The sequence below is a fragment of the Haliotis asinina genome, chromosome 6 (genome assembly GCF_037392515.1).
Source record: "Haliotis asinina isolate JCU_RB_2024 chromosome 6, JCU_Hal_asi_v2, whole genome shotgun sequence".
NCBI lineage: Eukaryota > Metazoa > Mollusca > Gastropoda > Lepetellida > Haliotidae > Haliotis > Haliotis asinina.
In genome coordinates, this window is record NC_090285.1 from 16,301,660 (window position 1) to 16,445,838 (window position 144,179).

At 39.7% G+C, this 144,179-nt stretch overlaps 4 protein-coding genes across 18 annotated transcripts; 1 reads left to right on the forward strand and 3 right to left on the reverse strand.

Moving 5' to 3' along the window:
* Positions 1-4,823: 4,823 nt before the first annotated feature.
* LOC137287106 (ectonucleotide pyrophosphatase/phosphodiesterase family member 5-like) lies at positions 4,824-31,380 on the reverse strand. Its single transcript, XM_067819242.1, has 4 exons — positions 30,432-31,380; positions 26,689-26,874; positions 11,283-11,522; positions 4,824-10,274 (listed from the first exon to the last, which is right to left on the reverse strand). The coding sequence occupies exons 1-4, from the start codon at positions 31,273-31,275 to the stop codon at positions 10,069-10,071; spliced, it is 1,476 nt and encodes a 491-aa protein (XP_067675343.1). The 5' UTR covers positions 31,276-31,380; the 3' UTR covers positions 4,824-10,068.
* Positions 31,381-39,476: 8,096 nt separating this feature from the next.
* LOC137286500 (adenylate kinase 9-like) lies at positions 39,477-90,984 on the reverse strand. The gene is made up of 41 exons (XM_067818404.1): positions 90,939-90,984; positions 87,808-87,879; positions 87,497-87,598; positions 86,442-86,562; positions 84,146-84,295; positions 83,318-83,430; positions 82,524-82,631; positions 82,208-82,279; positions 81,709-81,837; positions 80,535-80,609; positions 79,595-79,836; positions 78,983-79,163; positions 78,243-78,411; positions 75,987-76,034; positions 73,522-73,563; positions 69,458-69,655; positions 65,682-65,928; positions 64,624-64,854; positions 64,300-64,400; positions 59,586-59,669; positions 59,238-59,294; positions 56,994-57,034; positions 56,317-56,497; positions 55,488-55,594; positions 54,765-54,977; positions 54,074-54,267; positions 53,472-53,756; positions 52,527-52,746; positions 52,101-52,169; positions 51,754-51,864; positions 51,181-51,297; positions 50,362-50,580; positions 48,574-48,787; positions 47,601-47,802; positions 46,276-46,422; positions 44,961-45,178; positions 44,028-44,186; positions 42,818-43,019; positions 42,202-42,300; positions 41,220-41,437; positions 39,477-40,938 (listed from the first exon to the last, which is right to left on the reverse strand). The coding sequence occupies exons 1-41, from the start codon at positions 90,960-90,962 to the stop codon at positions 40,727-40,729; spliced, it is 5,994 nt and encodes a 1,997-aa protein (XP_067674505.1). The 5' UTR covers positions 90,963-90,984; the 3' UTR covers positions 39,477-40,726.
* Positions 90,985-96,977: 5,993 nt separating this feature from the next.
* On the forward strand, positions 96,978-119,945 carry LOC137286379 (alpha-taxilin-like). 15 transcript variants are annotated; one of them, XM_067818207.1, is made up of 13 exons: positions 96,978-97,057; positions 103,941-104,220; positions 104,844-105,011; positions 106,365-106,504; positions 107,103-107,213; positions 107,701-107,766; positions 108,067-108,195; positions 108,398-108,517; positions 110,304-110,357; positions 113,138-113,230; positions 113,522-113,617; positions 116,073-116,193; positions 116,631-119,945. In XM_067818207.1, the coding sequence occupies exons 2-13, from the start codon at positions 103,977-103,979 to the stop codon at positions 117,086-117,088; spliced, it is 1,800 nt and encodes a 599-aa protein (XP_067674308.1). In that variant the 5' UTR covers positions 96,978-97,057; positions 103,941-103,976; the 3' UTR covers positions 117,089-119,945. The 15 variants fall into 15 exon arrangements, with proteins under 15 accessions (XP_067674308.1, XP_067674307.1, XP_067674304.1 ...); XM_067818206.1 differs by having other exon boundaries at positions 103,944-104,220; XM_067818203.1 differs by having other exon boundaries at positions 96,986-97,057; positions 103,944-104,220; positions 116,628-119,945.
* An 11,436-nt stretch (positions 119,946-131,381) lies between these two features.
* LOC137287631 (headcase protein-like) lies at positions 131,382-134,391 on the reverse strand. Its single transcript, XM_067820010.1, has one exon. It carries the CDS (start codon positions 134,239-134,241, stop codon positions 132,736-132,738), a length of 1,506 nt encoding a protein of 501 aa, XP_067676111.1. The 5' UTR covers positions 134,242-134,391; the 3' UTR covers positions 131,382-132,735.
* Positions 134,392-144,179: the final 9,788 nt, after the last annotated feature.

The window sequence follows — 144,179 nt, forward strand, 5'->3', positions numbered from 1 at the left end:
CCTCATCACCCTCTGAGAGATGGTGCTAATTGATGTATACCATTCGATTCCCCTAATGGACAAAGACTCACGTATACAATTGTTCATGTAGATGACTCCCCATATGGAAAACTCATCCACACAGACAATTCAAGCTGACAACTTCCAAAGAAGCCAATTCATCCTCCAGAAAATTCGCAGCGTGAACAAAACTCCACATAAAAGAAAACTACATTAAAATTATGCAAATTTTAATGGAAAATATGTAATGCCTTATAAATGAAGTGAAAATGAGACTGAAAGATGTCTCCTTTGAAGAGTGTTATCCATGAAGACTGGGGTTGGACTGATGTTCTGCAACCAGTGCTTGTCATGAAAGGCTTGCTGTCCAGAGGAATTCCAGACGCAAATGAATGTGGGTTGTAATTTTAGATTCACCATCAGTGCCATGCCGCTTGTAGTATTCAACAATTGGGCACCAGTACACATGTTGACCTGTCTTATGTTACAAGCCATGCTTTAGCAGGGTGTCCAAACATCACACCACAGCTCCAAAAAAATAAACACCCAGAAAATTTGTAAATAAATTTAATACATTCACATAATATTATACATGTATTTCAAGATCAAATATATTACAGAAGAAATATGTACATGTAGTTCGATGGCTATATCAAATAATATTCATCAGCATAAATTATGAGAAGCAGATAGGCACCTTATATCACAGATGAACATTGGAATTAGTGAATTGCTCCCCTTTACTGAGAGTGAATACCTGCTTAAAGCCAGTTCAGCAAATTTGCAGTAATGAGTATGGTTTTATGCCCCTTTTAGCAATATTTCAGCAATATTCTGGCGGGAGACACCAGAAATGGGCTGCACATTGTATGCATACAGGGAGTCAAACCCATGTCTTCAGTGAGCCACTTTAACCGCACGGCTAACCTACCAATGGGGTCTCACAATGAACAGTGATAGCTGCTACATCTTTTACAAATATCATGGTAAATAACGGATGCTTACGGATATCTTTAGCCAACAGAATAGTTCCTAAGCGAAGACATCCTTACAATCTCTTGCACTTTCATCTGTGTTGTATTGATCATTGACATGATTCGAGTGTGAGGTTTACTGGCAAACAAGGATAAGTTGAGCCGGTGGAGAGAAAGCATTGATGAGAAGTAGGGTGTGAATGACAATAAGCACACCCATTTTGTTTGTGAACTGGAGAGCAGATGTAGGCTAGTGCATGTGCAATATATGACGATGAAATTGATTCTGCACATAACTGCTCAAGCTTTGCTCAAGAATTTCTCATGATCAGACTTGTTTGTGGACAACCTGGTCCCCCTTTGATAACAAAAGGCAGCTCCAATAAGCAGCACTCAAACATGCTAATACAGGTCGGTGCTCAGCTATTCTTTATTTGCAAATAGTTTTATCAGTGTCATAAACACACCAAAATGTCAGCCAGAAAACTGGTCTGGTAACTTTTGAGAGTTGGAAAGTTGCCAGTTCAGAATTTTCTGGATTAAGAACAATGATAAAGTAAATAAGAGAACTTCATAATGTTTTCAAATCTATTTCAGTCAAGGCTTTAGTCATTATACTCAAAGTCAGATTTGTCCATGACCATCGGGCGTGCAACTTTTTAAAACTGACTGTCCGGTCGCAAAACAGTCCATCCCTATTTCTTTACAGAAAACATAGTTTGAATTACATAAAAAACGGTCTACATATTTCGATTTGTCAAGTAGTTAAAAAATTACTAATGCTACTACTAAAGTGAGAGAAAGTTGTTGGACATAACAGAAACGATGAGTCAGTTTGTCCAAGACATCAAGATGTGATGGATGTAGATAAATGAGTGAGTTCAGTTTTACTCCACTTTCCGCTTAGCAATACTCCAGCAGTATCACTGGGGGGGGACACCAGAAATGAGCTTCACACATTGTGCCCACACTGGGAATCAAACCCAGGTCTCCACATGGTGAGCGAATACCTGCACCACTGTGTCACCCCACCACCCTGAATATATATATATAATATACATGTATATGTACATATGTAGTATATGAACCAATGGGCAAAAGAAACCAAGCAAGTCGCTGATACCAGTAAGTAATGTTTCTTTTGTCTGTCAGTATATGTGGTGGAACATATTTACAAATGTACAAAAATATGCACATCAGTATTAAATCATGACCCTTGAACATGAAATGTACATTGTTTATCCAAACGTGAAGACATGAATTATGAACTTCTACCAAATGAAGCTACGCTCACCTCCATTTTTCTGAGAACGAACTGTAATAACTTCCTGACTCCAAAATGTGGCTCTTTCACACAGATCCAGATGCTATGCAGTATGAATGCAGGAGGGTGCATGCTACAATGAGGTCATCTCAAGTTTTAGATTCTTGCAGACTCAAAGTAATGGATCACTTCAGCATCTCTTGAAGCTGTTTGTCCTTGTCCTTCCATCTGCCATGGTCAGTGCTGTTAGGATTACAACTATTTAGGGTCTGTTCATTTAGGAGTGCAGAAGAGTGTTTTAGTTTCCTAATCCTAGAGAGTACTATATGAATTTTGGATATTGTTACAAGAATACTACCTTTGTATTTTCAAACCACTATTTCTATGTAAGTGTCAGCCTCCTGTTGTAATCTTAGAATCTTGTAATCTTCTACATTGTAAGCTGTCAACAAATTGAAATCAATATGTCCTTGCCACAGCATAATCCATGGGAAAAAGTGGGATACTGTCATTCCTTATCTCACTATAGAACATCCATGACGGTCCAACATACATGCATTTGGAGTGTGTAGGAATTTAGTCTTATGTAATAAAGGTAGTATTATACCATGCACAATTATTTCTAACATTTGATGACTTCTTTGAATACATCACATCTATTTCATCATGTCCAGAACACCACGACCTAGATTTTCAAAGCTCCCTTCACGCTAAGTTGATGTTAATGTGTGGCACTTACAACTATCTTAGCACTAAGAGAACTTCGAAAATTTAGGCCCAGAGCATGGGAAGAATCTGGCATCTGACAATCCAAGACAGATGACAGAGATGTACGGACAAGAGAGATGAATAGTATAAAAACGATCACTTATCAAAGGAGCACACTACCACCAATACTGGTACATTTCCTTGAAAAACCTGTGATACCTTTGAACATGTAACACCCTGTTGCTATGACGTTACATCATCTCCAGGATAAACATGACACTGTAGGTACCTAATAATCCTCAAGTTGTGCGTATTCATCAGTTGATGAAGTGCAGATTTAAACTTGTCCTGACTCATGCAATATGCCTATCTCCCTCTTCCTTTGAACAGTTACGTATAAACTTCAATCCATTTGCTCCCTGAAGCTAGCATAAAGTCACTAGCCCAGTGGAGCTACCTCCCTTTTCCCACCACAAGTGGGACTGCAATGGTCTTGTCACTCTCACTTTCATCGCTTATGCGGACGGTTGGGCTGCGACTTCTGTTTACAGTTTCATATCTTTATATTTTATATTACATACTGAACAAGGTAAAACACATTCCTAGTGCACTAGGCCTGCTAAGAACAAGTACCAGTTTTTGTCATTCAGTCTGGCAAACATCAGAGCTCGAAGCTGTTGCTCAAAAGGCAGAGGCTCTTTTCATCAGCTCCATGCTAAAACTGACAAAATTTGTCTAGCAACAAAAATTTGACCTAGCTTTAAGCTAGTGAATATTCTTTGTAGTCATAGACTATGTGTCAGTTTAGTATACAGGTGATGTGTCTGTGTTGAAGATTTCTGGAGAGGTGCTAAATGTAGGTGTCTTCATCTCATCTTTGTGGACGAGACATTACAACATCTAATGAGTCCACTTAACTGTATGCCTCCTGTAGCAATATTCCAGCAATATCACAGCAGGTACCCATATGGAGAATCAAACCCAAATATAGATGCTGACTTGATAAATCTACCAGACTCTGTACCATTGTCCTCAGTGAATCAAACTATCAATACCATATTCACTGTAATGAGTGCCCTGAGATCGAAAATCAGTGAAACCAAATTTTTATGTCAGTACTTAATACTTAATAAGCAGGTATGCACTCTGTCCAACTCAACTCTGCGTTTCTTCGATTGCTGTATATACCATACTGACCTTACCGTCCCGACATAATCCTTCTTTGTTGTCATGATGAAAAAGCGCTACATCTTGCACTCTCATTATTTTGGATTTCGGACCAAAGTGTCAGCCCGGAGAGGTAGTTACATGTAAAACCATTGATTCATAATCTGGACTGAGCAGGAAAAGAAGTCTATTCTATAGAGACTTTCTATTCTAATTTCTGCATCGAATTCAACATGTAGATCTTGAGTTCAATCTCCATTTTCACACATACTAATACTTGACATACGTATCGTTTAACCATAAAAATAGTGATCTTAATTCATTCTTCTTTCATCTGCAATGTTACAAAAAAATATCTTCCAGCCAACACAACGTCCTTTCTCCAACCACTTGACCAGGGAATAATTTGAGCCCTCAGGCATCAATACAGGAAATTTCTGTGTAACTCGGACTGCTGTCTAGTCAGTCACAAGCCGGTCAGAGTGCACTGCATGCTCTTTCTACATGGCTGATTTCTGTAAATAATCTGCACTGGATGCAAGAAAACAATAGACTATAATGTAAATTGTTAGTCTTCATTCGGTGCGCTTACTTGTGAAGCTGTACTCATAGTTGGTCATGGGATGGTATAAGTGGGTGGTGCTTAATACAGTGAATATGGTCATTTGAAAGCCTAAGGCTCAAGAATTTTAATGACAAAGAAAGTGAACTGAAAATGATATATAAGTGTTATTTGTGCATAGATGACATTTGAGCAACAAAGGGACAAACAAACAGAATACAAGGAATGTAACAAATATGGTCATGTACTGAATTCGAGATGAAGTCTCTACTTCATTACGTATCACATGAAACAAGGAGCATGTAAGACAATGTACTAAACGGAATTCAATGATAACTGAGAATAATGAATTGAATCATAAGGTCAGACCAATTCTATTTCTTGTAATATGGAACCACCAGATTTTTCAAGAATAAGAAAAAATATCCTTATGTAAATGTGATACACGTGAAATACTTGAAATTAGTATGAAACCTACACTCACTCAACTTTTTATAGTTGACATAAACAAATCAAGATTTAAAATGGAAACTCATGTGGGTTTTGCTTTGACAGATGATTTTCTTAACAAAAATAATTCCCTCTTGCCTTTTGTTTTCTGAGGTCCATAACCTATAAAGCAAGAAATAAATTAGCCTGGCCTAAATATATTTTTTATCAATTATCTCAATGTACCAGCATATTTACACCGTAAGCAATATATGCACACCTGAATGACATCATATAATATACAGAGAATCAGAATTTGAAATATTAGGTAATCAATATCCCATAAAGGTCAGGGTTCACAATCAGCCAATCAAATGCGTAGAATAACTGAACAGACACACAGTGCACATTGTGCAAATATCAGAAATATGTGCATTGATATGCATTTCCCCTGGGGTGAAAAAGAATTGATATGTCCTGAAAACAAGGAATGTTTATACTGGAAAAGAAACATAAACCATGACAGGAATGTCTGTATATCACAAAGTCCATTACATGCAGTGAAGGGACATGTATATGAAGTTAACATTAAAATACTACATACACTGATGTTCCTTCAAAATAAACACCCCTGCGATTATTGAAAATAAAGGTTAATCTTGAAAATAAATACCCTGTAATCATTGGCAACTAAACTAACTACCAGATAACCATCTCTGTGATAATTGGTTAACATAAAGGTTAACCTACAAAATAAACATTAGTGTGATCACTGGAAAATAGAGGGTAACCTGCAAAACCAACTTCATGATCATGGAAACTAATTGGAAACTAAAGTTTAACTACAAAATAAACATCTCTGGTGAATGGGAAATAAAGGTTAACATACAAAATAAACATTACAATCACTGGAAAAAACAGTTTAACCAACAATTATTTCTGTAATCACTGTAAACTGAAGGATAACCTACAAAATAAACATCCCTGTGATGACAACTAAAAGCTAACTACTAAAATGCACATTCATTTGGAAACTAAAGGTTAACTACAAAATAAACATCCCTGTGATCATTGGAAATCAAAGGTTAATCTGATTATTAAGCATCCTGCTGATCACTTGAAACTAAAAGTTAACCTACATAATACACATCCTTGTGATCACTCAAAACTAAAAGTAAACCTACATAATACACATCCCTGTGATCACTCAAAACTAAAGGTTAACCTACATAATACACATCCCTGTGATCACTCGAACTAAAGTTTAACCTTTCAAATGAAGATGTGAGAGATCTGTAGGAGTGAATACGTGAGAATGGTTTTACACTGCTTTTAGCAATATTCAAGCAATATCACAGCAGGGGAAACAACAGGAAAGAAACTGATTAATTAGGTGACTGAGTGTGCCATATTTGAAGATAACACCATTATTCATATTAAGTGCCACTGACATAGTTTGGATGGTGAAATCAATCCACTGTGATGCTGTCAGCAACAGCATGTTCACATGTACCATTATCGGTTTCAAGGACACTGTCTGTGAATATCATACAGGGATCGATTTAAGAGATGTTAAGCTACTTGCACCAGTTGCAACCTAAGATAAAAACCTAACTGTATCTGCCTAATTCCAGTTGCAGCATAGTGTGCGAAAACATCAGAGGTTTCAGTGCACATAAACATATTTCTGTGAAGCAGTACCCATGAAAACATAGCAACACAGAGACACAGATGATCCCTGTTTACAGGAACTGTCATAGCAGAGACGTGTCTGAACAGCAGTGTTTCAGTGTCATAGCTGTTTCAAGTGTAGAAGAAAAATAAGCTGACATATTTATGCTTCTAATGTTAGATTTGTTGTTGATTTTTTCTGAACAACTGACGTGCACCTTGTGCAGGATTGACTCATAACTAGGCTGCACATGGTAATATCAGGTTGCACCAGTGCAAGTAACAAAGCACTAAACCGAACCCTGTCATATTTATATACAGCACCAGTACCAGATGTTACACCAACACATGAGAGGTTATAAACCAGTAATCCATTTTAGCTGGATTATATGCCCTACTAACCTAAAACACAACTGACAAACAAACGTTTGACAGTTCTTTGTAACAAAGCATAGTTCTAAGACATGTACAAAGACAACATTTTGGAATGAAATAAACACTACCTGGCAGACCCTTCATTCATGTTCACATTTCAAACATTCACTGTAACATATCACACCAAAATCAGTTTGTGAAATCTGTAGCCAAATAGTACAGCAAACCATATAAACTTATGAGTCAACTCAAATAAATGTTCGACATTAAGTGAGTGAATGAGTGAATTCAGTTTTACGCCACTCTTAGCAATGCTCTACCAATATTACGCCAGGAACACCAGAAATGAGCTTCGCATATTGCACCCATTTAGGGAATTGAACTCAGGACCTTGTCATGACAAGCAAACACTTAACTGGTAGGCTACCCCTCTGGCAAAAGACATTAAGCCTCAAAGTAAAGAGTTCCTTGGCATAACCTTAGTGAAAAGACAAAATTAAGTTTCCCTTGAATCAAGGATTCAACGACGATTCAATGTTTAAGGACATTAGACATTTCCTTTGCTTCTAATATAATAAATAAAGTTTTTAAACTGACATTGTTAAATTTTTCATCATTCACATCATCACTCACAATTACACTGTAAGCTGACCCACATCAAACCTCAATATAAAGCTAAACAGCCATATGAAAATATGTAAAAGACACAAAAATCTAACTACTAACATACACGTCTGCACTTATCCAATATATGCACTCAATAACAATGTCCCGTAAATATCACAGTTGTAATTCTGTGTCATTCAAACAGAAAAAGTGTCATTTACACTGAGTCACACCCAAACACTGTTGAAAATTTACCAAAGATGTTTACATCATAAGTTGTAAACCTGGGTCTAGATTTTCAAGGCTTTCTTAGCACTAAGATACTCATAAGTTAATGTTAACGTATAGCATTTACAACTATCTTAGCACTAAGAAAAAATTTGAAAATGTAGGTAATACACTGTAACCTCTAAGTGAGTGTAGTTTTATGCCCCTTTATTCCAGCAATATCAGGGTAGGGGACACCAGAAATGGGCTTCACAATTTGCATCGATGTGATGGATCAAACCTTGGTCTTCTGCATAACAAGTGAACGCTTTAACCAAAAGGCTACCCCAGGCCCTGTTATGACTGACATGATTTTGTCTGCCTGTTAGGTGCTAGAAGGTTAGTGGTTACATGATTTATTCCATCGGTTACCCATTTTCTGCTGGGTGAACAGAGGCAATTTTGAACGAACTCACTTGCCTTAGGTGAGACCACATGTGCTATGTGCTTCGTTGTGGGGCAGGACTGAAGTCCTAGAAACTCTCAGGAGTCAAGCTGCCAAACACAGTCACCCATCCACGGACTGTCCGAGCTCGATGGTGCTTAACTTCAACTGATTCGTGACCTGAGCTTTGTGCACAGGACCACATCGCAAAATGAGTCACGGAGCAATAAATGAGAAGCTGAAGGTTTCAGACATTTGATCCTTTGATAAAACACACAAGACCAGGTATGGTTCTGACAAAATACAAAACATAATCAGAAAGAGCAAATGTTTGAAGGAGGATCAAAGGTTTCTGGAGTGCCCAAGGGAGACAACTCAACAGAGTGAGTAGTAGCTCCTCTGACAATTGGACCATCAATGTATCCTATGTATTAAAATGAGTCAGTTTAGCAATAAACTGGATAAATATGTAAGTAATAGAATCTGGACCAGTCAGCCAAGTGACCAACTGCATGAACGTCAGTCTATACAAATGAAAGCATACTTCAGAACAGACACAAAACCAAAAAGTCCCAAATGCTACCTCCCATTCAATCTCAGCGATACAATCAAATTTTCACTCACAGCTGCATCATTTAATCTGTCATAGTCTGATCCTAAAGTAGCAAATCTCTAAATACAAGGTTCATAATTTCACATGTTCACAATTATATTATCATACTCATCATCTCAATCGACACAGCCCACCTACTGTTTCCACAAATTCCTCAACACAGTCAACAACTTTCCACATTTTCAAAGGCATGATGTCACACATTTTGGACAATATTTTGGGTGGTATTATATATATTGGACATATGTGCACTGACTTTAACTTCTTACTGATGCAATGAAAGACTTATTATCCCTTACAATTTGCTTGAAATTGATAACTGAAACTTTGAGGCAAACAGTTTTCAAACAGATAACACTTGCCATATACAGAATGTAAACCATTGCTCCTTACATCAAAAACTGTCGAACGAGGTGTTGTCGGTGTTTGCCAAACTGGCTTCAACCACAAGATAAAGAGCACTCCAAAGGACATAACTCTATGAGGTCCACTTGAAATAGTGTTAAGGTGGTAGAAAGGATACAAGAATCGATTAAATGCAATGTTGCATTAATTCATTCAAAGCGTTTACGTTTATTTTAACTTATTGTCATCTAAATACTTTCTTACAAATAAATTATATTATAGTTTCCCTGAGGGCTGATAGTTAGTATTATGGAGATAAATGCACATGTGTTTGCAGAGAAACGTGGTGTGACAATGTGCCTTTAAACACAGACGAAGCAATCTGCTGGCATTCTGATTATGGCTGGTACATAAATTTCCTGATCACTGTAGCATAACCATTACATCAAATGCTTCAGTCCTGCACAAGCAAGACTCATATTCACCTATGTAAGGTAGATAACATGGAATGGTGTATAAAGGACACAAAGGTGCTGCCCACTTAACACAATGATTCCTAGTACCTACATATCCTGACATAGGAATCTCGGTCATGTTCTTTCCATCTCATATTACTTGACTTGTGTACTTTAATTACATTCCTATACTTGCTCTCTTCATCTTACAACACTTGATTCTGGTTATGCTCTTGTAGTCCTGAATCTAGTCCAATTCCTCATCCTCTTCATCTGTGTCTGAAAGCAGGGGAATCTTGGCACCGTTGGGGGGCGTGGCATACCGCACCATCCCCTGGAGGTTGGTCAGTGGCAGCAGCTGCTTCTGTTTGCGTTTCAGGTATCGGTGTTGACGGCACGCAGCCACCATGAAGACGCCCGCAATAAGCGCTATTAGGATGAGGATGAGGATATCTGAAACACAAGCAGCAGCTGAACAGTCTGTATCCAGTGATCCATGAAACATGGAGAACCCTTCACTCGATTCATCCCGCATCTGTGTTGTCTAATTGTGTGAAATGGAATGCATGAGTGCCTGTGACTGTTTAAGTGCTAGATATCGCCTGTGACTGTTTAAGTGCAAGATATCGCCTGTGACTGTGTAAGTGCAAGATAATGCCTGTGACTGTGTAAGCGCAAGATATCGCCTGTGACTGTATGATTGCTAGATATTGCTTGTGACTGTGTAAGTGCAGATATTGCCTGTGACTGTGTAAGTGCAAGATATTGCCTGTGACTGTGTAAGTGCAAGATATTGCCTGTGACTGTGTAAGTGCAAGATATTGCCTGTGACTGTGTAAGCGCAAGATATCGCCTGTGACTGTACGAGTGCTAGATATTGCCTGTGACTGTGTAGGCACAAGATATCACCTGTGACTGTGTAAGTGCAAGATATCGCCTTTGACTCTGTAAGTGCAAGATATCGCCTGTGACTGTACGAGTGCTAGATATTGCCTGTGACTGTGTAAGTGCTAGATATTGCCTGTGACTGTGTAACTGTAAGTGCAAGATATCACGTGTGACTGTGTAAGCGCAAGATATCGCCTGTGACTGTACGAGTGCAAGATATTGCCAATGAATATATCAGTGCAAGATATAGCCAGTGAATGTGTGTGTGATATCGCCTGTCAAAGCACAATTTACCATGAAGTCCATGATATCCTTAATAATTTGGCATCAGCTTCATAATTTCAGTGAGTGCATTACATATTGCCCAAATGAATGATTTAGCCAAAGATTAGGACAATATTAGCAAGAGAAATTTCTGATATCACAACGGAATCAAAGAAGCATATGCCAAAGAAGTGCTTCTGCAATTTTCACCAAAATCAATATCTGCAATACCTAATACTATCAACCACTGGCTAACGCAAAAGACAGAAATGTGTGCTGTAATCATGACAAAACACAGAGAGCACTTACAAGTTCCAAATGTTGCAGCAGTATAATCATCATGTTCAGCCTCCATCTTTAACAAGGGGAGACAATTCTGTAAGCTACCATTATTTGGTGCTGGCTCAAGACCCAGGAGGTGACACATGAGGGGATACACATCGACATTATTCAAGATGTCCACACTGGCGCCGGCCTTGAAGGATGGTCCCATTGCCAGGAAGAATGGATGCATGTCCTGGAGAGAGTTGTCCCAGCCATGGTTTCCTACTGTGGACATAGAAGATGAATTAATGAATGGTTGGTGACGCCACACTTGGTATTCCATATTCTAGTGTGGTCTGAACCAGACAATCCAGTGATTGACATTATGAGCATCAATCTGCTTGGATATTGAGACACACATCAGCTGAGACAGCATAACACCCAATTCTTGTAAATCCTCCCTTTCCTCACGAGGTAATTTATACGGACAATGGAATCTCACAATGTCAATACCAGGACAAATTTAGCCACATTTTAGATGACCCCTTTCACTTTCCTGTTAATCACATCTTTTCCGTCAGCTGACAAATGGGAAGCGGACATCATTTTTTACATGTCTGCAACGGTGAGTGTGCACTTTGTCTAATGCATGTGCTTTTTGTCACATGACATGATCTTCCATGCATGTTTGAAGTCAAAACATGTGATACACACATTTGCAAGGCCAGATGGCTGTTGACAGTTAAAATGCTATTGTGACCATGTTATTGTCCAAGTAACACAGATTCTTAGTAAATACTTTTATTGGCCACTAAACTAAACAACCACTGACACATGTCACTATGTTTCATGGATGTACCTAGGGTTCCAGACAAATTGTATTTGACAGGCAAATTGGTCATGCTGTTCAAAATAAGGATTTCCTCCATTTTTCATAAAACTCAGAGGTATCTAAATAATGCATTCAATGCAATAATGTTAAACTAAGCATTAAATTTTCTTTTGATGTATTTAAAAAAAAGTTACTTTATGAACCCACAGTGAACCATAAAAAAGAACATACTGTAATGGCCAAAAAAATTATGAATATGAGAAAGGTTCACAAAAACACATTTTTCATGTATCACTGTACAATGGACATTTTTTTGTACTGTGTCCTGTGATAATGGAAGTAGTTTATCCTATGACATGTTTGAACTTATTATGTAAACCCTTTTAGTCTCAAGTTACTCTGACTACAGACAAACACTGCACATGCTTCAAGCTAGCATATTTGGTTTTTTTTGTCTTTTCCAAAGGTTCCAGACAAATGGGCAGGTAAATCGGTCATGCTGTTCAAAGCATGTATTTCTTTCAACCTTCTCTTTTTCATAAAACTCAGAGGTATTTAAATACTGCCTTCAATGCAGTAATGTTAAACTAAGAATTAAATTTTCTTCTGACATATCTCAAAAAGTTACCTCATGAAGCCATACTGAACCATAAAAAATTACACATTGCAAGGGTTAAAACAATTATGAATATGAGAGCACATTTTTCATGTATCACTGTACAATGGACATTGTACTGTGTCCTCTGATAATGGAAGTGGTTGGTCCAACTACATGGATGAGCTTTCATCATGTAGACCCTTTCAGTCTAAGTTATTTTAACTACAACACAAGCTTCAAACAAGCATATTTGCCTTTTTTCTAGTTGTACCAAACCAAAAATTACTCAAAAGAAACACAACTCTGGCTTTTTGTCAACTTTTTAAATGGAAGACAGGGATGCTCACTTTTATGAGACTTCATTTTTTTTAAATTTACGTTTCTTCAGTATATCTACATAGGTGCTTCCAGCTTTGAAGTTTCACAATGATTTAAAACACAGTCTCCTTCCTCGTAGATGATGCTTGGAGATATTATATTGTATAATATATAAAATATAGTATCAGGGTACTGTCAGGCCACAGACAACATATAGTCTCAGGGTACTCTCCGGTCATAGACAACATATTGTCTCAGGGACTGTCCAGTCATACACAACATACAGTCTCGGAGCACTGTCAGGTCATAGACAACATACAGTCTCAGGGCACTGTCCGGTCATAGACAACATATAGTCTCAAGGCACGGTCAGGTCATAGACAACATACAGTCTCAGAGCACTGTCAGGTCACAGACAACATATAGTCTCGGGGCACTGTCCGGTCATAGACAACATATAGTCTCAGAACACTGACCGGTCATAGACAACATACAGTCTCAAGGCACTGTCAGGTCATAGACAACATACAGTCTCAGGGCACTGACCGGTCATAGACAACATACAGTCTAAGGGCACTGTCAGGTCATAGACAACATACAGTCTCAAGGCACTGTCAGGTCATAGACAACATACAGTCTAAGGGCACTGTCAGGTCATAGACTACATACAGTCTAAGGGCACTGTCAGGTCATAGACAACATACAGTCTCAGAGCACTGTCAGGTCATAGACAACATACAGTCTCAGGGCACTGTCAGGTCATAGACAACATACAGTCTCAAGGCACTGTCCGGTCATAGACAACATACAGTCTCAGGGCACTGTCAGGTCATAGACAACATACAGTTTTGGGGCACTGTCCGGTCACAGACAAAATATAGTCTCGGAACACTGTCAGGTCATAGACAACATACAGTCTCAGGGCACTGTCAGGTCATAGACAACATACAGTCTCAAGGCACTGTCAGGTCATAGACAACATACAGTCTCAGGGCACTGTCAGGTCATAGACAACATACAGTCTCAGAGCACTGTCAGGTCATAGACAACATACAGTCTCAGAGCACTGTCAGGTCATAGACAACATACAGTCTCAGGGCACTGTCAGGTCATACACAACATACAGTCTCAAGGCACTGTCAGGTCATAGACAACATACAGTCTCAGGGCACTGTCAGGTCATAGACAACATACAGTTGTGGGGCACTGTCCGCTCACAGACAAAATATAGTCTCGGAACACTGTCCGGTCATAGAAAACACAATCTCTGGGTACTGTCAGGTCATAGACAACATACAGTCTTGGGGCACAGTCCGGTCATAGACTACATACAGTTTAAGGGCACTGTCAGGTCATAGACTACATACAGCCTAAGGGCACTGTCAGGTCATAGACAACACACAGTCTCAGGGCACTGACCGGTCATAGACAACATACAGTCTCAAGGCACTGTCAGGTCATAGACAACATACAGTCTAAGGGCACTGTCAGGTCATAGACAACATACAGTCTTGGGGCACAGTCCGGTCATAGACAACATACAGTCTCAGGGCACTGTCCGGTCATAGACAACATATAGTCTCAAGGCACTGTCAGGTCATAGACAACATACAGTCTCAGGGCACTGTCCGGTCATAGACAACATATAGTCTCAAGGCACTGTCAGGTCATAGACAACATACAGTCTTGGGGCACTGTCAGGTCATACACAACATACAGTCTAAGGGCACTGTCAGGTCATAGACAACATACAGTCTTGGGGCACAGTCCGGTCATAGACTACATACATTCTTGGGGCACTGTCAGGTCATAGACTACATACAGTCTCAAGGCACTGTCAGGTCATAGACAACATACAGTCTTGGGGCACAGTCCGGTCATAGACTACAAACAGTCTAAGGGCACTGTCAGGTCATAGACTACACACAGTCTCAGGGCACTGTCCGGTCATAGACAACATATAGTCTCAAGGCACTGTCAGGTCATAGACAACATACAGTCTTGGGGCACTGACCGGTCATAGACAACATACAGTCTCAAAGCACTGTCAGGTCATAGACAACATACAGTCTCAGGGCACTGACCGGTCATAGACAACATACAGTCTTGGGGCACAGTCCGGTCATAGACAACATACAGTCTCAGGGCACTGTCCGGTCATAGACAACATATAGTCTCAAGGCACTGTCAGGTCATAGACAACATACAGTCTTGGGGCACAGTCCGGTCATAGACTACATACAGTCTAAGGGCACTGTCAGGTCATAGACTACACACAGTCTCAGGGCACTGTCCGGTCATAGACAACATATAGTCTCAAGGCACTGTCAGGTCATAGACAACATACAGTCTTGGGGCACTGACCGGTCATAGACTACATACAGTCTCAAAGCACTGTCAGGTCATAGACAACATACAGTCTCAGGGCACTGACCGGTCATAGACAACATACAGTCTTGGGGCACAGTCCGGTCATAGACAACATACAGTCTCAGGGCACTGTCCGGTCATAGACAACATATAGTCTCAAGGCACTGTCAGGTCATAGACAACATACAGTCTTGGGGCACAGTCCGGTCATAGACTACATACAGTCTTGGGGCACTGTCAGGTCATAGACAACATACAGTCTCAAGGCACTGTCAGGTCATAGACAACATACAGTCTTGGGGCACAGTCCGGTCATAGACTACATACAGTCTAAGGGCACTGTCAGGTCATAGACTACACACAGTCTCAGGGCACTGTCCGGTCACAGACAACATATAGCCTCAAGGCACTGTCAGGTCATAGACAACATACAGTCTTGGGGCACTGACCGGTCATAGACAACATACAGTCTCAAAGCACTGTCAGGTCATAGACAACATACAGTCTCAGGGCACTGACCGGTCATAGACAACATACAGTCTTGGGGCACAGTCCGGTCATAGACAACATACAGTCTCAGGGCACTGTCCGGTCATAGACAACATATAGTCTCAAGGCACTGTCAGGTCATAGACAACATACAGTCTTGGGGCACAGTCCGGTCATAGACTACATACAGTCAAAGGGCACTGTCAGGTCATAGACTACATACAGTCTAAGGGCACTGTCAGGTCATAGACTACATACAGTCTAAGGGCACTGTCAGGTCATAAACAACATACAGTCTCAGGGCACTGTCAGGTCATAGACAACATACAGTTTCAAGGCACTGTCAGGTCATACACAACATACAGTCTCAGAGCACTGTCAGGTCATAGACAACATACAGTTTTGGGGCACTGTCCGGTCACAGACAAAATATAGTCTCGGAACACTGTCCGGTCATAGAAAACATACAATCTCTGGGTACTGTCAGGTCATAGACAACATACAGTCTTGGGGCACAGTCCGGTCATAGACTACATACAGTCTAAGGGCACTGTCAGGTCATAGACTACATACAGTCTTGGGGCACAGTCCGGTCATAGACTACATACAGTCTAAGGGCACTGTCAGGTCATAGACTACATACAGTCTTGGGGCACAGTCCGGTCATAGACTACATACAGTCTCAGGGCACTGACCGGTCATAGACAACATACAGTCTTGGGGCACAGTCCGGTCATAGACAACATACAGTCTCAGGGCACTGTCAGGTGATAGACAACATATAGTCTCAAGGCACTGTCAGGTCATAGACAACATACAGTCTTGGGGCACAGTCCGGTCATAGACTACATACAGTCTAAGGGCACTGTCAGGTCATAGACTACATACAGTCTAAGGGCACTGTCAGGTCATAGACAACATACAGTCTCAGGGCACTGTCAGGTCATAGACAACATACAGTCTCAAGGCACTGTCAGGTCATAGACAACATACAGTCTCAGAGCACTGTCAGGTCATAGACAACATATAGTCTCAAGGCACTGTCAGGTCATAGACAACATACAGTCTTGGGGCACAGTCCGGTCATAGACTACATACAGTCTAAGGGCACTGTCAGGTCATAGACTACATAAAGTCTAAGGGCACTGTCAGGTCATAGACAACATACAGTCTAAGGGCACTGTCAGGTCATAGACAACATACAGTCTTGGGGCACAGTCCGGTCATAGACTACATACAGTCTTGGGGCACTGTCAGGTCATAGACTACATACAGTCTCAAGGCACTGTCAGGTCATAGACAACATACAGTCTTGGGGCACAGTCCGGTCATAGACTACATACAGTCTAAGGGCACTGTCAGGTCATAGACTACACACAGTCTCAGGGCACTGTCCGGTCATAGACAACATATAGCCTCAAGGCACTGTCAGGTCATAGACAACATACAGTCTTGGGGCACTGACCGGTCATAGACAACATACAGTCTCAAAGCACTGTCAGGTCATAGACAACATACAGTCTCAGGGCACTGACCGGTCATAGACAACATACAGTCTTGGGGCACAGTCCGGTCATAGACAACATACAGTCTCAGGGCACTGTCCGGTCATAGACAACATATAGTCTCAAGGCACTGTCAGGTCATAGACAACATACAGTCTTGGGGCACAGTCCGGTCATAGACTACATACAGTCAAAGGGCACTGTCAGGTCATAGACTACATACAGTCTAAGGGCACTGTCAGGTCATAGACTACATACAGTCTAAGGGCACTGTCAGGTCATAAACAACATACAGTCTCAGGGCACTGTCAGGTCATAGACAACATACAGTCTCAAGGCACTGTCAGGTCATACACAACATACAGTCTCAGAGCACTGTCAGGTCATAGACAACATACAGTTTTGGGGCACTGTCCGGTCACAGACAAAATATAGTCTCGGAACACTGTCCGGTCATAGAAAACATACAATCTCTGGGTACTGTCAGGTCATTGACAACATACAGTTTTGGGGCACAGTCCGGTCATAGACTACATACAGTCTAAGGGCACTGTCAGGTCATAGACTACATACAGTCTTGGGGCACAGTCCGGTCATAGACTACATACAGTCTAAGGGCACTGTCAGGTCATAGACAACATACAGTCTTGGGGCACAGTCCGGTCATAGACTACATACAGTCTAAGGGCACTGTCAGGTCATAGACTACACACAGTCTAAGGGCACTGTCAGGTCATAGACAAAATATAGTCTCGGAACACTGTCCGGTCATAGAAAACATACAATCTCTGGGCACTGTCAGGTCATAGCCAACATACAGTCTCAGGGCACTGTCAGGTCATAGACAACATACAGTCTAAGGGCACTGTCAGGTCATAGACAACATACAGTCTTGGGGCACAGTCCGGTCTTAGACTACATACAGTCTAAGGGCACTGTCAGGTCATAGACTACATACAGTCTCAGGGCACTGTCAGGTCATAGACAACATACAGTCTCAGGGCACTGACCGGTCATAGACAACATACAGTCTCAAGGCACTGTCAGGTCATAGACAACATACAGTCTTGGGGCACAGTCCGGTCATAGACTACATACAGTCTAAGGGCACTGTCAGGTCATAGACAACATACAGTCTAAGGGCACTGTCAGGTCATAGACAACATACAGTCTCAAGGCACTGTCAGGTCATAGACAACATACAGTCTTGGGGCACAGTCCGGTCATAGACTACATACAGTCTAAGGGCACTGTCAGGTCATAGACAACATACAGTCTAAGGGCACTGTCAGGTCATAGACAACATATAGTCTCAGGGCACTGACCGATCATAGACAACATACAGTCTCAAGGCACTTTCAGGTCATAGACAACATACAGTCTCAAGGCACTGTCAGGTCATGGACAACATACAGTCTAAGGGCACTGTCAGGTCATAGACAACATACAGTCTTGGGGCACAGTCCGGTCATAGACAACATACAGTCTCAGGGCACTGTCCGGTCATAGACAACATACAGTCTCAAGGCACTGTCAGGTCATAGACAACATACAGTCTCAGAACACTGTCAGGTCATACACAACATACAGTCTCGGAGCACTGTCAGGTCATAGACAACATACAGTCTCGGAGCACTGTCAGGTCATAGACAACATACAGTCTCAAGGCACTGTCAGGTCATAGACAACATACAGTCTCAAGGCACTGTCAGGTCATAGACTACATACAGTCTAAGGGCACTGTCAGGTCATAGACTACATACAGTCTAAGGGCACTGTCAGGTCATAGACAACATACAGTCTCAGGGCACTGTCAGGTCATAGACAACATACAGTCTCAAGGCACTGTCAGGTCATAGACAACATACAGTCTCAGAGCACAGTCCGGTCATAGACTACATACAGTCTAAGGGCACTGTCAGGTCATAGACTACATACAGTCTAAGGGCACTGTCAGGTCATAGACAAAATATAGTCTTGGAACACTGTCCGGTCATAGAAAACATACAATCTCTGGGTACTGTCAGGTCATAGACAACATACAGTCTCAGGGCACTGTCAGGTCATAGACAACATACATTCTAAGGGCACTGTCAGGTCATAGACAACATACAGTCTTGGGGCACAGTCCGGTCATAGACTACATACAGTCTCAGGGCACTGTCAGGTCATAGACTACATACAGTCTAAGGGCACTGTCAGGTCATAGACAACATACAGTCTAAGGGCACTGTCAGGTCATAGACAACATACAGTCTTGGGGCACAGTCCGGTCATAGACAACATACAGTCTAAGGGCACTGTCAGGTCATAGACTACATACAGTCTAAGGGCACTGTCAGGTCATAGACAACATACAGTCTCAAGGCACTGACCGGTCATAGACAACATACAGTCTTGGGGCACAGTCCGGTCATAGACTACATACAGTCTAAGGGCACTGTCAGGTCATAGACTACATACAGTCTAAGGGCACTGTCAGGTCATAGACAACATACAGTCTAAGGGCACTGTCAGGTCATAGACAACATACAGTCTTGGGGCACAGTCCGGTCATAGACTACATACAGTCTAAGGGCACTGTCAGGTCATAGACTACATACAGTCTTGGGGCACAGTCCGGTCATAGACTACATACAGTCTAAGGGCACTGTCAGGTCATAGACTACATACAGTCTAAGGGCACTGTCAGGTCATAGACAAAATATAGTCTCGGAACACTGTCCGGTCATAGAAAACATACAATCTCTGGGTACTGTCAGGTCATAGACAACATACAGTCTCAGGGCACTGTCAGGTCATAGACAACATACATTCTAAGGGCACTGTCAGGTCATAGACAACATACAGTCTTGGGGCACAGTCCGGTCATAGACTACATACAGTCTCAGGGCACTGTCAGGTCATAGACTACATACAGTCTCAGGGCACTGTCAGGTCATAGACAACATACAGTCTCAAGGCACTGACCGGTCATAGACAACATACAGTCTTGGGGCACAGTCCGGTCATAGACTACATACAGTCTAAGGGCACTGTCAGGTCATAGACTACATACAGTCTAAGGGCACTGTCAGGTCATAGACAACATACAGTCTAAGGGCACTGTCAGGTCATAGACAACATACAGTCTTGGGGCACAGTCCGGTCATAGACTACATACAGTCTAAGGGCACTGTCAGGTCATAGACTACATACAGTCTTGGGGCACAGTCCGGTCATAGACTACATACAGTCTAAGGGCACTGTCAGGTCATAGACTACATACAGTCTAAGGGCACTGTCAGGTCATAGACAAAATATAGTCTCAAGGCACTGACCGGTCATAGACAACATACAGTCTTGGGGCACAGTCCGGTCATAGACTACATACAGTCTAAGGGCACTGTCAGGTCATAGACTACATACAGTCTAAGGGCACTGTCAGGTCATAGACAACATACAGTCTAAGGGCACTGTCAGGTCATAGACAACATACAGTCTTGGGGCACAGTCCGGTCATAGACTACATACAGTCTAAGGGCACTGTCAGGTCATAGACTACATACAGTCTTGGGGCACAGTCCGGTCATAGACTACATACAGTCTAAGGGCACTGTCAGGTCATAGACTACATACAGTCTAAGGGCACTGTCAGGTCATAGACAAAATATAGTCTCGGAACACTGTCCGGTCATAGAAAACATACAATCTCTGGGTACTGTCAGGTCATAGACAACATACAGTCTCAGGGCACTGTCAGGTCATAGACAACATACATTCTAAGGGCACTGTCAGGTCATAGACAACATACAGTCTTGGGGCACAGTCCGGTCATAGACTACATACAGTCTCAGGGCACTGTCAGGTCATAGACTACATACAGTCTCAGGGCACTGTCAGGTCATAGACAACATACAGTCTAAGGGCACTGTCAGGTCATAGACAACATACAATCTTGGGGCACAGTCCGGTCATAGACTACATACAGTCTAAGGGCACTGTCAGGTCATAGACTACATACAGTCTAAGGGCACTGTCAGGTCATAGACAACATACAGTCTCAAGGCACTGACCGGTCATAGACAACATACAGTCTTGGGGCACAGTCCGGTCATAGACTACATACAGTCTAAGGGCACTGTCAGGTCATAGACTACATACAGTCTATGGGCACTGTCAGGTCACAGACAACATACAGTCTAAGGGCACTGTCAGGTCATAGACAACATACAGTCTTGGGGCACAGTCCGGTCATAGACTACATACAGTCTAAGGGCACTGTCAGGTCATAGACTACATACAGTCTCAGGGCACTGTCAGGTCATAGACAACATACAGTCTCAGGGCACTGACCGGTCATAGACAACATACAGTCTCAAGGCACTTTCAGGTCATAGACAACATACAGTCTAAGGGCACTGTCAGGTCATAGACAACATACAGTCTAAGGGCACTGTCAGGTCATAGACAACATACAGTCTCAAGGCACTGTCAGGTCATAGACAACATACAGTCTAAGGGCACTGTCAGGTCATAGACAACATACAGTCTCAGGGCACTGTCAGGTCATAGACAACACACAGTCTCATGAAACTGTCAGGTCACAGACAGACAACATATTCATTATCATGGCACACAGAGGGTTAATCATGCAAATATAGCTTAAAAATGTCAGTCACATGTTTATGCATCCTTTCATCAGATTAACCAACACTGAGTGTGTCATACACCTCTACATCCTGATCTGCAGGTTTCTGTCACAAGCCTATCACTTGACATGATTGCCAGCGGCTCTCAACAGTCAACATGGACCTGTGTTACCAAAAGGCTTACATGAAAATAATCATGAAATTACTGTTTGATACATTTAGTCTCAGGTCATTTTATTCTTCCACAGATTTACCCTACCCTGCAAAAGAATGAAGCAAATGCCAATAAAAAATTCAACAAGAGAATAATATGTTTATATTCCTTTCTCCATGTTACTCCAGTAATGGATACTACACTAGCATGGATGAGATGGCTTGTTTTTCTGATTATGGAGGAAAGGAATTTAATGCTTGATTGTGCCTTGTTACAATGTAAAAATGGCTCTGGAATTAGGAAAATAAGAAACACGGGAACTCAAATTTTGAACAAAATAGCAACATATACTCCTCAAAAAAAGTTAAGGACCACTAATATTTTTGGGTCTGATGACCTTACTTTCTGGGGTTTGGATTTTGTAACTATGGCGCCAAAACGCAACCATATATACCTTGCTACACACTGCCTGCATGGTTCGTGCTGCATGGGAAACGTGCAACGCGGTGAATGTAAAGGGAAAACATGAATTTCAAGCAATTGATTTGCCATCTTAGAGTTGCTGTAGTGTGCAGTCTCACTAGATGAGGGTCTTTTGATTTGTCGGAGTTGAAACAACATTTGGTAGCTGCAAAATGCCCAACAGAAGGCACTTATCGGTAGAAGCGGCAGCACAAGCTATTGGTCTTTAGATGCTGGTCTGTCGTTTAGAGAAATTGGCAGGAGACTTAATGTGAGTCACAGTGTGATCAGTAGACTACGTGAACGTCATCAGCAGACAGGGTCTGTGAAGCAGCGACCTCGGAGAGGACGTCCAAAGAAGACTACTCCATGTCAGGACCGAGAAATGGTTATGATTGCTAAGAGGGAGAGGTTAAAATCTGCTAAACGGATAAATTCTGAGTTTGGAAATGTTACAGGTATCCTGATTTCTGATCAGACAGTAAGGAATAGACTCCACACTAGCAATTTGCCTGCCTGCAGGCCAGCTGTACGCCCACCTTTGGCAGTGCATCACAGAACAAACAGGCTAGAATTTGCCAGATTACATGTGAATCTTGACAGAGCCTCACTAAGGAACATTTTGTTCACAGATGAGTCTAGGTTTTGGCTGGACTTTAATGATGGACGTAGGCGTGTTTGGAGATCGAAAAATCAACGACTTGCAAACTGCATTGTGGTGGAACATGACCGATTTGGAGGGGGGGTCAATCATGGTTTGAGGGGGCATCTCTCTTGATGGAGCCACAGACCTGTATGTCATTAGGAATGGCAGTCTGACTGCTTTGAGATATCGAGACGAGATCCTGGATCCCATTGTTAGACCATTTGCTGGTGCCATTGGCGATGACTTCATTTTAATAGATGACAATGCTCAACCTCACAGAGGAAGAGTTGTCAATGATTATCTTGCAAGAGAATCCACTGAACATATGGAATGGCCTGCATACTCTCCGGACCTCAATCCAATAGAGCATGCTTGGGATGCTCTTCAGACTCGCATTTCACAACTTCCAGTGGCACCAACAACCTTAAATGACCTTGCAGATGCTCTTGTTCAGGAATGGCAACAGATTCCAAACCAGGTGTTCCACAACTTTGTCCTCAGCTTTACAAGACGTTGCCAAGCTGTGATCCGAGCACGGGGTGGTCATACCCGCTACTAGACTTGTTAACAGTGGATTTTCCAAGGGTTAGATGAATGCTGGTTTCTGTAATGAAGTGGCTGTATCCCTAACGACGTCTTTGTCTGTGTTACTACAGACTCCAGTTTCATCATTTGGTTTTTGTTATCTTTCTTCACAGCAATGATCCCTCAGTGATGCTCAAAATAGTGTTTTACCTGAATGTATCCAAACAATGTTGGAAAAATCCACTGGTCCTTAACTTTTTTTGAGGAGTATATTTCTAATTTACCAACTGCATTTAGTTCTTTTAATTTAGAATCCTAGATAATCTGTCACTCCCAAAATATTTGAAACAGTTCAAGGATACTGAATAAACTAAACCATGTCTCAATCATCATGATAATCATCATGATCACACATTACAAATTTCCTACAAATATCTTTATCAATGTTTCAGATCTTTATTTTGTATTCATGTAACCATGGTAACCAATGAAACCATCAACACAAATGGCTGCCTTACAGTGCAGGTACACTTGTTTACATACAAATCACGACAGGGCTTGGTCACAATGAGATTAGGAGTGCTAAATTCAATGAATGCTCAGCTGAATCACCAGTACCTGGTATTTCTTGTCTTTCCAGAAGCTCATTATCTGAATTTTTACATCTCAAAAGTTCAACTTCTTAAATGGGGTCAATTGTTTCTTTCAAAATTTTCTGAAAGGAAGCATTCGCTTTCTAGCCTTAACAATAAGTGAGTATTGTTTTACGCCACTATCAGCAATATTCCATCAATATCACAGAATGGAACACCAAAGATGGGCTTCACACATTCAACTCATGTGGGGAACTGAAACTTTTTTTTCAGCATAACGAGTAAATGCTTTAACCTCTAGGCTATCCCACCACCCTACTAGCTTTAACAAACTTTAGAACTACTGACAATGTAACACGAACAGAATTACTGCTGTAATTGAAGCTCCAAGCTAAAAAAGGTAATATCCTCATCTCACTCAATTCTACACCAAAACCCCAGTACTAAATTAACATTCACTCTTTCCTCTGTTTGTACAGATATATACCTCAATCACTGGCTGGGTTAGCAGTATATCAGCTGGTGATGGTGTTGATGACAATTAATCATCTCTATGACAGCCTGCAACAGATGCTACTGCTGCTACAGTTTCACATACTGAACGTTTATATCTAATAATCTCATACATATGGCCAGCAGACGTTTCATAAATGCAAATGATATAGGATATAGACAGTGTTGTATGCAGTCCACAATCTGACTGCAAACAGAATAAGTGAATTCTACCATTATCTTTCTGTAGTTGAATAAAGGAATGTACTCATCTGCTGTCCCTCAAACATGTCTGCTCTCCCCCAAACATGTCTGCTTCCCCCCAAAAATGTCTGCTCCCCTAAAACTGGTCTCCCATCATCCATCGTGTCATATACTTTAAATATAATCACCATGCTTGTATTATGAACTGGTGGAAATAAGAAACTCAGTTTTTAAATGATACAGGATAGATTCAGCTCTGAACTCCAGTCAACAATCTGGCTAGAAACAGAATAGGTGAATTCCACCATTATCTTTCTGTAGTTGAATAAAGGGACGTACAAGTGTGCACTCCTCTAAACATGTCTGCTCTCCCCCAAACACGTCAACTCCCTTCACACATGTCTGCTCCCGTCAAACATGTCTGCTCTGTATTGTCCATTGTGTTGTACACTAAACTATGCTTTAATATAAATTATAATCACCATGCTTGCATTATGATCTGACGTACATAACAAGCTTATTTTTTTGTGCTGGTGAATTGCTGCATTTACTGTCTGCACACCCCGAAACATATCAGCTCCCTCTCAAACACGTCTGCTCTCCCACAATATGTCTGCTCCCCTCAAACAGGTACCAGTATTCCATTATCCATTGTGTCATACACTAAACTATGCTTTAATACAGTCACCATGCATGTATTATGAAACTTATTTTTAGGGCCAACTACTGTATGTGCTGCCTGCTCTCACACAAACACGTCTGCTCCTATGAACATGACTTTCATTTACTATTGTACCACATACTAAACTATTCTTGCAATCACCACGCTTGTATTGAAATGAACAGAGATATAACCAACTTCTTTTTCAACGTGGACACTTGCTGTACATTTTAGTGGTAATGTGAACTAGAAAAAATGGTTATAACAAACTAAAACCAGCGGTCCTTTTGAGCTTGTTATAACCACATTCTAGCATAATCACCATTTTGTCATGACAGATACATACACATATAACTCATGATTCAGGAAGTCTCCTCTGAATACTCAGTAAAGCATCCATTTCCAACAAATTTCATACTTTGGTGACTGGCAGGAATACATTAACATCAGCAACAATCTTGTAGTCCTTTCAGAAACATCACATCCAACAAGAATTTAAGAGCCAATATTTTGGTAAATATGCAAAACAAAAAAAGGAGAAAAACTGGCCTGATTTTGCAGCATTAAGCAGTGCACACACAAGCACAATGAACAGTAGCAGACAAAATCACAACAGCAACACTATAACTGAAACCTACAATCAAACTGGAATTCAAACCCAGATTTGTTGAATTCTGCACAGAGAACTGTGGGGCAACCAAACCTCCTTTGTAGTGAGCAAGTGAGTTTGGTTTTACGACTTTTAGCAATATTCCAGCAAAAATAATGGTGGGGGGACACCAGAAATGGGCTTCACACATTGCACCCATTTCATCTGTGTGATGTGCAAAAACACTTTAACCACTAGGCTACCCCACCTCCTTTCTAAATGATATCTTAAGATATTAATGAATCAGCTAAAACTGGCCTTATATACTTTGAGAAATATTCAACATGAAAAGTGTTTCAAGAACAGTAGCCCCACCACTTACATTCATTTACAACTGTGCCATTCCTTGTAAGCTGGTAAGTGTCTTTGGGCACTATAAGGAGCGGCATAATCCTGTCGTTGTGCTTGTAGTGGTATCTGTCTGGTATGTCTTCTTTCTTGTAAACTGTAAAGTGCCCATCAGCTTTGGATCCTGCCGTTAGATTTGCATACAGTTCTTCAAGCAAACCTGTAATGATAAGTATTTTCAAAAGTAGAACCCATTTGATTATGTAGCCACAATGATTACAGTGTGAAACATACATTTAGTGTCTCTTCGAACGATATTCCGTTCATATCACATTGAGTCAGCTGAATTTGAGAGGAAAGATAAAGTGAGTGTGAATAGTTTTATGCTGCTTTTAACAGCATTCCAGCAAAATCATGCAGTCGGAAGCCAGAAGTGTTCCAGGCTCAAACAGGGGTCCAGATAATTGTTCAACATCAGGAGTACATACTCCTTATTTTCTCAATATCGGAATACTGTAAAACCATAAGAGTACATTTCAAGCACTGAATGGAATTTAATGGAATAACAGTAATCTTGTGTTTTGTTTCACTTGTGTACCATTGCCATTCTTGAGTAAACAGGTCTATAAACAACAACACAATAGAGATAAATATGTTGGTAATTGATGCTACATCACTGCTGTTGTACGTAACTCACTTTTGCTTTTTAAATTATCTAACCAATTAAACTAAGCAACATGAGCCTGAAAGAGGCAGGAGGAGTTCTTGCATGTACTTTTTTCACTTTTTGGACCTATCAATGCATCTGTATGATTTCCTAAAAATCTGAGTCGCACTGCAAACAAACCTTCTCAGCTGCGACCGCTATCTTTGTTGACACTGGCATGTTCAGTTGTAATTGCAGCTTAGCTGATTGGCTACTGTGAGAATGTGGAGCCAGCAAAGGGAGGTACTAGTAATGAAATTTTCGTGCCAAGCCGTAGATGCATCCAGGGTATAGTGGAGACTTATCATAACATATACCCTGGAGATATTGAGGATGACAAATGGGCCACCAATGGCCTTGTCGATATCAAGATCAATAAAAGTGATGTTCACTTAGTCCAAAGTGATCAAGCATGAAAAATTTCATGAAGTACCAAACAATTTAGAATCACTTTCTTTTATGTTCTTTTTGCTGTCCACCATGCTATCAGATATTTAGTAAATGTGGAAGAATCCAGGGTTTCTTTATGGGTCTGTGTTTCTGCAAAAAGATTTGATGTTTGCTTGACTGTTATTTCATGCCTCACTCAACAACTTTCCAACAATGTGATCACGATCTGTAAACAATTGAGTCTGAACCAGACAATCCAATGATTGACATTATGAACCATCGACCAACGAGACTGGGATAAGATGGCTTATGTCAACCAAGTCAACGAGCCTGACCACTCGATATTGCTGTCTGTTCTTATAACATGGGACCTGTGAAGACCCGGGTTAAAATTTATCTTCAGTGGCCCATCCCTATTGTAGATGTACGAGGCGACTAATGGGTTCAGGTGGTCAGGCTTGCTGACTTGGTTGACACATGTCATCGTACCCCAGCTGCAAAGATCAATGCTCATGCTGTTGATCACCGGATTGTCTGGTCCAGACTCTATTATTTACAGGCCGGCGTAATATAGCTGGAATACTGTTGATTGGAGAATCTACAGTCACTCACTCACTCACTCACTTTGTTAACAAGAGGTTTCCTGAAGCTAAATTCTCATACGGATTTGAAGCTGTCTGTCTACATTATCAGTGCACAAAAGGAAACACTTAGATCAGCATCACATGCATACTTCAAACAGTGACCTCATCAGATTGTATAACACTATCCTTTATATGACCTGATAAACGCACGATATAGCAATAGGGTTGTGTACTGGCATACATATTGGTTTGTAATACATTGCATGAGTGATTGTGTGAGCATTGTTTTGAACCACACAACCTGACATTAGCAATATCCAAGCAATATTACGCCAGGGGACACCAGAAATGGGCCAAACACATCGTACCAATATAGGGAATCAAAAATGGAGGCTTTATCATTACACTCCAGAGTAAATATTTTAAAGTTAAAATGACCATTCAAATTTATGATCACCTGCCAATAACATTTATTCACTGACAGTGGCAACAAACAATCACTATGAAATCAACAAGACGTACAGACAGCTGTTGCTGTCTGTCAATAACAGAACAGTCAGTACCATATACTTTTCAGTCAACTTATCAAAAATAGCCCGTGTACAGTGGTATAGTTCAGCATTATCTTTGAACTTGTTTCATCTCAGCTTGCTTAACTGAACAAATATACACTGGCTTTAAAGCCACTGTTTAAGTCGCACGCAAATACAACCATTGCAGTGTGGGTAGTCTGTCAACCATGTCATATCTCTCAGCAGGAAATTAGTGTAACCATATGTTCACACTGTGAGATTAAAAATTATCACTCACCGAACATGAGTAATATTAAGCTGCATGCTATGACAATGTGTTGTAAGAGAAAGCATATTTTGTATGTACAGTATTGAAAAGAAGCAAAAAAAACACATATATATCTTGAATCCAATGAATTAGCGTTCAGAAAAGTATATTTCAGTGAATTTATGTTCTTACCAAATATGCACATAGGAGTTCGATATGAACAATTATTGTCCAGTACTGCTCAAACGTTTGTCAAACATTAGTCAATAAATTTTTGTTTACTTTTTATTCATGCCAATCAATAACATTCAAAAGTATTAATGACTGTGATTGTTTCTTTACTTTAATAATATTTGGGCTGCAGTGATTCATCAAACTATCGATGGATTGCAATTGTTGAATCTGAAACAGCAGTTAATCGACGGTATAAACCAAAACTATCAATGCATTGACAGTAATTGACTTCCAATGATAAACCTGCCTTGCAAAATACAGAATGTCTGAATGGGGGCTTGCTGTTTCATCGAGTTCATGTTTTGACTGTTTACTTGATCAGGGTTTCAGTTTGATGTCAGCTATCAAAAGAGACTGAAATTACTTCAACTTACATATAATTAACTTATACAATACATTCATTTGGTAAATAACTTCAAATGAGTCAAATCAAGGAGAGAAACATTATAGCAATAGTACTGTAATATTGCTGTCGCCATAAATGTTTCTCCTCAATAGTCACCCTAACTTTCAAGCATAACACTTGCAGACGTGTTTGTGACAAATGCAGAATTCCTTCTCCATTGTTTGAGGGAGTCCCCAGGTAGTCACATCCTCTCAGGTAGTCACTTGTATATATATATGGGACCCATCTCACACAGCCATTGTCTATTGTTAGCTCATTTTAACTACTGCTCACAGGAATCAATCAAATTCTTAATATATAGTAACAGCTGTTGAAGGTAGACATGGTGGCATGTAGGAAGACCAAGTTTTACAACATAAAAAGGTCAGCATACCAGATTGATGTCAGGTAAAAAAGTGTTACTTTGCCTAAAATGTAATCTTTTTGAACTAAATGATCATTACACTTATAGGCCATAATGTAGTTTACTGGGCACAGCACCAGCCAGCCACCACCTTTTATAATCCTTAGGGTTAAGGTTTGGGCTAGACTTAGGGACCCTTTCCAATCCTTGGGGTTAGGGTTTGGTACCCTTTCCGACCTTTAGGGAGTATTAATTAATCTGAAAAAGGGTGCCTTTTAAAGTTTTATAATATTGCTGTTTAACGTGACTGGTCTGCAATGAATTTTCAACTCACCTTCACTGGGCAAAATATTTCCAACTGGGTTACTTGCAAATATTTTGTAGGACAATGGATCAATGTATTTATCCAAATTTATGACTTTTTCAGGCGGAGTGCTCGCAAATCCATGATCACTTGTTATGATAATGTTTGTATTTTGCAACAAGCCCTTCTCCTTCATGCTCTTCAACAGATAACCAACTACTTTGTCCAAACCTCCAATCATTCTTGTCACCTGGATGGAATCGGGACCAAATTGGTGACCAAACCCGTCTGGCTGCTCAAAATAAAGGAGACCAAGGTTGATAGGATATGAAGATGTGAACCAGTTTAAAATGGTATCTATTCTTGTTTCATTTTTAACAGATGGATCAAACATTATGTTCCTCGTAGCTTGGACACCTTTGACAGGTGCACCTCCTCCCGGCCACATCATTATACCGGTTCTGTGGTGAGAGTTCTGAAGCTGGTTCGTCACCCACACAGGTTCACCTCCGTTATCAAACCATTTTGCACTGGTTTGATCGGCTCTATTTGCCAGAGTGAAAACTTCTTTCAGGTTTGGATCATACATCGTATTGGCCACGATCCCATGGCTTTCTTCCCATAATCCGGTCGCCAATGTGTAATGGTTTGGAAATGTCTTGGTAATGAACGCGTTCTTGAGGCCATTCTTTGAATGAACTCCATTTTTCAAGAAAACATCGAAGTTCGGAGTACCTGTCCGTTCCAAATAATTCCACCTGAATCCATCGAACGAAATCACTAGCAACTTCGGCGGCTCACTGTCTTTTTCAAAGTGGCTGTTTGTTGGAATTAAATAAGATAGACAAATAAACACAGTGAACATTGAAATCATGTTCGGACAATCTGAAATTACGTCTTAACTGCAGCGCAAATCTGAAAAAAGGGAACCTTTCCAGGTTGTCATGGTCTAATTCTGAACATTCGGAAGAAAGGAAATGATACAAGGGAAACAACTCTACCACCTCTTCATACGCCGATCACTAAAAAATAAATTTGATCAATCATGAACTTGAAACTCAGCGAATGATTACACTTTTACAATTGTATTGCTTTTTGTTCTCAAGTATTTTCATGCAGGATCAATTTTCAATCGCAGTCATGAAAAGTTTGAATGTAAGTGTTGTGAAAATATGGGTCTGCGAGGCGGATACAGCTTTTTGAGAAAATTTGGGGGCGGGGGAGGGGAGAGGCACACGGGTGTGGGGTGTACACTTCATTATCACCGCGTTTCAAATACTCATTTAACAAACTTTGAGGACAAAAGTGGGTACGAACTCCCGTACTCTCCTCTGGATCCGCCTATGCACTGCCTCTACTACTACTACTACTACTACTACTACTACTACTACTACTACTACTACTACTACTACTACTACTACTATGTCACGTAAAACCGCATATTGCCGCAAAACTGCTGATGCAGCGTTAAGAAATAGTCACTCACTACACCACGACAAACCACTAACATTCTTCGACTTCCAAGGCATGGAGAACCAGTGCTAACTGATAGAACAAGCAACTGCCTATTATCACGCTCTTTGCCGTAAAATTAGACGCCTTGCCTTGGCATTCATATGAGCTGGAATATGGATGAAAATGTTATTTAGCCGGCTTTAATTTCTTGACTGAGTCATGCACAAAATTAACAAGCAAATCGTGCGAGCAGGTTATTGAGCTTTATGTGAAGGGAGACCACTCTTGTCAGACTATTAGCGAGCGTTTATCACCATCAACCCGATTTTACCCTGCCGAATTGCGTAGGTCATCTTTCAGTGCAGCTACTGACAACCTATAAATGTACACCACTCACTAGACGTTGCCCACGACAGATATACGGACTTTGCCAGCAACTACCTACGTTCATCACTTTGCCAGTTTCATTACGGGGTTCAAACAAACACAACATGCACTTCTTTTTCTCACCGACTGCAACCATGACAAGAGCCGGCAAAAGAGGATCTACTTCCTCATGGCGATACTTGTCCCGAAAGGAACGCCATTAGCCCATGGTCTATGTTATCGGCAAATCGCTTGTCTACTATAGTTTCGACGGTCCCTAAATTATTTTGGTTCTACTCTTCATGTATTTAATGTGTAATGTATTGTGTTGTTTTGGTTATTTCAGCACGGGAAGACATGATCCGGTATCATGTCTCATGTCACTCCTGCTGCTAGTCTACTGCCGTCGCTAGATGAGGATTCCGCCTGTGTGTGCATGTATTTTATCTACATCTTCCTCATCTTGGACAGAATTCCTGTTCTTTTGTCTATGCTTCCACCATGGTCTTATGCATAGTTTAGAGACATTTTATTATATTTATATTATGGTATGCTGGAAATCAATCCCTGAGAGAGAGAGAGAGAGGGAGAGAGAGAGAGAGAGAGAGAGAGGAGATGGTATATTTTTCTGGATATGTGATGTTGATGTGATTAGCTGGCCTGTTTGGTTGGCTGTGTATGGTTTCTGGTTGGATGAAATATGTTTGGGTGCTCGTATAGTACCCTGTTATCCCATTTCTCCCTCTTCGGTCTGTTTTGGCTACATTTTTGGGCTTTCTTTTGGATCAAGCATCTTTTGGCATACCCTTCGGATGACATTTCTGAGGTTTATTCTCTGCTAATGAGATGAGCCATCTTCCCTTTTGGCTGCGATTCGGATACTTTCTTTAATCTCATACCATTCTATGTCTTGACATATAATAAATATTAAAGAATACGAGTCTGTTTTTCTTCCCTCTTTTGACCTGCAAACATCTAGATGACAGTAACGTCAACATAACAGGAGAGGCAATTGGACCAAGTTTGTTTTCTTGTTTCACAACTTGAAGTTGCGGCAAGAGTAAACTAATCAAGGTATTGAATGGTCGTTTGCTCTATTCCGCTGTGTTACTGTCTTCTAGTCGAGTGTTTAGCAAGTTCTCTGTGCTGGAAATGGCGAAGTTAACAGTCGTGTTCAGCTATAGCCACAAACCGCATGCCGGAAGTCTAGATATTTTACGATAACTTCACTTTAAGTTACGAGCACAGGTGAATGATCGAGAGTGGTCTCCCTTCACTCTTCGTAGCTGTTTAAACGTCACCTCGACTTCAGTGAGTGAGTTGAAGTTTACGACAGCTGGAATAGCGGTATCACGTCGGTGACAAGGCTACCCTACCACCCCCACATTGTCTATAGGCATGTATACACATTCTAACACCGAAGGAGGGTTGTGACGCCATACAGCTGGGATATTGCTGACTGCGGCTTCGTTAAAGAACCAACCAGCCAACCCCGACAGATATAGGCTACAATATTGGATGATAATGACGTGTCTGCGAAACGTGAACCAAACCTACAAGGACAGTCAGTTTGAGTAAAGTTAGGTCAAGACTTCGAAGTTAGACTTCGAACCCCCCATTCTCTTTCCACAGAGGTTACTTGTCATATCTTCCACGAACCTTTGTTCTAATACGGCTCTTTCATGGTGCGAGCGTTCAAGATTCGTGAGTGGTTGCCATCTGATTTAGTTGTGCAATCAGCGACGTTGTTTCAAAAGTAATCATTTGTAAGGCCTCGGTAATGTCCTTATGCATCGGGAAACCTTTCCCCCAACACGAGGCGCAAATGATTCTTCCAGACAGGGCAGATCTATAAAATGGCGATTCAATGGCGTCTCCATAGCCCTCGTTTACAATGGACATGCTAGCTATTCAACTTGTGCCACATCAACACAAGTCGCCAACACGCATTCTGATTGGATAGAAAGAAGGGAGATACTTCGAGATGCGATTATTTGCCAAAGTGAGTGAGGGAGTGTAGTTGGCTCTTAGCAACAGAATGGGTTTCACACGTTTTATGTGAACACGTATCATCTGGTACATAAAGTGGGCACCGAAGGAGCACGTAACTTGCATGTCACGGATGGAAATGAACATTGTGTCTAATTGTATACCGGACGGAACATAAACATAATTCATACATGCAACATTTATTGTGATGATGATGGCAATGATTGTCACTGCTATTACTTTCACTACTACTACTGCTGCTGCTGCTGCTGCTGCTACTGCTACTACTACTACCATAGGGGCGGATACCGCTTTTTTTAGAAAGGACGGGTGCACACTACTGAGAAGCAGGTGGGGTGGGCACACGTCATTTTCACTGAGTTTCAATGATCATTTAACAGAATTTCAGGACGAAAATATTTGTCACTCAGGAAATCCACGTCAAGAAACCTTTTCGAGGAGTGACCCAAGACTTTCATCTTGATCATCTAAAGGAAAACAAGGTTTTATCAAATTTTAATTACTGTTAATCTTAGTAGAAACCTGATTATTATGAAGTTACAGATTCAAGCTGCAAAGATACTGGCTCCTGGGGTGACTAAGGGAAAGGACTCAAACTGAATTCCTGCTCAAAGACGGAAACGGCACGCCGATGAACCGCGGGGATTCCCCACATGCGCACAATGTGTGAAGCCCATTTCTGGTGTCCCCTGCCGTGTAATTGCTGCAATATTACAAAAATACGTTGCCAAATCATACTCACTGAAAATGTCTACTCCCAAACAGGCCTCTATTTTTTTACACACTTCACACGTAATACATGTCACTGCCAGGCCTGGCGACTTACCATCTAGTATTTTGGAGACGAACGACTGGATGAGAACTTGAGGATCCGTACACACGAAGATCCGCACTCATAATCTTGTAGAGCGCAGACTCCTGGCCTACTGCTTGACAAGTATTAGATGAGCCCAGTGAACGCGTTTGTGACAAGCAGGCGGGGCAAGTAATCTGGACGAATACACTTGGTTGCTGCAGGTAGACTGGCAATTAAGCACGTGCAATACATGCTGACCGTGGCGATTTAGTTCAGCAAGACACCATCACGACATGAGTCGCACGAGGAAACTGAACTTTTCATTATTTAGACGACTACCTAAACCTGTTTCCCTCTTGTTTCAAATGGAAGGATCTGGAGGGCGTACCCATATATGCAAATTGGGCTCATTTGCAGGTCATGGTTCATCTAATACTTGTCAAGCAGTTCTCAAACGTTGGATCGCCACTATATATTGAATATTGCTTAGTGCGGGGTTAAACAAGAAAACCTACCAAAAAACCAACCTGTACCACATCACATTGTTTTGTCTCCTCGGACAACTGTTCCAGCATCACATGTCATTGAATAATGCTGACGCAAGGCTTCTTTTAGAGAGATATACAGTAGGGTTCAAAATTATTGAGAATAGCTAAAGCATTTCATATTATTAAACGAGAACAAATCAGATAAAATTGAATGTATTGTGAAAGTGAACTGACCTTTTCATGTTGTGTAGGTAACAATGTAATATTTTATCAAGTCTCCTTGAGCTTCACGGCACAGTCTAAGACGGGTAGGCATACTTCCTATCAGAGAGGTTAGTGTCTCGTGAGTTATGCTGTCCCAGTATCGGACCACTTCTCTCTTCATGTCTTCAATTTTTGTCAACCCCTTTTGATTCACACATTCCTTCATCATCCCCCAAATGTTCTCAATGGGATTTAAGTCAGCACTATATGCAGGAAATGGTAATGCAGTCACATTTTTCTCATGAAACCACTGCTTGGCATGTTTTGCGGTGTGTTTAGGATCATTATCTTGCTGCAAAATCCAGTCATTTCCATAAAACACATGTGCACTTGGAAGGAGAAAATTATCTAATATGTTAGTGTAGCGTTGACTTGTCAGATTTCCCTCAAACACACACAGCGGGGTCGTTCCTAATAAGGATATCCCTCCCCATACATGAAACTTTGGGCTGTATTTAGGTCGTCGATACAACGGTGCTGACGCAGACTTTGTCCATATTTTCACATTATTGGGATATACCCATATTGAGCTTTCATCACATTTTCCCAGTCAAAGTTTTCATGTGCCAAACACCACTCAACACGCCTGTCTTTATGTTCTTGTTTCATGAGAGGAGAAGGAATTCCAGTCTTTTTCTCCCGTCCAAGATCAATCAAATTTCTTCTAACTGTAGATTTTGATACAACTGTTGATCCCCTTTCTATCATTTCATACCTGATGTTGGAGATGCTTCACCTTTGCTTTTTAGACGCTAAAATTCCCAGCCGGACGCAATCTGAGAAGTCCAGTTTTCTGGGTCTCCCTGCTCCTTTCTGGTGCCCAAAATCCTTTCCCTCTTTAAAATTCTTCCTAATCCTATACACAGTAGAAAGAGGAGTTCCTGTTCTCTCTGCCAATGTATTTACATCATCAATTCCTTGATTACACAACTCCAAAATCAACCTTCTTTTATCTTCAGCAGACATTGTTCACAGTGCTGAGGAAAATGATGTCTGCTACAAATTCAGGGGAGGTAACTCTAATTGTACTATACTCAGTAGGCCAGGATGAGTTACCTCCCTTATACCATTACTTAGTTTTAAGTATCCATGAATCAGTTGAGGTGTTAGGATAGCTCAAAGTAAGAAGAAAAATTCTCAATAATTATGAACCAGACTATATAAGTTATAGTACAGTGCGGCTTCTCCGCTCCATTGTACAAACACTACTTTACATGTGTATATAAGCCCGTCCACTCTACTTTCAATCCCTCACAGTCTCTGAACTGCATTATTTTCCCTTTCGTCTATCCCTGTCTGCAGCGCTACAGCCGAAGATCAAGCAAATCAGGATTTCCTCAGGTGCAGGATCTGAATCTTCCAAATCATTGGAACTCCTTTTCAGTTTCAAAGGGGTTACTTGTTCCTATCAAACTTTTCATATTCGGAGGCCAAGCGTTATTCTACACTGTCCTGTACATCACTTACTTGATAACAGTGTTAAAAACTCCACAACGAAATGGCGCTCCTCATAGTAAATATAGAAGTTGTTCATCCGTAAATCTCATCCTCTTTTAAAACGAGGCTACAGTTATCCTCTGTTAACACACTTTAGCGATTTTACACCTGACATATCTTTTTGTGGTTTAACTGGTAATTTAGTGACAAATTAATTGAATGTATCGTAACAGAATGAAGACAAAACACCATGGGTCATCGAGGACGAAGACAAGTTCCCTTGCACTTACTTTATATGTGAAGATCTATGTTAGAATTGCAGCCCATGCTTGTCGTCTTTAGCAACCCATGACTGTCGTAAGAAGTGACTAACTGGATGGGGTGGTTAGGCACGCTGACCTGGTTGACATTGTATTGAATATTTGTTAGTGCACACTAACTAATATGAGTTGTTAACCCCAAGGCTTAATGGTATGGCGCCCAACACAGATGTAGTGACCAGAACTGGGACAACTACACCACATCCAATGAAATACCTGACTGTGCTTTGGACTCTGTGGAATCATAATGGTCCCTAGTGGAATTGTCGTTTCTGTTCCTTTTACCCTTATGTTCATATAGTTTAAATTAGCCACACTCAATGTTCATCTGAACGTAACATTGGTCCAACTGAAACGTCTGTGCCGAAAACGCTGGCTCAAGTTTAACCAAAACCATAAAAAAAACAATGTGATAACAGAGTGTACAAACGCAACTTTGGAGTGGTTGTTTGAATACCAGGTGAAATTCATTTTGCACGTGCAGTGTCGATGAAAAACGAATGTGTGGGTATTTAAACACGATTTGCGGACAGACCTTTTCATTGTGGGTAAAAAAGGTGTTCAATGAGAAAAAAAACCCCATTGAATTTCGAACCACAAGTAAACTCTTTTGACGCCAAGACTTCCTAAAAGTGAGCGGTGGCGAGCACTTGGAATGTTTCAAGCCGGAACCGTGCAGCGAGAAGCTCATCGCTGATTTAAATGTCCACTGTTTGGAACTTGTGACATCGACATCAGTGAACTGTGACTTTTGTCGCTAAACATTGACATGGCAACCTTACAATTTACAAACGTCTCTAATCGAATATTATGATTAATATTTTCAAGCCAGATGTCTGTTCTGTACTTTAAGTGTATTTTTCTTGCATTTGGTTTCATATTTTTTCTTCTATGTACATCGCTTTGAATGGCGTCACAAGAACGATTGTGTTGTTGAGTTTATAAAACACAGTTTACATTTGATATTGGGACGATTGTTCTCTTTGAATGATCTGTGTTGATCTGCTTCATTGAAATATGAGCGCTTTTGTCTCAAAGTTGTCATTTCCACAGCGGTTGTATCCACTCCCCGTTCGCGGGCTTCTTTACGAAGGGAGACAACTCAGGTCACATCTCTAAATATGTCAGGCGGAGTTGCCTACCTTCAGCTGACGTTGTACATTTGCCAGAGCTATTACACATTTCATGAATCCAAAGAACACAGAAGCGCCTGTAAAATATCTTCTTCACCCGAAACTTATTTTGGTTTTATAATGTGCGTGTTTCCAAAAGTATATCTTTGTTGCTCCATGGCGCAGAATCTCAGCAGACTAACACTTTGTCTGGACTGGTACATACATACATGTCACTGTACAAGTGCTAACTGCATGTTGCTTTGCTAGACTTTTTATCATGACTCTATAGGATGTCTGGACCACTTCTTTGTACAATCACACAGACAATAATATACACTTACTATCATATAATGAACTTTTTGCATGTTCACGTTTCTGTTACCCTCATAGCAAGCCTCTTGTAAACAAAAGTGATGTACCCAGCCTAATTACCTGCTGAAGTAAGAATCAGTTCTCTTGACACAAGAAAGAGATCACTACTCAAGAAAGATTCTTAGAAGATAGTGTCAGCGTTTAATGGAAATGGCTTCACACATTGTAACCATATGGGGAATCAAACATGGTTCTTTGGCTGGATGATAAATGCTTTAACCACGAGGCTACGTCACTGCCCCTTTCATACATGTAAGTAATGAAGGTAATGGACTTTTCTGTGTAACAAGGGGCCAGATTCCACTGATTGTGGATTTCATTCCTGAAACTTGTCCCTATAATGATTACTGGTTCATATGCACAATACTCTTGCTTGAAATGATGTCTTTGACTTGCATCCATTTAACTGCTGTTCAAAACATCAGTCAAGGCTCAAAACAAACCAACACATATAAAATCTATAAATATAATTTAATACAATTCTTAATACATGTATTCTGAGACCACAATATATTACACCAAAAATATGTACATGTAGTTCGATGGCAATAACATGTCCCATAAACAATATTCATCACAGCACAGTTAATGAGATGCAGAATGGCACCCTATCATATCACAGATAAACTCTGGGTGGACGCATGTCACAGTGACAAGTGTCTGTTGAAACATCTTTGAATTTGATAATGCAAAAACAGATATTTAAAGCTATCTTCAGTTAGAGTGACAAGTATCTGTTAAAACGTCTTTGAATTTAACAGAATGACAAGTGTCTGCTGAAACATCTTTGAATTTGATAAGGCATATAACAGATATTCAAAGCTATCTTCAGAAAGAGTGACAAGTGTCTGTAGAAATATCTTTGAATCTGATAAAGCAAAAACAGATATTTAAAGCTATCTTCATTTAGAGTGACAAGTGTCTGTTGAAATGTCTTTGAATTTACCAGAGTGACAAGTATATGTTAAAACATCTTTGAATGACAGAGTGACAAGTGTGCGTGGAAACATCTTTGAATTTAACTAGGTGTTTGACTGATAGTTAAAGCTACCTTCATTAGGTCTGATAAGAACTCAAAACCTAACAATCTTAAACTTGAAGCATTTTCTTACATCCTTGACAGCTACTTGCTTTACCATAGTTTAGCTGAATATGCATCAACATTACTGAAACCATGTTCTTTGAAAACAAATATTTACACATTGAAGAAAATCAGGGGAAAATAGAGTAAAGTTATATCTACAAATACTGCAACATTTCTGAGACAAAAATATATCTGGAAACGTAATAATACTCAAGGCAACTTGGACGGAAGTACAAAAACTTGCAAGAATATTCTTGTAATACTATAACTTGGTAAGAAAATCTTTGGACATGATTGAAAAGAAAAATTGGACAGTTTATCAAATAAAGGCATTGGGATGTCATGAATGAATATATATCTATCTACATTTATTCTAAAATATATTTACAAATATACAAAATATTTCCCAAATATTGATAATATCAGTATTAAATTATCAATCAAGTTGAAATACTATATCTGACAATTAATTGTATATTCTAATTTGAAGAAATGAATTACACCAAATAATGCTACACTCCCTTGCACTTTCATTATATTTGACTTCAAAAATTTGCTGATTTTAAACAAACAGCCCTCCCAGGCACTTGATGAAAACTGATGACTTGGCAGGATTAGCTATGCAATCCAGGTGGGCGTTGGCTCGATGCCACGGAGAGAGAAGAATGTCTCAAGTTTCACATCAAAGTCTTTTGGTCTCTCTGTTGGATTGCGGTAACGGACAGTCATGTTGTCCCCTAGGTACTGGATCAGGTGACATGTCTCTTCAAACTGTTGCAGTTTCTTCTTGTACTTCTTTCGGACATACTCGGAACTCTTAGGGTTGTAAGCTGGAAGGTGAAAAATATCTCAAGCTCAACTGTAAGAAGTTGCTAGAAGTATTGCCTACTGGCTCAGCATGCCATTCTGAGGGCCTCCTTCTACAAAGCACTAAGGTAACTGAAAGACACTAAGGTAACCTTAGTGCAATGTTAAAAAATGGGAGTTAAAGTTAACCTTAGTTAAGGTTGTTTAGTGAAACATGCCCTAGCCTAATCATTAGTACACTCCCATTTGAATGGGCTGAAATTTTTCTCAAAACAGTATAAAAATATTCAGATGCCATTCCCACCTTTCAGATGATACGCCACATACAACAAGGAGGAACGGGATGTGCTGATGAAGGGGTACTTTGGCTTGAAGTTGCCGGCTGCAGTGAGAGCTTTGATGACAGCAGTGGACACGGTCTGCTCCATGAACCCCAGCATGGGGAGCCCTGTCACAGGGAGGGGCTCTTTCTTGGGGGGTAGCTTGTGGGGGAGCTTCAGGTTCCAGTACACCTCAGGCAGTCTTTTGGGAGAAAATGAAGGAGAGAGTAACTAAATGAAATAAACTGAATTTCCTGTTGATTTTCGTAAATTGCAAATCTTGAACTTTGAATACTGAAAAAATAACATAAAGTGCCTTTACAGTTTTTACAATACATCAATCTGAATCAATTAACATGATAACAGAAATATGCTTGAGAACTATTTTAACTGTTTCTTCTCTTTATTAGTTTAATTTTTAGTAATTCACTAACCTTTACATTATTATTTGAAACCCCACAAGAAATGAAAAAGTGCTACTGCACTTTTTAAAATTTATCAAATTTAGAAAATGACTTAAAATCGGACTTTCATATTGAAGAAAGATGACAAGATAAAGATAACAAATATAACTCACAACTAATTTAACTGTCTCTTCTCTTTATTAATTTAATTTTTAGTAATTCACTAACCTTTACACTATTATTTGAAACCCCACAAAAAATGAAAAAGTGCTACCTTCACTTTTTAAAATTTATCAAATTTAGAAAATGACTTAAAATCAGACTTTCATATTGAAGAAAGATAACAAGATAAAGATAACAAATATAACTCACAACTAATTTAACTGTCTCTTCTCTTTATTAACTTAATTTTCATGGTATTTGAAAAAAACACAAAAAGTGAAAAAGCCCTATTTTACTTTTTACAGTTTAACAAATTTAAAAAATGACTTAAAATCGACTCCATATTGATGCTATACATATGCTGTGTTTACTGAAATGTTCTGCTGGCATCAGTACTTACTTCATGAACTTCAGGAGCTTCTCCTCAGACTCAAAGTAGTAATACTTCTTCCTGTATTCCACTATCAACTCAGGGTTTCCTGGCACTATGGACTCATATCTGCAGCAAACAAAACAACTCCTTAGTGTCTCAAAAAACTGTGTGACCTATACAGTTTATTGATGAAATACCACCATTTAACTGGAACACTGCTAACCAGACACCCAAAGCATTGCTATTATTAACCACCAATCAAGTCATCGAGTCTGACCACCAGATCCCTGAAAATGCCTCTTACAAATTGTCGCAATATCCAAGAAATTAATGACAACCAAATTCTGTCAATAAAACTAAAGGTAATCTGCCATGACATGATTGTAGGCCATGTTGATTCCCCACATGGGTACAATTTGTGACATCCCTCACCTTGGTGTTGCTTGCTAAAAGCAGCGTATAACTAAATTCACTCACCTATGCTACTGATATGATTGGGGATTTACTATAGCAGTATTAAAGAATGGGTGCACTCTAATTTCTTCCGGATGTAATATGATGTCTTCTGAGAAGTACATATGCTTTTCATAGGACAGGTAATGAAAACTTTAGGCACAAATTAGTCAAGGACTCCAGCACTGACCTCTTCTTGCCGTCCAGGAAGGTGACCGGGCAGTAGCCCTGCAGTTCTATCTCTTGGATGGCCTGGACTTCCTCTGCTTTCCTTCGCTTGGGCAGCATCTCTGGTGGGGGTAGCTTCCTGGGTGCCAAAGGAGGCACATAGTTCTCTGGCTGTTCCAGGAACTGGTCAAGCTCCACCTTGGATGCCATCTTGTAGTAGTGACCTGCAGTCAGAGTACTGGTCAGATCCTGCTTATTGAGAGTTTCGAACACAAATGTGTCTTTCATTACAAGGAAATTTGTCCATGGACTACATGAGAAAACTAAATATTCACCTACCTCAAATACTTTTTCTGACCTGGGTACATTTTACTCACATAACTGCCCTTAAAAAAAAACCTTGTGGCCTAGCATCGCACCAGCCAGTAGAAACATTCCTGCTTTCAACATCTATAATTTGAATTATGAATACTCAAGAAAATTTGTGAATGTTTTCCAAGAGATCTGTCTGGAAAGATTACCATGAAGCCTATTCTTGCTCTGTCCATCTCCACTGACCAAACCCACCAGTCTGTAACCTGAGTTTTGTAACAAATGTTCTAGAAAGTGTTCTCAGGTTCAAAGGAGAATATATTACAAATTCTGCTTAGACATGCCAACAGACTCAGCTGTTTTTGACACTTAAAGGAGGAAGTGAAAATTTATGGATGTAACTTTTGGAAAATGATGGGTGAGGGATGAAGGAATATGAATATACTCTGAAACATCATGTCCACCATATTACAGAAGCTGACATTCACAAATGTTCACCCTTCATGTGTGTCATTTACAAATTCCATTCAAAGACTGATGGAAATGGTTTGGGGTATGTATCATAATCCCATGGAATCATATCACCCTAGATCTCTCCCATAGTCTGTCCCATCATCCCTAAACAACATTATTTTCCCCTGTTGCTTAGCCCTCCTGCCATGCTAAAAGCTCTAAATGTCCTCAGGTTCTGAATCTCCCCCTGGCTCTTTTTCAGATTAAATGGGCCTATTTGTTTAACTAAAAATATCAAAAATATATGTATTCAGAGATGAAGCTTAAGTCTACTCATTGCCCCGTCTCTGTTTTAGGACAAACAGGCACTGATATGCCAGTATTATCAAACCAGAGATAATCCTCCTGGAGCACCAAGATCAGTAAAAGCACGACCAGTGGCCACCAGTGTAAATCAGAAAACCTACCTCTGAACTCGGCAGCATTTTTGAGAGTAGAATCAGTGGAGCAGTCAACAAGCTCCCCTCTGAGGGCCAGGCTGACCGGACAGTACTGCTCAAAGTCTCCCACTCGCTGCAGGAACTCCTTGGGTGTGATGCACATGTCTGCTATAGATGCTGCCTTACCTGGACAACAAACATCCAGTATGAGAACCTGATCATCTTGTAGAGTAAGTGAAGCACCTGACTATATTATAAAATATAGATTTTGCCCTTCTGATTGGCCAACTTGGTCACATTGTAGCTTTGACACTAAGAGATGTCAACCTCGCCACGTTGTGAGAGGTTTGTTGGAGATGTTGATGTACAACCTCGCCACGTCGCAAGAGGTTGATATAACAATCCAAGCACCTCCCATGGCTATAAACAGACTTAGGATATTCCAGCTGTAAACTCGTCACTGTGTGCATCACACTAGTTGGTTTAGTGGAACCTCACCTGTATCAAATTGGCAGACGACACAACACCACGAAGACCAAGTGTTCAGTATTCTTGTGATATAATATAACAATTACTGACTTCAGTTCAGTTGATCCAATGATTTATCGATGTAGGATCACAAGAAGTCAATAATTGTATAAATTTGTACAAACTTCAGACCAGAGAGGCGAAGTGGCTGTTATCACCAGTCTGTATTTACAATAAATGTTGGTGAGCAGTCTGAAAATAAGCTTCAGAAGTAGCCCCTGATTGAAAATTCACATAACCATGTATATTTCCTTGTTTTTGTTACAGGTACATGTATCTCCACAAAAATGTAGTGCAGATGAGATAAGTTTACAAAGTCTTGGTTTCACCAACTAATGGAATTGGTTTTAACATTTAAACTTGATAACAGCCATGTTAAGCAAACACATCCCTGACATTAAATTCCACAGTCAATACATCTGTATGACTTACCATCAGAGACTCTCTGTAGGTAGCTCTGAATCTGCTGAACACTCTCCTTGGCAACGTCCAGCAAGTTCTGCCACACTGCCCACTTGGAGCTGTCACCGTTCACCTCCACGTAGTTCATGTGCTCCTTGACGTACCAGTCCTTCACTTCCTGGATGGAGTCGCGGTAGCAACGTAGTCGCACTGACAGGATCTGGGAGCTGTCATGTAGGGGCAGGGTCCTGGAAGGTAGTGAGTGAGTGAGTGAAGGATGGAGGGATGAAGTAGCCTTTATCAAGCAACCATATTTGATAAGTCTTTGTTAAGGTAACCAAAAAATCAAATATAATACAATAATTATTATCACTTGTTCATGACATATAAAATGCATAGGTGATTGTGAAAAAACAAATAAACAACATTATAAGCGTATAATCGCAAATCAAAAGTGGTGGTGGATGTGCACTCTGGTGTAACAACGCCTTGTCATTGGCCACTGGTTCATTTGCCGATACGTTTAGCTGGCTCTTTGTTTACGGCTTAAAAGCCTGATAGGTGTTAATTTCAAATTACATGTGGTCAATGATTGAAGTTATGCATTACGTATTGCCATTAGCAGACAGGCAGGCAGGCAGACATATAGGTGTCAGTATACCAGAAATTGAGTTTTCTTTGTGACAGAGTCTGCTCATCATAATCAACATGTTTCTTATGTAACAAGTAGATTATTTACTTGTTTGTGTACACAACAAAGATTAGACTAATGTTCACGACCTCATACTACGGGCAGGCATACTGTTTCAAGCTCCGTGAACGAACTTACTGCACATGCGTTATGAGTGCTGGGGAAAATTTCTGAATCGTTTGAACTCCGATTTCGTGGGCTTTTTTTCATCGCATTTTTTTTTCAGCTTTATAGGTTGAATTGGCATTTTTGATGATTTGTTATGAAGTGCATACCGAAAGGTATCAGAATCTGCAAAGTTGTGTTTTACATTGCATGTGATCTTTAGGGTTTGAATAAATCCTTAGAGCTAAGATTGTTTTGTACAGCAACACCTGAGCGTTTTTTGTAAAGCAGTATCTGTGAGTAAAGAAAGAATTAAGGGCAGGAGATAGGGCTGGAGAGAATGGTAGATTTCGTGTCACACAGAAAAGGATCTGGTAGCTGCCATGTTAAGGTAGAGCACTGGAGTATGGTGTGAGCTTGAAGGAAAGAAAATAGAAGGAATGGAGGTACAAAAGAATTTGGCCTGTAACTGACATCAAGTTTTCAGATTGAAATGAAATGATTCAATGATTTTGAACAATGTTCTGAGACTGTGTGATTTAGTCCTACCGTGCAGATGAGAGTCTGTCCTTGGTTCCACGAATCATTACATCCTTGCTGTCCACCTTTAATTCAACAACCCGCACAGGGATCAGGCTCCTCTCTGTCATCAGGTCAATCTGGCGGCGGGTCACTGGGAAACCGTCAAGCACAAACCTGGAAGAATTCACCATTGTTAATGCCAGGCCAGCTGATAGATTATCAGTGTATGACCAATCATTTCATACTTCCTATGTATAAATCTGTCTTTCTGGTAACTAATCTGATAAACACAAGTGTGCAATAGTTGGAGTTAGCTCCACTGCAAAGCAAACATGGACCACATTTCTTATACACAGCCAGTCTAAGTAAACTTAGCCCCAGCGTTATCCGTTACACTCCTACACTGGTCTACCAAACATAGTAGGAGGTCACGTCAGGTAACCTTTGAGTGACCTATGACCACCCAATCAAATGTCAGATGGTTAAACGGATTTAACCAATCAGACTACAGCTACTGTTTAGGGTTTGGTGGGACTTACAAAATACGCTGGTCACTGACAATGATCTCTTAACAAACGAAAATCGACTTATAACACCCATATTTGACCTGCAGTATATATATGCTTTTTGGTTTCTGTTGACATAGTTACCATCAGCTAATATTTCTGCAAGCTGAAATCCTTGAAAACTGCCAAAAACACTATTTTCAGCGACTGTTTATTCACTGTTGTGGCATGTTCCATGTGCATCGCCCAGAAGCGATTGTAGGGAAAATAGGATTCAGAATCATTCGGGGCTAAGTTTACATAGACTGTCTATATAGCATAAATGAAATGCCAATTTCAGTTTTTCTAATGGTTTTTGTCATGATGGTACTTGTTTCACTTTTGATTGTTACAACTTGTACTCTGGTGAAATTCTATTGGTTCCATATCTGGATTGAATTTTTTTCAAATCACAGTAGTGCTGTTTTTGTGAACAAGTTTCCTTTGTCAGTAGGAACAGAATTAAAGCTGTATCAGGAATTTCAGATTGAAATGGGAGGTAAGATTGAAGTGATGCAGTTTCAAATTTAAACACTTAGGTGGAACCCTAAAGCAGGCGTGGGTAAGGGGCTGACAAAGCTAGAAACAATCTGAGTGAACTGGGATCATAGGATCCTGGCATGCCCAAGTTATGCAACTCTGTACAGAAAATTTGATGGCTTTACAAAAGTACACCACACTTGTCCCCTGGACTATCTAAAACCTCATTTTTTTCAACATTCATGTAATACTGCAATTGGTAACAGTTATTATCAATTTCACTTCTCAGTGAACAGATTAACAGATTTTCTCAAAAAGTCAACTTACCCTCTTGTCTGGCATTTCATGTCCAGCATGCAGATCTCAAGAGCTTGTATTGCCAGTTCGTCGGGGATGGTGAGGCCACGGAAGAGGTGGGAGTTCATCTCCCGGGCAAGTTCCGAGTGAGGCTGGTTCTGTAGCACCTGTCGCATGGCCTCCCCAATAGACAACCGCATCAGACCATATTCTTCTGCAAACCTTGTGGCCACTGCACACAAAACACATCATCATGGACTGGGACAAAAATGTCTGAGTGCTCAACTTCCATAAAGGTTTCAATTGATTCTTCTTGCTGGCAGCTCTGGTAGCACCTCGAAGATCGGTGTTTCAAAGTTAACATCGGTCCATAGACCCAAAGGCAACTGAAAATCACTTGAACCCACAGCTTTTGTTTTCTATTGGTCCTTCTGGCTAACAGCTTCTTCATCCCCAATAACTAAGAATACTATTTTTCAGAAAATATCATTCAGTAATTTCAAGCTTCTACCTTATACAGCAGCTGTGAGCGAAACCACTATCATTTTCGAAGAAATAATTGAGATTACTGAGACATGCTCTTTTTACCTCAAACACATTATCCAAATGTATTGCAAAGACTTTTCAGTCACTAGAGTTAAATTAAACTCTTTAACTAAGTTTGTTAGTTGTCACATATTTTGTTTGCTGGGAAGTAATCATACTGTGGCTAAAATATAACGCCTACACATTCTGATCAGGACCCACAACTGTATATGATTCTGGCCCCTTAGAGCCTGCTGCTTTTCAGGGTTAAGGACAAACACTGCTGAGACGAGGGTTAGGACCGGTTTTCAAGAGCCCATGTTTTAAAATCGATGTTTATGATGTCAATTATACACTGTCTTGTGCAGATCCAATTATTTATAAACCGACATCCTATTGACGGAAAATGCTGAATGTGGCATAAAATCAGTTTTGGTTAAACTGGAATCATAGAATGAAACATCTATATCAGACTCACAGGTCGTTTTCCCAGACTTGGGCGGTCCGATAATTGCAATTCTGACTGGCACAACTGGTTTGGGCGACTGCTGTTTGAGGAAGGTCATGGGGTCATGCATGAATTCCTCCCGAGCATGTAAGCTGGACAGGAAGTAGATATGTTGGCGGTAGATACAGGGGTATGTCTGGTAGCCAGGGCCACTCATTGCCTGGATGCACTCCCCACTGTGAAGCTGGAGGATGAATATCAGACAGTCAGTTTAGATATTCAAGATCACTTACTTGATAATGGTGTTAGTACCTACGCAAAAATGTCGCACTCAATGCAATAAAGAAGTTGACTATCCATAGAACTTGGTTTTCCTTAAAAAAAAATGTACGTATACTCTTTAAAAACAGTAGGGGATCTTCATTTTTTATTATTTCAATTAAAAATATTTAGGTGATTTAACAGAGTCAATCAATGTTGATATGATATTATTGAATGTTTTGAGAGTGCATCACCCTTTGCACTTCCTTACAACCATAGTTATTTGGAATGTAGTTGCTTTTGACAGATGTTTGGTGTATGGCATGTAATTTGCATGTGTAAGAGTTTCATTTTAAAACAAATGACTAGAAACAAACACTACCAAATGTGTGATGCAAGATGAGTGTCAAAATTAAAATTCTAAGTGATTTTTTGACCTTCTTGAAAAAACGTCAAAATCACATATATGCGGCGACTGCATTGTGCACATGCATATCATGCGTTGTGTTTAGGGGTGGTAATAGAGGGAAATGGTGTTGCGTTCATAAGATGTCTGTCCTTGAAACGTTTGCTAACGTTTACACTTCCTATCCAAACTGAAAGTTCATTATCCCCTACTTTTTTTGAAGAGTATATTACCCATGAGGTTAGACAATATTGAAACCAGTAAATTATAAGTGCACTTGCTGGTGAATATCACTTCACAAACAGCAGTGATTGTTTTATCTGCCATGACACTGTTGACCTCATTTGATACATAATGAGATACCCGTGAAGGTCCAGGTTAGAATTTATCTTCAGTAACAAGCAACTAATAAGCAACTAATGGGATCGGGTGGTCAGGTTCACTGACTTGGTTGACACATGTCATTGTGTCCAAATTGCATAGAATGATGCTCATGATGCTGATCACTGGTTTGTCTGGTCCAGACTTGAGTATTTACAAAGCGCCACCATACCAAAACACCAAACCAAACCAAACCTAAAATCATAATGTGACATTGTCGAAATAAGTGGTATATGCACGATATGTGAGTGTTGTCAGAATACATGTAGGGAAGCTGGCACTGACAATGATAATGATATTGATAATGATAATGATAATGATAATGATAATGATAATGATAATGATAAAGAATTTTTATAGCACCTGCTTCCTAATGTAGTTTCTCATCAGCACTGAAGAGGAGAGTAAGAAAAGCCAATGAGATGAATATTGTGAACAGATGGGTTTTTAGTGCTTTTTGATTCCTACAGTTTTTACACATGATAGTGAGGCTGAGAAGGCTCTGTCACCAATAGTGGTCTTGGTGGATGTCTGTCAGAGTAGAAGGGAGTTGCAGGAATGGAGACATCTGCTGGGAGAATGGAGAGTTACAAGATTCTTCAGATATCTGGGTTTGGATTATGGTTAAAGACAGAATTTTTTTTTTTGTGCTCAGCTTCAAGACTCACAATTCAGAAAGGGGTACATGGAATCTGGATACACTTAATCTTCACCCACTTGTCTACTGGTGCTACAGTGTATGCAAGAGTGTACCACACTGTGCCATGTACCTGTACTGGGCACCATCTGCCGAAGCGACTGGGCTGCTTATAGCCAATCTGTAGCATCTTCTTGGAAAGCTTTTCACCGATGGGATATATTCTCTCAAACAGACTGTGGCGGAACTCAACAAATGGCTTGATCTTCTTGTTGAGGATGTAGCGGACAATGTGGGGTTTGCGTCCGCCATCAACATCCAGACGAGGAACCAGCACCTCCTCCAGAGTGTCCTGATGGGGAGGAGGCAAGCATTAGACAGACTCAACAGTTATCTTTAACATGATGCAACTCTGACACAAACAGATTCTCAGTTCCTGAATATGCTGTGGTTATGAAGCCACTAGACTGTGTTAGAAATGTTGCTGCTTGTAAATCACTCAAAAACATTTCTAGGTAATCTTACTTGTCATGCTTCAATGTAATTCAAATTTCAAAATGTAAACATCATTAAAAAACATGTGAGTACCCGTTTCAGTTAAATCTGTATTTGTTCTCAGTGCAATGGGTTTCTACAACAATGAAACCCATAATGAAAATAGCTCACCTTCATGGGTGTTAAACCATGAACATTACTTTTATTCAAGTAGACATATTTACGATGTTTAACACTGAGTAGATGACAATTCTGAAGCAATTTGTTGCTGGAGACTGGAGAGATACAAGACTCGGTTGCTTACATAAAAAAATGGTGGCCATGGCAAAAGTCAGAGATATCACAGAGCATCATTAATAGCTCCAGCTCCTTTCTGAGATATTCAGAACTTAAAGGTGACCATGACTTTCAGGCATGTGAGCTGATAAGAACCCAGACAGAACCAGAGTTATCCTACCTGAACTTGCTCCAGCCGGTTGGTGTCATTGTCATACATCTCATTCAGGTTGTTCCTGATCCTGTCCACAGCATCCTCCTCAAGCTCTTCCTCCTCCTCTTCCTCTTCTTCTTCCTCCTGTATCAGTACAAACACAACTTCAAACATCTCACTTATGTCCGAACACTGTCATTCACGCAGTCTTCGTATTCTGCATTTACATCTGAAGACAAGAACTGTCACTCATGCTGTCATCCAAATGTTTGTCTGATCCAGACTTGATCATATACTGGTTTACTTTTGTCACTGCTTCAGTGAGGACTGGTCCAAAAAGAATTGCCACTTGCCAGACATTCATATTAACTCGAATAAAACACTCAGGGTCATAAAACTCAGGGCCGCTAGAATTGGAAAAACTGGGAATAGGTACCAGCATGCAGGGGATTATGTATTTTTATATTTCAGTGTGTTTTTAAGTAAGTGAGAACCCAAAATTTCCTTTTGGAATATTCAAATATTTTACTTCTGTGTGTCAAATTCTCATCAACTGCAAATCGGCTGTACAAAAAGTCAGTCATTTAAAAAATGTATCACCTCAAATTCCTCAGCCAGCATTGCTTCAATGTCTTCTTCTTCCTCTTCTTCCTCTTCTTCTATGTCCTCCTCCTCCTCGTCTTCCTCCTCTCTCTCAGCTGCTCTCTGAGCCTGGATCACATGTTACACAATGAATCAGCATGTTGACAGGATACATTCTTAACATTTTGAATTCAACTAATGAGTTTTCAGCAGTATGAATTCATCAGCTTAGCATCTTCCTCAAGGGTGATACAAAATTCAATAAAATTGTGATTATTATGAATCTATGAAACCTTGTTTGACAGAGATGGATTATGTAGCTACAGTATAACACAGAAAGACATTAAATTGTCTCTCATACCCACCTGTCTCTCTTCTCTCCTCTCCCTCTGATCCTTCAGGAGCTCCTCTCTTCTCTTCTGGATTGCAAGCTCCTGGAAACCACAACCATACGTTAACAAAATGGCCAAGGTTAGGGTTAGGCTGGGGTATTTTAAGACTGAGACATGAAAGGAGAACCAAGGAATTAGAGGTCCTCAGCCAGGACATTTGGAGATGTTGGGGAACATTTTTTTTGACAAAACGGAAAATAACCTGCTCAATGAAATCTTACACTGCCTCTAATCTTCTGCTCACATACTCAGTCAAACCCACTCACTCGTCCACCAATATCCATTCTTCCTCTTACCTTCACTATCATTCTCTTACCTTCACTATCTTCTTCTGCCTTCACTTATCATTCTTCCTCTTCCTCCCCCTAACCATCACCAAATTTTATTACTTCCTCTCACCTTCTTCTTCTTAGCCTTCTCCATCTTCTTCTGCTTCTTGACCAGCCTCTTGTCTCGCTTGATCCGCCACTTGTCTAGTTTGGGTGGCAGCAGGCGTCCAATGACATCACCATCCGAGACCCCGACAATGATGGCAGCGTCAGGGAACAGACCCAGCTCGGCCAGGTACTTCACCTCATCTGATGTGCGAGGGAAGCCCTCCAGAATGAACCCAGTTGACCTTATCATAAAGATGACAAAAATGAATTAATAATCATTCATATTTGATGACATTTTACCCTATAACAAGCATGGGTCTACAGTATTTGACTGATATAACGTGTCAGTTTCTTCATGAAAACTTTTTCAAAGTGGTTCTTTCAAACATGACCTGATTTGAACCGTGAGACAGGACTGAAGCGTTTACATTTGACTTGTAAGGACTGAAATTGTATAAACTGCCTTCAAATAAGCATATATGTATATTTGTGACTGGTTTATAGTCACAAGTCTATTCCCATGAAGATTTCAAAACCACAATCAACCACAAAGATTGACTTAATTTTTGACTGATATAATAGCAATGAATGTCAGCTCTTACCAGACTGACTGACTGAGGGAGTCAGTATACTCCCAGTATACTCCCAGTTTAGTATTACGACTCAATCAGCAGTATTCTAGCCATATGGCAGTCTGTAAATAATCAAGTCTGGACCAGACAATCCAGGGATCAACAGCATGGTCATCGATTTATGCAACTGGGATATTATGGCATGTGTCAACCAAGTCAGCAGCCTGACACCCAATCCAATTAGTCGCCTCTTCACAGCAAGTATGGGTTAATGAAGATCAGTTCTCACTGCAGGTCCAAGGAAATCAATCCAAACCATTGACAACCGACCATTCAGTTCAGACGCTCTGTCCACTACACCACAGAGGCAGCAAACCAAAGAGCAAGACACTCACTTGAAAGGCTCCCTCTGCCACCAGTGGGGAACAATGTTGTCCAGGACTTCTGCAGGGAGAGGCTCATCAGCCTCCAGGTTGGACTTGATGGCCTCCTCTTCCTCCGTAAGCTCAGGTTCAGGCTCCCCCTCTGCCTCCTCATCTTCCTCTCCCTGGGCAGTCTTGCTGTCCTGTCCCTCCACCTCAGTTTGCTTGGTGCCAGAGCCACTTGGCTTCTCATCCTCATCTTTCACTACAGTGCCATCAGGGGCCAGGATAGCACCATCTTCCTCTTCTTCCTCCTCTCTGTTAGCATGGAGGAATTGTCATGTTACACCATAAGCAATCAAGTTTTGATCAAGTGATAATCATGAGCATCAGCCAGTGCTACTGGGATACAGTAGCCAGTCTGACTACAAAATCCATTTTATTCATCTCTTTAGCTAAGGCATCCAGAATCCCCAGAGATTCTCTTACAAAAGCAAAACATATTATGTACACATCATGTAAAGAATTCAAACTTTGTTCTCCCCAAGACAAGCAATCCAAACAATGTCAAAAACATTTGTAAAAATTGAGTGTGGCTGTATTTTTCAAAATGTCTACAAACAGCTTCTACTCACTCTTCTTCTTCTTCCTCCTCATTGTCTTCCTCAAACTCAGGCCCGATCTTCTTCTTTGTCTTAGCAATGATAAGCTCCTGGAGCCTCTCCCTGAAGGCAATGTGGAACAGACCCAACTTCTTGGCTAGATGACGACCATGGAGGGTCTTCCCTGCCCCCCGGGGACCCAGGATCAACAGCCGGACTGGCGGGGCCTGGAACATATACATGGGAGATACAAGAATGCCAAGTTGTATGGCTGATGATGTCTTTAAACATACTTTCCAGTCAGTCTAAATTAGTATGTACACTGTATTATTGACTTTATATGTAATTTGATTTAATTTCCATGTCAAGGCCTTACAGTGTTTGAAATGAACTTGTATCGTAAAATACATAATGTTCATCTGAGACTCTACATTTCCATGTTGACAGCTGCTTTTATCACAAACCACACATTTAATTGTTCGTGTAAAAAAAAGGTAGATACCAATACAAAATTTTAGACATCATTATCCACAAAAATGCCAAACAAACATGATCCATTTTATGATCAGCCAATCAGGAAACGAAACCTCATGAGTGGGCCAATGGAAACATAAATTCAAGACAAAACTGCTTGATTACCAAATAAGGCCATAAGAATCTCTTGGTAGTTGTTTATTCAAAGATGTATCCCTGATTTGGCCATCTCAGTGAATCAGCTACTTACTTCGAGTGGTTTATTCTTGGGCAGGTACTGTTCCGGGTTGTTGAGGAAGGAGTCTCTCGCTTCATTGGTGGACAGATAGTACACTCGCTCTCTGTACTTGGCTGCTATCTCTGGGTTGCCGGGGAACAGTACCCCTGTGTCCTTGAGAGCCACTGGGCAGAAGTGGTTTGTGTCTCCCAGGGGTTTCTTCTTGTTACGATTAGGGTCTTCCTCCTAGTTATGCAATATCAGGAGTCAGGCACATAAGTTCAAATGGGGTTGGATGTGTTAAAGGCAACTGCAGTAAAGGTGAGATGAGGTGCAATGGGGCTGGATGTGTTCAAGGTAACTCCATAACATCATACTTAAGATTATTTCTCTCATATTATGGCGTGCATGCATGCTTAAGAATAGCTGACATTAAGACAGATAAAACAAACGTTCCATAAAATTATCAATAGTACTTTCTTGAGAATAAGCCTGTATTTAACTGGAAGAAAATATGAAGTTCAATACAGAAAGCAATAATAGAAATTAATATTGATACAGGATTTGTGTGTAAAAATTCTCAAGTGTCTGTCCACATCTCCTAGTCTGTCTCTTAGACTAAGAGAATCAAAACAAGACAGGAAACAAAACCAGTCCAGGACTTGGCAAATCCAGAATGTCAAACTCCAGATACATCTTTTCTGGGACTCTATGTTAGTCTACACATCTCCCTTCTTTCCAAATGTGTGCTCTCACCTCTTCCTCAGCCTCTTCTTCCTCCTCATTAGCATCTGCTTCATTGTCTTCCTCCTCTTCATCAATGTCCATCCCTGAATACTCCCAGCCACAATATGCCAGCTGCCCTGTAGGAGAGTCAGTCAAACAATTGCTGCAAAATGCTAGTTTGCTGTGTTATATAGTGTTGTAGCTGTTTGGGTAGTCAAGTCTTAGGATCAATAGCAATACTCCGTTCTGTAGAATTATATTCCCCAATCAGCTTGGAGCCATTGCTTAAAGCAATGTATGCACTACAATTAAAACAGATTTCAATGACAAAGAACAGAAACTCAGTTTGAGGAACAGGAGAACCTCTGTAATGGTTTTCTTTGATAACCTTGATTCATGGATGTAAAGAAAGTTGAGTATGAGAAGTGAGAAGGTTGGAGCTAACCGTATCTTGTTTACTTGACCTTTTGCCAAAACAAAAGTTTGGTAATGGTGGCACTCGTGATCTGAGGCTGTTATCTCAGTGATGGACAACTAGATTTAGTGTACTTATTTGTAATGCAGAGATTTGAAACATTTTCGTTAGGCATGGCATTGTATGTACATCAAAAGTGCCACTTTGTGATGCCAGTCAAGACTTCATTTATGGGATAGCATGATAAATACAAGTACCATGATCCACGAAACAAGGTTATCAACAAATTAAGGTTACATTTCTGTAATAAATTAATAATGGCATAAGTTTGGGGGTGTTTTAATGCCCAAATTAAAATCAGATTCAATTCAACTTCAAAACGAGTGTGAATCCTGATGCATATTATGAAACACACTTAATGTCAGGAAAAATGCTTGTTCTCACTTTCAACATTCTCTACCACATTTGAAAACATTTCCTCGATGTTCTTGTCATCAATGTCAACAACAATGGGTTCAATGCTGGTGCTGCCTGTGATGGTGCCATGTACAGACACAAAGTCCTTGTCATGCTCTGCTCGAAGCTTCTTAAAATCATCCATCTCAGGGCCATCTGGGACTTTTGACTGGAAGGAGTTGTCAGGACAATACAACATACAGAAACAGAGAAACATTTTATTCTCACAGTCTTTTGCTCAACATCCTGTACTTATATCACTAATTATCATTTACACCATTCCAAGCAGTTTGCCAGCCTTATAATGGTAGTCTGTGCAGGATAGTCTTCCTTTAAACAATTCCGTTGTTGAAACCATTAGGAAAAATCACCACCAGGTAAACAATCACAATTTGGGTATTTTAATCATCTGTTCTAGTCTTGATTATGCAAAGTTCAAGGGTGAAGCTTTATTGTAATACCTGTAACCATGGTCACATACCTAATGGCCGATAATGTGAGCATTGATCAATGTCATCAGCTATTCAAAAAAACATTCCCTACTATTTCTCCTTTCAAAACAACTTTTGGGCCACTTGTACTGTTAGGTGTTCCCTTATTCATTTCTATGAGTACATTTCATTTACACTTACAAGTGAAAGTCTATCAGAAACATCACAACATACCTCATCTGTTTCAACAGGTGGAGCTTCTTCCTTCTCTTTCTCTGAAAGTTGCCAAGAAAAAATTCAAAATACACTGTGAACTAATAAGGGACAACAAAACGATTTTTACAGATGTGCTGAAAAAGCTACCTGACATGAAGATATTAAAAAACATCATGTTTCTGATGTACCAGTATATATAGTATTCCCAGAAATTATTGAGAATCATGTTGCGTCATGTAACTCATTACGTTTATTAACTTCTGGCGTTTTACATAAATAAACATGTTAAAACATCATCCTTTTACAGTCTCAGTCTTATTTTAGTACTTTGTTAGACCTCCTCGCTCAGCAATGCATGCCTGAATACGCCTAGGCACACTACCCATCAAAGTTTGTAGGTAATCGTGTGACAGGGTATCCCAATACTGGACCACCTCGGCCTTCATATCTTCAATATTTCTCAGTCCCTTTTGGTTTATTCTGTCCTTCATGACTCCCCACACATTCTCAATTGGGTTTAGGTCTGGGCTGTAACTGGGCCAGTCTAAAACTTGAACATTTTCGCCCGACAACCACTGTTTTGTGTAGCGCGCAGTGTGTTTTGGGTCATTATCATGCTGGAAAATCCAATCATCTTCATACAATGTTTGTGCTGTCGGAAGAAGGTGACCATTTTGAATGTCAACGTATCTTTCTTTTGTCAAGTTTCCCGTGAAAACACACAATGGCGTCACTCCGCGAGCCGATATGCCATCCCGCATGTGAAACTTCGGGCTATGTTTTGGTAGCTGGTAGATAGGTTTGACAGTATCTTTGGTCCAAATTTTCACACAATTAGGGAAAAGCCAAATAGAACTTTCATCCGAAAAGAAAACATTATCCCAATCTTGATTTTCATGAGCCCGACACCAGTTTAAACGTTTTTCCTTTCGTGCATCTGTCATCAACTGCGAGGGAATTCCACGTTTTTTCACCCAATTAAGTCTCTGTATTTCCTGCCTAACTGTTTCATTGCATACCTGAGGACTTCCTCTGCTAATCATTTCATTTCTGATGTTCTCAACACTTTTCAATTTGCCCCTACTCACAATCTGCCCAACTCTTCGGCGATCCACAACACTGAATTTCCTAGGCCGACCTGCCCCTGCTTTGTGCTCTATCCCGGTTCCTGTTTGAATATTCTTCAAAGTTCTGTATACTGTAGACAGAGGAATACCATGTCTACAAGCTAACACTTTAGCATCAGCCTTACCCCTTTCAAAATCATCTAGAATGAGCTTTCTTTTCTCTCTTGCTGTAAATTCTGCCACGTCAACACAGGAAGCCGTCTGCTCAGACAAGGGAGATAACTCTTGACGTAATGAGCTGCCTTCTAAGCCTTCAAGAGTTGTCTCCCTTATTTGGTATGCTTAGCGTATAGTGAAAGCCCTTTTTCCAATCTTAGCATCATTAGAAAAAAAAACAAAGATTTTCTCAATAATTTCTGGGAACACTGTATGAAACTTGATCACATGATCACACAGTTGTGTGCCATTACACAAAAAAAGTATCTCCTTTGAAATTACAGGAATATTGTAACCATAGTAACATTTTACATTTTAAGAAGCCTCTCAAAGCTTTGACTAGGAATAGAAAATGTAATGACAGTAAGGAAAACACTTCATAGAAACAGACATTTCTTTGACACTTTGAGATTTGGCTATCCCCCAGTGCTGACCACTCACCCTGAGGATTAGGTATAGGAGGCAAATGCTTATCAGGAGGATTAGCAATTGTTCCCTTTTCACCTGGGCAATGTAGTGAACAAAAGAGAAGAGAAAAAAGAAACAATGAGTAGATAGACAGAAAGAAGAAACATAAAGGGATGTTCAAAAACAGAAATGAAATGTAGTGAGATAGAACAGGAAGCTAGAATTTTCTTTGAACTTTGAATGTTAAGTACCCAGTATACACCCTTAAGTTACCCCGCCATCTGCATGGAGACATGTGGTTTGGTGGACTAGTGCACAAATCAAGAGCAAGATACTTTGTTTACAATATGCCTCTGAACAAGCATTGAATGGGTACCCGGTAGAATAAGATAGCAGTAACATGGCTGCTGACCATCTAATACCTAACAGGCAGCTTGTATACTCTTCAGGGTGATAAGAATGAAATTTGAGTATACACAAACTCCTTGAATAATGTTGTGCTTTACAACATGGATTTGGGATATTATTATTATGATTATTCTTGGTTCTTCTATCTCCGTTTCAAACTCACCAGCTGTTGTGTCCATGGTCTGATCTCGACTTGCATCTTCAGATTTATCATCATCATCTTAAACAACAATTTGGAAAACAATCAGTGATTATTTTTTTATAACTTTAAGTTCAAAGCTGCACCCCCAGACACACTTACTCCAAAACCCTTGATTTTAGCCCTGACCTTCCAATGTGTAATTCTCTACAGCATATTATGCCACAGATGGCATCTGATTATCACTACAGTCTAGAGTTGACTACAAAAAACTACGATAAAGGCCGACAGTGGACAACGTCATCTACAAACAAAGAACACTAACAGCCTGCATGAAGCAAGCAGACCCAGTTCCAATGGCACAAGTGCTACCTTTGGTATTATCCCCTGGCTGTGAGTCCCGGTCATCGCCATCCGGAGACTGCCGATCCATGGACTGATTCTCGTTCTCACCCTCTTCATGACAGAAACACCATCATTAAAGTAATGGACGGCTTACCACTGGCAGGGTGCAAAACACTGGAGTAGATGTGGCAGCAGTAGGTAGTGGTAGGGTGCAGGAGGGTATAGTGAGGAGCAGAAGCATTGAGCTGTAAAGTTTCGTCAGGGAGGTGGGATATAATGTTAGTTGGAGGGTAAAGTCAGGAGCACAAGGAATAAGACTGGAAGCTGTCAGGGTTATGGGATGTAAGTCAGGAAGCTGTAGGATAAAGCATGAAAGGTGAAGTCAGAAAGCCGTGAGGTAAAGTCAGAAGCCTGGATGTTAAATTCAGGCAGCTATCAAGTAAAGTCAGAGGGATGGAGGGTAAAGTCAAGAAGCTGTACGGTAAAGTCAGAGGGATAGAAGGTAAGTCAGGAATATGTAGGGTACAGTCTGAAGGATGGAAGGTAAAGTCATGTAGCAGTCAGGTAAAGTCAGAAGGATGGAAGGTAAGTCAGGTAGCTGTAAGGTACAGTCAGAAGAATGGAAGGTAAGTCATGTGGCAGTCAGGTAAAGTCAGAAGGATGGAAGGTAAGTCAGGTAGCTGTAAGGTACAGTCAGAAGGATGGAAGGTAAAGTCAGAGAGTTGCAAGCTACAGTCAGAGGGATGGATGGTAAAGTCTGGTAGCTGTCAGGTACAGTCAGAGGTATGGATGATATAGTCATGAAGCTGTAGGGAAAGGTCAAAGAGCTTAAGACTAAAGTCTGGGAGTTGGAGAGTAAAGTCAGTGTGACAGAATGTAAACTGCACGTCAGGAGTAATATGCAAGCAGGTGAAGTAAATGCAAGTACTTGCGGCTTCATGCAGTGATGTAGTTCAACCGTGCAAGATGCATTCCATAATGTAAGCTGCAGTGCTGCCATGCAAGACACAGTCTCAAGATGACTGAATGGTTATGATGTTAGACTGGAGCTTCATGGGCTGACTTAGAGGGTAAGGCAATCAGTCAGTACCATTACAATCAGAAACTTGCAACAACATTGCCTAAAACACTGTGAGATACTAGTAAGGTAAGGAAAGGCCACAGAGAAATACAACACTTGTGAAACTCATGAGCAAAGATATGTAGCTCAAACTCATGAGCAAAGGTATGTAGCTCACTGATCAAAGGTTGTAATCAGGGCAAAACCTAGATCAGCACATCCTGAAGCAGCTAAGAAATGAAACTCTGCACATTAAACTGCAGCACCCGCTAGGAACTGTGATTGATGTCCATGGCAATAATGGCTTAAGAGTAGAGTTGTGACGATACGCCCATGCCACGATACGATACATATCACAATACTGGTAGTCCGATGCATACGATACGATACGTATCACAATATTTTGTCCATGTATACAGAAAAATAAAAGTACTGGAAATAATGTGCTGTTATGTTATCATTTCAGGGAAGGTATTCTTCTTCTAAGAAAAATAAAACACGCCATCTTGAAAGACATTTTATTAAAAATGTTTAGGTAAAGTGTCAGTAAAGTTGTGTTTTCCCAAATAATGGAACTGCAGGGATCAACATTGGCACAACTAGCTTTTTTGCACAGGCAACAAAATAGATTTGAGAAAATTATCTCAGTCGGAGCATATCCATGGCAATATTTTCCACGAAAATCTAAACAGAAGGGGAGACGGTGTTTTCGTAGACTGCTAAGTATGTAAGTATCGTGTTGAATCGATACACGACAATCATATCGATGTATCATAGCATGCAGCTCTTGAATCACGATAACTTGCGTATCGATTAATCGTCACAACTCTACTTAAGAGGACATCAGAATACATCCTCATCTGTTAACTGAACCTTGAGTGAGTGAATGAGTGAATGTTGTTTTAAAATGGTTGAAAATGTGAGCAATGGTCCTATCATCAAGACATAAAAACTCACTATCTTCCAAGTCACATATTGTAACCACTACATCCTCACTCGTCTGAGGGGTGGTGGGGTAACCTAGTGGTTGCTCCTCGATTCGATTCCTCTTATGGGATGAATGTGTAAAGTCCATTTCTATGCCCAGTCCTGTGATGTTGCTGGAATATTGCCAAAAGTGGCATGAAAACTTAATCACTCACTCTCTCACAGGTAGGCACTGGGAACATAGTCCAAGATAATATGCCAAGAACAGTTTACATGAATCAATTTCAAAGCAATGTCCATAATACACAGCCATTGTTTCCATCCAATCCTTGATTTAGTCACTGCTCTTGATGACAACAATGGAAAGAAGAAATAGGCAGAAGTGAATGAGACACAATAACCCTTGGATGAGTGAATGCTGCCTAATGTTTTAGTCAGATATATATGATGGCAGCATGTTGTTAATCAAGTCTGGATAAGGCATTGGAGACTGATTCTGACCAACAAGTTGGAGACAAGATCTGTCAGGACCAGTCACAATGACACAAAATCCAATGTCTTGCCTGTTCTTACACCAAACTTGAGGTCCTGAGGATCAGTCTTGACCCCAAAGAGACTAGATTTAACTCAAACAGAACATTATGGCCTTTAATGACAAGGAAGCAACTTAACCAGATACTTCCAAGCCCGAACAATGACATATAAGGCCAATCCTTAAAAAACTCCTGCAGAATATTTTGAACAACAGCAAGACTTGAGCCAGAGACCATATACCATACATCGATCCTACCATATATTATTATATGGTCTCTGCTTGAGCCAATACTGAGCAACCAACAATTTGCAGCACTGTAATGATGCCAACCAACCTGGGAAGACAATTACAACGGCTGATTGCGGCCATGAATGAGTACTGCAAACATTATTTCAGATTTACAAAACCCTTGCAAACCTTGCAAACCTTGCAAACAGACCTACTGTGGTCATAAACTGACAATGATGAATATACTTGGGTTTAGTCAAGCAAGCTTATTGTTAAAACTGACAAAAATAAAGACAAAATGGCTAAATACAAGAATATACAATCTTTACTGAAGACAAAAAAAAACAACTATCAAGAGTACTTTGGGAGGGTTTTTTTAAGTGAAGGCAGGGGAACACATTCATACAAGTACAAAAAAGGTTTCAATTGCCCCCAAATTTTGTTTAGTATATATAACACCCTTGCCCATGTTAGTAGAAGATATAGACACATGCAAGGCTGTTACACAGGTGCTATTCATGCTATAGTGTGTGCAACCAATAGCAGGAATCATACTTGGATGGTGCAGCAAAGAAAAACAATCTGCATAAAATCATAAATCATATCAAAAAATAAAATTTAGGTTCTCTAACTACTATGACTAGTTATATGTGTTTTTAGCAAAACTATTTGATTTAAATATTTGCATAAAATCATAAATCATGTCAAAATGGAAAATTTGTTTCTATGACTACAATTATCAATATTACTGTCTCTAGTAAAAACTATCTGATTTCAATATTTGCATAAAATCATAAATCATGACAAAATAGAAAATTAGTTTCTATGTCTACAATTATTAAATACTACTGTTTTAGGAAAAAATATTTGATTTAAATAATTCTATGTTGTCACACAAGCAACAATTTATTACAGAGATACTCATTCACTGAAGACATATTCTGAATGAGGATAATTTTTTATCAGGGAGGGTATATTATTTGAGAAGTTTGCATATTTTAATTAAATTGTTGTAGGTATTGAGGTTGCCAACCCTTCCTCCCAGACAGCATTCCAATCTTTGACAATGAGTGCCATTGCTCTACCTGAATCTCAGGCACATCTTACTGCAAATCTAAGGCGTACTGATGAAAGGATTCAATTTGAAATTAAACTACTAAAAAATATTTTTATCAAATGAGAATACAAAAATGTTTACATAACCAAGACAACATTTTTCAATTTTGAATAAATGCATAAAATACCAATCTATGTACCACAATATTGAGTCCCTGATACCATCTAAACGAACCCCTATATTCTGTGTACCAAAAGGGGTTGGCAGCATCAATAAGAGGTCAAATGATGACTTGTAATAAATTCCTGTTCTTATGCAGAATAGTCGCAATATCAGGCAATATCATTTTGAGACAATATCATTATCTGTTACTGAATATAAAAAGGTAGTGACTTCAACAAGCAAATAACCAATGTATTGTTCCCTGTAACTTTAACAAAATACAGAAAGTGTAAGAGTGAAAAATACAAAAGTTGTAATCAATCAGTCCCTTTCCAACCATGGCCATCTGTATCTATGGCACATTACAACCTCTGAGCATCCCCCTGAGAAGCTACCTCAACAAACATGTAACAGTTACAGGGTGTAGCCATGGTAATAACACAAGGACGTGACTTGTCAACCTGGTTTCAGGGCAGTTTTACTATTATAAATCCAGAGATTAACACCATCATCACCTGAATATAAGAATTGTGTATGATAAACACTTCCAAACTAACAGAAATTCTGTCAAATTCTTTCAGTTCCATCCTTTAAAGCATATTTCTTGATCTGATTCTGTGGCAAAATCCAAGAGAAGGATCTACAGATTAGGGACAAGTTTTCCAAATTAATATCAAATAATCCGTCACCTTTCTCAAACACCTACACCCCGACACTGACATGATATGAGCCCACAAACATTTCTTATCTTCCATTCTTCTGTCTTTCTTACCTTCTGGAACATCTTCTCCTTCCTCTATCCTTCTCCTTCGTTCTTCCTCTGCTGCCCGTCTAATTGCTTCCTCTCTAGCTCTCTTCTCTTCTTCCTCTTTCCTTCAAATAGAAATTTTAGAGTCAGTAAAGGTTAACCAATAGACTGCTTGTACGAGGCGAATAACAGGATCATTTTCCCATGGTCGCTGACTTGGTTGATGCATAGCCTGATGCTCATGATGTTGATCACTTGATTTTCTGCTGGCATTAAACAGCAAGCAAAGAAACACATGAAGCTAATAACAAAGCTGACGTTAGATTCTGGAGGAGCGAAACATCCCACCTCTTCTCCTCCAATTTCCTCTGTCTCTCCTGTTCCTCAGCCTCTCTGCGGACCTTGACCTTGGCATCAACCTCCTCCTTGTTCATCTCATAGTACCGCTGGTTGAGGAAGACACCATTGTCGCTGTTGTCGTTGAGGATGATGACATCATCAGGAAGGATGTTCTTCTCCACACAGACGGTCCACTGTTCACGGTTGTAGGGGAAGTTGTCGAGGATCCAACCTCCATTCCTGGAAATGATGAACACACATGTGGATCATGGCGCCATGAGAGTGACAAAGCAGGATACCACAAAGACGGATGACATGATGACTGATGACACAATGGTGACTGATGGCACAATGATGAGTTATGACAAAATGACATAATGACTGATGACATGATGACTGAGGACACAATGATGACTGATGGCACAAACAAATGACAGGGACACCAGAAATGGTGTCACACACTTCGCACACTGTACCCATGTGGGGAATCCAACCCAGATCTTTAGCATGACGAGCAAATGCTTTAACCACTAGGCTATTCCAGTGCCCATTCCTTTAATGCTGACCAGGACAGACCTGACCTCCCAGAATGCAAGACAACCAACATGGTAAATTTTGGAAAACCAAAGACATTGTGAAAGTGACACTAAAAAAGTAACCATCAGCAGATCACATCATCAGCATACGACACCTTTGGGGTATGAAGCTTGACCAAGCATAACTTCAACCAAGTTGCTTTAAAGTTTACATAGATCTGTCAGTTTTGCAAGTTTTTTCGCTCATCAACTACCTTCACACAACGCCATTAGTCTATCTTTCCTGTTACCTTTTTGATATTACTTTCACAACATCTGTCAACAAAGCTGTCATGACATATAAATGAATTGCAACATGGGAGACAATCAGTTAAGAGTCTTTACAAAAAAATTGAACAGATTTGCACCACTATATAGGTATAATTACAAGTTTGAGAATAAAGGGACGTTCTCTCATCACTGCTTTGTGTGATAACACAGAGTATTCACACACCCAGGATAATGTCTTCTTAACTACAGAGTAAAACTCACATGGGCCCTTCTGGGTTGTTCTTCCTCAGCTCTCTCTCGCAATCTTTGATGGCCGCCTCCATGACCTCGATGTATGCCTCGGGCGCCATCTGTACAGGGTTCTTCTCTGCTTCCTTCACAGCAGCTTCAACGATGGCGATAACCTCAGGGTGTGTGCTATCTACCTCCACCGGCTTTTCTTCCTTTGGCTCAGTCTTCGTCTCACTGTCCTTCTGACTGCCCTCAACTTCTGGCTTATCTTCCTTGACTGTTAAAACCATTGCAAGATTTTCAGAATTTGGGGGCGGGGGGGTCTTTTCATAACCAAAACTATATGTGATGTATCATAAACAATGACTACAGTAATAGGTATTCCACAGGCTGAAGTTCAAGATTGATTTACAAAAAAGAAATGAAATGCAATGCATACATACACCATTTACTTAGAGACTAATTGTAAGAATTGTATGATGTTCGAATTGTGAGTCCCGTGTACCCTGATCCGACACCAAATTGTTCTCATCATATTGTCATGATAATAATACTTTCCGACAAGTTTCTTCTGCTTTCCTAAACATCATGTAAAATTGAAACATGAAAATCATCATGACAATCTAAAAGAGGAAATGGTCTGAAACTTTACGCACATGATAAAACTTGTTTAAAACATTAAAATTGATACAAGCAGCTTGGAAAAACAGTATCTTGAAATATTCCAGATTTGTTCTGGTTTACAAAACCCTGACAACCCTGATAAACATGCCGTTATCTTGATATACAAAGCGAATACTTACATAAAAAAGTGAAATATAGTGTACAATGCATTGTCAACATGTTTACTACAGAGATACAGTGCACCCTGATTATAAAACCCCTGGGTATAATGTCATGTGTTTGCCAGATTTCCTGCCTATATAATACCCTGGTTATAATGCCACCCTGGATATAATGCCATGTTTTTGCCCCAGATTTCCTGCCTATACAATACCCTGGTTATAATGCCATGTGCCAATGGTTTTTGAAACAAAAGTCATTTTCCCCTGGTTATAATGCCAATTACACTGACTGCATGTAGTATACATACCTTAATTGGTTAACTAACTTGACTCAAATTAATTGACCAGACTCATTAATGCTTTAAGTAGTTTTGTCATCCCATATGGGATAAGACATGTGACAATACATTTCCTGCCACCTGCAAGAGAAATTCACCGGCCCCAAGATGGGTTGGTACTGCAGAGAATTTTCATATTGTGATATATTGCGATGCGAAAGCATAGATTGCAATATGTATTACAATATACTGAAAGAAGTTCAACACAGTGGTTACAAACCAAACGTAACCTGACTTCCGGTTTGAAATACAGAAATATCAGAACATTTCTGAGTGTTACCAACTTTTTCGAATGAATGTCAAAATACATTCGATTATTGCGAAGCCCTACAAGATGCTGGAATTATACAGTCATTCAAAGTTCATCACCTGAGACATCAACTCAGTCCCCTTGTTGGGCCTCTAACATCCATTACAAGCTGGATGTAATGCTATAACCTTTCCTGGACAAATGGAGGCATTATAACCAGGGTGCACTGTATTGTTACTGGACACAAAATGAAAGCAAAAGTATTCCGCTTCTTCCATGTATACTAAAATATCTTCAAGCCAATTTCAGCATTGCTTAGGGTATATTTTGAAACTGTTTGTAAGGGTCCACTTAATAGGCACACATTAAAACATGTTGAAAGTGTTAGAACACTTTCCTTAATGAACATAAATATTTCAAGAGAGTACATATGTGTATGATCTGGTACTCCAGTTTGCTAGACATATTAAATAATGATGTTAGTAGTTGCTGTGTTAAAGCTGGGGATAAAAGCTGTTTTCCTCCACAGGCAGATGCTTGCACCATTTCACCACTGCACCAAAGTCAGAACTGCTAATCTATGTATGACTGATATTATATTCAGTAAATGACAGTATATGATACATAAATGTGCTCTGTAAACAGTAAGACTCAGGATATCTAGACACATTCGTTTTTGTACGAATCATCCTGATAACTGAATATCTATATATCTGTCTGGATTTCTGACATCCAGGCTTTGTTGTTGTTCACGGTAAGCGAGCTTACACTTCTGGGTTAAATCACTTCCAATACAGCATGGTAGTTTTGATTTACAAATACCCTGCTGACTGGTCATTACATCAAACAAAACACTTGCAAATGATTTCACAAAATCTGCAGAAGATCAAAGCTTTGTGCAGATAAGTGAATCAATTTTGTGTTCATGTGACAGTCAGTTCATTTGTAAAATTTTCTGACCAGAAATAGAAACCCAATATGCGTTATAGAGATTCACTTTTATTATGTAAGAGATTGCTTTTTATATGAGAATTGACTGGCAGTCAAGGTCTCTAGATAGACTCCTCAACCCCCTGTCACCCCCATTCCCAGCCTCATGCAAAACCACAACCTCCTTCACTCCCTTGCTACACACCGGCATTGCTACAAACACCACTGCTATAGAAAACATCAGCATCACTATAGACAACATTGCTATACAACACCAGCATCGCTTTAAACAACACTGTTATACAACACCAGCATCGCTATAAACAACACTGCTATATAGCACCAATATTGCTATACACCAGTGTTGCATACACAGCACTGCTTACATCAACTTGCATAAACATAAGACCTGCTATGTAACAGCATGATCACACAACAACCTTGCAATACAACAGTGTTGCTATACGCAGCACTGCTATACAACAGTATGCTTACATAACAGAACTGCTATACAACTGCATGATCACACAACAACAACATTGCTATACAACAGTGTTGCTGGACACAGCACTGCTATACAACAGCATGCTTATACAACAAAACTGTTATATATCAGCATGGTCATACAACATTATTATACAACAGTGTTGCAATACAATGGCATAGCAATACAACAGTGATATACATACCACTGATATATAACAGTGTTGCTATACACAGCACTGCTACACAACATCACTGAGACTCAACAGCATGGCTATATCAGAGAATGGTTACATGCTTGCACTGCCACAGAACAGTGTGCTAAGACAAAAGCAAAGTTATTCAACAGCACCATACACAACAGCAATGTTATACAGCCTGATTATGGCACCATTCCCCTGACTACATCCCTGAGGAACATAATTCTGTGACCACATATTATTGGACACTTCTACAGAAAGCCTGAGACTGCAGGTCCAGATAAACTGTTAATCACTCTCATTGTAGTGAACTGCAAGGTTACTGAGTCAAACAATTTGCTCATAAATTTGCACAAAATTCCACAAACGAGGCAAAACAAAAGTTTGGGTTTTTTTGCCTTCAGCAATTCATTTCATCTGGTGAACAGTTAAGTATTTCAAAGAAATTTTCCAGGACTAAACAAGTTCATGAATATTTTAAAGAAATTGTGTAGTCAGTCTTTGCTACAAAGAAACATCCCCAAAACAGTCACAAGCAGTAAAATTTTCAAACTTCCCTACAAAAGAATATAAAAAAAATCCATGATCCATAACTTTTTTTGCTTAGTGTATATGTTTTCAAGGATGCATCAGTCAAGGTGGTGAAAGAGATAATGATGGCTTTAATGGTTGTCAGTATGTTGTGGAAACAGCAGAAGGATTATATCACAGCAAAATTCAGATAATATCACAGCAAGATTAAGATTATGTCACAGCAGGATTAGAATTATAAGGCAGCTTGGTTTCACATGAAAACGTGTTGGTCCAGCTTGAAGCAAACCTTCAGAAGGCTCTTCAGCTGCCTCTACTTTCTCTCCATCTGTTTTATCCTCAGTCTTCTCTCCATCAGTTGTTTCATCCCCACCTTTAGCCTCCCCATCAGGTTTTTCACTATCAGAATTGTCTTCGTTTTTTCCCTCATCTCCGTCTTTCTGTCCGTTTTCTCCCTTCTCCATGACAGTCGAAGCCCGCCCTGATTCTATGTTAGGTGAACTTGTCAAACAGACTATCAAACTACCATGTGTGGCAGTCTATGTAAACTTATCCTCAGTACTTTTCGTTACACTCCACTACTAAGTCTAACAAAACCTTATGGGAGGTCGTGTCAGGTAACCTTTGAGATTGACCAATCAGAACACAGCTTACCAAATCGCGAAAGTGCACGTTCGCACGTACCATTTACTTTTTATCTCGAAAAGGTACGTACCCGAACGATTCCGAATGCTATTTAGCACACGCTCGCTTCCGGATGATGCACATGGTGTACGTACAACCATGACAATGGTGAGTAAATAGTCGCTGAAAATAGTGTTTTTTGCAATACTCAAGGATGTTATCTTGTGGAAATATTAGCTAATGGTAACCATATCAACAGAAACCCCAAAGCCCATATACTGCAGGTCAAATAACTGTGTTATATGCGGATTTTTGTTTGTGGGGAGATCTGTGTCAGTGATCTGAATATTTTGAAAGTCCCTCCGATCCTTAAATAGTAGCTGTTGCCTGATTGGTTAAATCTATTTAGCCGTCTCGCATTTGATTGGACAGTCATTGGTCGCTCAAAGGTTACCTGACGCGACCTTCTACTAGGTTTTGTTAAGACTCAGTGGTGAAGTGTAACAAAATACACTGAGACTAAGTTTACTTAGACAGCCATGTGTGGCTACCAAACACTAAGTGTGCAAGACTGCATGAGAATTTTTTTAAACGTTGATGAGAGAACCAGTTCTACACTATCTATTTTTATATGTCTCCTTGAATATCAACAGAAACTGTTAAAAATCATACACATAAAATAACATAATATAAAACATACACATAAAATAACAAAATCAAATGATATTTTAGGGTACCTTGACTCTCCAAAATTGTGTGGTGAAAGGACTTTTTGTTTCTCAAAACTCTAAAAGAAGAATGCATGGGGGGATTATGCATTTTTTGTTATTTCTTAGGAAGGTATATTTGAACAGTATATTTGAATCTAGCTGCCAGTTTCAGTGAAGTCAATAATATTACTAATGTGCTTTACCAATATGACATCACTTCCTGATAAATGTGCAAGTGAAGTCACATTACATACTTTTGATAAGTATCGTATCATTTAACTAAAGTTTCCTGCTTCTTAGCTCCTTAGTGTGCAGAACTTTAGAACTTTGCAGTACTTGAAAAGGGGCAGTTCATACTAGCATGGCTATCCTACATGACAGCCAAAGTTACATCTTAAACACTGATTAATTTTAAGAATGATGTTATCTGACACAGATCACTACCTTCACATGTTTGACAAGGAAAGAGACCTGATTTTGCTTGCCAACGTGATACATTTTTCCTAGTCCTGATTGAGGAAATTTATGATATGGAAACATACTCAGATCCTGATCTCTATGTACCAGTTCTACTGCCAATCACTATCTGCCACAAAGTACACATAAACTTTTCATAAATAGGTCTGAGACAAGGATGACTATTAGGTCATGCCCTGTCTGCACGAATTGCTATGAACAATACATGGAACGGCAGAACTAGAGTCAAATGAATGTCAAGAATGAAATTTCAATTGAAACAGTTGTTTCCATAAATTGCTCACCAACATTTTGAAATTTTAGGGTCATTGTATTTTAGAGATGGGTTGGAAACGAAAACTAAAACTATTTTAGGAAGCTATGTAAATGCAGCATCTTGTTGTTATTCTGTTGCCTAGTTACCTTTTAAAAATTTAATAAGGTACTGAGTGAAAGGGTGAGGCTGATGACAGTTACAAAAATATCCAGCACGTTTACAATGCTTTGCAGGCAATTATTGTCAATAATAGATGCACCTCCACTTCACAGTCAGACCAGATTGCGTGCAAGCCTGGGAGTGAGGTGCTGTGTGGAAAACATTAACTTGGATAGTTGGTGAACAGACTCGCTAAATTATCCAGTTCACTCCCCTTCATGGGAATCTTTGTTTCTTTTTTTTTTTCAGTTTGAAGGGAAATTGTGACCATCTTGGGAAAGTCTGTTTACTCCAGCCACTGGAGCAGCCTGGATGGAAAAGATGGAGATACCAAGATCTTGAAGCAGTTTAACAGCATCAAAAAGAATATGTGACTTCAGTTTGGACCATCTTGGAGATCTTTACTATTTGGATCACATAAAACGATGCTAATAATTAGGACCATGTGAATAGGTCTTTTATCATAGTGACTGATTTGATTGTGTTCAAATTTGGATTATGTGAATAACTGGGTATTTTTATATCATTTGGGACATATGAACAGATGATCATGAATAGGTATATTTCACCATTTGGAACACATGAATTGGTATCTCCATTTTGAATTTATCAATCAATATTTTTTTCTATTTTGATTTTTTTAAAAAGGTATTTGACAATTTAGATCACATGAGAAAGTCATTCCATAGCTTGGAGCAAGTGATTAGCTACTTTATCTTTACTGCTAATTAGATCACATGCATAGGTTTTTGCACTATTTGGATCATGCTCAGTGTCATTAGTCTGAAGTCTAATGATAATATTTATTCACCATACTAAGCCTACAAAAAACAGACCATGTGAACTTAAATCCTGTCATGCATAAATCTTCAACTGATTCTGGCACTCATCTATGGACACCAACCCTGTCAGCAAACATCATGTTGAATGTCCAGCCTGTGACAGGTAAGTGAAAGTGTATGTACTGACTCACTGATATTCTCTACTCCACTACTCTGATGTTCAGACTGTCTCTCCATGTCATCATGGTTTAGGGATCACACCCCGATTTCTTGATACAAACTTAAGCTTTTTACTCATAATCAAAACTGAGTTTGACAAATTGAAATAACTGAATTTTTAACTCAGTTATATTTTTAAAATACAAAAGCCCATAAAAACTTAAGTAACATATATACCAATTTCAAATTGTCTACTAGTTTGACTTAAATATCAGTTTCTTTTCATTCTGGAAAATGTATTTTCCTGTGATATAAGTTTGAGAGAGTAAGGTTTTACACCATTTTTTGCAATATTATACCAGGTGAATATCAGAGCAGAAATGGGCTTCACACATTGTACTCTTGTTGGCATTGAGCCTGGATCTTTGGCATGATGAGTAAATGCTTAACCATTTGGCGACCCCAAAGTCCATCAATTTTGAAAATGTTTTAACTTTATCAGTATTGCCTGAATTTGATCACAATTTGATTTATCTACCTTCTCTAAAATAACAATTACTACAGGATTACGAATTATCATTTCATGTTTAAATGTAGTAATTACACTGAAAGCTTGATGATTTATCCAGTCACACTCTCATGCTTCTAACACACTGTCTACTAAGTTACAACATGCAAAACAGTGTATTTAACAAACAGATAAACTATATCTAGGACACATTATCAACAAACTCCATGCAAGGATTCTAAACAGAGGTTACACAGTGCTCAGGGCCTTACAACATGAACTTATAGCAAAGATTGTTGTAAGTCCATTTTATAGAAAGTGTCCCTGGTTCCAGCTAGTTTGTACTAATCAAAACTTCCAGTTGTATACAATATAATCCATCACCAAAATTGAATCAAGGATGAACTACAAACTATATACAAAAAATGGAAGAACACATAAATTCAAATTAGTGTATTTCAGTTTTAGATCTGTAAAAATAAACTGACTTCTCTCTTTGGTCCAGTTTTTGCTTTTTGGTAAACATTGAGCTAGTTCTGTGATGTGAATAGTGAATCTAAACAGTGGAGATTTTATTTTTTCATTTAACATGATGATGGCTTAAATTGTGTACAATTTGGCGTGGAACATGCTCTGACAAACTGTTGTCACATTTTGTCACAATTGTCACACTCTCACCTCCATCTTTAGTTGACTTGTCCTCCTTATCTTCATCATCATCTAACACAACAAGCAACAGGAGATAGACACTTGCACAGAATCTAATAACGCTTCGTAAAATCTTGCACATTAGTTCACTGAACTTTGAACACTAGTTCACAAAACTTTGTATATTCTGGCAAAGAACTCTAATTATATATCCGCCAAACTTTGTACATTAGTTCATGGAACTGTGACTATTAGTTCATAAACCTTGGAAAGTACTTAAAAGAACCTTGATATGAGTTCATCGAATGTGTAGAACTTGGATAACTGTTCAAAAAACCTTGATATCAGTTCATGAATCTTGGGTATTAGTTCTTTGGACTTTTGAAGTTAGTTCATGGTTCTAAAAACACCCAGGGTCAGTTGCACCAGGTTCTTTTCAATCAAGAGATATCATAAAACTCTAGCAACAGTGCCTTCTATATGTAGAAGTAATAATTGATGTCATTATAGATACTTAAAGATATATTTTCAACTAATCGTTGCATGAAATTCTAAGTCTATTAGGAAAATATGGAATGCTTGACAAGCTGATCACACCACAGTAAGCACAGAAATGGGTATTAATTTTAGATTAGCAATCCAACCCAGATCAATAGTAACTGTTGTTACTAGACACACACAAAGAACCAGGAGGGGAGAGTAGAGAGACATGCAAGATTTCATACAGGTTCAACACTGAGTACAAAGTGAGGTCATGGTTCTAAATCTACTTGACTTGACAGATTAAATATAAAATCTTTATATCTCTTGTCAACACTAAATCTAACAAAGTTTTTTAAAAAATGATCAAACTTTCCAAGTATGTTGTTTTTACTTCACCTCAGAAGACTTGTCTTCGTTATAAATGACAAAATGTTCACTCAGAAAAAGAGATATGGGTCTAGATTTTCCAAGTTCTCTTAGCGCTAAGATAGTTGTAAGTGCCATGCACTAACATAACCTCATGAATATCTTACCGCTAAGACAGCTTCGAAAATCTAGGCCCAGTGTCAAAAGTTTTGTATATGAAGTGTTTTATGTGTTATATGCTTTAAATTTAAGAAAGTATGTTACAGTAGAGATCCATCTTTAACATCTAACACTGAGTGACATATGTGACACAGAGGTTAGTAGAGATTTCTACAACATGATTTCTTAGTCAAATACAACCACACACAGCATAGTGTCAGCACAGAGTAAGCATAGTGTGAGCAGTTTGAAAGCTTCATACAAGCAAAGACTTGTATAATCTTCACACGGTCACTGAATCAACATAGAGTGGGTACATGGGTAGAGAGAGCATGACTTGAACATACATTGACCATGTAGAAAGCATAGAGTGAACACATAGTTAGCACAGAGTGGGCATACAGTGAGCATATAGTGAAGATGGAGTGAGCACAGTGAACCATCAGTGAGTATAGAGTAAGGATTCAGTGAGCACAGAGTGAATGTATAGTGAGCATAGAGTCAGCATTCAGTGCACATATTGTGAGCATAGAGTGACCATATAGTCAGCATAGATTGAACTTACAGTGAGCATAGAGTGAATATACACTGAGCATTGAGTGAACATACAGTGAGCATAGGGTCAGCATTCAGTAAGCATAGAGTAAACATTCAGTGAGCGTAGAGTCAGCATTCAGCAAGCCAGGAGTGAACACAAAGTAATCACAGCACGAACATCGTGAACACTGAGTCAGCAATCGGTGAGCATTGAGTGAATGTATATTTAACATAGAGTCAGCATTCAGTGAGCATAGAGTGAACATAAAGTGTGGATAGAGAGTGAACATACAATATGCTTAGAGTAAACATGTAGTGAGCATAGGGTGAGCATATGATGATCATAGTCAGCATTCAGTGATCATAGAGTGAACAGACAGTGAGCATAAAGTGAACATACAGTGAGCATAGAGTCAACATTCAGTCCACATAGAGTGATCTTAAAGTGAACATACAGTGAGCATGGCATGAACATGGTGAACATAGAATCAGCATTCAGTAAAGCATAAAGTGAACATATAGTAAGCTCAGCATTCACTGAGCATTCATGTGAGTGAACATGTAGTGGGTATGGATTGAACACTCAAAGAACATAGAATCAGCATTCAGTCAGCATAGAGTGAACACATAGTAAGCATAGCATGAATATTCAGTGAGCACAGAGTCACCATTCAGTAAGCACAGAGTGAAAAAATAGTGAGCATTCAATAAATATAGTGTGAACATACTAGATTGAACATACAGTGAGCATATAGTCAACATTAGGTGAGTATAGAGTGACCAGATAATGAGCATAGGGTGAACATGTAGAGAGCACAGAGTGAACATACACTGTTCATAGGGTGAACATAGTGACCACAGAGTCAGCATTAAGTGAGCATAGAGTGAACATAGGGTGGGGAAAAGTTGAGCATAGAGTGAGCATATCTAGAGCCTGCTATAGATAGTACCATCAGCCTGCTCCTTCGCCTCCTCGGCCTCGAGTTCTGCCAGCTCTGCTGTTATAACAAAGCCATACACATCTATTGTTAGTCAGACACACCTCACACACATGTGCACACATATACAGCACTACAGGCGATAGGTAGCACTTCATATCATTTCCACTAATGGAAAATGATGCTAAACAGAAAAGCAAACAAATATAAAAATAAAAAGTAAAAATGTTGAGTTATGCAACCAATCTACCTCAGAACCACTACCATAAAACAGTGAAAATTCTGGCTACTGGTTATGCAGATTATGCCCAATCCAAATTGATTATTGCTATAAGAATGAACATTGATATGAATTCTTTTCACCGTGTGAAAAAGTGTTTACACAAAATATTTTAAAGCAGGATTAGTATTGTCATTTGTTTTGTGACATCTGGAAAACAGTTATTGATTAGCCATGTCCACCTGAAAGTAACTATATGTAACAAAATGACAAAAACATGAACCCAAGTGTTCCATGGCTGCTGTAATCTTGTACTCATCAAGGAGGGAAACCTGCACCTATCTGAATCCACTTTCTTCTTCCACAATAACTACCAAATTCAAACATTGATATCCTACACAATCTGAAACTCTAAACCTCAATACCAGTCAGAATTCCAACACCTCTTCCTCGATAACTGTCAGAAACCACACCCATCCTCTATAATCCCTCAAGCATCCCCCAAAATCCTCTACATCCATCAGTATCCCCACATCAATCCCCACACCCACCCCAGTTTCCAACAGAATCCTCATCATCTACAACCATCATAATCCCAACACCTCTACACCCATTAGAATCCAAACACTGCTACACCTATCAAAATCCCAGCACCTCTTCTACATCCATCAGAAACCCTACACCTCCCCTACACCCATCAGAAACCCTACACCTCATCTACATCCATCAGAATCCCAGCACCTCCTCTACACCTGTCAGAAACCCTACACCTCCTCTACATCCATCAGAATCCAAGCACCTTCTCTATACCCATCAGAATCCCAATACCTCCTCTACACCCATCAGAAACCCTACAGCTCCTCTACATCCATCAGAATCCCAGCACCTCCTCTACACCTGTCAGAAACCCTACACCTCCTCTACATCCATCAGAATCCAAGCACCTTCTCTATACTCATCAAAATCCCAATACCTCCTCTACACCCATCAGAAACCCGACACCTCCCCTACACCCATCAGAAACCCTACACCTCCTCTACATCCAACAGAAACCCTACACCTCCTCTACACCTGTCAGAAACCCTACACCTCCTCTACATCCATCAGAACCCCGACACCTCCCCTACACCCATCAGAAACCCTACACCTCCTCTACATCCAACAGAATCCCAGCACCTCCTCTACACCTGTCAGAAACCCTACACCTCCTCTACATCCATCAGAATCCAAGCACCTTCTCTATACCCATCAGAAACCCCACACCCATCAGAATCCAAACATAGATATCCTACACCCATCAGAAATCCTACACCATCAGAATCCCAGCCCCTCCTCTACACCCATCAAAAATCCCACACATATCAGAATCCCAGCACCTCCCCTACATCCATCAAAAACCCCACACCCATCAGAATCCAAACAGCTTCTCTACACCCATCAGAAACCCTACACTTCCTGTACATACATCAGAATCTCAGCACCTCCTCTACACCCATCAGAAACCCTACACCTCCTCTACACTCATCAGAATCCCAGCACCTCCTCTACACCCATCAAAAACCCAACACCAATCAGAATACCAACAGCTTCTCTACATTCATCAGAAACCCTACACCTTCTCTACATCCATCAGAATCCCAGCACCTCCTCTACACCTATCAAAGTCCTGACACCCATCAGAATTCCAACAGCTCCTCTACACCCATCAGAAGCCCTACACTTCCTTTACATCAATCAGAATCCAATCACCTCTTCTACACCCATCAGAAATCCTCTACACCGCATCAGAATAACGGCACCTCCTCTACACCCATAAGAATTCTAACAGCTCCTTTCAACCCATCAGAATCTAAACACTCCTCTACAATATTTAACAGAATTCCACCTGTCATCTATTTCCCAAAACACATCCATCCACATCCCCCAAACCATCTTTACACCCGTCAGAATAAAAAAAGCCACCTCAATTCCCAAGAGAAGTCCCAGAATTCAGAGTCCCCATCCACCCCTTCTGTTCCACCCATAACAACACTCATCCCTCTACTTACCTGCTTCTTTAGCTGCTGCTGCTGCCTCTGCTTCAGCATCCATCTGCTCCTTGATTTTGGCCTTGACCGTAGTGATGGCAGCCTCCGTAGCCTCGTCACGTACCTGCTGCAAAGCCTTCTCCTTCTCCTCTGCCATCCTTGGCTTTATCAGTTCTGTCATGTTCAGTACCTGAAGGAGAAACAATGGTTTAGTCTCACTCAGAATATCACACACATAAAGTTAAGAGTTGTGCCTGATTCTTCACATTTTCATCAATCACAAGTATAACACATATACACACCAAACAAGAGTGACAGTATAGGATCAAAGTGCAAATTGTTCATCAGGGGAGACAATTCTGGGATCTGGTTATCCTTTTAACAAAGTTTTAAATCCATTGCTTGTTTTAAAAGCATGAAAGAAGTGACACCACACATTTGTATACTGATTACAAAACAGAAATATAACAGAGGAAAACATGAAAACAATTTGACATATCAACCATGAAACCCCATCCAACAAGAGACCCACTGCCACTTGCTCTCTGATCTATTCTTTCATGTTCCCTTCCAATTAACTAATGGTCTAAACAAACAATTACCTGTCTTTAAAACAAGAAGTTTAAAGTTTATGAAGTGGTTTGCTTAAAATTAAGCCATCTGACTTCTTCACTAACGTAAAATGAATGTAGATTGAATGAAAATGTGCATCAAGGAAGATAACTCACATCAGTTGGAAACCTGAGTGAAAAAATACCCACTTTTGCACCATATTTCTGAGCCAGTAGATGGCACAGTGTTGTCTTCCCCGACAGAGGCTGACCCAGCACACAGAACTTGGCAGCAGGGCGGGGCTGAGGGGGAAGGAGGTAGGGGCGAGGGTTCTTGAGGAACTTCTCCATTGCTTCTCCACTGGACAGGAAGTACATCTTATCCAAGAAACTGTAACAGAAACATAACCCTGAAAAAACTTCATGAAGGCAAATAAGAATAATAGACTTCTGTCAAAGGCCACTACATACATAACACTAAAGATGTCTGTGTTTCATGCAATCCAAATCATGCCAACAATATACATGAAGAAATACAAGAAAGCACAAGTAGTTACAACTTCAAAGGGATAACAATTCATGCGGTGAACAAATACAAAGAGGGTGAATTTAGCCTAATGATAATTCTGAATCCGAGTCATTGCAACAATATTTTACTCTGATGTCATCATGCATTATCTGTCCCAAGTCGGTGAGCATTCCAAAAGTATTGTCAAGTATAAATCTACCACAATTGTTTTTTGTTTAAAATATTTTTTTACATGAATTCTTAAGAATTGTCTTTGAAAACATATCATAATTGACAGCAGTTCAACTATTTACCTGACAGCAAATTCTGGTTTTCCATTGACAACATTTCCCTCAAACAGAGCCACAGGACAACTGCGAGCCCAGCGACTACGGCGCCAGCGGAAACGAGGAGCCACCATCTGTTTGGCTGCAATCTGCCGCATCAGCTCATCTGTCTGTATGTCTTCTGAGATGTCATCCTCCTCAGGGTCATACAGCCTAATGGGGACAGCTGCAGGACGGAGGACGAAGCAGCTCAGTCTCTGCATCAGTTGCTGTAACAGGTACACAATAGTCATTGTAGTCTATAATCAGCATCACAAGAGTCAACATTATCATCGTGTCCCACAATTATGCCACATCAACTCTTGTCCAGTTTCACAAATGAAGTTAAAGTAAACAGTAGCTTGATAAGCTTGGTTGTTCTTTGCAAATTTAATTCAATTCAACGTAGTTAAATTCTGTATAATGAGCCTATTTTCAAAAATAATTTCTTGTCTTCTTCCTACGGTGTATATTTTCCACCATTACAATCATTTCCAGAATGATATTCTGATATGCACCTACTGCCCACAAATGGAATAAGACAAGTTGGTGAGTGAATGTTGTTTTGTGTTATTTCAATTTTTACTCAAATTGAACAGTTTCAAGCCCTTAAATAGGGCAAAATGTGATTGTTAGCAATGGGTTAATCATTCAATGAGACTTGCTGTTAGTAGACATCCCCAAGTTGACAATGGATTTCACACTAAAAAAGTCATCTCTGAGAGTTAAATGAAACATGATGTTATTAATTGTATATGAAGAATCAACTCAAAATCGATTGAATCGAGGGTCCAACATTGAAAATCAAATCAAGGTCTGGGTTAATTGTGGTACCCCCAAAAGTCAGTGTCAAAACAACTGATACATATTTTCTGCCTTCACAGGCAGATGGCTCAAGCTGGAAACCTACATTATGTGATCTCCATACCTTGAAGAGCACTATGCTGCTGAGGTTGCCATCCATCTCCACCAAGTACTGTTGGTCATGGTCAGCCATATAGTCCTGGAACAAGGATTGGGTGGTTAAAATGGCCACAGAGAACACCGCAGTGCAATCGGTTATTGTATTGTTAAGTGACACTGGAAACTGTTGTCAATGTATTAGCTGTGTTCAACTAACTTAAAACAATAAATAATGTGTCGCAGTTACCAGTTGACCAAGTAATCCATCACATATTCCCTTAGTTGAACACAAGCGATTTTGGAACTACTGGTTTAGTCTTTGAAACACTTGATGACAGAACATTCAAAGTTGTCAGGGCCTAAAAAGAGTTTTTAGAAAACTCACTTAAAGTCATTACTGAATATTTCATGAAGACTCCAGGAAGTTTATGTTCATGATATATCAGTCATCACTTTAAAGTAGCAACTTACATCATGTTATACTCATCCGTAATAACAACCTGAATATGAAAATCTAAAAAATGACAAATATTTTTCAATGATTGATCAGTTGTAATGAAACAATCATTAAACACTGCAATGGGGTCATTTTATAAATATATCAGTCTCACACTTGATAAAAATGTTCATCAGATTAACAGTGATATGGTGAACAAGTGTCAGCCAACAATATCTTATTTTCATCTATTTTTGTATAATATGTTGCTTAGTTTCTACATTGAAATTTCGGGGTCGTGTAGTGTTCACGAATAGTGTCAGACCCTCTGATAAATCTGGCAGATTTGCCAATGGTCAGACAGAAGTCCCCAACCTGCTGGCCCCAGTGTCTGGCTGAATATATTACAATGACCTTTGCTGAAGTTGTTATTTGTGGCATGTGACACTTGTTCACTGTTTATAAATTTATGTTTATAATGTTTGTCATTATATAATGCTAATAATTTCCATGCCAATTATGAGAAATGTTAAATCTGAAATGTGTGTTCAATTTTATTCTGTGGGTCCTGTAAATTTTCAGTGGGTCAGACAGACATCTGAAACTTACAGGACCCAATGTCCTGTTACTTTGAAACACCATTTGTTAACACTGGTAGTCAATTATTTTGTGGGCTAGTAACTTTCAGGCATAGCTAGCCTGACTCGCTAGCAAAGTTTTGAAACTATTTCACACACTGCAAAGTAAGGTGTATGATACTGACCTCCAGAATACGCAGCATGTTGGCCTTGTATTTGCGGAGGTTCTCCTCCACCTGGTCTGGGAGATCCTCCGGTCTCCTGATGAGTCTCTCCAGGATCTCAGGGGGCAGCTCTATCAGTGGTTCATCACCCTGTTCAAAAAGAATACATAAAACAATATCCCTTCATTATTTACAGTGAAATCCAGTCAATCTGGACTGGTGCGTTCCTTCCTTCACACCCTAGCAAAATTCCAGTGTATCAAAACATGGTTAAGAAGTAATGTCACCTTGTAAATGTGCAAGCATTCAAGCAGTAATAAGTAAAGGATTAAGGTTTCATCATATGCAGATTTTCTAAAAAAAGGAATCTGTAAGTTCTGACTTCCTTATATGCGATCAACAGATTCTCATGCTAATAAACATCATCAGGTTTGGTGTCCCAAATTAACATGATCCTGACTGAAAGGGTTTCACTTTGTGAAGCTTGTTTATGAGAATGTGCTCTGTTGGGACTCTTTACCTCATTGGCAGTCTCTTCTTCCTCTGCCTCCTCCTCCTCTTCCTCTTCTTCCTCACCTTCCTTATCCTCGGTCTGAAGTCATGTAGAATATCAAACAGTTATACACACAGTACAATACTATGCTTCACTTACACAAACAGTAATTGTGGGTTATATTTACCTGTATATCTTTGTTTTGTAAAATGGAAAAGTTCTGTAAGGTTAATTCTGAGTTATTCCCCTATGACAATATTGCGACCATCAGCCGAAATAATTACTGGTTGTTTTCTGACACAAATAATAGAGAGTTCTTCAGAAATGAAACATTTCAACTTACAACTTTGATAATCTTCTCTGGAGCATACACCTCCTTGGTGTATATTTCTCCAGAGACCGGGTCAACCTTGCAGCCAAGACGTCTTTTCTCAATATCACGATCTGGAATCTACAAGACAAAGAGGCGACTTACACTCTGGTAAAACAAATTTGAAACCGTTGTTAAAACTATCATGTTTCAATGGAGTTTGTATGTCAAGAACAACATGATTGCAATGGTAACTTTGCAGATTTTCAGTCACATCTTGAACAACTGTAACATTACTCATGGTCACAACCAGAGGTCAAAACTAGGCAACTTACAGGCATTGTGCTGATATAGCAGAAAACAGCATTCAGTCACTACACCTGCAGTCATACTGATGAAAACAGGAACCAGTATGGTTCATGTTACATCATGGTGACTTGTGAATAAACAAATCTTGCCTGGTGGTTGAAATCATGAGCCTCACTGCATATCACAACGTGCTGTCACAAGTAGCTGACTCTAACCTCCAATTCAACCAAACTGCCTGTCGCAACAAGCAACAGTTTTTACTCTTGTTTAAAGAAGCACTCAGAAGTTTTGTTACATGTAACAGGTGCCATTAGATACTTAACTTTAACTTTGGACCAGATCAACACGTGTTTGGCATAAAGACCAACATTCATACCAGTCACACAATAAATCATCTAATTAGCCTGACCACCCAATCCATGAAGTCACTACTCAAGATAAGCACTGGTTGCCAAGGAAAACTATTCTGCAACACACTATAGAAACTGCATTCAAATCAGCGATTTTCATATTGTTACCTTTAAGTTAATGATAAAGTCTGGCTTGAGTTTCCAGTTCCGGATGAGATCCAGCTGGTCCCGGATCGTCATGTGTTCCTCCGACAAGCAGGGGAAGTCATCCAGCACATAGCCTGAAGGGAAGATAACTCAAGGTCACATTCTCTTTGTTTTAAAATTCATAATATTCAACCTTTAAGCACAGACAACTACTACAAAAATATAAGTACTAAAATATAGTTCGTATCTCACTGACATCAGACTATTTTGAAAACAAATATATTAAAGGGACAGTCCATAATTATGGCTAGGGTGAGGAAGAGATGATTTCTGTGGGAGAAGTATGCACAATGTGAATGATCACCCCAAAATGTATGCATGAATTAAGTGACTTATACATGTTATACAAAACTTAAGACCCCCCTACCTCCCCAGAACAGAATGAAAGACTTCCCTTAAAATCTTCAAAATCCACACTAGTCATAAATTTTGAACGGTCCCTAATTTACTTAAGACACCTTGGAAAGACTGTTTGCAATACAAAAAGAATGAATGCAGGTAAAAACAACAAACAGGCAGTTATACTGAAAATACAAAAGTGAATTCCATGTTGTATATATGTACGGCTCTTTACAGTGACAAATGGATGTTAACTAAGTGCTTCCTGACACCAACAATGCTGCAGAACAAACAACAACGGCTACAGCAGGTAAACAGCCGATGTCCAAAACTCATCTCTCATCTGAAGAAGCAACTCATCAAAATCAAGGTAACGGAACATCAACATTTCATCCGTATCTTCACATCACTGTACAATAGGAACAACACTTGCATCATCAGCCAACTCACCATGATGAGCAACCTCCGGTGAGTTGACCTTGTCGTCGATCATCTTAATGACAGTATCTTCTGGTATGGCTTCTCCACGATTCAGTATCTCCAGGCACTTTAATCCCATTTCCGTCTGCAGCTCAATGTTCTGTTGGAGCAGGTCCGTGGCTGAAAGACAGGCATGTTCAGTACACATTTGCAACACAACCTGTAATGGCTTTTAGTAGTGCTGGAATGACTAATATAGAAATTGGTCAGGAATTCTACGAGGAAAGCCTGAGTGATTTTTTTTGTTTTAAATATGTCTAATCTACAGCCCTTATGCTTAGGAATACAAAAATTATATTGTAATTCAATAAATGCTAAATGAACGTTCATGATGTTAATCACTGGATTTTCACTTGAGATTTGATCATTTACAAACAGCCATCATATGATTGGAACATTACTGAGTGTGAGGTAAAACAAAAAGCAAGCAATCACAATAATAATTATCATAATAATATCTCCTCATACACTCGTAACTTCATAATTCACAGTCTAACCCCATATGTTCCAAGCTTTAAAATCCAAAATTTAACCACTGATCAATATGTAGCATTCCAATACTTGATTACACCTTCATAATATCCTGGCTCTACCTCTTGAATGTGTAATCATGTATTTCAGTAATTATTCAGTTATGTAAATCCTCTCATACAGAGGTACCTTTATTTGATGTTGAAGAAGGCTTATCTTTCGTAAATACATATAACAGAAAGGATTTATGTAGGAGTTTAGACAATCTACCCTCCACGGCTGGCAGCGAAAGACTGAGAAAAATTGTGATATTATTCAAAATTAGTGTTATTATATTACAGTCAAACCCCGTTGTGTCGAACTCGTCGGGTCCAAGGGGAAAGTTTGACTTATCCGAGTGTTCGACACATCCGTCAGCATTGAAAAGACCAAGAACCAACACGACCACGGTGCTTAACATATCGTTATTTTGCAGTAGGATACACATACGAAAAATATATCTTTGCAACAAATGTTTACGGCAGTATTGATCTTTAAATTGCAAATGTAAATCAATTCAATCACTTTATTCGTCAGGGCAAATAAATATGCATACAAAAAGATAAGAACAAGAATAATTTAACAAACTCACAAGCGATCCCATTTAGTTGACAGCACTAATTCATTTTCAGTCAGTATAAAAAGTTGTATAGTTCATACAAACGGAATCGGAATGTACATACGCGTACGTGTGGGGAATTTATCTCTTTAAAAAAATCCGAAATTACAGTCTGTTTGGCGTTCGGGCATGGCATCACAGCAGAATTGCTCAGAAAAGTTTCTTATTGTATTAAGCATTTTTAATCCATGTATATGCCAAATTCAGTTGCAATTTCTGCTTTGGATTTTCCACCCGACTCCACAGCTATGACAGCCTCGTATTTTGTCTCTATTGTCTTCACAGATAATTTTCGCTTTTTAGGTGTAACATGCGATTCAGTTATCCCCCCGTGCTGATCGGGTCCTTCGCTGAATTGCTCTGCCATGTTACTATCCGTACTGGTTAAAAAAATTGATCCTACACCTTAAATACTAAACCAAAAACAAAACATCAATTTAGATAATCCAACTCCGTTTTCCTCACTTCTCATTTTGTATTTTCAAGGAAATCACATGACCGCTAACATAGACTGTCACATGACAACAACATGCGCCATTGTTTGTTTAGAGATATCCTGTCGGTCCGTGATCAACGTGTCACTGGTAACAACTTAATTACGGTTAATTGTTTGAGTAAAGTTCAGTTGGTAAGTGTGCTGACAATGTGTGTATAGATGCGTAGTTAAACATGTCACTTGATTGTTGAGTCCGTTAATCGTTACTTTTGATCTTTAGGTAGCACGTTTATGAGGATGACTTCCGATTGCGCGACTGAAGTTTTCAGTTGCAACAACCAGGTTTGACAGTTCGAGACAAAAGGGTAAATTTGTACTTGTTAGAGCCTTTGGGGACCCTAAAATGAGTTCGACACAACCGGGAATTCGACACATCTAGTTCCACACATCAGGGTAAGAATAATGATAAATATTAGGAAATCGGCAGGGACCGAGATGTCAGTTCGACACATCCGAGAATTCGTCTCAACCGAGTTCGAGACAATGGGGTTCGACTGTATATGATTATATTTTCATAATAAATTATGAAGGACTGGAAATTTCTGAATCACAATTTGTAATACCATGTGATGCAGAATTAGGGCCTGTAAAAAATTAATCAGGCCAAGTGGTTGATGTTATGAGCACCATGTATGACTCACAGTTGATCAGTTCACACTTCCACTCCTGAGCCAGTCGTCTAGCCATTGTTGTCTTCCCTACCCCCGGCTTCCCGATCACAACAAAACATGTGGGCTTTGAGTGAAGGAATCGTAGTTCAGCCTGTAAGAGATAAAATATTATTATAATATTATTATGACACAAGGTTTGGCAACAACTAAATAAAGATTAAATATGAATTTGATACCCTATAATTTTGTTAATAGAAGTCAAAATTGTGATAATAGAAATATAGCACACATACAACTAATAACACTGAAAGTGAGAAAACAGTTTCAATATCCGTACACTTCTCTGCATGGTAAAATATGCAATTCTGATTATGTCATGAGCAAGTGTTTATGAATCATTATGAAAATACTGATGACACAAGGCGTTTGAAGAAAGGTGAGCATGATATCTTGAATGATCAAAACTTCCTCAAGTAACTTTTGAGCAAGACAAGTATGATGCTTTTTGAAATCATAAAAATAAGAAATGTATTTTTGAAACACAAATAACAACTTTGTAAATTCGTCTTCAAGGAAGATAACTCTGCTAAATGTTATTCCATTTGAATACCAACCAAACTATCATCAAAACTTTTATTATCTTACTTCACAAATGAATGTCGCTTTCTGATTGGCTAAGCACTATTCTATTATTTTTAATGTACCCCGCTGGGAATTCCGACCTCTTCTGGTGCTTCATGGTAGTACTTTTTTACCTTGAATAACATTGAATCACACATCAAGAACGGAAATTACCCATGTTTTGTGATTGAAAATCGATGGAAGGGAGATAACTCTAAATCTGTTTACCTTGTGGTGTCTGCAAAATGGTGATTCGCCTCACATTCAACAGAAGTGCTTAAAACAGTTCAAAATGAAAATTCAAGCGTTCAGTACGATAAATACGTTGTTCACTGGTCCCTAAGGGTCCAATTGGGCTCATGTACCCTCGAGGTTGTTTATTTATGTTCCCCGAGCCCTCAGGGTACCTCAAGGGTACACGAGCCCATGGACCCTGAGGGACCAGTGAACAACTAATATTGTACCTCATCCTCATCGTATGGATCCATCTCAAGGTTTCTCAGCATGGCCTCTGTCTCAGATGATGTTTTGGAGGGACTGGAGATGCTCACCGCCTCCATGGTTGGCTGAATCACAGACATTCAAATATGTACAGCTGTCACAAGACTATACACCAGTGAACATACCTACAAGGACTGTTTTTAAGGTAGCATCTACCACTAAAAATGTCCATGGTACACTTTAAGCTGGTGAAGAGATAAAATCTCTAATTCAGACAATTTCTAAAATTGTGTAAAAAACTGTGAAAATTAATACAGCCAGAAAATGGAGGTACCTGGTCCTCAGTTTCCTTGACTCCTTCTGCTGCTTTATCTGATGACTTGTCTGCTGAAGCCGGATCATCGGCCTGCTCACACAAACAATGACAAGTCATAAAGAGCACATCATCATCATCATCATCATCATCATCATCATCATCACAAATGTCTAATCATGAACATGACACAAAATGGCTTTGCATCCCTCAGAAATGGCAAGCTCAACATTAAACATGTAATCTTACAAAGAAAGAATAACATTCTTATGACCAAATATAATCGTTTCATTAAAATCTCAGTGATTGACTAAAAAGATGCATTCCAACTATACTGTGTACACATCATAAACATGATAGTAGAATGATACTTTGAGCATACTTTGCATAGCCATTAAGTAATTCTCAGTAGTGTAGTGCCTGTACTTTGTTGTTGTACAATTAACTGAAACATTATTCTACTCCATTTTCGTATGATATTCAATTCAGTAGAAGGTTTGTGAACAAATTCCTTAACAAGCATCATAACAGTTTCTATACAATATAACCACATTATTACTCAAGTATTATAATCACAACATAATTTACGAGTAATTTCTTTGAGAGGCATTTGAAAGTTGGGACAGAAAGGAAGGATAACAATACATGGATGTACCGCTTCTTTATTGCTGTGGGAGCAACGTTTTGGTGTAGGTTCTAACACTAACACTACCAACTCAATAAAGATCCTCCTCATCAATAATCCCCCGTTTATGTATACCACAGGCTACACTATTCCCTTCTGCATTTTGCAGGTTTCATTTGTTATGCTTTTATCATGAGTTGTTATTGTATTTGGCTTCCTTATCCTTATTGTACTGCGCAAACATCACCTCTAACTTATACATATATCCTCTATCCTTTTGCTGTTCATCACTTGCTTGATAATGGTGTTAGAACCTCTACTGAAACATCGCTCTTGCAGCAATAACAAAGTTGTTCATCCATATATTACTATCTTCCAATTTAATCCATGAGAACAACCATGAAGATCTGGGTTAGGATTAATCTTCAGTAACATGTTCTTGTTATAAAAGTCAACTAAGATAATTGAGTGGTCAGAATATCTGACTTGTTTGACATGTCATTGTATCCCAACTGCACAGATTCGTGTTCATGCTGTTGATCACTGGATTGTCTGGTTCAGACTCAACTATTTACACTGACACCATATAGCAGGAATATCGCTGAGTGTGGCATAAAACTAAACTCACTTTACTTACCCTAGGAGAACAATGACACGAAACATCAGAATCACAAAGGCATCTTAGAACCATACAGGAAATATGAGTGCTTGTACAAAAGTTAATTTGCAAATACATGTAACTTAATGCAATATGCTACTCTTTCAACGAACTAAATGATATACAAAATTTTGAGTGCATGCACTACTTGAAATGAATCTTGTATAGAGATATTCTTAAAAAATGACACACATGTCACAAGGCTCTGTAAAATAGAGGAACTACACTAATGACAGAGAGGGTCATATTTACAAAACTTACACAACAGACTTCATGATTTACCCAGTCAGTTTGATTTAGCAGCCAACCTCTCTGTAAGTGATATTACAGGGTATCATTTACAAATATGTTTCCTAACTAGTTCACCTAACACAAAATTAAAGATATTGATTGTTGAACCTGTATGTCATTGTATTTTTTGTTAAATTTTGAAAAGTATGGCTTCTGACCGGTCACTTCATTATTCATGAGGCTTAGAAAGTCATAATTTTGAAAAGGATACTAGACCATCTGAACCTACAGAGATCAGTACCCAGTGAAAATGGCTGAAAGAAAACATAATTTTTCCATCATTTCATATCTTTTTTGGTCAACCTGTACCTCAGTTTTGATGACGTGTGTAAAATTTTGGATAACTGGTACCTGTTTATGTCATTACCAAAAACAGGATTAACAAGTACAGCTCATTTTCAACAACATATAAATTCTTCTTAAGACTTATTCGTCAGTTATTCTTGCACCTTGAAAGCACAGTATTCTAAGCTTTTATTTTTCAAACATTCATACAATACACATTTAAACACTCATTCACTTCTGTGGTTGTGATTTATCCACATCTGGGAGTTTGGTATGAGTCATCCAGTTGTTCAGGTATGAGTGGGTAATGCTTTTCAAACTTTTGGGTACAAGTCAGCCAAAACATTTGGGCATTTAATCTCCTTGGGTCTTTACTGTCCAGCTCCCTTTCAAAAAAGAAAGGTGACATCTCCATTACATAACATGAATCTAAATTTCAGACTGAAATAGTTATATTTATTAGAGATAATCTAAATGGACGTTAATACGTGTGAACATATTAACAAAATTCAAAATGTTAACCCTGTTTGCCAGGTGTAAATCAAGTTTTGTCAGCAGCAGATCTGCAATGGTGGGTTTCACCTAGCAGTAAAAGCATTTGAAGTTTTTTCAGTTTTAAGCTTTCATTCCATATTTACAGACCACATCCATTCATCTGGAATACTGCCTTAAACAGCCAAAAAATGTTTCAAGCTTTGATTTTAAGCACTGCTGGGCTACAGTCCACAGTTAACTTTTGAGAAAGTTGAACATACACAGAAGATATAACGCACATAAGTAAAGACATGTAGATTTATATATATGCATATATAAATAAATAAAATATATGCATATCAAAAAGAAAGAAATTCTTCAATGAACGGCTAACATATAAATAAGTTCAATACTCCCAAACTTAGTGGTTGTATGTAACGAACAGCTTTTAAACATGATTGCACGGACATAGATTCATTTGTTATAAAAATGTATTTTAATTGCAGTGGTATACATACCAGATAAAATCTTATTTATAGTGATACAAAATAGATGCTTCAATTCGCAACAGTACACAGTGTCACATTTTTGCTGAAATCAACTGACGAATCTGTCACATCCTAAATAATGGTCTGGCGAATCGTCTGCAAATGTAAACATCATAAACATAACTTTGAAAAGAACACTTGACATCTAAAAAACGTACTTGACAGTCCACTACATTCAATGGGAATCTATCGAATGATATATTGTTGTGATGGAACAACAGGAATCAATACAAACGCAGAGACCGCAACATGCACGCAGACGGGCACTTACTTTCGCAGTGTTATCGGCCATCATTTCTGTCACTAAGGAAGTTGTCGCGAAGCAGTGTCGGAGTGAATGCTATTTCGCCAAACTCAAATGGATTGTAAGAATAATAAATGTATGTACACCCAAAAAGACACTTTTTAATTATATTATGTTATTATCAATAAGTTATTATTTTCTCAAATTAAGGCTTTTTACAATTTAAAATAGAAAGCCAGCGAGTTGTTCTATTTTTAGTAACAAACGCCGGGCGATAAAGTCACGTGCTACCATGTTGTGTGCTTGACAGGTTTGTTTCATGCGAAGGGATTTATACATATAGTGGCGCCATGTCGAATCTTTGGTAGAATCGTGGCGTAGTGTGCTTCTAATATAAACAACCAGTTCCAGCATCAAAGCAAGAAAAAAACTGATGACGAAACTGATTATTTTATAAGCCTGTAAACCTAACTCTAGGGACGCCCCTTTTGTCAAATGTTTTCCAAATAACACCAACTGTGCACGTGCCATTAACGTATATTTTAATGATCCTCCTTATCGTTAGGAAAAATATAGTTCACAGGTGGATCCCAAATGGGGTGAGGTTGTAGAAGTGTGCAGGGGTGCGCTTGGGTGAAAATGAAGTGTGCAAAAAAAATTTGGATATCGATATAAATAATCAAGCGAGCCGACTACAATATTCCGTTGAGATAGATAAACAGTCGTATGATGGACATCGTTTTCATCTACCTACGTAACTAGGGTACGATGACATGCATCAACCAAGTCAGGCGGTTTGTCAGCTTGTACACCCGATACAATGTCATATGAGTAACATAAGTTCTCATTTGAGGACCCGTGAAAGTCCGGGGTAGAACAGACCTTCAGCAACCCATGCTTGCCATAAAAGGCGACAATGCTTGTCGTGTTTTTAGAGGCGACTGACGGATCGGAGGGTCAGACTCGCTGACGGGGTGGACACGTCATCGGTTCCCATTTGCGCAGATCGATGTCCATGCTTTTGATCACTGGATTGTCTGGTCCAGATTCTATTATTTACAAACCGCCGCCAAATAGCTGGAATATTGCGGAATGCAGTGTTAAACTAAACTCACTTACTCCCATATGAGTATTAAGCACGTGAGCATCCATCATCATCATCGTCGTCGTCGTCGTCATCTTCATCATCTTCATCGTCATCGTCATCGTCATCGTCATCGTATATATATATATGTGTTTGTTTATTTGTTGCCATGATGTGCGTGGTCAATAAAGCGTGATATCTGAAAATGTTGCTATGTGTTATATATCTAATTTGCTGTGTCTTATTTATCAAGTTGCTTTGTGCTGTATCTCTGTGATGTTACATATCACCAATAAATGGTTTATGTATGTGCAAGTGAATCACATCAGATCGGTGCAGCAACGGAAATGTATAGGCATGTCTGTTTCCATGGCCACTTTCCACTATCAGTATCATACAGCTGCCGAGTATGTGTTATTTACAAAAAAAATATCACACGGAGCTGGATCGCACACCGGATCGGTGAAACATGAAAAATGGAATTACAAGCTTCCATCTCACCACCGTATGACCGTATATTTTAGAAGCATTTGTAAAAGTGAAAGCGTTATAAGTAACTCACATGGCATCCAAATTAGTATGGGTGGTTTTACGCGGCACTCAGCAAAATATCAGGTACGTGCAGTTGGTTTCGGTCTGCAACTATCGTCTGGACCAGACACTCCGGTAATCGACATCATGAGCATCGATCTATACAGTTGAGGTACGATGACATGTGTTAACCAAACCAGCGAGACTGACCATCCGATCCTGCTAGTTGCTTCTTACAAGCACGGGTTATCAATGATCAATTTCAACCCGGATCTTCACGGGTCCACAATCAGCTGACGAAACTGATTACTTTATAAGCCTGTAAATCTAACTTTAAGGACTCCCCTTTTGTCAAATGTTACCGATGATCAATTTCAACCCGTATCTTCACGGGTCCACAATCAGCTGGTTTACTTTCTTAAAACATGGGAGGGGTGGTTTGGATGAGGTCATTTGAATCGTGGGTTTCGTGTTGGAGTGAATGAATGGTGGCTTTCAACGCCTCTTTGGATGGTTGGTTGGTTGTTTACGATGACGGTCTGTAAATAAAGACCTCGACCAAGCAATCCAGTGATCAGCATTCCGAGCATCGATCTACGCAACTGGGATACGATGACGTGTAAAACAAACCGTCGAGCCTGACCATCTCATCCCGTTAGTCGCCTTTTACAACAAGCATGAGTCGCAGAATAAATCTTTGTAGGGAATTTAGAAGTGGAAAGCATACGAAAGGCCAGATTTATGGATGTCAACTTCTATGTAGTGAGTGAGTTTAGTTTTACGCCACACTTAGCAATATTCCAGCTATATGGCGGCTGTCTGTAAATAATCGAGTCTAGACCAGACATTCCAGTGATCAACAACAAGAGCATCGATCTGCGCAATTGGGAACGGATGACATGTGTCAACCAAGTCATCGAGCCTGACCACCCAATGCCGTTAGTCTCCTCTTACGACTAGCATAGTCGCCTTTTAAACCAAGCATGGGTTGCTGAAGGCCTATTCTACCCCGGGATCTTCATGGGTCCCAAGGGGTGTGTACATACAGTGGAGCTACAAAGAAAACTTGTTTAACAACGTTGAATACTAAAAAAGTATTATAAAGACATGGGGTCAGTAATGTACTAAAACAACGTGGTAATTGGGGAGCAGGTCAAAATGGCCACACGGCAAAATGGTCACACTGTAAATGGCTTGATGGAATACAGCACAAATAAGAAGAGGCCAGTGATACAATTCGAATCAACTACACAGACTACAGTGCCCAAGGGACGCAACTCTGTACAGCGCAATACTGTGCCCCAGGTCAATATACCGCCCATCGACCCCTGTATGTACATAAATCAAGATACATGTGAGTGTTATTGCAGCAGTGCATATGCGTAATCCACGGACACAGTTATGAACATTCCACGCAATATCAAACTCTCACACATGTGCATGCGCTCATGTTATTTCGGATGAGCCAAACAGCGATGAGGAAGCCTACTGGTTGAAGCGTCCGCTCGTCACGCCGAAGACCCGGGTTCGAATCCCCACATGAATACACTGAATGAAGCCCATTTCTGGCGTCCCACGCCGTGGCATAGCTGGAATAATGCTAAAAGCGGTGTAGAACTAAACTCACTCCCTCATACTGGAGTTTTCGGAAAGAGGCGAGTGGTGAGGAATTATATTGGAGGTTGCGTAAAGGGACGAGGGACGAGTGTCCACAGTTCCAGACACAGGGGCTTGAATCACTTGGAAACGGTGTTAGAAAGACATTTCTAGGTGTATAGACCCAACCCTAGTACTGTAACACAGGGCCCATGAATCCGGAACCACAGAGGCTTGTATAGCTTTGAAACGGTGTTAGAAAGACAGATAGGTGTATAGACCTATAGTACTAGGATTGGGTCTGTACGCCTACATGTCTTTCCAATTCCGTTTCTAAGTTATACAAGCCGCTGTGGTTCCGGAATCACGGGACCCGTGAAGGTCCGGGTTAGAATTAATCATCAGCAACCCATGCTTGCTGTAAGATGCGACATGAGGAAGCATTAACTGTTTCAGTTTATTGAATCAATGCCTGAGTTATGGTACATCTTTAATGGTGAGAGAACTTACGTTTTACACAGTGATCACCCGTAATTCCGGAGTGAGTTTAGTTTTACGCAACACTCAGTAATATTCCAGCTTTATGGTCTGTAAATAATCAAGTCTTCACCAGACAATCCAGTCATCAACATCGTGAGCATATGGTACACGATCAAGACAAAACTCGTTAACACAGATTTAGCAAACAGGCGATCTATTTTAACAACGATCCGAGGACAACTCGGTAACACAGATTTAGCAAACAGGCAATCTATTTTAACAACGATCTAAGTACAATTCGTTAACACAGATACAGCAACCAGGCGATCTTTTTTAACAACGACCTGAGTACTTGCGTTGCTGACCTGAGTAGACCACGCCTGTAGTAAAGGAGGCTCCCTACATATACATCCCCTAAAACTTTCAGTTAGTGAGTGAGTTAAACAATTAACGTGACATCGGCAATGTTTCATCTACATCATGAAACAGCTTGTAAGTAAGAATCAGAACGCAAAACATTTATGCTGGGTTTGTTATTGTTGTTTTGTCTCGGTTGTTCTTTTAAATGATCCTGACGTACATTGTTGTTCATTTCATTTTTCAATTTGATTTGTTACCATTGACAAAACTGAACTTTTAATTAAATGCGAGATGTAATCGGATAGTACATTCTGACCTTGTTGGCAATAATCTCATTGCTCCAATATGGTATGAGCTCTAATTAGTTATCAGTTGCAAATTAATGACGTAACGGGGTCTTTAAAAAGACGTCTTAGCTCACGTCATGCACTCAACTGTTACATAACTAAGGCTCGTTGTCATGGTAATACCCCATGCTTAGTTCGGTGGAGGTGATACGACGGAGGAGAAGCTATGTGGCAATTGAAGGAATTGAGAAGAAAACAGTAGACTACCAGTCTCTGAAATGAACATATCGTACTGAAAAAGTTCATAGTGAAAGAAACTAAAATGAAATGAAAAGGAGCTCTGAGACTTTCTTCAAGCTGTGAAAATCTAGACTTGCCACATTTTCTAGACTTGTGTGGGCTTTCTTGGTTATATATTTGCTTCAAGGTCTGTACGGCAATATACAGTTGTAGATTATCCCTGGTACGAGAGGGACAGGTCAAAATGGCCACACTGACCCTAGTCAAAAAGGCCACACAAAGAAGTCAAAATGGCCACACAGAAAAGCCAAAATGGCCATACATTGTTGTTGTTGTTGTATTAGTTTTTAATGCTCATGACACTTGTATTATTTGATATCAAAGTGTGAAAATGACAAAAGAAGCTACATCACACGACAAAACGGTGTTTCCTCCTTGATACTTAAAGGAGTTATTTCAAGACCCTTTGATCATTTGGCAGTGTTATGATAACAATACAATAACTAACTTACTTGACTCAGTTGACTCAGTTGACTCAGTTGACTCAAATCAGTGTCATGATACATTACTATATAATGCTTGACAGATATGATATATATGATATGATATATATACCCGGAGTTCTCTATTTTTATTCGAAATTATACCGATCAAACATAGACATCTCCACCTTTTCATCACGGGCCTATCATATACTACAAAGCCGTGAATAAACGCCGCGTTATTTGTGATGGACGGTCATCATACCCGGCGTTTTTCAGACAGGTTCAGGTATGTCTTGTGACAACTGATCCCTGGTGGTAGGTCTAGACGTTTTAGAATAAGGGAGTGAGTTTAGTTGCACTCACCAATAATTCAGCTCTATGGCAGCGGTTTGTAAATAAGCGAGTTTGGACCAGACAATCCAGTAATCAACAGCATGAGCAACGATCTGCGCAAATGGGATATGATGACATGTGTCTACCACATCAGCGAACCTGACCCCCCGATTCCGCTAATCACCTCTTACGACAAGCATATAGTCTCCTTTTTGTGGCAAGCATGAGTTGCCGAAGATCTAGTCTATTTTCCGGCTCGGTTGCTTACCTTATACAATTTAAACAATTTTATTGCGTATGATAACTTGATAACTGTGCTGTGCCACAAGCTGGTTCGATTAAGTGTAATTTTAATTCCTACATAAAATGGCGATTATATTTATGCATCAATGATAATTAATGACTTCTTTTAGTACGACAAAGGGTGTAGTGAAAACAAATAGAAATTTTAAAAATCTAAAAACAATTTACTGCATTCTTTTTCATGGTGGAAATATAGTTCTCATCTCATATGCATGTATTGATCCAAAAGAAAATTATTTTGATATTGCTTCTAACCAGTGTTTGTTAAAGACACAGATCACTAGGTGCATGGGTATCGCATCAATGTCGAGATCGAAAGAGACCAAGTTTTGATTCAATCAGGGGAGATAATCGTGTTGGTACTTAGCGCAGGTACTCGTTCGTGACGTCATAACATGGCAGCTGCCTAAAGCGAAGACACAGCAAGACGAGAGCGTAGGTCAGCGAGTAAGTGTTGCTAAGATTTATGGCAAATCGGTCAACAGGACAATTCAGCTAATTAACATACATATAGGACAACTGTTTGTGTAATATTAATTCGAGAAAGGAACTTAATTCCTGCAATAAAGACAATTTTGCCAACCCGAGGTCCTTCTCAGGTGCTCGGGGGCCCAATGTTTCTCAAGGATGCAGATGAAAGTAAAGCTTGTTTGGCTGTCTGGACCAATTATTCTGTCTACTCAGTTATAAAACATTTGTATGAACTCAGTCGTTTTGTAGAATATTCATACATTAGTCTTGGCGTGTGCATGGCCTCTGGTACCACGCCTGTAAAATATTGATAGGATTGCAAGTTTTAAAATGGGATTTTTATATGAAGGATATATCCTCTTTCGGCTTTGACCGTGTTTGGCATACGCACGTGGTCGCCTGGCAACTGGTGTCGGTTTCCATTTTGACTAACATGAAAGAGATTTGCAGGATGCGAATTTGTGAAGGGGTGATATAGAGTTGTCAGACTCAATTGAGTTAGACAAGTCCCTGAAACTACGCCAGATATCTGGGCTAAACAAAACCAGTTCTGCTTCAAGCTTGAACCTGTAGATCGTGTGTAGGCAGTGAGTGATAGCCTATCCTACACTATAGCTAACCAGTAAAGTTGAACTCCAGTCTAGTCAGTAAGCATAGTGAAGGTATTTATTATTTCTCACAAATACTCATGATTCTAAACCCTGTTGATGATGCAGATATTTCAGTTTGCCTATGTAAACTTTAAAGACTGTAGATTATAATTTACAAAGGAATAATTCATTTGTATAACAAGAATTTAAAGTGAAACAATCTTCTGGAAAATGAAAAATGTATTTTAAGTGTAATGGCAGAGTCCTTAGAACATGTGGATTACAACGTAACTAGAAATTTTGTATGTGTATTCTCAGTGGCCATCTATTCTGTATTTCTGTATTTAAATTTATTAGTTTACTTTTAATGTGTTAATATTCAACATGTCTAACATGTTGACAGATGGAAAATAACGTTGTGCCTGTTTGGCACTTATTAATGGAAGGAACCTCTTGACGACAAGATCATGTTAAAAATCTCTGTTATCTTCACCTGCTTCTTTGACATTGTATCCTAGACTCATGGTATTGACCAATCCACCTGTACTTTGTGATTATCTGATACAAATGTATCTGCCCAGATAAATATTTCTTGCATGGACTCATTCATAATTTTTGCACCATTCAAAGGTCTTTCACCAGTAGTGAATTTTTCTTTATTTTGTAATGGAAAATGCATATGTCTGCACAGCTAGATCTGACTTGGAGTATTGATCAAAATGAAAAATGTCATTATTTCCATATATGAGACCAGTTCGTCAAGAAGTTTCTAGCTTTTTCAATAGTGTTGACACCCTATTATATATAAGTCACCCTAATTGCAGCATAATATTATGATATATAGGTCTTATTAGCAAAGCAACAGCATATATAATATATTGTATTGGGAGGTTCATGCAGCTCTAAATGTTATAAAAAGTGCATGCAATGTTACCATTACAAAGCCCATAAGTGTTACCATTACAAAGCCCATAAGTGTTACCATCACAAAACCCATAAGTGTTACCATTACAAAGCTTCATCATGAATAGTTTAAATTTAAGATTAAGAATTATAAAAAGTCAAGAGATCCTTGTCATGTTCAATGTGAAAACATTATGGAGGTCTCCAGATTCAGTACAATAGGACAAGACCTCAGTAATCCAAGGATCATAGTTTAATTTTGAAAACAACACAACATACTGTTCTACTGGTGAATTACTCCTGCTAACACATGCGGTTCCTCACACATCCTGCCTCCCTAGTGCACTGCCTGTCATCAGTGTGCAACACTAAGATGGGGGAAAGCAAGTGGGCTATATTTAGCCGTCTGCTACAGTAGAGGAGGGGAGAAGCGCTCACTGTGCAGATAGAAGGGCCTTGTGTAGAGTGGGATTACCCTATGTGGAATGGCTGTAGTCCCTTGAACCACAGTGGAATGACTGAAAGTGTGACAGTTGTACAGATGCTTGTAGTACAGATGGGCTGCATTCAGAGAATGTAGCAGACAGCAGATCTCATGGGGCCTGTGCTTGCTACATCTTTGTGGGGTGTTTCTGGCTGTGCCAAATTTGTAAGACATTCTTGTATGTTCTTTTTGCATGGCTTTTTGCAAGCAGTAAATGACACCGTAGATCGAGGGTCTTGTGTGATATACTGATATCTGCAAGTCCAGTCAACATTGGTACGCTGCCTTTATGTTTCCATGACTGGAAGGAGATATACAATTTTTCGGTGCTGTATTGTAAGTTTGTGTTTTCAGTTGTGCTGTTTCTTTCTGGAGATTATTGTTCTCATCTTGGAAATTACTGTTCAGTAATGCACATGTTCGGCACGGTACCTTTGTGCCACATTTAGTCAGCATGCTGCAGGTGTAAACTTTTCGTGGCTGTTTTGTGTTTTCAGTTGTGCTGTTTCTTTTTGGAGATTTCTGACCTCATTTTGGAAACAACTGTTTTCATCCATCAGCCCATCTTGCAGTACTATTTTGTCACATTGAGTGGGCATACTGTTAGTGTTTCGTGGAACAGGTTGGCAGCAAATGCAGGGAAAGAATGTGATGAGTGTGTGTGTCATCTAAGAACTATGTGTTGAAAGGAGTGTTTAAATGGATTATCCCATGGAATTAGATTGTGTCCAAGATCCTGGTTTTATCCAAGATTTGAAACTAAGTGCCTTTGGCAGGCAAACTGCTCAAACAATTGTCATTCAAAGTTTGATTTTCTTAATAATGTATAAGATCTTAATTTCCTCAGTGCACACTGGTGTGTTAACACTGTATGCAGTGCAGGGAAGTTTGACTAAACATTGATTAATCGTCTTCCTTTTTGCACCTGTTATTAGAGAAACACAGTTCACCCTGACTAAGTCATTGTATTCTTTATAACTCTTAACAAGGTGAAGAGGGAAGTTTTGTCATCCCAGTTATAAATTCTTGACAGGCATTTCATTTTCTGAGGATTGTAGACCAGCTGTGACTATAATGATCCTCTCAAGTGGTCGAAAATAATTTCCAGTTACTATGAATAGGTGGCTTGTAACAGTTGTACAGGTATAAAGTATGGAATCTCTTAAACAGGTCCTTCATGTTAGAATCACACTTTGCTCTTTGCCCATGACATGTTTATGAATTATATAAAATACAAATCAACAGTCTTGACGGGATCACTCCTTTTTTGTTTGTTTCCACAGCCGAAATGTTTGATCATATCCTGGATATTACAGATGTGACTTGTTTGAAAAAGAATTTTTATGGGAGGAAGTCAAAATGGGTACAAGTCAAAATGGTTGGAGACTCAAGTAAAAAATGCTGCATCAATAGTTGTGTTTCTGTTAACATTCATTTCCATTCATGTATTCCTTTGTGTGGCTGGAATAAAACTTAGTTGGAGTTACACAATAAACAATCTATTTGTGTAGACACCGTTCAGGTGCCTGTCACTAGTGTCAGTAGTTTTATCGTTTAGTAGCATGGTCGGTTGTCTTAGCAGTATACACAGTAATACAGGTGATTGTATGTCAGGTAAGTGATCACTGAGGAAGTTTTCTATTTTGATAACGGTGCAGCGGTGCCAGACTGAAATTACTTTCTGTGCTCTCGTGGACGTTTGACTGGACCAAGTTGATTTACACTTTTGGGGCCTGACAGCAATATTCACAAGTCGTTTGGTTTAAAATAGATTGGTGGTAGGGTGGGCAGGTAGGATACTTTTTTGTTTTTCTTTAAAATTTGAAATTCTTCTTGTTCTTTGTGGAGGATGTATATCTAGTGCTTATATAGAGAAATGGTGTTGATTTTTATTTTTTGTCATATTCATGATATGATTAATACTAAAATTCTAATATTACAGTTAATGTAGGTATAGCATGTCTGTTGATGTGACTGTCATCTTTTGTGCTCTTTTGCAGATATTAATCGGAACATTTGGACGTCTACACGCTTTTCAATTTGTCGTTTTCTTTGATCACAATGTTGAAGATATCTTTGCATTAAACACTCATTTTAATATGTTTAACGTGCTTGAAGAATTTAAGATTAGGGTTTACAAGAGATGCCAATGAAGATCACAGAAAATATGCTTACCATTTTCATTTTTTGTGTGATTTTACTTTGCCTCCAAGTCTATGTAAGGAACTCTGGGGTGTCTTCAGGTCACATCCTACTGACCTGGGTGCCATTGTATCTTACAGTTGTAGCACGAAGGTGATCGCAACTCCAAGACCTTAACATTGACTCATGACTGTCGTATCATTTTGGTTACCATGTACAAGGGTGCCCTGTTGTAACCTTTATTGCAAAGTTTAACAGCTTTTATAACTTTAAGAACATGTTGTCAAATTGTAGTTGTCATGAGAAGGCCCCTTTAGTCTCAGACACAGTTCTTGATTAGAAGGATCGTTAAGCTGGAATTAAAGCAGGCAAGCACGTATGTTCAGACTGTTGTGTTTTACATGTTTAAATGTTACCATGCACCAGTGGCTTAAAGTATTTTCATTTCTTATTGACTTATGTTCAAAATTACTTTCCTTATGTTTACTGATTATGGATCAATATTTACTTTATTGATTTAATTTACAAGTGTCAGTGTCTCTGGTCAATATCAGTAGCCACCTGTCCTTGAGATTACATGTATACCATTTGTAGACATGTCTTTTGGGGGTTAAAAGTGATACAAACTTTCAGGAAGGTATGTATTTTGCATCAAAGAATGTTGTCTGTCTCACAGTCTCCTGAATCACATTATTTTCTCGGTTATCAAACCTGCCCCACAATGCTAAAGCCCTAACTGAAACAAGTCTTTCCATTCTCTCTGAATCTCCCACTTCAACATGGCTCCTAATGTAAACAGGATGTTTTTGTTACTGTAAAAGTTATATATATATTCAGAGACTAATCATTAGTCTAGGAAGAATATGGCATAGATGCAGATACGGGGATTATGTAAACAGGCCATCATACAAGGAAGGGCAATTTGATCCCTGTGATGCAATGTTGTTCATTTGATGATGAAAGCTGAGAGATTTCATTGTGGACTAATGGCCTCTGTTGTCAGCAGGGGGTGATGTGTCTATATATAGTGATTGGATCAGTGGGGATCATATTGACTTACTGACCAGATGGGGAATGTTGGATGTCATACTTTTTGACAGTACAAGTGTGATTGTGTTTGTCGGAAAAATATTAGTATCTCAGTGATTTGCAACTTGTGTTTAAGGGGCAGTGGTAAGTACAAGTGATAGTTTCGTATATATGTGCTTGTTTGCATTTTGTCTGCAAATACTTAAGAATTAAAATTTTAATTGTGTTAAGCAGTGTTTATTGTATGAACTGTTGATTTGGAAGCTTATTTTTAAGCTTTCTATAACCATGGCATCACATTAAGAGATAACATTGTCTATGTGTTGTACTTATGATTGATGTTAACGTGGTAGCATTGGTTCTGCTATATAGAGTGGACAGCATTAGTGTGCAAATAGCATGTACAAGAGAGCCGTAAGTCACGTTACCATGGCTGCAGCTGTGACTACTGAAATTCTCTCAATAAATTGGATTTAAGATAAGTAAGCTTCACACTCTGAATTACAGCAGTTCCTTCAAATTCTCTGCATTATTTCTATGTCCACAGGGGCGGTGGGGTAGCCATGTGGTTAGAGTGTTTGCTCATGATGCCAAAGACATGGGTTTGATTCCCCACATGGGTGCAATGTGTAAAGCCCGTTTCTGCAGTCCCCACTGTGTTGTCGCTGGAATATTGCTAAAAGTGGCATGAAACTAAACTCACTAACGTCTGTGGCCATAGATGTGACTGTAGAGGTACATGTAATTCTGTTAATTATTCTGACTTTGGGAAACCAGGTGACAGCAGTGTTGTTTTAAGGTTCATAATGAGCTTGATGACATTTGTTGCTGTACATCGGGTCAGTGTACCAGACACTGAAAGTTCATGTGAGGGTCACGGTGACCTGGCAATATGGAACATTGCCATAAGAACGGCTGATATGAAAACATCAGATTTGTGATTATGAATACTGGTTAGATCTCATAGGTTTTTAAAATTAAGCTTGAAACTCAAGGGTCCTTTTCATAAACCATTTGTTGAAAGGACCAGTAAAACTTATCTTGATTTGACATGTTAGAGAGGAAGAGATATTAGGATCCCTAGATTAAAACTTAGTCTCTGAATAAGTAAATTTTTGATAGAAACAAATAATTCCTTTTAAATTGAAAATGAGCCCCTGTGAGATGGGAGATTCTGAACCTCGGGAAATCTAGACTTGCTTCTTTTAAGGCTTTGTAGAAAGGTCTAGGCAGAAGGGACTGGGGCAGACTAGGATCTGTAAAACAACTCCTAGTTTGAATGTCTACTTGCTCAGCATTTGGTAGGGATAACCTGTTGTCATTCTGTTTAAATACACACTTGATATATTACCGGTATCAAAACAATTTTTTGGGTGTTTGTTATGGACAGATAAATATATCTCTTGCACAAGCAGGAGATCCATGTGGGAATTGGTCCTCATCATTCCATGCTTGGATTGGATGCTGGTAACTAGGTTTACATGTCGTCATATCCCACATGCTGATAGTCACTGTTGTTAATCACTGGATTGTCTGATCCAGACCTGAATTTTAACAGGCCATTGCCACATAGCTGGAATATTGCAGCGTGCAGCATTAATCAATGAACCCAAAAATATTTTGCTGTTTTTATGTATAACAAACTAATAAACAATCAGTTGTGTCAGGATTGATGACTATCTTTCCATAAACTGTTAACCCATTTTGTAAGCAGGTTGCAGAGTCAGACGAACTTAGCCAGGAAACCATGGATACTGCCGTAGAACAACCAGTTCAGGAGCAGCCATCTTCAACAACGCCATCTGTTGAGGCTGACATTGAGCAAAGGGAGGTGACTCCGGTGGTGTCAGACAAGGAAGAAGTGGCTGTTCCAGACAGCACGTCAGAGACCAAATTAGAAGAAGACTTGGATACAAATGGAGATATCAGCGATGATGGATTGAACGGAGATATGGAAGACCTTTCGCTTAACAGAGAATCAGAATCTCCAGGTATTTAATGAGTAGAAATACATGTGGTAAGATGAAATGGGGTGTAATTTCGCCTTCCAGACTAGCGACGTGCATGCATATAAGTATTTGTGTGCATCTGCTTCAACTAGTCCAGACAAGGTCTATTTTATACTGCTTGTTCTTGGAGATACCATGCAGCAGTCATAACAGGTGACTACTGGGGTTGTGTGGTCAGGCTTGCTAATTTGGTTGACATGTGTTAGTGTATCCCTATTACATGGATTGATGATCGTGCTGCTGATCACTGGATTGTCTTGTCCAGACTCTATCATTTTCAAACCAGTGCCATATAGCTGGAATATTGCCCAGTGTAACATTAAAAAACGACCAACAATATATGCAGAAGGTTAAATTAAACTGGATACCCATTGCCAATACAATAGATTGATTCCATGATGACCTAGACTTGTCACTTTAATGTTATCATGGTTATGTTAATTGCAAGTGCCTTCTATGTAAGTTCTTTTGGTATAACACAACTGGAATTGAAATACTGACTTTACACTTTTTTGACAAAACTACAAGAGCAGTCAACCACTTCACCCTCTATGGTGTTTTTTTCTTACACCCACATTATAACATCTATTTGTCTTTTGCCATAGAAACCACCCCAGCAGTCGTTGACTCCACACAAGATACAAAGGCAGACAAGTCCAAGTCGCAGAACAGCAAGGTTTCCTCGACAACGGTTGCCAAGGGTGACAGTAAGTCTGACTCCTCCTCCTCCAAACCATCTGGCAAAAGCAAGAAGAAAGAGGACAAGAGTATAGGTAAAGATAATTGGGGACAGTATAGACAATGCCTCCCTGGTCCGTTACAGAGGTAACGTTGTCTGTTACATCGTCATGTTACAGGCATTACTGATTACACACTGTTACCATAGTTACTGATTCCCCTTACTTGAATAGATGTACTCACTGCATCACCAAGATATCATTCAAACCCATAACAGCTGAGTTTCACAATCTTGTGTGCAGTCTGAAATGACATTCAGTGGTCATCTATTTGTTATGTCATGCATAGCATTATTTTCGCTATGTGACAGAAAGCTGTAGCGAGTGAACGAGTGAATGAGTATGATGTTGTGCCGCTTTTAGCAATATCATGGCAGTGTGCCCCGGAAGTATGCTTCACACAGTGTTCTCATGTGGATATTTGAACCCAGGTCCTCAGCATCATGAGCCAATGCTCCAGTAGGTTCCCCTAAGTCCCAGAGAGTAGTAAGTGGAAACGACTACCAGTAAATCTGATAAGCAGTTATATCAGTTGTGATGGTTATGGTATGTCAGTGATCATGTAACTCCTGTTTACTTTGGATTCTACTTTCCCCAGGGAGCTGAGAATGAACTTCATGCACACATGATCTACTGACCTGGGTGATCTGTTATGTTATAGTTATTCTGCTATTGTTATTGTTTAAAATTTCTGACAACTGGCAAGAATGGTCGAGGACTTAAGGGGTGGTGTGTATTCTAGTGGTGAAGACCCGAGTTTGATTCTCCACTTGGGTAAAATGTGTGAAGGCCATATCTGGTGTCCCATGCTGTGATATTTATTGCTGGTATATTGCTAGAAGCGATGTAAAACTAACTCTCATTCATTCTAAGACTGCAGCCATTCTACCCTTAATGTTTCTACTGATCAAGTGGTGGTGTGGCTGCCTAGTGGCGAAAGATGTCGAACATTAAAGTTCCTGGTTAGATCCTCCAGATGGGTGTAATGTGTGAAGCCCATTTCTGGTGTCCTACACCATCATATTAATCAAATGTTGTTGAGAATGGCGTCACTCCACACATATTTGCACTAGCTTTATATGTTAGATGTTAAACACCACAATCTGCAATATTCCAAATATCTGATGGAGATCTGAAGATAATATAGTCTTGATTAAGCATTCGTGAGACTAGTACAATTATTTCTAAGTAGAAAGGTAGGCTGTCCTAGATATTTAAGAGTTGTTTTATCAACAGGGACTTAAACTAGTTTTCTGTAACATGTGAGGCCAATGTTGTTATGTCCTATGAGTTAGTATTAATAGAATTAAATAAGTTTGCAGAAATGGTGCTGTTATGTTGTCATGGTTAACTGTTCTTCCTGTTGAGATGGATGTTTGTTCTCCCTAGAACATATCCTGCGAGCTCTCAACAGCCTACACACAACAGAGGAGAAGTTGGCAGCGCTATGTAAAAAATATGCTGATCTACATGAAGAGCATCGAGTCCTGCAGGCATCCTTCAAGCAGGCACAGAGGAAGATGGTTGTGGTACGTTGGTTGTGTGTAGGGTTGAGAGAGGTTCAGTGTATGGGTTGGGGAAGGGTTTGTAAGGTATTCATTGGGGTAGGGTGTGGGGGTAAGGCAGGTTCTGTGTATAGGGTAGGGAAGGATTTTGGGGTAAGGCAGGTTATGTGTATGTGATGAGGATGAGGCAGGTTCTGTGTATGTGATGGAGCAGTCTAAGTAAACTTTTCCTCAGTACTTTTCGTTACACTCCACTGCTGGGTCTAACAAAATCTTACAGGAGGTAACCTTTGAGATTGACCAATCAGAACACAGCTTACCAAATCGCGAAAGTGCACATTCGCACATACCTTTTGAAATTTTTATCTCGAAAAGGTTAATACCCAAACAATTCTGAAAGCTATTTATCCTACGCTTGCTTCTGGGTGATGCACACAGCGAACGTACAACCATAACAACAGTGAGTAAATAGTCGCTGAGTAGGGTCAGCGTGTTGGATGGGATTCATAACAAAATCCTGAATGCTCCTACAGAAAAATTCTGAAACATGAATATGAATTGATGAGGGTTTTTTTAGAAGTAGTAATACCTGTCACTGCATTGAAAAACTGTTTGTATACAGACTGTTCGGGAGAAGGACCAACTTCAATCGGAGCATACCAAGGCTGTAATGGCTAAGTCCAAGCTGGAGAGTTTGTGTCGTGAGCTTCAGAAGCACAACAGGGTCATCAAGGTGAGGACCAGTAAAACCTGTAGGCTCATTTGGGGTATGAAAACTGAAAGCATGAAGACAAAATCAACAGGTCAGTTGGAATTGTGGGTAGACTCCCAGCAAACTTTTAAGAGGAAAAGGAAACAGATTGTGTGGTCGAGCTCGGTGATTGGTTGATTACATGGCCAGTAAGCGTATGGATACTCATAATATCAATCACTAGATTGTCTGGTCAAGACGCTATTTTTTACAGACCGCTGTCGTATATCTTGCTAGGTGTAATGTCAGAAACACTTGCAATGAAACAAACCTGGTTTTAACTGAAGAATTCTCTTTACTGGCCTAGCTGCAGTTAGCCTGGTAAACCAATCAAAAAGAATTTTGTTGAAGCCAGCAATATTGCTAGAAAGGGGTGTAAACCCATACTTTTTCCTTCTAATGATTTGTAAATCTAACTTGTCCTTATGGTCCCTATTATACTGGATCCAATCATCTCTTTGTACTTCAGGAGGAGAGTCTAACTCGGGCTAGAGAAGAGGATGAGAAAAGGAAGGAAATCTCAAATAAGTTTCAGGTAAACTAAGCCCCACTACACATGGCCTTCAAAGTCTACAAGCACAGTTAATATTGCACATCATGCTGAGTCAATTCCCCAAAGCGTAAAACCCTTTCCTGGTTCATTCTCTTTCTTACAAATGATTGTTGCTTCTGGATGTAGTTAATCTTTCTAAGGATGACAGAAAAAAAATTGATGTATTATGAAGGAATTGGGTGTTTTTATGAATATATTCTTTTTATGAATATATTCATTTGAATCGAATGACTTATCAAATATCAAATGACACACATCACAAATATATTTATTTGTTTTCAGCAAACAATTAGCGAGATCCAGAGTCAGATGACCGACAATCACGAACGCAACATCAAACTCCGAGAAGACAATACAGAACTGGCAGGGAAACTGAAGAAATTTGTAGAGCAATACGAACTACGGGAACAGGTACAGCCATTAATATTAGTGACGTTTTCACCAAGTGGAATAACTCTTACATGTTCTCAGCTATGCCCACTTACTTGGTCATTGTAAATGCATGAATTCATGAACTTGGCAGGTCACTTGTTAGATTACATTAATGTGACACATTGAGTGACATATGGCAATGTATCACTTGCTCTGAATGTGTGCCTGTGTTGTTCTGCAGCAAGTGGAGAAAATTGTGCAGCACAGAGAGCTGGAAAAACAGCTCGGGGAAGCCAAGCTGGCACAGGCCAACGCCATGTTAAAGGAACAGGAGGAGAGGTCCACAAAGGAGAGGGAGTTTGTAAGTCTTTGTGCACAGTTACCTCCCTCAGACATGCCAGAATTCTATGATCGTTTGTTCAAGTTCAAGATTTACGTTGAATATTATCCTTAGTTCCTTATTGGAACACTTGTAGGTTTCAGCAAAGTGTTAAACATCCAAGTCTTGCATTTCTAAGTATTTCTCTTCCTAGAATTGCATCCCTTAACTGTGACAAGGTCTTGTTTGGGTTTAAATGCAAATTGTTTCTTGAACATGATCATCTTTCTGTCATCATTTTGTGGATATGGCTGAAGTTGTAAATCATCTCCATCACTTGTCAGCTCACATTAACATATGGTACATATGGAGCCCAGTTCTTGTGTCCCCTGCAGAGATATTGCTGGAATATTGTTAAAAACCAGTATAAATCCAAACCTACTTACCTATCAGTTGGTCGATCTTTTGGTCCATGTAAAACAGCAGCATGGTATCTCAGTAGACGAAAACCGTAAAACTGACTAAAGGTGCAGTCTCACAGTTTGGCAGCATGTAGCATGCAACACAGTTGCAACGTGAGAACACCAAAGTGGTAATGATTTGAAATCGCATACAAGTAGCCATAGCTCAGGTGCAAGATTTAGGATTTATCCTTATTCCTACTACAAGTCACAAGCTCTCAACCACTCAAATTGCTTCGATCTCTGTCCACCTCACAGTGACATGTCCGACACACGACTGAAAGAAATGTCCAAATCTGACGTGTGTATGAAGAAAATTATTCAGTGACCTTGGATGTTCCTTTCCAAGCGATTGTTCCGCATAAGAATCCAGTTGCAGACCCACACCGATTTTGCCGTTTTCTTCTTCTGTTTTAGTAACTAAGATATGTTTATCGACATTAAGACTAGCATTTCTTCTTCATTCGAGAAATCCATGTCGCATAGTAATCTGTTAGAATCTTGCAAGATACAAGTTGTATGAAAAGCACACAAATAACAAAGTTGTTTCAATCTTTGTTGTTACTAGAAGTCATTGCTAGAACTGCTTTTAATTCGTGAGTGAAACTTTTCAACAATGATACAGGAATAGGTTTTCAAAACGTAACAGTCAAGAAAAAATAAGAACGATATGCTGACAGCAGAGTGTTCAACTCAGAGTGATGTCCCTTTTGTGTATGTTGACTTAAAAAGATCGCCCTAACCGGAACAGTAATAATATGTAGACTGACATTAACACTAGCACTTCTTCACTCAAGACCCATGAAGATCTGGGGTAGAATAGATCTTCAGCAATCCATACTTGCCACAAAAGGCAACTATGCTTCTCATAAGAGGCGACTAACGGGATGGGTGGTCAGGTTTGGTGGACACATGTCATCGGTTCCCATTTGGACAGATTGATGCTCATGCTGTTGATCACTGGATTCAGTGATCCAGACTCAGTAATTTACAGACCGCCACCATATAGCTGAAATGAGTCTATGTTGAGAGATACAAGTTGCATGTGGCTTAAAAAGTATTCAGATAGTTATGATCTTTGTTGCTATTTTGCTACAGGTTGTTCCTACAAGCACCATGAGAACACACCTTTAGTACCAACCGTTCAACACAAACTTCAATATCACTTAGTACAATGCTGAATGCAGCATTAAACCTCATCACATTGCCTATGATTTCTGTCATATGTGAGAAAAGTATTTGAATATATTTGAACATAACTCGTTCCATGTGATACTATCACTACGAGATTACTTTCAGTACCACTGGACAGAGAAGCAGTCTGTGTTTTAGTAGTGTTGTCTCACTGAGGGTTTTCTGTGTTGCAGCTCCTGCTACAGACAGCAGAGGCCCAGAAGAAGGCTCATGTTCTTGAAACACAGGTAAGCATTGCTTAATTGTTTTAGAGACTCTTGAAGATCTGGGTTAGAATTTGTCTTCAGCAACCCAACCCAGTTATATGAGCTGACGGATGGGATTGGGTGTTTAGCCTTGCTGTCTTTGTTGACACGTGTCATCAATATCCCATTTGCATGGACTGATGTTGATCACTGGATTGTCTACTCCTACCTGGATTATTTACAGAGCACTGTCATATAGCTGGAATATTGCGGAGTGCGGCACTAAACAATAAACAAAACACACAAAAAAATGTTTTAGAAAACAGCTTTGCATTGTTTTCAGATGAAAATGCTTTGAAGTCATTACTCTTCCTCTGTATAATTGTAAAATGTCAAACATAACAATGGTACCCAGTTTTTAACCATCTTAATTTGTCCAAGTATCTTTGTATATATACTGAACATCATTGAAAACGCACCACCCCTAAAATTGTGGATTTCTAAGAGCAGAAGTGAGCAATCTATGTAAATTTTACATATTTGTGTAGACCAATGTTTGATAAAGAAAAGAAGCAAAAAACAATCAAGCAAAACAGTGAAGATTTAATGCAGCTGACAATGAAATAAAGATGGGGTCAAAATGGAAAGTCAGTAGCGTGTATGACCCCCGTTAGCAGCAACACAAGCTGTGCAACATCTCCTCATTGAACGGACTAGTCTCTGAATAAAGTCCTGAGGCACTGCATTCCACTCTTGCTGCAAGGCATTGTCGAGTTCCCCAAGGTTGTTGATCTGCGGACGACGTGCGAGGCGTTGGCCGATGTAATCCCACAAGTGTTCGATGGGTGACAAATCTGGTGACAATGCAGGCCAATGAAGTAGAGGAATGTTGTTGTTAGCCAGATACTGTATCGAAACACGTGCAGTGTGGGCTCGTGCATTGTCATGTTGAAATGTGTGCAGATCTTGATGCTGGTGAAAGAAGGGAACGACGTTGTTCTGAAGAATGTTGTCACGGTAGTAAACGGCATTCACTCTGCCACGACAAACAATCAGAGCGGTTCTGTGGTGATAACTTATCCCTCCCCACACCATAATGCTGCCTCCACCCCACCGATCGGTTTGCACAACACAATCCTGATGATAACGTTCACCCCGTCGACGCCATACCCGTAGACGCCCGTCAGCACTTCGCAAGTGAAAACGCGACTCGTCGGAGAACACCACACCATGCCAACGTCGTAACAACCACACACGATGCTGTTCAGCCCATTGTCGGCGTTCACGGCGATGCCTGTCAGTCAGGATGGGTCCAACGTAAGGGCGTCGACAACGTAACCCTGCCGCACGGAGACGGCGTCGAACGTGGAAGCGCTGATCAAACCACGTCGACCCTGGACAGCGTTGGCGGTTCTGGCAGCGGGCAAGGTTCGATCCCGAATATGGCGCCGTACAATGTCTCGATCTTGACGAGGGGTGGTAACACGTGCCTGACCTGGGCGTTGCCGGTCCCTGCTGGTTCCTGTTTGTTGGTATCTGTTAGCAAGCCTCAGAATGGTCGAATGATGACACCCAAATCGTCGTGCAATGTTTCTGCTTGAAGCGCCAACCTGCAACATACCCAAGGCCTGTTCTCGTTCCTCTGGTGACAATCTTGGCATGGCGAAAAAACTTTACTTACGAAAGTACTGCGAAAATGAGAACGGTTTTGTGCCGAAGGTCATTTATACCCCTGAACAGTATGCTTTCTGCATGCAATTTGTGCCCTTCGTGTCTGATGTGCATGAATTTTGTTGTTTTCATGTGATGTGTTCGATGATGTGTTCGAACGATCCGTTTTTTACTGTAGAGCGTTATTTACGATCTAGTGTGTTATCAAAATTCCCACCATTAATTTTCCATTTCCAAAAGATTCTATTGCCTTATTTCAAAATTTACAGGTGGTGCGTTTTCAATGATGTTCAGTATATTATGATGAAAATTATGTATGTGGCATTGTTTCCTCAGCCCTGCTAAAAAGATCTGTTTTAGAGCTTGTCATCCCAAATTAATTATTTTTCCTCCATTGTTACCATATAAGTTCGTGACAGGACCCCGTTCCCGTTCCCAGCAGGTGACTGAATGTCTGTCAACACTGACAGACCGTGCAACGCACCAGCTACCTTTGTACAGCAATCTGGCTTAGGGTTGATTTGTATGTTTAAGTATCATTCATGAACATACTAAAGAAAACAAAGGCACTAAAGCAGGCATCCCCCATTAATCCAGTTCATTTCGATGCACTGTTGTCAGAGATTCCAAATTGAGCATCCCTGTTGTCGTCATCGGTATCAAACTCAGGTGACTTAAATTGCTAAAAACTGGGTGCCAAAAGTTGATGTACTTATGCAATTAAGTATCCAAAGAATGTTATATAAGGTTCCAGAAGAGAAATGAAAATCTTGTTACACTCCACTACGAAGTCTTACAAAACCTTATGGGAGGTCACGTCAGGTAACCTTTAAAATTTGGCCTATCAGAACACAGCTTTCCAAATCGCACAAATAGTGAATAACACTGAGACTAAGTTTACCTAGACTGAGCCTATTTCTTGGCTAATTGTGTCTGTGGATAATACCTTACACATCATTAACCATGGTTACAAACCATGTTATACATTTGTTAGATTCTGATCAAGTGAGGGGCGGAAGGGTAGATTTGTGATTAAAATGTCTGCTTGTCATGCTAAAAACATCATAAAGCCATACTCACTTGCTCACTCACTCTGACCAGTTATGATTATATTGCCAACCCTTTAATTGTTTTATGATTATTTGTTCCAGTTAACAATGTACAAGGAGAGGTATGAGGAGTTTCAGAGTACGATCAACAGAAGCAATGAAATGTTCCAGAAATTTAAGACAGAGATGGACAAAGTAAGTTGTAATCTTTTCACATAGATCTGCTCCTCTGAGACATTGTGGTGCATTATGACATTGACCTACTTTTACTATTATTTATTACTGAATATAGATGTATTGGCAGAAAAGTGACTATGAGAAATTTTCTTCAGCATTTCTATTTTTTAAAAAATACTAAAATATCCTTTAAAAAATTCCCATATTCAACTGAATAAGAAACTTTTGCATACAGAGTGGTAAAAGGCTTACGTCATTGAGATATTCTCTTGCCATGCATCATTGTCCTGTATGCTATCCTATTTTCAGATGGGTAAACGGATCAGGAAGCTGGAGAAAGAAGGTGCTCAGTGGAAAGCCAAGTGGGAAAGCAGTAACAGGGCACTGATAGGCATGGCAGAGGAGGTAAGCAGTTGGGGTTGTTTCCCTTTCCTCTTTTTTCCGTAACTTGGAAGAGGGGACCATGTATTCAGCGTGTATTCGTATCCATCCGTACATACATATGTACATATGTTTCTTGTTAATGTGATATCTCATGAACTGTTACACCCAGTGTCTTCATTGCCTACATTGGGGCATTGCACAGACATGAGTTGAATTTGTTAACCTTGACCTCATTTTCAAGGTCACCCTGACTCACTGACTGCTTTCAAACTCTTGTTAATATATCTGATGAACTGTTGTACCCAGTATCTTCAAATTTGGTGGGAGCCTCCATTGGGTGATTATACAGACACCAATCAATTTTGTTGACCTTGACCTTATTTTCAAGGTCATGATGACTCCTTTTGACTGCTTTTCAAACTCTTGTTAACGGAATATCTCATGATCTGTTGTACCTAATGTCTTAAAATTCGGTAACATCCCACATCTCGGGATTTCACAGATACTAGTCAGTGTTGTTGACCTTGACCTTATTTTCAAGGTCACATGACGCTTTGACCACCGTTCAAACTCTTGCGAACGCAGCATGTGATGATCTGTTGGACCGAAAGTCTTCAAATTTGGTGACAGCCTATGTTAGGCAGGGGAATTAGGCAGTCACCAGTCGATATGGGTGACCCTTGATCTCATTTTCAATATGACCACAACACTTTGTCCACTTTTTGAACTTATGTTAACGCAATATTCCATTAAACATTGCAACCAATATATTGGGTGATTATCCAGACTCCAGTCACTTCACACATCTTGTGTGTGAGCAAAAAGTAAAAAGTAGTGAATATGTTTTAAGTATTTCATTCTTCTGTAGTGGCGGCGAACATTGCCATGTTAGTGGGAAACACTTGTCTGATATAAGATATGTTATGATAATCTTAGTCAGACTGCCAGTGATGAAACCATCAAAAGCAACCTCAGTTATTATGTATTTTTCCATTTTGATAAGCACAGTGCTAGATTTGCCTCTGTACTTTCCTATTGTCTCCTTATTTGTCTCTCCGTAGCCTTGGTAAAAATTTCTTGATTCTGATTTATTTGGAAGGCTAGTTCTATCTCTCTCAATTTTGTATAGGAATCATTTTGATGCTTATATATCAGTAGTGCAAATTTATCCAGGGTGTTTATCGGGACTGAGGAGACATGATTCCCTGGATTATCGAGGATGAGGTTTCTTCAGTTCTCATGGTCCCTACTGTGGTGATCTACCTTCAGTTCTCAGCAATTTATATCCTGTTTTTACATTGTCTTGTCTTGTATGGTTAAAATGTTTTAAAAATTCATTACTAGTTTCAAAATATATATGTGATAGTCTAGTTGCTTTACTGTCCTCCGTTGGGCGGTGGGGTAGCATAGTGGTTAAGACGTTCGCTCGTGGCACCGAAGACCTGGGTTCAATTCCCCACATGGGTACAATGTATTAAGTCCATTTTCTGGTGTCACTTAACTCACTCACTCACTACTGTCCTTCGTTGACAGGATTTTATGCTTTATTATAATTATTATTGATCTGTAACTTGATATAGGCACAATATGGCTAAAATACTGCTGTTGTGATTTAAGATCTCATCTCACTCAAGTTGTGAATGTCAGGGGTAGAATAGGAATCAGCAACCCATGCTTGCCATAAAAGACGACTATGCTTGTCAGAAGAGGCGACTAACAGGAACGGTTGGTCAGGCTCGCTGACTTGGTTGACATGTCATTGGTTCCCAATTGCGCAGATCAGTGCTCATGTTGTTGATCACTGGATTGTCTGGTCCACTCTCGATTATGTACAGACCGCCGCCATATAGCTGGAATATTGCTGAGTGCAGCGTAAAACTAAACTCACTCACTCATTCACTTTGGTTCTCTAATGTTGCTTGCTTTTGTGTGATGGCGATAGTTTGTTTCAGTTATGTGTTCTTATAATATTGGTTAAAACGGAAAACAAACGTGTTAAGAGTTACAGTTGTTTTTTATTTGTTGAGTAAATATTTACTGAGTGAAAATGTTTACTTTTTAAACCTTGTTTAGTCCAAGTTGACAGATCTCTGTATATAGTAATGGCCCTGATGGGATCTGCATCACCTGGTACATGTAAGGGGGATAACCTACCGGGTGAAGCATCTGCATGCCAAGCTGAAGACTTAGGCTAGATTCTCCACATGAGTACTATGTGTGAAGCCCATTTCTGGCGTCCCCTGCTGTGACATTGCTGGAATATTGCTAAAAGCGGTGTAACACCATATTCACTCAATCATTCACCCACTACAGCTCTCTGTCACATGGCGGGAATAATGCTACGAGTGACATAACAAATGAATGGAGGCGTAAAACTACACTCACTCACTTCCTCAAATGCTGCATTACAACAACTATCTGCTGCCTGGTTTTATTCACATTTACAGTTTGATCAGTGAAATGATGTTTATTTCAGAAAACTAAATATGACAAGGAGAAGGGCGTGTTATTAACAAAAGTAAGCAAGCTTGAATCATTATGCCGAGCGCTGCAGAGTGAGCTCCATGGAAAGAAATCCACATTATCAGCTGCAGATGGTGAGTGCCATAGTGATGCAGCTCATGTGCTTTAATCCTGTCAATGGAAGAATTAATGACATATAAAAAATTGAGACAATCCCCAGCATAATATTTTATTCATGTGTTGATGTTGTGAATGTATTTTTATTGTCATACACTGTAATTGCTGTTTTCTGGGGGGTTGAGGGGATAGGGGTAGACATGTGGTTGAAGTGTTTACTTGTCAAGGTGAAGAATAGATTCAATTCCCCACATGCGTACAATGTGTGAAACCCTTCATTTCTGGTGTCCTCTGCCAAATTATTTGTGGAATATTGCCAAAAGTGGCATAAAATTACAATTATTCACCACTTCCCCTATCATTATCATGCTCAATCATGCCTTTAATCATGTACTGATGTTAGGAATAAATTTTGATTGTCATGCACTGTAATTATTTTTTTATGTTTTAGTAGACCTACAACAGGCAAGTGATGATAAGGGTGAGCCCACAGCAACCCCACCCAACACGCCTGAAACTACATCCAGAAACAGTCCAGTTAAAGATGAAGAGGCACCTTCAGAGTCAGGGGAGGCAACTCCGCCAGTTCCACCTCCATCCAGCTCCACAGCCGAACAACAGTCCACAACGTCCAAACCATCAGAACAAAATCCCCAAGAAGTGAAAACAGCACCGGAGGCAGTTTCAGAAAGTACTTCAAATGAGAAGGCAGTCAGCATGGTTACAGAAAATTCTTTAAATAAGGAAGAAGTTTCAGAAAATTCTTCTGAAACAGTATCACAAGAAGCTTCAAAGCAGGAGGTGATTACAGCAGAAGCTTCAAAACAAGAAGCTGTCACAGAAGATCCCTCAAAACAAGGAGATGGCTCAGGAAGCACTGTTGAGGAATATGACATCACTTCGGTGGATTAATGCTGCTAGACTTGTGTTATTTTGCAATTTTCTTCTCTGTAGCTGATGCCTTGGATGTACATAGCTGTCCCGTGAGCATGATTCTATTTATGAGAATTTCATTTCCTCCTTACATCAGGCCACTTTGACTCCAGTTCAACCCTTTATTTATCATCATGGCCTTGTACAGGTCAAAGTTGAAATTTTATTGTGGCTCCTGAATATCATTGCAATGAAAGTTTTTCATTATCAAACTATCTTACGAACACTTAACCAGCATGGGAAAAGAATTTACCGTGTGATCATAATTTAATAAATTGGAACCACAAGATGTATTTTATATATGGCCAAATCATATCTTTGAATAAATTAATTGTTCCTGTGTAGTGTTAATTTTTACCTGTTTTCAGTAGCAGGAACTGACTATACTGTACATACTTTTTCAACCTGAACTTGTGAATACTGTTCTTATACCGTAGCAAACATAAAACAGTGTGATACCAAATACCTTTATGTAAAAAAATACTGTTTTGGTTATACTCATATCCCATTCTTTTATTGATCTGTGAAATGTATCACATGAAGCTGTTTCATATTCATTGTACAAATTTGCATGATGCTGGTTGAATTTGGAGGAAAGTATTTGTTACCATGGTTACTCGAGTGATAATGGTCCCTCTGTGATTTTGAGGGTGTTTGATTTTCTTCTATGACACCAATCCATTTTTTTTCATATTTTTGCTATAGTATTATACTAAAAGGCCATATTATGACTGTATTTCAGCTGTTCTCGATACTTTCACTCTAAAGCATTGGCCCATTCTTCATTGTTGGATGTGGGCGGTGGGGAAGCCCTTTGGTTAAATAGTACAGTTGTCACACCTAAGACCTGGGTTCGATTCCCCATATGGGTACCATGTGTAATGCCCATTTCTAGTGTCCTGTGCACTGATATTGTTGAAATATTGCTAAGAGTGGCGTTAAACCATACTCACTAACTCACTCACTCATTGTTGGATGCTGTATGTCGTTGTAGTACACCTCAAAACATTTGATATCATATTTATTGTGTGGGTTTATGCATATCTACATTGGAAGTAGACAGCTGTTACCTCTGATAATTGATACACATTCTACTTGAAGTAATTATGTTGTCAGTGTTTGGAATATGTTTTCAGCACTGTCTAATATTCAACTGTTCTCCCGCAGCAAGACAGTTTATATACAATGTAATGTCTGCCCATGGAGGGGAGAGGGGTTAGTCAGAACAAAGGGAGATAATCACAATATTGTGATGACACATAAGGCAGTTCCCATTCATATTCATTTGAAACACCAACCCATCCTATCATGATCAGTGTTCACGAATAGGGTCTAACCATCTGATAAACCAGTTGCTTACTTTTATATGAAAAAATATGGCTGATTTTTGGTCACTTGGTGCTACAGAAGAATGTCATGTACAAAGAATGCTTAGTTTGATGTGAATTGTGGACAGTGCCTACTTCTCAGCAGGGCTTGTATGTCACCTCCATGCAGGGTTATGTAGTAGCACTGTGAGGAGTTTGTATTACATCCAAATTAATAAGGTGTGTTTGATATTACAGTGGTTGTGATAGTAGCGATACTGATTTTGGCATACATGTATGTTATATTTATGTATATTACACTTTGTATTCTATTGGAAGGTTTAGGATAACAAACAGTTACCTGAGTGTTTGGTAGTGACAGCTCTTCTTTTAACTTTTGTATATTTGGTTGTTAGCCAGTAGATTAATTCCTTGTCTCTTGTCAATCTTTGATCTGTCTGTTAACTTATAATAAATTGCTGCTGCTAAGGGCCAATATTGAACATGTTTACTCATTCCACCTCAAGGCACAAGCATATAATTTATTTCACAAGGCACATGCATTCTTGAACTACCTTAAGATATGTTTTTATTTAAATGAATTTTGGCATTTGGAAACAACATGATCAAAAAGCCACATCATGTTTATTTGTGAATTTACAGCTGTGTTCATATTGATGCCACATAATGATCAAAACTTTTTTAACTGAATGTTGAATGAATTGTAGTAGTCTAAATTAGAGTTTAGAGTTGCATACCCTGTTGTTAAAGCATCCACTGGTCATGTGTTTGAGTCCTGGAGAAATATGATTCACTAAGATAATGATCTGTTTCTCAGCAGCTGACTACTGCACATGTGCAGCGCAAATTTTCTTCCCTTGTCCTAACAGGATCCGCTGCTCTTTTGTTATGATACCAAACAGAGACAGTTCAACCAGACATCTGTCTGTCAGCACCATACTTACACTTCAGAGTTGCTCCCCTTGTCAGGATACAATGCTTGTGTTTAAGTCCTTCATTTTATTAAGGTAATGAGGTTTCTGTCAACACCACATCTTTACAAATGCTTGTGGGTTTTATGAAATGATAACTTGTACAACACTTGGGTCCTGCAGGAGAGGTTGTGGGGTGGCCTTGTGGTTGAAGTGCCCGCTTGTCTCACCGAAGACCCTTGGTAGATTCTCCATATGGGTACAATGAGTTAAGTCCATTAGTAGTGACATTGCAGGAACATTGCTAAAAGCACTTAAACAAAACTACCTTTTGTAGATTGGAAGCAGATGTATAACAGGAAACGGTTAGAAAGGCATAAAAACCCAACTCACCCAGTTGCTTTAGTACAGAGTTGACCCTGTTGAGGGAGGCAAGGACCTTAAGATGTGAGATAATCTGGTTCTTTCCCTTCTGTAGTTAGAGGTGTGTCCAGGCTTATGTAGAGATGATGCAAGTTGGTTTCATTTTGACGTGTAAATTTGAATGAAGACAGACAGGGACTGTCTGTATGACGCAAATAAAGGAGTACACCATGACACTTCTGGTTGGTTATGTTAACTGGGTATTAAGGAGAGGTCAAGGGGAAGCCCACTGCTACTGATTTTCATATGTTTGTAGTACCCGTGAAGATATGGGTCAGAATTGGTCTTCATCAATTTTCATCAACCTATGCTTGACATAAGAGGCGACTAACGGAATCGGGTGGTCAGGTTGGCTGTCTTGGTTGACACATGTCATAGTATTCAAAATGATGCTGATCATTGATGCTGATCACTGGATTGTCTGGTCCAGACTTTATTTTCAGACTGCCCTCATATTTCTTGCACCAAACGACAACGTATATGTGTAACTAATTTCAAGTGTCTACTGCGAGTTGTGGGGTTACAGGGCACAACATTAATTGTGAAATACGCGCTCCTGTCGTCTTGGGTGCCATTTAGGCTCCCAGAATTGCATCCTTTGGACACCCTAAAAACCTACGACAGTGAATCCTGATTGGGTTTCTAGTTTGGTCACCATTTTACTCACACTTCTGGGTTTATCTGGGCCTACTTGTACAAAGCCGTCTAAGTGCTACGACTATCTGAAGCCTATGTTGGAGAATGGCTGTTACCATCATGTTAGCGGTAAGATCGCTTTGTGCAAGTGAGCCCTGAAGTGGTTAACCTCTGTGGACATTCATCACTTCCGACGTTCTTCCAAGAATAGGGTCAATGGAGTCGCCCTGTGGTTAAAGTGGTCAGATTCCCCACATGCAGTGTGAAGCCATTTCTGGTGTTCCTAGTCTGGCGTACAGACCATGAAGCAAATATATCCAAGAAAGCCCATGCAAGTCTAGAAAATGTGGCAAGTCTAGATTCCCCTAGCTTCTGAAAATGAAGAAAGTCTCAGGGCTCCATTTCATTATATTATATTTTTTTTTCACTATGAACTTTTTTCAGTAAAAATATGTTCATTTCAGAGACTAGTTGCTAGTCTATGGTGTTTCCTGCTGCAATATTGCTGGAATAATGCTAAAAGCAGAGTAAAACCTTACTCACTCACTCTTCCAACCATGAGTTTGCACATGTCCATTTGTATAGCTACATGAAAGCGTCCAGCCGAGGTGAAGGTATAAACAGAGTGGCCTTCCTAATCACTCTGGACCCATGAAGAGTGCGGCTTAGAACAGGTCTTCAGCGACTTAGCTTGCCATAAAAGGTGACTATGCTTGTGGTAAGAGGCGACTAACGGGATCGGGTGGTAAGGCTCACTGACATGGTTGACACGTGTCATCGGTTCCCAAGTGCGCAAATCGATGCTTATGCTGTTGGTCAGTGGATTGTCTGGCCCAGACTCGATTATTTACAGACCGCCACCATATAGCTGGAATATTGCTAAGTGCGGCGTAAAACTCACTCACATATCACACTGTCAACAGAACACCCTGACCTGTTGATACTTCCTGGAGTATTTTCATGTAATACAGAAAACATACCTGGGTTATCCATCAGTGGTGATGCTGATTAAGAAATGTCAAAATATTAACAGTGTATTCACCTATCTCATATTAGCTTGTTAAATATACCCAAAGTAAACAAAAACAATCATGACGAAACTGCAACCCTGTAAGTGACTTGAGGTGAAGACTGATAACGGTACCGACTGAAGTTTCGTAAAATGCAAACGTATGCTTGCACAAAGGCCCTATTTAATTTCGTGATTTTATGCAGAATAAGAATATGATTTACACATTAAACTATTGATCGCACGTGCCTACTTGACTGGATCACAATTAATTTACGCCGCATTAAATAATGGTCTGGTCGTTTTGGCAGACCAGACGTTGATTACATGAAGAACGAACCCCTACTAGATCACAGTAACAAAATTGTGTGTGTTTCAGCTGTATGACACGGGGTCTGTGAATAAGGTCCGGACAGATCAACCCAGTGACTGACATCATGAGCATCCATCTGCACAATATGGATACAATGGCGTGTCAGCCAATGGAGTAAGCCTGACCACCCGATCCCGTTAGTCGCCTCTTACAAGAATTAGGCTGGTGAAGATCAGTTCTTACTCGGATTTTCACGAGTGCAGTAGCAGGTAATCCGTCCCCTTTACCAATGAAAATCCCCATGATTTCATATTGCTAAAAGTTCAGAAACAAATATATAATAATGCTAATGCTAATTCTGGCGCCTAGAATCCAGCATGATGCTGCTCTCTGCCCTTACATGTTTGCCATAAAAGACGACTATGATTGACGTATGGGGCGACTAACGGGATCGGGTGGTCAGGCTCGCTGACTTGGTTGACACATGTCATCGGTTCTCAGTTGCGCGGATCGATGTTCATGTTGTTGATCACTGGACTGTCTGGTCCAGACTGGGTTACATACAGACCGCCGCCACATAGCTTAAATTTTGCCGAGTGCAGCGTAAAACTAAAGTCACTCACTGATTCTGTGTAGGGTATGGGGTTAAGGTATGTTATGTGCCCTGCCCAGAGACACAACGGTGTGAGACCCAAGTCACAAATGTTTGGTGTTTCCACCGGATATCTTCAAGTACATGTCATTTCAGGGACTAAACTTTGTTGTTAGTGTGGAGTAGCCTAGTGATTAAAGTGTTGGCTGGTCACGCCGAAGACCCGGGTTCGATTCCCAGCATACCACGTTTGATGGCCAATTCTGGTGTACCCCGCTGTGATGTTGGTGGATTATTTCTAAGAGCGGCGTAAAACATTACTCACTCATTTACTTCAATGTTAGACTGAAATCTGAGTTAATCTTTGCAACAGTCATGGGATTGTCAGTTCCGTGTGAAGTAATGCAAGCTCTGTGTAAATTAACGAGTTTGGGTGACCAACTTTCAACATTAATTTAAGAGGACATGTATGTGATGCATAAATCCGCGTTGACAGTAGAAATCAGCCACTGTCTTTTGTTTGAGATGATATACTCGCTGGGTTTCTTTGTGTGAAACAAAGACTACTCGGTTTCTTTTCTGGAACGACGTCACATGAAATCCTCATGACGTCGTCTTCAAATATTGACCGTAGCGGTGACCTCGCCTAGAAAAAACATTACTGAGCGAACTGCCGTTTAAGGAAAATGAACGTACATCGTAGAATTAGCTCACGTTAGGCACATTGTTTATGAGCAGATGATCGTTGACCGGTAGAGTTTCAGTCCATAATTATGTTCTTGTGAAAATTATTGCAAATAATTTATCTGTTCCTGTTCCCCTCTAGAGAAAATAGGCGTATAGGAAATCATGATTCAAGAAATTGATCATGAAATATAAATGCAACGAGATTATGGAAGCGAATGGTCTACAATAATTTATACGTCTGATAACATTTCCCCCGCTGTGTAATAGAAAACAGGTGTATATTACCTCACCTACATGTTACCAATCAGTTATATAAATTAAACATCAGTATTATAATGCTGATAATAATAACATATTAGTATTAACATTCCTTTATTCACACTGTAGTCAACCGAGTAAAGCTATGTAGAACTAGAGACCATATATTGTATGTCCCTGATAGAACATCAAATATTCAGACACTATAATATTTATATTTACCGATAATTGAACCATATACATTATAAATATGAAGACACTGTGTTATCTAACACTTTCCACCTGCGCAAATTATTAATAGTTTCGCAATATCTTGACGATCGGTGCATTCGAGTCAAACATAGTCTTAATCTGCATTTTGTCAAAACAAATATCATCTATTTTAGGGTCGAAACACAAGCGAGTGGCGACCGCTTCTTGCCAGTTTCAACCAGTTGATTTTTAATACCAAAGAGCACTCCGAAAACACAGGTCAAGGTCAAACCGGCCCGAAACAAAGAAGTAAGACTTGTTTTGAATATGCACTAGAAAGTCGCCTCAGTCGACAAATCCCAGTGGAGAAGTCAAATACACTCGTGCAGGCAATACAATCTTCCGTTTGAAGAAACTATATATGAGAGAGGGAATTTTTGTTAACATTTAGTTATGACGCGTGATAATTTGTTTAAAAGCAATGAAATAGACTACAATTACTTCGAAACCCTATACTCACAAACATTATTTTTTAACACATAAATATGAACTTTCAGCTTATGATATATTCTATTATTTATTTTTACTAGTGACTCAACATGCCCTGACATTTGAAAGATTATTCTTTTGTAATTTAATTTGATTTTAAATTCCACGTAGGAATGCTTCAACTAGAGATACCACATATTGTATTTTTTCCCTTGCCATTGGTTTTGTAAACCACTGACGAATGATGTATAAGGCGAGAGGAGATGAAGGATGTTCTTTACGGCCTGGTGGATGTTCGTGACACATAACTTGCCTTGGCTAAGGTGAATGAATGAATGAATGAATGATACCGTAAGCTAACTGCAGGATAATTATATAAATCGTACAAAGACGGCACAAATAAATACATAAATAAATAAATAAATAAATAAATAAATAAATAAATAAATAATAAAAAAATAAAAATAAATAAATAAATAAATAAATAAATAAATAAATAAATAAATAAATAAATAAATAAATAAATAAATCGTAAAAGGTTGCAGGATACATATACGTGGGTTCAGTGTCAAATGTTCTGTTTGTGCAGATACGCATTCCTATTTGTCTTAATTTATTCCACACTAAGTGGTGCTTGGAGTTTGAACTATACCATGTCTTTGGTACACAGCTTCAGCGACCAGTATAACTAAAGCTGTATACCTGCTACAATTCTAGCTGGCATAAAGTCACGTTGGCCATTAAAAATATGCTCAGTCAGACAGCAACACTTACCAAGCGAAATGGGTGAATATTTCATTGTGAAACGTTTTGGTCCAGTGTTTAAAAACTACAATACATCTCCCATTGTTGACATTCCCTTAGATGACGAACAATTCTGGTTTTGACCAAGTTGATCTGTTCCTCGCAGGGGCCATCGATACTTAGTGAACACATTGTACTAGAATGCATCATCAAGTGAGAACACTTCACTTGAATGGAAGCAGGCCTTGTTGACATATTCAACATATCTGACATGACTCCAAATGAAAGCATTCGGACATTACACAATCCTTGTAGTTAAACACTATGCCATTGTTAAAATGAACATTTTTTTTCACTCTTATAGACTAGAAACAATTAGCAAATTAGCAATATTATGTAAAACAATAATATCTCATTTTAAGTAATGTCGCAAAAGATAAACAATAACGCATGAGTGTAACACTGTTCATCTAACTCGTAAAATGCAAGCACAAGCTTAATATATATGTACAACTAAGCTAAGTGAATACATGTTCCCATTGGGTGTTTGTAATACATGAATGTAACATAATAATATGATTTTGCATGATGTAAACATGTGCCTCTAATCCAGCCGAACGCGGTCGTGATTCAGTTCAGTCCTTTGGTGTAATCTGTTTCTTGGAACCGTGCCGCTCAGCTGTTGCTAGTTTGTATTGTTGTTGTTTTCAAAACAAAATAATGTAGAAGTAATTGTTTATGTTGGGAAAATATATCCTCCTAAACAATAACAATATAGGCTGATCTCATTTGATTGTAATGTATGTTGAACAGTTTGCAGATATTTCTATACATATCGTCACCTTCTTGTATCGTGAATGGTCGCTATTAATAATCTACAATGACGTCACCTACACTATTGTACATAAATTCCAAATAGTTCACATATAAAAATAGTTTATATACCGAAAAGAAATATGTCCATGTAATATGAACCTGCATTAAGCCTCACATTACTCCAATATTAAAATCGGAATAATCTTGACTATCCTCAGATTTCAATGAGCTGAGCCCAAGGCGATTTCCGAAGTTGGCATTTTGTAAACATAAAGTAGACATACATAAGTTGTTTTAACTGCAATACCAAACTTTTATGCGAGTGCCCTATCGTGAATTTATGGACGCTACACGTGTATTAATGCTACAAGGAGATACCATATACAGGCATACACTGGGTATAATCTACGTACCACTGAGTCATAATATGATGAGAGTTCTCGATCAATATTACTGGGTGACGGATGGATGATCGAGGCCTCCCTCCAGTTTCTACAACGGCCTTGACCCCGCCAGGTCAGGATGACCTTGAAATCGGGCCAAGCGAAGCACAAAAGCCGATATTGTGATAATTTTTATTGGCCGGGCGCTGTTAACAGAAGAATAACAGTTCTGAGTAATATTAGATCCATATGTGATCCATATATTTTACAATGAAATCAGTATTTCAAAGTGATCGAAGTGTTCGTATAATAATCTGTATGTGAAACACTACAAGTGTATATATATGTCTCGATGTAATCAAGACCCGACTTCACTGAACATGATTGTACAATAAGAGAGCATAATAATCGTGGTTTCGTTTGCTTCGCTGCATAGTTTCACTATAACTGTGTTATTAGTAATGCATGATTGATACAACACTTTAATACATATCTTACTGGTCACTCAAGCATGTGTGATTGATGTGTATGTTTTAATTCATCTTACTGGTCACTCAAGCATGTGTGATTGATGTGTATGTTTTAATTCATCTTACTGGTCACTCAAGCATGTGTGATTGATGTGTATGTTTTAATTCATCTTACTGGTCACTCAAGCATGTGTGTTTGATGTGTATACTTTAATTCATCGTACTGGTCACTCAAGCATGTGTGATTGATACAACGCTTTAATTCATCTTACTGGTCACTCAACCATGTGTGATTGATGTGTATACTTTAATTCATCTTACTGGTCACTAAAGCATGTGTGATTGATACAACACTTCATTTCATCTACTAGTCACTCAAGCATGTGTGATTGATGTGTATACTTTAATTCATCTTACTGGTCACTCAACCATGTGTGATTGATGTGTATACTTAAATTCATCTTACTGGTCACTAAAGCATGTGTGATTGATACAACACTTCATTTCATCTACTAGTCACTCAAGCATGTGTGATTGATGTGTATGTTTTAATTCATCTTACTGGCCACTCAAGCATGTGTGATTGATGTGTATGTTTTAATTCATCTTACTGGTCACTCAAGCATGTGTGATTGATAGAATGCTTTAATTCATCTTACTGGTCATTCAAGCATGTGTGATTGATACAACGCTTTAATTCATCTTACTGGTCACTCAAGCATGTGTGATTGATACAACGCTTTAATTCATCTTACTGGTCACTCAAGCATGTGTGATTGATGTGTATACTTTAATTCATCTTACTGGTCACTCAAGCATGTGTGATTGATACAACGCTTTAATTCATCTTACTGGTCACTCAACCATGTGTGATTGATGTGTATACTTAAATTCATCTTACTGGTCACTAAAGCATGTGTGATTGATACAACACTTCATTTCATCTACTAGTCACTCAAGCATGTGTGATTGATGTGTATGTTTTAATTCATCTTACTGGCCACTCAAGCATGTGTGATTGATGTGTATGTTTTAATTCATCTTACTGGTTACTCAAGCATGTGTGATTGATACAATGCTTTAATTCATCTTACTGGTCATTCAAGCATGTGTGATTGATACAACGCTTTAATTCATCTTACTGGTCACTCAAGCATGTGTGATTGATACAACGCTTTAATTCATCTTACTGGTCACTCAAGCATGTGTGATTGATGTGTATACTTTAATTCATCTTACTGGTCACTCAAGCATGTGTGATTGATACAACGCTTTAATTCATCTTACTGGTCACTCAAGCATGTGTGTTTGATGTTTATACTTTAATTCATCTTACTGGTCACTCAAGCATGTGTGATTGATACAACACTTCATTTCATCTACTAGTCACTCAAGCATGCCTGATGGATACAACACTTGAACCTAAAATTCATTTAAAATATGGTTGTGTACTTAACCAATGTTTATCACCATATCCTATCTGCATACTGATACTAATGATATAAGTCACAGGATTGTCTGGTCCACACTTGGTTGCCATTTGGTAGAAAGACTGATAAGAGCAGCTTGAAACACATGTCATCACATCCCAGATCACATATCTGATCTAGACTTCATGGGGCAATGGGGTAGCCTAGTGGTTAAAGTGCTTGCTCGTCATGCCGAAGAGCTGGTTTTGAGGTTGTAGGATAAAACCCCCTCGGACAAAACCCCTAAGACAATGCAAACCATTGTGAGGTCACTGATAACCATTACATCATAATCACATTACATCACTAACCTCATTGCATCTGTGTTGTAGCTTTTACTCAGAACGATGCTGGATGAAATTGAAAAAGTTGAAAGAATGACATAATGATAAAGAGAATGACACCATCATGTCTTTTAACATGAAATATATCAATATTCATTCCTGAAAGTTTAAAACACATCAGCAAGCATTAATCTCTGAATCTTCTTTATAAATATATCTTACATCACTAGACATTTAATTGAGAAATATGTTTATTTGTAAAGGGTCACTTTTGAGAGTGTGAAATGTATAATTCATTGCATTTTTAAAGTTCATATAGTTTTATGATGCCACTGCAACATACACGTTGGAGGAAAAAACAAAATTTCACGAAAGTAACCAGTCAATCCAGTGATCAACAGCATGAGCATCAATCTACGCAAATGGGATATAATGTCATATGTAAACCAAGTCAGAGAGCCTGACCATCCCATTAGTTGAATCTTACAAGTTGCTGAAGATCAATTCTAACTCAGATCATCGTGGGTGTTTCACAGACTGGTTATTTATAACTAGGTCTACAGTGGGTTAGAGTTTTTTAAAGCACTAATGTGCAGAAAATAATGACATCTGGTCAGTGTTTACTCTAATTCCTCATGTGTCAACCATTTTATATGAAAACGAAAAAAAAAAAAAAAAAGACAAAATGGAACGGCACATCCTCACATACTTATGACCCTCCCCCAGTTTGTGTAGTATTCATTATGACCCCGCCCTAGAGACTGCAAGATGTATTGGTGACACTGTCCCCACCACAGATCCTTGTATCTTTTTGAGATGACCCCCACTCAAAACACTTCACAGTCCAATACATGATGTAATATACTTTGAAGTATTTGAGTTGGGGGTCATCTCAAAAAATATTATTAAAAAATCTGTAATCTTTGCAAAAACATGAGGTTCTGTGCCCCCAACCCTCCCATCTTATAACAAAAGATTGCCCCTTCATTTCAGTGAATGTCAAAAGTACAGGTGAAGGTTTTGTTTTGAACATATAGTTTACAGTACATGTCACACAGACAGAATAGGTTTCTCTCACAGCTTCAGCAAGTTGCTTCTCCGAGACAGCTGCGATGAATCACTGACGATCACATTACCTAATTATATTTCTGTCTCATCCCACTGCTACATCAATCTAATTATTGCCAATATTCTTACATGGACAGAAAATTTTGACTTTTAGTTTAAACAGTTGTTCTTGATTCTTTTTAGTGATGATCAGTTACCTAAAGTGAATCAACCAGAATGTTGCTTACTATTGTCCTTGGAATTCATTATCACACATACTAAACTACAAGATCAAATGTCAGTGAATCATGTCTAATTACCCAAATGCTAAGTAAAACCCACACACTAGATCTTGAGACCTAGTCTGAAAGAAAAGTAAAGTTGTGCAACCAAACCTTCATTTAACATGTTTTAAAAGAATATTGTCTATTGTCTTTGTTGTCTAACGCGGCTCTGCAGTATTCCAGCTATACTTCTGCTGTCTGTGAGTCTGGACCAGACAATCCTGTGATCAACATCATTAACATCAATCCTGGCTCCAGTGATCAACATCATTAGCGCCAATCTAAGCCCCAGTGATCAACATCATTAACACCGATCTAGGCAATTGGCATACAACATTTCAACCAAGTCCACGAGCCTGCCTACCCGACCCGGTTACACACCTCTTAAAAGAAGCATGGGTTGCTGAAGACTGGGTGTAACCCAGATATTCACGAGGAAAACATTAACAGTAATAATACGGAAATAGATAATCATAACTCTCAATTAATAGGTAATTGGGCATTCCATTGTTTGTTTTTGGCTCACACAGCACCTGGCCATGCTCAGTGGGGTCACCTGATCTCTTTCAGCTTTAACTCCACATTAACCCGACAACCAATTACATACTAGTACTGGGAAAACTGTTACAGGGGTGTTATAACAGAATCTGTTACAAAATGATAAACCTATATATGTTTTGTCAGTACATGCCACATTATTTCTTTGTTGTTCAATACTAAAGTCAGCAATATTTCGGTCATTAGTCATTCCCGTGACTAACTGACCCAATGATTGATGTAATGAGTGTGTAGCAGTGCGTGAAGTCACCTGATGTCATCCTTTGTCACGTGTTGATGGGATTAACTTCTTTGCTCATGTGGACAAGGTGTCCTGACTAGGACCAGAAGATTGTGGTTCAAATCCCAGCACGATTCAGAAATTTTATAGTCATCACACTGGCACCCAACATGGGCTGAGTATGTTCGGAATAAACCTGAAAGACAATTTACCTCAGTACCCAGCTATGCAGCCCGGGACATGCCTTCTGTTGATGGAGAGTATGTAGCAGGGTGTGATGTCATCCTATAGATGACATCCAAACCTTGTCAGCCTGCTAATGGGGCGAACCTCTTTAGTCATGTGGATAAGGTGTTCAGCTTAAGGTCTGTGATTCAAATCCCAGCATAGGGTTGGATATTTTATGGCCAATACACGCACATTCCATTCTGTAGGAGCATGACGATTTGTCACATGTCAATGACTAAAACTGGGCATACATCCATTACGTTACCTCTTAGAACGTGTTTCCTACTCACAATTTCCACAGAACAGCACAGTTGTGTTCTAAACCACTGAACACAGTCTATCTCGCCCTACAACTGCATTGTAATTCCAAGAAGCTAAAGACTGTTACATAAGGCCGAAAAAAGAGCATTACATGACTCCCTACTTTTTCAACTCGCGACCCAAATGTTCCTTAGAGCGAAAAACAGTTGTCAAGAAAACCATGTTTTACAATAGGAAACAAACACATCAAACAAGATGTTTCCACATATTACTGTTTCCAACTGAGAACTTAGACTAACACTTTGATCAATAGTAGTTCTAAACAACACAACTAAGTATTCCACAAAAAAACATTAAAAAACATCCTGTGTGACACATATGAGTCACATGACCTGAGAGGAAAAACTTCCGCCCATATCCCCCAGTAACATTCATTTTTGTCAAATCATATCACCTGTATATATTCCTCATCTCATACAAGTGAGTTCTAACGTTCCTTTAATGGTATCAAAACATACTGAAAAGACATATACAACTTCTAAAACAGAACTCAAAAAGTTTTCCTCATCGTTAAAATTTAGGGGTATACATTCCAAAGTCTTCCCAGATGAAACACATCAGCCCTCATATGTATTGAAAACACGACAATGAAAACACAAAAACAATGCTATAAAGAAAGATGAGGTTTATTTGGTGTAGTAAAAATGGCACTGGCCGTGACATTTTCAGCACCTTCTCAATGCAAGTTAGGAATATATAAATGCCATTTTGCCTTCAGTCAACGGAGTGATAACTCCACCTACCACTAACAAACATAAGTCTTTATCCTTCAAAACATGTACCTATCAGCAGTATATATTCTTTACAGAAACACAAAGCAAAAATACACTATTTATACAAATACCGCAGTATAGTTCCAGGAATATGAATAAGAACAGAGCAGCCATTATTTATTATTAACTACATCCAATCCACACTGCAAAACATGGCCAATGGCAATGAATATTTTTTCAACACCATTTCAAATTTCTACTTTGTAATTAACAAATATGGTATGTAAAGACTCAAAAGTTTTCTTGTTTTTCAAGATATGTTAATTCATCCATGTAACAGTCCCTTATCATTAAGATGATAAATATTTATAAATCTTAAACAAAAACGAAAACAGAAATTTGTATGTAGTTAATAATTCAAAAAGGCTATCAAGATACTTTTGTATCTGTCCAAATATCCAACAAAACTATCATTAGTTGTTTTTCAAACATCCAAGCTAAGGAATACTTGTGCTACGCTGCAAGTCATAAATAAACTAGCTAAGGACTATAGCCTGAATGAGTACTGTAGCTGCCTTCAAAAGCTTCCCTACTCGAGGAACGAGCAAGTCAAGTTGACAATATATGGTCCATTAGATTGAGTACACGACACTGGAGGATGTGGTCGCTTCATCAAATCATTGAGGCGTGGATCCGCAACAGAATGAGTCCCACTGATAACCAATGTCACATCACATAAAATGTTGCACCAAAGAAATTGATATGGACAAACACTGTGTCCGTCAATGATCATGAAAAATAGTTAATGATCAACACAAGAAACAATATTCTCCACTGTTTCTAAACAAGAAATTATCCATATCCTCAACGGTATGTACGTTAAGCTCAACTCAAAAGTATGTCAAGCATTCTGACACAACTGACCCTCTTTCATTCAGTAACTTTTGATTCACAGAACACAAACTTGCAACAAGCAAAAGCTATCCCCGAACACTTCAGCCACACACCAATGAAATTACACATTCCGATGGGACAAAGCAAATGATATTCCAAATATGTGAATGTGCAAACCTTGCAACATCCATGTTTGGTTACTTAATTCTGTCCACCAACAGCTGACAAGTGTGGTCGTCATACCATAAATCCGTCATACCTTCGCGCCTTCATACCATGCACACACTACTATCTTGTGGAGATGAGATGACAATGAGGTGAAACTCCAGACTAGCAATGAAGCACATGGCCTAAGTTTCAGTAGCATATAGGCTGCTTCACAATATAGGTTTCATTGAGTGGTCGAATGAAATGGTAGTCATTCGCTTTGCAATAGGGGCAAATGATCATCTGGCTGTACTGGCTGAAAAAGTTCAGTCCTGATTTCACATCCACCACGGCGCGTCGGCAGTGTTTACATGTTAGGCGCTTCTGACAGCATGGCATCGCTGCGAAGATGTCGTAGGTGTACATGGTGCCAAGAACGTAGGTGCTGCTGTTCCATTTACGCTTGCAGGAAGCACATTTGATGTCGGCTTTCCCTTCCATGCAGCAGACGCAGATGGAGTTGAGGAACTGTATGCGTCCCTCCCAGATAACTTGGACAACTCTCTCATCATAGGCTTGTGGTGACAGGAAAAAGGTTCCATCTATCAGTGGGTAATGGTCGAAAACTGGGAGGTTGGTCTTGCAGAGAACACACGGTATGGATGTCAGCTTGTAGGAGCTCAGAGCCGAGAGGACGAAACTTCGGACGTCGTCATTTCCATACGGACCTTCATCTTCCATCTTGATGTTGTAGGGGTTCTGTCTCACCCTGGGGACAATGTTGAATGCAGAAAAGTCTTGACGCTTCTTGAATATGTTTCCTGCTGCAGCTTGAGCATGATCAGCAAAGAAGTCTGATTTCTTTCCATTAACCTTGACCACTAAAGTCCCTCCTCCTACAGGGGAGGATGACAATGGTGAACCGGAAGTTGCAGAATTTGGGGGGCTGCTGCCAGTGCTGCTGATGCTGCTTGTTCGGATGCGCTGTGCAGGACTGGAGCTTATAGTATGGTGGCTGCTGCCACTGCTGCTGTTGTTGTTGTTGATGATGTTGATGTTAGCACTTACGCTGCTGCTACTACTGCTGCTGCCGCCAATGCTGCTACTGCCGTTGCTGTTGTTGTTATTGTTGTTGGCATTGGAAGAAGAGTGGTTCGAATGAGAGTTAGAATTGTGAGACGGTTTGTGGGATGTACTCACCACAGGCATGGGTTTGTCATTTTTCTTCTTATGTTTTTTCAGTTTCTTGGCATTGTCCACTGGAACTGTCATGGGGATGTAGTTTAGATCCTTTCTGATATGCCCTCGTCCACATTTGCAGTCACAGGCTTTAAAAGCGAGGTCGTAGCCTTTCTTGGTCCACAGGTTTTGCAGCCGCTGCCTCTCGCTCCAACTTCGGGCTCGGCCACATGATCGCAAATAGCTGAGAACCGACTGCTCCCATTCGTCAAAACATTCCTTATGCATCCATGTCCCGTTCTGGCAATTTTCATTATTACAGAAAACCTTCACAGCGGTTCCTGGGTCGTGCTCGTCAATTGTCTCGTCCGGATTCCGGCAGCTGGACGGGACACAACACACGAACATTCGAGGCCCGTTATTGTCGACTCGCGGCTGGCGGCCATGACTGTTGTTATTCGCTTCGACATGCTCGATGTTGTTGTTGGTATCTCCCTCCTTCGAACGATGATTGCGGTGGTGTTTGTGGTTAGGCATCCTCAAACTATACCGTACAATCAAAGAATGTCACTTTTCACAACTGTCACGACGATTAAACACCCCTTTCTTCCTCAAACGCTCCGCATATACTAGCCGGTAAGCACACTCGAGCAAGTCTGTTGTGGTTCGGAAGGCGTGTCGACGGAATATAATGAGATGAATTGTAAACACGGTAGTGATTGGCTCTAACTTTTCTTCCACTTCGAAAGAAGTACCATGATTGGTAGATGGTCGGCCTCGACCTTGACCTTTTCTTGATATGTTAATAAGCAGGGATGTTTACATCCAAAATATGTGTCGAGGTCAGCCCGCCTGGCATATGATTCAAAAGCACTACTAAATATATCACATTATTGCTGCAGTGTGTAAACCGGCATGAGTGCATTAATGAAACGAACAATACATTGCTGGGACTTAGATTCAAGCAGCCATGGTTAAGCCACGGATTTTGTCAAATGATCGTTTGTGCAGAGGGGTATAAATAGCTACACATCACCTAGATTAGATTTGTTTTTGTCGTCCAACTTGTCACGTGACTTGAATATAATAAGGAAACTTAGCCTAGGTCGTGTTTATTTGGGTTTGGAGGAAAGGAAATAGACTTCGCTGAACCTTTTCAGCTTTGAAAAGAAATCGATAAAACCTTTACGTGTTATACAGGTGCTTGATGTCACATTACATGCAAAACGGAAACATAATCTTGTTTTGCTGGCATCTGGAAATTAAAGTTTATTTGTCTAATTTGTCTAAAAAATACATATCATGCCTTATTTGTTGTTGACAAAGTCAACTCAACTTTCATAGCAAGCATTTTATTCTCGAAGTTTTAACTGCACTTGTTGCTTCAAATGCTTCGTTAGATTTCTTATTCAAGGAATACTTGTTGGAGAGTAAGGATTTTGGGTGAAGTGGATGGGTGGCAGAGAGACTGGTCTTATAATTAGGGCTGGGTGGCAGAGAGACTGGTCTACGACTGTCCCATAATTTACCACCCACCTCCCAATTCAGATACTGAGTGAGTATACCTTAAGCTCCCCAATTATCAATGACCAGTACCCTATCTATCTATCTGTCTATCTGTCTGTCTGTCTGTCTGTCTGTCTGTCTGTCTGTCTGTCTGTCTATCTATCCAACAGATTGTCGGGCTATACTGCACACTGATGACATACCATTGATCAGTTTTGTACAAGAGAAAGAACTGCCGCACCATTTTTAAAATGTTCATCTTAGAACTGTCATAGACCTTTCATGACAAGGAGTGTAATATACAATGACACAATTGTGATCTTTAACAAATAATATTCAATGTAAAGAAGCATTAAATGGATGTCCTTGGTTGTATTGCGTGAGTCAGAACTTTGGCCTGCATTCATAATTGTCATGTGTCATGTGATCCACCACAGGATATATAAAGGTCACGAGGTCGTTTTGAAATGACAGTTTCTTGTAATCAGTATCTAATAATATTTGTTGAACAATAGACATTATTTTTTGTCGTTCATTAGTGCAGTGTTCTGTTCTTTTAATGTCTACACTTTAGGTCGCCTTATTTGCAAAAGAGTATGAAACATCTATGATTAATATCGCCATCTTGGTTCTGTGCATTTACCAAACTGACAAGTATCAGATTAAAGGCGAAGGGAGGGGAGTGGTGTGCGATGGGGTGGGGTGGGGTGGGATGCAGGGGTGTGTAGAAACCCAGATTTAAACGGGAGTGCAGGTACCCCGGTGTAAAGATACTCACGGGTGTAGATACCCCGGTACAGATACCCCTGGTACAGATACTCACGTGTGCTGATACCCAGTTATGCAGATACCAAAGTGTGTAGATACCCAAGTGTGTAGATACCCAAGTGTGTAGATACCCAGTTGGGTAGATACCCAGATCTACAGATACCAAGGTGTGCAGATACCCAGGTATGTGGATACCCAAGTGTGTAGATACCCAGGTATGTGGATACCCAAGAGTGTAGATACCCAGGTATGTAGATACCCAAGTGTGTAGATACCCAGTTGTGTAGATACCCAAGTGTGTAGATACCCAAGTGTGTAGATACCCAAGTGTGTAGATACCCAAGTGTGTAGATACCCAAGTGTGTAGATACCCAGGTATGTGGATACCCAAGTGTGTAGATACCCAGGTATGTGGATACCCAAGTGTGTAGATACCCAAGTGTGTAGATACCCAAGTGTGTAGATACCCAAGTGTGTAGATACCCAGGTATGTAGATACCCAAGTGTGTAGATACCCAGTTGTGTAGATACCCAAGTGTGTAGATACCCAAGTGTATGTGGATACCCAAGTGTGTAGATACCCAGGTATGTAGATACCCAAGTGTGTAGATACCCAGTTGTGTAGATACCCAGATCAGCAGATACCAAGGTGTGCAGATACCCAGGTAAGTGGATACCAAAGTGTGTAGATACCCAGGTATGTAGATACCCAAGTGTGTAGATACCCAGATCAGCAGATACCAAGGTGTGCAGATACCCAGGTATGTGGATACCCAAGTGTGTAGATACCCAGGTATGTAGATACCCAAGTGTGTAGATACCCAAGTGTGTAGATACCCAAGTGTGTAGATACCCAGATCAGCAGATACCAAGGTGTGCAGATACCCAGGTATGTGGATACCCAAGTGTGTAGATACCCAGGTATGTAGATACCCAAGTGTGTAGATACCCAGTTGTGTAGATACCCAGATCTACAGATACCAAGGTGTGCAGATACCCAGGTATGTGGATACCCAAGTGTGTAGATACCCAGGTATGTGGATACCCAAGTGTGTAGATACCCAGGTATGTAGATACCCAAGTGTGTAGGTACCCATTTGTGTAGATACCCAAGTGTGTAGATACCCAGTTGTGTAGATACCCAGGTATGTGGATACCCAAGTGTGTAGATACCCAAGTGTGTAGATACCCAAGTGTGTAGATACCCAGGTGTGTAGATACCCAAGTGTGTAGATACCCAAGTGTGTAGATACCCAGGTATGTGGATACCCAGTTGTGTAGATACCCAAGTGTGTAGATACCCAAGTGTGTAGATACCCAAGTGTGTAGATACCCAAGTGTGTAGATACCCAGTTGTGTAGATACCCAGATCAGCAGATACCAAGGTGTGCAGATACCCAGGTATGTGGATACTCAAGTGTGTAGATACCCAGGTATGTAGATACCCAAGTGTGTAGATACCCAGTTGTGTAGATACCCAGATCTGCAGATACCAAGATGTGCAGATACCCAGGTGTGTAGATACTCAGTTGTACAGATACCCAGGTTTGTAAATACCCGAGTGTGCTGATACCCGGTTCTGCAGATACACGTGTAGATACCTAATTTTGCTGATACGCAGGTGTGTAGATACCTAGGTGTGTAGATACCCAGCTCTGCAGATACCCAGGTGTGTAGATACCCGGGTGTGTTGATACCCAGTTGTACAGATACCCAGGTTTGTAAATACCCAGGTGTGCTGATACCCGGTTCTGCAGATACACGTGTAGATACCTAATTCTGCTGATACGCAGGTGTGTAGATACCTAGGTGTGTAGATACCCAGCTCTGCAGATACCCAGGTGTGTAGATACCCGGGTGTGTTGATACCCAGTTGTACAGATACCCAGGTTTGTAAATACCCAGGTGTGCTGATACCCGGTTCTGCAGATACCCAGGTGTGTCGATACTCGCGTGTGCAGATACTCAAGTGTGCAGATACCCGGGTGTGTAGATACCCAGGGATGCAGATCCCCAGGTGTGTAGACACCAAGTGTGCCGATTCCCAGGTGCGTAGGTTCTCAGGTGTGCAGATACCCAGGTGTGGATGCACCCAGGGGTGGATATACCCAGGTATGTAGATACTTTCGGATGCTAACAAGTCAAGTATGAATATCAAAAATTGATGATATCTAGGGATAATTAAGCTGAGAAGTGTCTGTATATGATGTATTTTATAGGTGCACATTGTATGTAATACATTCGCAATAGCGCATACATAATTATATTTCAATGCCTGTTTCATTATACTGCATATCACTGCATGCTGAATGACGTTGCAGGCTTCAGCAACCCATGCTTGTCAGAAAAGGCGACTATGATTGTAAGAGGCGACTTACGGGATCAGATAGTCAGGCTTGCTGACTTGGTTCACACATGTCATCGGTTCCCAATTACACAGATCGATGCTCATGTTGTTGATCACTGGATTGTCTGATACTGACTGGATTATTTACAGACCACCGCCATACAGTTGGAATATTGCAGTGCGGCGTAAAACTAAACTCACTCACTCACATCGTGATATTAATTCATAACCTTGACATCTTATCCTAGTAAACAATGGATGAAAGGTGTCAACATCTCGTCACGGTGGAGGATGACACCGAGAGAATTAATTGGCCGTAAACGCCATGTTGACAAAGAAGAAATTAGGCAATTCTGGTTTTAAATGGTGTCGCTGAGAATGCTGATAGTAAATATTTATAATTACTGCAAACTGGGTATAATACTAAAATCCATTTATTCTATTTTCTGAAAACAGCGACGGCAGGGTAGCATAATGGTTAAAGCGTACGCCCGTCAAGCTCACGACTCGGGTTCGATTTCCCGCATGGCTATAATGTGTGCAGCCTATTTCTCGTGTAGCCGTGATATTGCTGTAATATTGTTACGAGAGACGTAAAATCATACTCACTCACTTTCTATTGCTGAAAACAATAACACGTGTTAAAAGCTGTTAACATTTGACTTGCTTGAGAGGCATATTAACATTACCCACAGGACGTAAACACGTCTGATGAGCTTACAGCTGTGACTTTAAAATTTTGCTTAAAACAGGTCTAAAGCCGGGTAGCAAAACTTTATTCAGTTAAGCTGATACATGAATTGCACGTATTTTAAAATGCATCAAACCCACCGTTGATATGTACGTGATCCGTATGTGAACCTGTACACACTGTATCTTCAGGTGTACGTGTGGATTGTCTGCTAGACGTGCGGACAACGAGATGATCGTCACGAACAGGATATGTAAGAGGGACCTTTGTAAATATCTTATTTATATTGCTTTATGTATACTACCTAAAATAGTTGTACTACATCGTGTATGTTGTGAATAACCCGGTTCTACTACACACTTTACGTTGATCGTGTGTTAAGTGGCAATGCTATACAACAGTGTCATGCATAGATTTTACTTGTACATTCAGTTAAGGGCGGTGGTGAGCATTTTGACAGTCCCATGGAATATAACGGCGCAAGGTATAGGCTTTCAACTTTAATATTTGCAACGTGACGTTTCTGGGCCACTTCTTGCCCCATGTCCAAGAGAGTCCTTTGGAAATACTCTCGAATGGTAGTTCAGGATGACAAAAGACAGATGACGAAAGTCAGCGGCAGGGTTGAAGACAGCGGCAGCCATGTTTTATTATTGTTTGGTAGAGTAATGGTTGAAATGGTACGTATAAAATGGCAATCATTTCACAGAACGCACTCCGGGACCAAGTGGCCAATGTTCCCGATGCGAAGATCCGCTCTGTCACTTACACGCACAGGCAGTGGTCGCACGGGGATTCATGCTTGTCGGATCGGGTGGTCAGGCTCGCTGACTTGGTTGACACGTTCCCAATTGCGCATGATGCTGATCGCTGGGTTGTCTGGTCCAGACTCGATTATTTACACACCGCCGCCATAAAGCTGCCCTCTTGTATTCTACTGCCACTGGATTTGCCCTGTCACTCTCCTTTGTACTACCAAAGTAATATCTTTTCATTGATTTTTTAACGTAGTTAGTTTTCAAAAAAAAATATTAATTTAACATATGTTCCATTTAGGATTGCACTTCTTCAGTAGAGTACAGATTAAACTGCAGATGTTTACTTCCATCACATTTATTTGTTGTTCGTTTCTTTCACGCTTCGTTATTTTATGAACTGGTGTTTACCGGTTAATCTTTCAGTTTTAACTTCCGAATCAACGCACAGATAATCCAATTATACAAGATACAAGAATACATGGGATACACTCACTATATGCTATGTACAGATATATGTTTTCATGAAAATGAAATTCTCCAGTAACTTGGGGGAACCAAACCTTTTGCAGATAACGAGGATCATGCACAAAATTGATGAAAAGCATCTGCACATATCGTGCATATGAACAGCTGCGTTTTCGTGTGGAGACTTTGTTAAGAATTCGACAATTTTCACTGAATTTCATCATTTATTGAACTCATAACAATAACCTTTTCAATGTTTTTTTCAGTGGTAAGAACTGGTCTACAAGACATCACTTCGTGTGTGTGTGTGTGTGTGGAGAGAGAGAGGGAGAGAAAGAGAGAAAGCTATTCTGTCACCATTATCAACGGACACTGGAAATAGTGAATGCGTTCTAAATAAGCCATTTAGACAACAAACTATTCAAAGTAATATACGATTATATAACACGGGATGGGACGCAAATAAATCGCTTGTACAACAGAGTGGGAAGTAAATAAGCCATTCCTACTACACTTCAATGCTGTGAATACGTACATTGTAAAAGTCCCATCCTGTAGCTGACCTCTGAACACTACGTCTTCTGTGTTCGTGGGAAGTCTGTTGGGAGGTAGACAACGTGCCGTACATCGCGAACAGGGTGTATTAAATGGGCCTTTGTAAATGAGCTATGAACAGTGTGTAAATGTGCAAAATGCCTTACATGAATTTTTTTGGAAATAGGACTGATTGTGTGAGGGTTCAAAGTTGTTGAAATTATTTTAGTAATGTCATCAAGGCGTTATAGACAGGTTATAGTGCATGACGTATAATATAGGCAGATATACCGCCCCTTGATGTTACATATGTTATAATGATATGAATGTTTGCAATACGAACGTTATACTGCAATCTTTATGTTGGCCTCTGTGGTATTGTTGCTGAATCTGAAATCTCAGGCACATTGTCAGTCTGCTCACTTATCGTGCACTACATGTATACACAAGTACATAGTCAGTCTGTTTACCTGTCGTGGTCTACATGTACACACAAGTACATAGTCAGTCTGTTCACCTGTCGTGCATCACATGTACACACAGGTACATAGTCAGTCTGTTCACCTGTCGTGCACTACATGTATACACAAGTACATAGTCAGTCTGTTTACCTGTTGTGGTCTACATGTATACACAGGTACATAGTCAGTCTGTTCACCTGTCGTGCATCACATGTACACACAGGTACATAGTCAGTCTGTTCACTTGTCGTGGTCTACATGTATACACAGGTACATAGTCAGTCTGTTCACTTGTCGTGCACTACATGTATACACATGTACATAGTCAGTCTGTTCACCTGTCGTGCATCACATGTACACACAGGTACATAGTCAGTCTGTTCACTTGTCGTGGTCTACATGTATACACAAGTACATAGTCAGTCTGTTTACCTGTCGTGGTCTACATGTATACACAGGTACATAGTCAGTCTGTTCACCTGTCGTGCACTACATGTACACACAGGTACAAAGTCAGTCTGTTCACCTGTCGTGCACTACATGTATACACAAGTACATAGTCAGTCTGTTTACCTGTCGTGGTCTACATGTATACACAGGTACATAGTCAGTCTGTTCACCTGTCGTGCATCACATGTATACACAGGTACATAGTCAGTCTGTTCACTTGTCGTGGTCTACATGTATACACAAGTACATAGTCAGTCTGTTCACCTGTCGTGCATCACATGTATACACAGGTACATAGTCAGTCTGTTCACCTGTCGTGCACCACATGTATACACAGGTACATAGTCAGTCTGTTCACTTGTCGTGCATCACATGTATACACAGGTACATAGTCAGTCTGTTCACCTGTCGTGCATGACATGTATACACAGGTACATAGTCAGTCTGTTCACTTGTCGTGCATCACATGTATACACAGGTACATAGTCAGTCTGTTCACTTGTCGTGCATCACATGTATACACAGGTACATAGTCAGTCTGTTCACTTGTCGTGCATCACATGTATACACAGGTACATAGTCAGTCTGTTCACTTGTCGTGGTCTACATGTATACACAGGTACATAGTCAGTCTGTTCACCTGTTGTGGTCTACATGTATACACAGGTACATAGTCAGTCTGTTCACCTGTCGTGCATCACATGTATACACAGGTACATAGTCTGTTCACTCGTCGTGCACTACATGTATACACAGGTACATAGTCAGTCTGTTCACTTGTCGTGCATCACATGTATACACAGGTACATAGTCAGTCTGTTCACTTGTCGTGCACTACATGTATACACAGGTACATAGTCAGTCTGTTCACCTGTCGTGCACTACATGTATACACAGGTACATAGTCAGTCTGTTCACTTGTCGTGCATCACATGTATACACAGGTACATAGTCAGTCTGTTCACTTGTCGTGCACTACATGTATACACAGGTACATAGTCAGTCTGTTCACCTGTCGTGCATCACATGTATACACAGGTACATAGTCTGTTCACTTGTCGTGCACTACATGTATACACAGGTACATAGTCAGTCTGTTCACCTGTCGTGCATCACATGTATACACAGGTACATAGTCAGTCTGTTCACCTGTCGTGCATCACATGTATACACAGGTACATAGTCAGTCTGTTCACCTGTCGTGCATCACATGTATACACAGGTACATAGTCAGTCTGTTCACCTGTCGTGCATCACATGTATACACAGGTACATAGTCAGTCTGTTCACTTGTCGTGGTCTACATGTATACACAGGTACATAGTCAGTCTGTTCACCTGTTGTGGTCTACATGTATACACAGGTACATAGTCAGTCTGTTCACCTGTCGTGCATCACATGTATACACAGGTACATAGTCAGTCTGTTCACTTGTCGTGCACTACATGTATACACAGGTACATAGTCAGTCTGTTCACCTGTCGTGCATCACATGTATACACAGGTACATAGTCAGTCTGTTCACTTGTCGTGCATCACATGTATACACAGGTACATAGTCAGTCTGTTCACTTGTCGTGCATCACATGTATACACAGGTACATAGTCAGTCTGTTCACTTGTCGTGCATCACATGTATACACAGGTACATAGTCAGTCTGTTCACTTGTCGTGGTCTACATGTATACACAGGTACATAGTCAGTCTGTTCACCTGTTGTGGTCTACATGTATACACAGGTACATAGTCAGTCTGTTCACCTGTCGTGCATCACATGTATACACAGGTACATAGTCAGTCTGTTCACTTGTCGTGCACTACATGTATACACAGGTACATAGTCAGTCTGTTCACTTGTCGTGCATCACATGTATACACAGGTACATAGTCAGTCTGTTCACTTGTCGTGGTCTACATGTATACACAGGTACATAGTCAGTCTGTTCACCTGTCGTGCATCACATGTATACACAGGTACATAGTCAGTCTGTTCACCTGTCGTGCACTACATGTATACACAGGTACATAGTCAGTCTGTTCACCTGTCGTGGTCTACATGTATACACAGGTACATAGTCAGTCTGTTCACCTGTCGTGCATCACATGTATACACAGGTACATAGTCAGTCTGTTCACTTGTCGTGCATCACATGTATACACAGGTACATAGTCAGTCTGTTCACTTGTCGTGCATCACATGTATACACAGGTACATAGTCAGTCTGTTCACTTGTCGTGCATCACATGTATACACAGGTACATAGTCAGTCTGTTCACTTGTCGTGCATCACATGTATACACAGGTACATAGTCAGTCTGTTCACTTGTCGTGGTCTACATGTATACACAGGTACATAGTCAGTCTGTTCACCTGTTGTGGTCTACATGTATACACAGGTACATAGTCAGTCTGTTCACCTGTCGTGCATCACATGTATACACAGGTACATAGTCAGTCTGTTCACTTGTCGTGCACTACATGTATACACAGGTAC

Excerpts from the sequence above, each read along its gene's own strand:
- LOC137287106 (XM_067819242.1), bottom strand. The coding sequence starts at position 31,275 with ATGATTTCAATGTTCACTGTGTTTATTTGTCTATCTTATTTAATTCCA. Across the intron at positions 11,523-26,688 it reads TGGCACAGTTGTAAATGAAT|TAGGAAACCATGGCTGGGAC; the intron begins GTAAGTGGTGGG and ends CTATGTCCACAG. Across the intron at positions 10,275-11,282 it reads TGCTGCAACATTTGGAACTT|ATATCCTCATCCTCATCCTA; the intron begins GTAAGTGCTCTC and ends CTTGTGTTTCAG.
- LOC137286500 (XM_067818404.1), bottom strand. The coding sequence starts at position 90,962 with ATGATGGCCGATAACACTGCGAAA. Across the intron at positions 87,880-90,938 it reads TGGCCGATAACACTGCGAAA|GCCGATGATCCGGCTTCAGC; the intron begins GTAAGTGCCCGT and ends TTGTGTGAGCAG. Across the intron at positions 81,838-82,207 it reads AAGAAGAGACTGCCAATGAG|GGTGATGAACCACTGATAGA; the intron begins GTAAAGAGTCCC and ends CTTTTTGAACAG.
- LOC137286379 (XM_067818198.1), top strand. The coding sequence starts at position 99,170 with ATGGGGCCTGTGCTTGCTACATCTTTGTGGGGTGTTTCTGGCTGTGCC. Across the intron at positions 108,518-110,303 it reads CCACAAAGGAGAGGGAGTTT|CTCCTGCTACAGACAGCAGA; the intron begins GTAAGTCTTTGT and ends TCTGTGTTGCAG. Across the intron at positions 116,194-116,627 it reads CACATTATCAGCTGCAGATG|TAGACCTACAACAGGCAAGT; the intron begins GTGAGTGCCATA and ends TTTATGTTTTAG.
- LOC137287631 (XM_067820010.1), bottom strand. The coding sequence starts at position 134,241 with ATGCCTAACCACAAACACCACCGCAATCATCGTTCGAAGGAGGGAGAT.